Source organism: Rousettus aegyptiacus, unplaced genomic scaffold, assembly GCF_014176215.1.
Source record: "Rousettus aegyptiacus isolate mRouAeg1 unplaced genomic scaffold, mRouAeg1.p scaffold_m13_p_1, whole genome shotgun sequence".
Lineage (NCBI taxonomy): Eukaryota > Metazoa > Chordata > Mammalia > Chiroptera > Pteropodidae > Rousettus > Rousettus aegyptiacus.
In genome coordinates this window covers 159,710,332-159,854,510 of record NW_023416284.1, presented here as the reverse complement: position 1 = coordinate 159,854,510, position 144,179 = coordinate 159,710,332, and the positions used below count along the sequence as shown (strand labels likewise).

The 144,179-nt window shown below is 36.7% G+C and overlaps 1 protein-coding gene across 5 annotated transcripts; it reads right to left on the bottom strand.

Moving 5' to 3' along the window:
- Window positions 1–80,872: 80,872 nt before the first annotated feature.
- TMEM200A (transmembrane protein 200A) lies at window positions 80,873–143,511 on the bottom strand. 5 transcript variants are annotated; one of them, XM_036221664.1, is made up of 3 exons: window positions 142,469–143,511; window positions 140,923–141,040; window positions 80,873–83,898 (listed from the first exon to the last, which is right to left on the bottom strand). In XM_036221664.1, exon 3 carries the CDS (start codon window positions 83,877–83,879, stop codon window positions 82,404–82,406), a length of 1,476 nt encoding a protein of 491 aa, XP_036077557.1. In that variant the 5' UTR covers window positions 83,880–83,898; window positions 140,923–141,040; window positions 142,469–143,511; the 3' UTR covers window positions 80,873–82,403. The 5 variants fall into 5 exon arrangements, with proteins under 5 accessions (XP_036077557.1, XP_036077553.1, XP_015973935.2 ...); XM_036221660.1 differs by having other exon boundaries at window positions 140,923–141,027; XM_016118449.2 differs by lacking the exon at window positions 140,923–141,040 and adding an exon at window positions 123,780–123,878 and having other exon boundaries at window positions 80,873–83,895.
- Window positions 143,512–144,179: the final 668 nt, after the last annotated feature.

Sequence of the window (144,179 nt, the reverse complement as noted above, 5' to 3'; positions counted from 1 at the left end):
ATCCTCAGCAGAGACGAGGACTAAGTTCTGTAGTTTCCACTAAAGACTAACACAAAGTAACACTGAAAAAAGAATTGGTGCATATAGAACAGGGATCTAGGATACATTCTTTTTTTGTCTGGTAAATCCTCAGTAAATCTGGATAGAGAAATGTGAGCTGCACTAGCAATTTAGTAAGATTGAATGGTAGATTCAATAAAATATTGACATGTTGAGTCCAGGAAAGTCTTCTTGTCAGCATATTCTAATAATCTTCTTTGAGATATTCTTAATCAATTGTACCATCTTTTCGAACACAAGATTTTAATGAGACACAGAGCTGTTGTCCTAATCCTTCAAGTCAGCTGAAGTTATTACAGCAATAAGTGTCAAGGAATTCACACACTGCATATAACTGCCATGAAGCCATGATTGTTTCAATAACGAATTTAGCAAGAATGGAAGTGAAGATTAGAGCCCACATCTGCCTGACTCTAAAATCCAGACTAAAATCCACAGCAGTATACTCTCAATCAATATGAGTTGTAGTATGTCAGAGCCTAGTGTGTGTTCAGCTACTCTTTTGAAACTTTAAATCAGAATTTAAATTTCTTGTTATTACTCCTTGTAGTTTATAGATAACAAAGTTAGAAGATGATTTAGCACTAGATATTAAAGAAACAAAAATCTATTGAAAAACCTGCCACAGCAGTATACTTTCGACCGGCCTTTTTCCATATGATTTGTTTATTCGAAACAATGTGTTGTCGTATTTCTGGAATAATATGTAAATATTTCCTTCAAATATATTTTTTGTAAGTAGGCAGCATTTACTGATAACAAATGAACTACTTGAAAATTGAAATGTGACATGAGAAATCAAAGATAATGGGGTAATACTAACAATAATTATTTCTATGCACAGTGTTTAACCAATTATAAGTTATTTTCATTTACATTTTTTCACTTGAACTTCACAGTAACCCAGCTGAGGCTCAGATATATTGAATAACTTATTCAAAGTCGCAGAGGTCATATGTGGAGCTAGTGAGAACAAAACCCAATGACTCACAGATAGCTTTTAAAATCTCTACCCCGCATATTTAGATTAAGACAGAGGTCATCTTGAGATCAAATTATATTTGTTCAAATCATATTTGATGTTGCTCTTCCAATTTATACAACCATTTTTCTTTGGTAATTCAAGACATCAGTTCCAAGTGTAGGATAACTCCCTAGTGGACAAATACTTCTGATTTAAAGTTTCAAAAGAGTAGCTGAACACACACTAGGCTCTGACATACTACAACTCTAAAAATGAAAGTTGTATGTGTATATATGTGTATGTATTGAAGTAATACATACATTTAGGTATGTATTTAAACAAACACATAGTCGCATTCACTCTAATAAAAGAAAGATTTTTCAAAAACTGCAGTGACTTTCTAAATGATTTAACAAAAAGGATCAGATTTTAAAGAAATAGCAGCCTCAAACATTTGTAGAAGCCCAAGGGAGAGTGACAACCATGAAAAGTGAGAGCAATGCCAGATGTGCTTCAAGTTAAGAAGTGGTAGAAACCAGAAGCTGGAGAAGGCCAGGAGGTGATCAGGAGGATACTTGATTAGATTGTTACAGTAAAACAACTTAAGTGATGTGCCCTTAGAAATACACACACACACACACACACACACACACACACACACACACACACACACTTTATTTTAGGGCTAGGAAGCTGTGACAGGAGTCTGTTTCCAACAGAAGCAATACTTGGGACAGAGAGCCAAGCTCTTGGGGACAGGTGGAGAATAGGAACTGTTAAGCCCAGACCAAGTGCCAAGATGTCCCACCAGGGGCATTCTGTCCTTCGGCCACACTCATTTAAAGCCTTGTGGAGCCAAATCCCTTATAGTAGCATCTGCTCTTCCCTCCAGATGGGTTTCATGTACAGATGCAGGTGACAATCTGCAGAAATCACAGTAGACAGAGAAGCTCAAAGTCAATAATGAGAGACTGAAGAAAGCCACCCAAGAAAGGAGGCAAAACACAGGACTTAGTCTGCGAAAACAGAGCTACTAAAGCACTAAGAACAGGACATATAAAATGAATCTAATGCTATCACTGAAAATATTAGTGAAAGTATCACACCCAGGAAACACATTACAAGCAGTTAAAAGACAGAACCAATTAGAAATTCAAAATTCAATACACATACATGATTAAAACACACACACAGAGCTAATAGCCAACTAGGTATAGAAGAAACACTTCTTAGCCTTGTTCAAGTTATTTACTAGAAACACCTAGCAAAGGTTATATTTAATATTAGAATATTATTGAGTATTCTAATAGTGAAATATTAGAAACATTGCAAGTAAAATCAGGAATAAGATGAAGATGCTGGCTGTCTTGGGTAATATTTCAACTGTATCCAAACCAAGAAGTAAAAAGTATAGTGACTGGAAAAAATGAAGGAAAACTGATTATTTACAGATAATATAATTATTTACTTGGAAAACATCTGATAATAAACAACAAGCTATGAGAAATACATGAACTATTCTGAAAGTGAGTCTGACATATCAACAGACAAAAACTGGTGGTTTCCATATACCTGAGCAATTACCATTTAGAAAATCACACTTATCATAGCAATAAAGACAATGAAGTATCAGAAAGAAATTTAACAACAAAAAAAATAGAATACATTTATAGAGATAGCAGGGTCATCTAAGGGAAGACACATTATTATTAAGATGTTGCTCTTTCCTAAATTAATACACAAAGTAAATGCAGTCTCAATCAGTATCCCCCTCAACATCTATGAAGACATAGAAGTCAACAAACTGAATCTAAAATTTGCATAGAACACTAAATATGCAAAAATAATCAAAACAATCTTGGAAAAGATCCCAAATTAGCTGGATTTTCCCTATCAGATATCAAAGTTTATAACAAAGCTAGTGTAAGTAATGTGGTATTGAAGCAGAAATAGACAAATAGATTCATGGACTAAAACAGACTGCCCAGGAGCAGATTTACATACCTGTGGATACGTGGTGTATGAGGGTGGGAGGAAAGAAAAGATGGACTAGACTACTCAACAGACAGTTTCATGACAACTGACTTAAGATATGAAAAACAAACAATGAATTAGATCCCTGGAAGAGCAAATCTATGTATTATAGACCTAAATCCAAAGCAAAATTAAAAATTATTCAAAGAAAATATAGAATATCTTTATAATTGACAAGTAAAGTATTTCTTAAGACACAGAAAGCAAAAACAATTAGGAAACATTTGTGAATACTCCTACCTCGAATTATAAAATTATCTATACCACCAAGATCTCATTAAAATGTTAAAAGATAAGTAACAATTTACAAGAATATATTTGCAACCTATATAATAAAGCATTCATATCTAGCATAGATAGGGAAAGGTTAAGTAAAACATATTTTTTATTAACCAGTCTGGCAAAAATTTAAACTAGGTAATACCAAAAATTGGCAAGGACTTGGGGAAACAGGAACACATAAACTCTTGGTAGATATAAATTGATTTTTCACTTTAAAGGGGAATTTGCCAATAGCCAGTAAAACTTAATATATATATACCTAGGAGTTCTACTTCCGGCATAATACCCTTGACAAAATTTTACAACTGTGTCAAGTTTATTCCTTTTTAATAGTGAAACATTAGAAGCAATCTAAAAATCTATCAATCAAGGGTGGATAAATAAAATGTAGTAGTTTACAAATTGGAGTGCCCAATACAATAGTTTAAGAAAATGTACTAGATTTAAATATAACAACGTGGCCTGATCTCAACACAATGCTAAGAAAAACAGACAAAAACACTACTAGTATGTTACATATAGTATCATTGCATTTAGTTATTGATGTAAAAAATTAAAAACCCATAAAAAGTCTTATATATTTTTGCATACATTTATGTTTAAAAATAAATACTCTTTGGGGATAAAGAGGAAAACTTAATAAGGGGTGGTAGAGAATGATCAAAATAATTACTTCATCTGTACTGTTCTATTTTTATAAAGGGAAAATGTATTCTATTAATTTATGTAATTGATATCAATTTTCTGAAGTAGTTATAAAAAGATATAATGTTATAATTGAACATACATATACTCATTCACAGGACAATTATTCTCATGATTTATAGTTCATTCTTGCAATAAAGTTAATAAAAATTAAAATTAATATTCATTGGTCACCTACCACATACTAGGATCTATACTAGGAGCTTTATATACATCTCATTAATCCTACTCTTTTTCATGGGAGTTAAGTATTATTAAAATATGATAGGTAGAAAAAAACTGATCCTCAGAGAAGTCAAGCACCTGACCTGATATATGGCTGGGAGGAAGTTTGTTAAACCAGGACTCAAACTCTTTTCTGTAAGACTCTAAAGCCCATGATATTCCCACTGCATAAGGAAATTATGTCATAGACTGACTAAAGCTGACCACTCTCTTTGGATAAAATGAAGGCCAGGAATATAGCATCATTTAAACATGAAGCCTTTCTCACAGTTGTCTTTCTCTGGGCCCTTATGTTATAAGGCCAGCGTGGGAACACATGGCCCCATTTGGTCTTTGCATCTCCTATTTGAATTCAGGATAAACTCAGCTAGACTAAGGCCTTTATTAGAAAAATGATCTGCGGCACTAAGAATGGTCCCAGACCACAATGTGCCAGTGTGGAGAGAGTGAGGGTGATGAATGAGGCTTTTGTTTATGCCTAAGTAAGCTGTGCACTGTGCATTACTTAACTCAGAGATTGATGAAGTGTACCTGGCTTGGATGTGGTGGTCTCTGGAATGTATCTTGCTGAGCTGTGTGCAGAAATACACTAGACTGATATATATAAAGCTGGGCCTAGAGAGAGGCATTTATGCTTCTAGAAAGTCCCTCACATAAACATTATTGTTATCTGCAACTTTGAAAACCCTATCATAAGGTGTTGCGGGTAGGTTCAGAGGCTGTATCTGTCCAGGATAATGCAGTTCTCTCTACCCAGCAGGGTGCCAAGTCACAGAGGGTTCTGGTCACAGTACACAGTAAGTAAATGGTGCCTCTAGAATTGGGCAGTTCACAACCTGGGAAGCCATCCATAATGGTCCTGTTGCCATGCGTTTTGACTATGCTGACGGCTTTGGTGGTCTCTGTATGTAAAACCTGTTTGATTGGTCCTATCAGTGTCTCTATCTGGTCTATTCAAAAATCCGAACCATATATTGACTTGAGTCAATACAGTGGCTGTGCACACCTCATTATGGGCATTGACTTTTGTTTTTATGGATGCTCTTATTATCCATTATGATAACACATTTGTAAAAGACAACTAACTCCTCATGTTTCCAAAATAACCACTTGGATAATCTGCAATGTGCATGCAATCTTTCAGCGTATTATTATTAAAATCCTTTTGAGGGGGTAAATTGGATTTATAGCCAATAATCCATTCACTAATACAATAAATAATTATTTTACATATTCTCTACTTTTATTCACCCTGAATGCTTTTATCTCACACTTCTATCATAATCATGCAAAACAAGTGCTATACCCCACATGATTTGTTCAAATTGTAAATATACTATTCAAAGAATTATGGTGAGGAAGAGGATTTGTAAATATGTCTTCTCGATCCCTGGATAACAGCAAACGCTTTTTTGTTTGGGTATAGTTCCATTTCGTAGATGGCATTTTTTCTTGTGCAAGTTATATCTTAGATCCATTAGACAAATCATTGCTAAGAGCTATTCCAATGCTGTAAATTGAAGCATAAATGATAGGAAACAGGAGCCTATCATGCAGGCACGCAGTCATCATAACAAACCAGCCCAGGCTTGAAAGTCAGGAAATACTTGACATTTTAAAAATTGTCACAAGGACAGTGATTTCAACTCCATAGATTTTCCTTTCTAGTGTGAGTTGTAGACATTCAAAAAGTTTGTCTTTAAAAAATATTAATAACATAAAGTAAACCTGGCAGATGTTGAATGGCCCCAAGCAGAATCAAGTGGTTATTTTAGTTAAAGGATACCTTCATCAAGAATGACACATAGCTTGCTAGTCTTGGATGGAGTGATCTCACAGGGGAATGGCTATGTGCTATTCCTGGAAGTCACTGATGATACAGCAAACATGGTGGAACTGTTAATTTCACATGTCCCTTGAGTGTGACATGTAGGAAATAAAAACTTCCTGAAGCCTTTTTATGACTATATTTTCTGATAATTTGTGTCATTAGGAGAACGCAACCATAAGATACCACACCTGGAATCCTGTGAAGATTCACAGAGCTTTTAAGAATTCCACATTTAGAGAAATTATAAAAGAAAGACCTTAGACTCAGAGTGCTTCTAGATGAGAGAGAACTACTGAATGCAGGAACCACATATGAAAAGCCCTTAGAGAGCTATAGAAATGTCAAACTTGTAAAGACCTTTTCCCAGCTGTAACAGTAAGGATTTAATTGACTGCCCTTGAAACGGATGCAGAGAATCTTGTTCTCAGTGCTTTGTATCTCATTTCATTATTAAGCCTTACTGCTAGCTGAACCAATGTGAGGATGCCTGGTCTGACCAGATGCTGAAACATCGTGCAAAAGAAATATTAATAGACTTTGAATAAATCGTTGCAAGGTATGCTGAATTAAGGTATCTCTGGCTCCCTTTGTAGCTTCCAATTTCTTAGATAATACCTAGCCAAAGGTAATCATTGCTACTCTGAGTAGCTCTCACCCTGACCTCTAGTAAATATGAAAACTACAAAAATCCGGACTCACGAACATGAGCATTGAATCATAGAGTTATTTTTATAATACTAATACTTTGGGATGCACAACATATAATAATTAAAACTGCATAGTCTTTTCATATCTTTTATTTCATGTATCGTTAACATCCAATGAGATAAATTAATAAGTCCCATTTTGCAGGTGAGAAACCTGAAGTTCAAAAGAGTTGTATAACTTAACCGCAAATCGTGTGGCTTGCAAATTATAGGTTTGAGATTCACACCTGGCATTTCTGACTGCAAAATATGTGTGCTATTTTTACTGCATATTGTTGGGTCATACTGCTCAGCGTTTAAGTGATTTTTCAATTTACTTTTCAAATCATGCTTCTAGAACAAAATGAATAATGTACTTTCACAGTGAAAAGCATAAATAAGATCTTTTTTCTACTTTCTTTTAAACTTTGTTTAAAATTGGAAAACAGGGTGCACCTAAGTTTGGATTTTATAAATTGAGCTAAATCAAATGAGAGATTTTTTTTAAAACTGCCTTTCTATAATTCTACCAACTGTAGGATAGACTAAACGTTCAAAAGTCATGTTTACTTTCTATTGAGATTGCTTCTCTCTAAACATAAAAGAGTAAAGCATAAGAGGATATGAAGATCAACAGCTCTTCAGCTATCACGCATCTGCCATAGGCCACAAACCATAGATGAAGATTATATATTTTATTGCTAATCCTTACAAAAATCCTGCAAGACACATTTTGTTCATCTCATTTTATAGTTGAGAAAACTGAAGTTCCAAGAGTTAAACAGGAGAACAGGAATCCAGATTTCTGTTTTGCACTGCAATTTGTGTGAATTGAATATAAAAAGAACATGGTACTCAAACAAATACCACAAAATGGAGTCTGTAATTCTTTTGGATCATTTTGCTATGCAGAGAGATATGGAAACAGTGACTCAGTGCATTAGAAAGCAATGAGAAGTGAGCTCACTTCTCATGCTGTCTCCTTTTAAGTGAGAGAATGATGATTGATAGCTGCTTATGCTGATGACAGGAGAGGAGGAGAAAACATTATTGGAGAGCAAGTCCAATTCTGACAGAGTAATGCAGTGCACATCTTGCTTATTAGATAGAACTTAATGCAATTAACTTCCATTTAAACACATATATAAAGTTAGGAGCTAGCAGCAGCTAGCCAGGGAAAAGTACGTCTGTCCCATCCCATGATAGATATAGAAAAAAGACAAAAGATATCCAACATGCACATATTTGGTACTTTTAACGAACAAAATAAGATGATAGAATACAATAAACATTCAAAGTTATAATTCAAGAGAATTTTCCTGAAATGAAATATTTCATTCTGTATATTGAAAAGGTATGCTGTGTTCCAGGGAGAGTTGGCCCAGATCAGTCAATACAAAGACATATCTTAGTAAATCAATTTGACTTTAAAACAACAATAACAAAAAAAAGTCTTTGGTCAGTCAAGTGAAAAAAGACCATAACTTTTCTTAAGAGGAAAAAGAAAACCGACTGACCATTGGCTTCTCCACAGGTGCACTTACTGTTAGGGGATCGTGAAGCCATTCCTACAAAGTGTGCATCAGGATTCTGTGTTTGGACAAGCCGTCTTTCATGTATAAAGGCTACAGAAAAACAGTTTTTTAATGCAAGAACTCAGAGATATTGTTCCTATGAGTTCTTAAGAAATCTACTTAGAAGAAATTTCAACCAATCAGGAGATGCTTGAGAAAACAGAAAAATAACTGACTTTATGTACTGAAAATATTCAATTGTAATACTAAATCTAAAGCAAATGTCAGAATAAAATGTAAATTTTATTTACAATGTAGAAAGAAAATGGAAAGGAAGAGGGAAAAAGGAAATCAGGTGCATGAAGTTCAGCAACTGCCTTAGCTACGGCAGTTTCGAAGGGTATCTTTTTTGAAACTTTTATTTGGAAATAATTTCGAATGTATAGGAAGTTGCAAAAATGAAAACAATCCAAAGAACACGTTTACTCAGATTCATCTACTGTTGACATTTTACTCCATTATCATTAATTTCTCTCAAACATACATACACCTAAACATTTATATATGTATGTCTGTATATATGCAGACATACATATATAAATGTTTTTCTGAACCATATGAAAATTACATGTATTGTGGACCTTTATCCCTAAATAGGTCAACGTGTATTTCCTAAGAATAGAGATATTCTCATACATAATTTCGGTGTAATTAATTGTCAACTTCATAAATTTGCATTGATAGAATATTTATTACCTAATCTACCATTGACAGCTGAGCTTTGTCAGTGGACCTAGTAATATTATTTATAGCATATTTTCCACTTCTAATCTAAAATATAGTCAGGGGCAGGTATTATGTTTAAATATTACACTGTTTAGTTTCCTTTAATCTGGAATATTTCCACAGCCTTTGTCTTATATGACATTGACATTTTTTAAAGAATCTTATCCCTCCACCCTTAATTGTTTGTTTGATATTTCTTCATGTTTGGATCTAGATTATGCATCTCCGGCCAGAATGACTGCATAGATGATGTTGTGTACTTCCCAGGACATCTGGAGGCTTGTGGCCTTCACAAGTGATATTAGTTTTGATCATCTGGTCAAGGTGTCTGACTTTTTCACCATATAATCACTGTTTTGTTTTGCTTAGTCTGTAGGGGAGACAAAAACAATATATAAAATTACAATTATAAATGGAACCCCTTGAAGCAAAATAAAAGCCTTTCAATGTATCAAATTGTATTTTAAACTTAAATCTAAGTGAAGCAGCAAATAGACCATATAATGAAAAACTTTGATAAACTGTTATCAACAAACAAAAATGACAAAACTAAGGCAATGTATAGCTGTCGTATCTGTATGTAAATAAATAAAACATCATTCACCTGTTAAAATAAATGGATTTTCAGAGTGAACCACCAAACAATATCTAATTCTTTGTTCTATACAGAAATACTTAAAACAAATAGAAGATCCTGAAAACAAATTAATACAGAAAAATTGAAAATAGAAAAATTCAAAAATGGACAAATATGTATGAGGACAGTGCAAGCCAAATAAATTCCAAATTAAGTACGAGGTATTTAACAGTGCAAGATAAATAAATACTAGGCAAGATAATGTCAGTGACTAAGATAGGGAGAGAAGGAGAAAGATGAGACAAGAGAGGAAGAAGAAATATTAGGTCACAATCCTAATATCAAACAATATGGAATTCAGGCCAGAGAGCATTCTATGAGTCAGTGCTGAAATGTGCATTTCACAGTGAAGACTGAAAAAACATAGCAGTGACATTCACAAGGCAGCATTTATAGAGATACGAAACATAATGAAAATACAATAGTGCCAGGAGACTTTAATTCACTTCTCTTAGTATGACCAGTCAAGTATATAAAATAAGTATAGAAAAAACTTAATAGCAAAATCAGCAAGTATGTCTTAATAATTAATACTTAATAATTAATAAACAAAATAATAGGTAGATCTAATTTCTATTTTAAAAATCTGTACCTTTTATCAAGTGTCCACAGTAGAGACACAGACATTAAGCTATATAGATAATTTTTAAAATATTGATACATTTCAAAAAGCAGAAATAGCATTTTTCTAGCACAATACAGTAAAATCATATTAATACCAAAATTGTAAAGGAAACCCTTCCAATTAAGAAATAAAAATTACAGAGCACCTAGAAAAAAAACAAAATGCATACACTGTATCAGACCTAAGAAATATGTTTAAATAACTGATCAGAGAAAAATTTACTACCTGTATAGTGAAAGAATAGAAAGAAAGAAATCGAGCACCTGTTCAGGAGTTTGCAAGAGAAAAGCAAAATAAGTGAGAAGGAAGAAATTATTAAAGATAAAAAGAAGATTATGAGTTTGAAAACAGAAAAACAGTAGGACTAACACATCCAAACCTGCTTCTGTGGGAATGGGGAAGGAAATAATGTATATATCACAAGAAAAAAAGGAATGAGTACAAAACACACAAATAAAATTTGCAAAGAACCCTCTGGTAAAACCATGTGAGCTTGGCACATATGTGGGAGCAGCAATTTCATAACTTCTGTAGCTTTTATGAAAATTGGTTTCTTTAGATTTTTGTTTCTTATGTGGTTAGTTTTGGGAAATAATGTATTTCTGGAAAGTTATTTGTTACATCAAGGTTTCTAAATTTATTTGCATCAGTTTGACGAAAGGTCATTTAAGATATTGTTAATTGATTAGGCTATACCATATTACCTGAAGAAGGAAAAGAGTATCACAAAGGCTCATGATTTAGCTAATAATAGAGTACTGAATGGACCTGTTCTTACTATGTTCAAATTGCATTTAAAGCCTTAAAGGTGGAAACAGTAAGTTTGCTGGAGCAGCAGGACATAACCTCTTAAACAGCTGCAAAACCAAGCCTGCTGCTTTTGCCCAGCCCTTTATTTGAACAGAAAGTCTAGAGATATTTGAAGAGTCATAGATTGGAGAATTGTCGTCCCAGGGAGAGGGCTATAGTGGCTTTTCCCCAGGGAGATGAAAAGCAGCTTTCCATCATTCACTTCCAAGCCACAGTAAGTGGCCTGTAAAATTAAAACACGCAGCATTGGCATGGGGTACAGAACCTGTGTTTCACCTTGTGTGGATCCGTGGTGCTTTTTGGATCAGGAGAAAAGAGTAAGGAGTGGTGGCAGGGCTCTGGGAACTCCCCCCATTGTCTGTCATGAAAGGATCGGTCAGGTGCACACTGCAGGCATTCAGGCTTGAGCCACGTTGCTGATAGACTATGCAAGGTCGCAGGTCACCAGGTGAGGAGGCTGTCGCAGCAAGAGCCCCGAGTATAAACTGCAGGGCAGGGAGAGGCAAGAGCAGATCTCTTAGGTCAGAATTTTGTGATAGGGAGCTGTCAACAACCTAATGAAGACCAGCACTATATTGTCCCCTTCTTCTATCCCAAGCCAGAGGAGCTAAAAGTAAAAGTGAGAGAGGAGGAGCAGACCACATGCCCTCCCCACTCCAGATCCTTGGATGGAGGCCTGGCTGGTCCTGGGGTAGCTGAACATTAAGTTGTTCTCAAGTTTTGAATCAAATGTAACAGACTGGACTTTTTATATCCAAAAATGATAGGAAAGTTATGGCTCCTGCATGAGCTATTTTTAAGGGGGCCATCCTATAGCATGTTCGGGGATAATGATTTCAGAAAAAAAATTAAGCAATTTCTTGCCATACTCTCTTGAGTTCAGGTGTTCTAGGGCACACCTAACTGAAGTAAAATCTGGAGGCATGTTATTGTGAACTTGGACACCTCAAACCTTTTGCTGTTAGAAACTTTTGAATTCAGTCTGGTGGCTTACAGCTTAGCATGAACTATTTAACTTTTGCAGGAAAATTGAATATGAATGAGAACAGAGTGCTCTGGAATATGCCTCTTTAGGACAATTGTTTGCCTTGAAATGTATGGAATTCACAACCAATAAATTCTAATTTGAACTGATTGACATGTTCTACATTAGTATTTTGTAAGGTACTTAATATCTAAGATCATATTTCTTACATATGAATTTTCTTCTTTCAAATATAGTATTACTGCATATTTGCCCTCCCAAAAAGAACTTAAAGTTTTTTTTAAAAAGTCCTGGTTGCTTGTTACTATAGCTACACACATAATGTGAATTACAGAGATGTGTTCCACAGTAGGGGTCATTTCATTATGCAGATGGAAAGTTCCCAGAAACTTGTACTCATAATCAATAAGCAGAGCTCACAGCCTGTGTCTGGGTGGCTTCTGCCATTACCACAAGTGTAATCACTGCTTCCCTTTGTAACAGAAGCGTCTGGTCTCTCGGCAGAGCTCACAAGGCAGGAAGCAGTATCGCTCCCCTCCTCCCTTCCCACTCTACTTCAGAAGAGCAGAGACAAGCTGCGTTTCACTTGCTGGAGCTAAAAATAACTCATTTTTAAGTTTCGTTACCATAACTTAATCCGTTAAGGCAAAAGTAAAATAAAATTACACTTCCCGATGGTGAAATTATACAGGCGGGGGCAGGCCAGTGTCGAGAAACATCTTTCCCTGAGCTGCAGTGCAGTTCTGATTGAATATAACATTGTGATAAGAGCACAGCCTTCGGTTAAAATATCACATTTGCCACTTACTAGCTGGGTTACTGTATCAGACTTACAGCCTATTTTCCCTAAGGTATGAAGAGCAAAGAAGAAGAAGGAAATATCAGTATTAAAACCTGTTCTAATCAGGAAAACAGAAACCACTCCTTCCAATAGGAAGAATTTAAGAAGGAAATGGATGGAACAAGTGCTGGAGACTGGGGAGGCTCTCAGGGCAGAGTCGACCTCAGACAGGCACTACCATTTAGGCTGAGGAGGCAGATGGAGGAGGTAGTGTTATCACAAGGGTGACCAATTGTCAGCTTTGCCCAGAACTTTCTGTTGCAGCACTAAAAGCCCTATGTCTTAGAACAATATCCCCATACCGCAGTCCAGGGCAGGGACCTGCAGAAGCTAGGATCACAATGGCCTGTCTACTGGGAGCTGGAGCCACAGAGGGGATTCAGCAGCCACCAGAGAAGCTGTCCCAGCTAAGCAGAAGATGGGATAAGAGCTATCTGGGTTTCTTCCTCATCCCTGCCCCTCAGTCTCCCGTCAGTGCCTCCTATTGGCCAAACCCAGCTGGCATGGACCTATGACGATGGGCAAGTTACTTCACCTCTCTAAGATTTGATTTCCTGGTCCCTGCAGTGGTGACACAGGAGGTATTGGTGAAGAATAAAGGAGATTTGGAAAGTGCCCAGTATATATCCTGGCACATTATGGATATTTGATATACAATAGAGTTATGGAAAGATATTTTTGCAACATCAGCCATTGGCTTTCATACTGGTGTATCCTTTCTCTTTTTTGTTCTTCTTAGCTCAAGGGAGAGCTTGGCAGAGGTAGTAGCCTTTGTCTTTTCCCAGCTTTTCCTTTCTAAAGTTTGTCTTTGGTGTATGGAAAGAGTAGGCAAAATGTCTGAGAACAGACATCTGAGTAGGGTAGAAAATTTCTTCCTAGTTGACTCAACCCCCTGTTAACCTAAAAATAAAAAGACCTCTTTCCAAGTGATAGGCAACAAGCATTTATCTGAGATCAATAAGAACAGCTATTAAGGATGCACTGATTCAGGCAGAAACCCAAGTAGTGTTCTGATTAGAAGACAAAGGTAAAGGGTATTTATGAGGAAGGGAAGGGGAATAATTACAGTTCATTAGCAGGAAGGCATTCTGTTGGGGCAAATAACAACAAGCTGACATTAATTCTAAACAGTCTTTTAAAATTTCACTTCAGTAGTCATCAATCCAGTAGTCACAATAACTGCTTTCTTGTTATCTTTGCAAATAGTTTGTTGGAACACAAGGTTGCTTAGGCCCAATCCGAAGGTTATTTTACCTTGTTTTAACATTCCACAGTCTTCAGACATAAGACCATGCAAGGCAGTTCCTCTCACATGGCAGCTCTGGCTCCATTTTAAACTGAATCCATTTATATTATTGTTATACCCCAAACCCAGATATCTGATGAGGATTCCTCAGTAAAGGATTTGGAGAAGAGATTGGAGGAGGAACAATAACCACACCTGCTCTGGTAGATACTAAATTAAAAGACTTGTGTCCTCCCTCTAGCCAGAGCCTTAACGAGACTCCAAAACCTGAATAAGATTCTGGGATCCGAGAGGAGAAGGAAACCTATGTCTGCTCCTTGGTTGGAGCCCCAGGGAGCTGGCAGTGCTCAGGTGGAGAGGAAGTGTGTGCATGGTGAATGACAGACTCCTTCTGACTCTTCTCATCATCCAGCAGGGCCTGCAACTAATAGAGTGCAGACCTGCAGCGGCAAGCAGACAGAGATGAGATACTTCAGTAGCAACATGAGGGAAAGCCTAACCACATGTTTTTACCCCTGGATTCTAGTGAAAAGCATTACAACTAAAGATTGCATGCAGAAAGCACTGTGGGACCCTGATCTAAAACATATCAATGCACTCAAAAGAATTTATTAGGCAGCCAGGCTAGGCTTGGGTTTGATTTGCAGTGGACATCTGTTATTTTTGGTTCTCAGCCTCTGCATCCAGGCTAAGTCAGTCTGTTGTGTTACAAACCCTGCACAATTACTTTAGTAGCAGGCACACAGTCTCAGGGTAAAAACTTTTGGTGTTTAGCTGTTGGGAAGTAGATTGTTTTCTTATTGAGTGGGTATTTCCATAAAGCTCCATGTGGGGGTGAAGAATGGAATTAACACAGATGATGCTGAAGTAGAAACCAAGGGAACCAGGTCAGGATGACATGACATGGACCTCTGATCAAGCTGTACTTGAAATTGGTTCTGTCCCTGAACTTTCCAGTTGTTTGAGCCAATATATTTTATTTTTGTTTAAATTCATTACTATTAAGTTTTCTGTAACTTGCATCTAAAAGGGTCCTAAGTGATACACTGTTCAATCATTTTCTTTACTGCCCCATGCAATCTTAAGTAAATGACTCAAGCTCTTGAGCCTGTTCCTCAGAAAGATTTAATGTGGTAATATACGGAATGCCCTCGATTCCAGGTATTAAACAAACATTAATTCCTTATACAGTATTACCTAGTGTTCAAAGAGTTTGAGTTTTGAAGCTGGGCACCTGAGTTCTAATCCCAAGGCTGTCACTAGCTGTGTGTCCTTGGGCAAGTTGCTCATCCTCTCTGTGCTTTAGTTGTTTCATAAAACAACTAAAACCTTTCAGAAAAGTGTTATAGCGTTTGTATTGACCTCATAGATTTGTTCTATGGATTCGATGTGTTAATTCTTTTTATAAGCTTTAAATGGTGCCCGGTACATAGTTAGAACTCAAAAACATGTTACTACTGCTTCATGCTTCAGCAAGCATTATGTTAGATGATGGAGGTTTGGTGAATATGGCAGTGGATTTGAAGTCAGAAGAACTTGTCTCATGCCCCACTTCTGCTACTTACCGGCTTCTTGACCTTTTATAAGTCACTTAAATAATCTGGATCTCAGAGATTCAAGGCTACTGTTGTTGCTTTTGTCTGTAAAATAAAAATAGTCTTCTTTGGAAAATTCAGCTTTTTGTCTGTCCGTGTCATTGCCAAGTTCTTGATAGAGTTGTGTTGTGAAATGGGATCATTTTAGAAGCACTAATAGAGCAGCAGTGCCCACCCTAGAAGATCATTAGATCACAGGTCAAACTTTGTAATAAACAGGTTCGAGGGCATCCTTCCCTATATCCTTGTAAGGCCTGGGAGCCTGAAGTTTTAAACAATTTCTCAGCTGATACTGGTGATCACCTAGCCTTTTTTAGAAACTATTGTACAAAGGAGCTTGGTAATTCATTCATAGCTTCTTAAATGAAAAGAATTAATTCAAAGATAAGTGTTTTAGATAAAAATTTTACACATATGTAATAATAAAATATTAGCTCCAAAATGAAGATTATCAAGGTTGATCCATTTATTCACAAATCACTTTTTAAAAAATTTCTTGATGTTTCTGGATTTTGAAGATTTGTTCAAGGCCTACATTTTATAAAAACCACTAGAATTAGAAACTGAGTTCTGACTTCCCTTTTCCTTTCCCCATGCTGTCCTCATAACAGAACATTCAGGAGACAGGTTCTCGGCTTCGAAGAATAAAAGACAAGATTCCAAACCTTCTTGTTGAACATTGTTCTCAGTTCTCTAGTTACAGCAGAGATGGCAGACAGGGATATGCCTTTGTCTCCCTCCTGCATTCTTTTCTAAACTCAAGGATGAGGTACTAGACTGGGAAGGGAAGGAGGCTGTGATCTGCTGAATGCTGATTCTGTAGCCACTGAGGGCTACAAAGAACAACGAGACACTTACCCTATCAGGGAGATTCTATCAGAATAACTTTCCTGTGGCATAGAGGGACTTCTACGAATGTGTGTTCTGCCATTTCTGTTACCAGCCTTCAGAAAGGTGCATCTGCCATGTACCATTTAATTTTCACAGAGATTTCACTCTTTCCCAGAGCAGTGGATGTATAATCACTCTTTTAATGTGGTGAGCAAAACAGATCCCTCAACTCTGGTCTTATTAATTCTAATATCAATTTTGTTTTCTTAATAAACAAATTGTACTTATTTTTAAAATAGCTTTATAAGGTATTTTTGTAATGTATACACAGTATTCTATTTTAGCATTTGTACTATATTCTTAGTCATCAATCATAACATTCTTAATGAGTCTATATTTAAGAATTGTCATCAAAGAAACATTATTACTAAAAACCTACTATCTGAAAAAATGCTTCTATTTAGATATAATTTATTTCATCTACATCTTTACATTTGGTTTTAGCTGTAATTACTAAAGTTGCCATCTAATTCCATATACAGTTTTTGTTTCTGTAATGAGGAGCCTATTTAACTAGGAGAATAGTAAAAATGTTCTTTAGTAGTTAATAACCTCTGCAGAAAATATTAATCCGCATAACATATACATGAATCTGAGTAAAATCTTTTAATAGTTTCAGGGATAATTTGGTTTTATGAAAGGAATAATTATATTCAAGAATATTATATGCCCATGGGGCATTTTTGTCTCGCACAAATAACAAAGTATTAAATGTAATACTTTTAATAAAACTTTTTATGCAATCCTTTCCTTGAAACAGAAGAGTTATAAAGAGAAAATAAGAGTCAGAAGACCAAAGTTAATGTGACTTGCAAGTGGCTGAGCTTTCTAGAGTAGATTAATTTCTTTAGAACTCAGTTTCCTCATTTTTTTAAAAAAAGAAAAATAATCATGTATACTTTAATGCCACTATGAGTATTAAATGGAATAATTTATGTAAAAGTGCTCTTTAAAACTCTACAGATGTTAAAGATTACAATTACTCTATGAAGTTTCATAAGCTATTTTGGCTATAGAGGAGGTAAAAGCTTCCTTACCCTTCTGCAAAAAATCATTATTATCCCAATAATGACCTGATCTCTTGTGTTATTTTTCAATACCAACATCAGTTCATATATATCATTGGTTTCATCCTTAGTTTGCTCATCTATCCGAGAGGGTGAATTTAATTTTCCTTATTAAATAAAGGAAGGAACAAAAGAAACATTTAGTAAGGGAACAGTTTTATTATCTCAATTAAAATCCAAGCCAAGACGCAGAGACTGGAGCTTCCACTCGTAGTCCTGCGCTCTTCTCTGGACGTCACCTGTCTGAGGGAACTGGCAGCTTTGGCTAACATCCACCTCCAGGTGGTTTCCTTGGTGCAGAGTTAAGAAAAGGAGAAAGTGGGAATGTGACTATTTGCTTTCTAGGTTGTGTAGAAATGTCTTTTCTAGGACACAGGGTAGCCAGAGGCAGAAAGGTGAGTTAGTGCTCCTCAGTACTGGCTGTTCCCTAGCCTGTGAGTCTGAGACATCTTCTGGCGAGACCCAGAAGAGCCCAAAGTCTGCACAGCACAGAGTGATTGTGCATGTTCTTCTGAAATATTGATATAAAGCAAATAAAAAGGAATGTGTGGCAGCATACGACGTTACTTCTCATACTGGATAAGATCTTCCCTATGTTGCAATGTCACCAGTAAAAGCACACACTTATTAGGTACTTTGAGGGACCAAGCTGAGAGTTCACAAATGGCTTCTGCCCCTGCCCAGGCATAGGACCAAAGAAGGTTCATTGGCTTTGATCCTGGGTTTGGGGTCTTTGGTGATGATGCTGCAAGGTCTCAAAAGGCAGAATTTTAACAGCAATGTCACTGGAGTGGCTGAAGCAGTGATTTAGGTCAGTACAGAATATAGGTAGAAATGAGAGCAGAAGCCTTCGTATTTCCAAGAGTAGGGTTTTTATTAGTCAGAGTTTTCCAGAAAAACAGAACCAATAGGATATATATGAGATTTATGGAAAATGGCTCATGTGATTATGGAAGCAGAGATATATCACAGTCTGTTGTCTGCAAGCTGGAGAACCAGGAGAGCTGGTGGTGCGATTCAGTCCCAGTCCAAAGGCCCAAGAACCAGGAGGTTCATTGTTCAAGGACAGGAGGAGATAGCTATCCCAGCTCACGAAGAGAGAGAATTCGTTCTTCCTCTGCCTTCTTGTTGTATTTGGGCCCTCTGCAAATTGAATAATGCCCACCCACATTTGTGAGAGATGCTGCTCTTTTCTGAATCTATGAATTCAAATCTCTTCTTTAAATAGACTCATAGACACACCCAGAAATGATGTCTTATTCGTAATCTGGACATCTGTTCACCCAGTCAAATTGACACATACAATTAACCTCCACAAGTTTATAAGTGAAAGTGTGGGAGGAGGTCATTTAGATACGCTAGGAGAAATAGTAACAGTAATGAGATGGACATATGTTTCAGCATAATGAGCAGAAGGGGTACAGAGAAGTTTGTGGTCATCAGATCATAGAAGACTTGGTCTCTGATGAAGAAAACTATTCCCTGTGCTGTTCATTTTATCAAAGCATAAGAATCAATGAAATTTCCTTATAATTCCTTTGAAAACATTTCTGGCCATGTCTTGTTACTCAGGGGGTTAGGAAAAGGAGAGTCCTCCCAAATAAAGCTATCCTGTCCATCAGCACCCTTATGACTGTGTCCATCAATTAGGCTGGATGTCCTGAGTCTTCCAGATGATGACTCGTGGGTGAACTTAATATGTCACAAATACCTGGCCATAGCCTCTTTTTTATTTCTACTGAGAATTTTATTTTCTCTATAACTTCAAATGTACCAGCTCATTTGTCTGATTGTGGTTTGTAAGGGGATACTGATTTAACAAATTGCCTCATTAGTTGTCCTATAATGAGAGCACTTGCTAATGCTAGTTTTTTCATCCAGGTGCAAAGAAAACAAAGTTGGTCCCTGTACTGATGTCCATCAGATAGTAACAGTGGCATCTTTGTTTTTATGAGAAATAAAACTGAAACGAACCATTTCTCCTGGTATCAGTAGGTAACAGAAAATATCAGAAATTTCTCACTCCATGGATAGATTCCCTGTTCCCTCCTGTTCACATTCATAAATTTAAGTCATGCATGGTGAAAAGAGCACCGAGTGCAGATTTGGGTACAAAGGGTCTCATGTCCACTTTATCTTACAGTGAACGTGGATCTTGACGAGTCAACTTTACTGATTCCTGCCTCGGTTTTATTATCGGTAAAATGAAGAATTTTAAAATAATTTAAAGTGGAGATGCTCTTCTTTTACTCACTCAGCAAACATTTATTCAGTGACAACTATGGCACAGTGCTGATCCCTGCGGATACAAAGATGAGAAAGTGACAATCTTTGTCCTCGAAATGCCTAGGAAAATAGAAACATAACCCCATGACTGCTATGTAATATATTAACATAATGAGACAAAGCTCAGGGCACTATGGGAATGTGAAATTTAGGCACCAAAAAAAAAAAAAAATTGAGGTTACCATCTCATTGAATGAAAACACTGACTAGTAGGTATGAATTCAGACTGCTAGACTGGATTCTCTATCAGAACACTCTATAATCCAACACCCATGCCATAGAGTAAAATCGAGTATGGTAAATATGTTAAAAGGAGAAAGAGAGAGGTTCTCTGGGTTTAAATCCTAGCTCTGCCTTATTAACTCAGTACTTAGGCAAGTACAACTTCTACACCTATTTTAATGCCTGTAGAATGGAGAAGACAATTAACCTATCTTGTAGGTTTGCCAGAAGTATAAAATGAGTCATTGAAGGCTAGTTGTTTTTATTGGCGATTTATTTACTCTACTTAATTCTTTAATTTATGAAATTCCAACACCTCCATATAGGCTCTCAAAGGACACAAATAGCTTTTAGTTTTAATTTCAGTTGTCTTTAATATACTTCGCTGGTTAAGTTCTAGAATTCTTTCTCATTTCTCTACTCATCAGTAGGAACCCTGAGTTGATATGGAGCTTGCTGTTAAAATGGTGCTGTTAATAATATCTCCGTAAGTCTTGAGTCTGTACTTCTAAACTGAAAAGGCAATTAGCCCTTAACCAGAGAGCATGGCCAAGAGCTTCCATACATGATAAAATTTGTCGTGGATGCTCTAAACAGAGGAACACATTTGCTGTTAATAATCTCTTCTACCACATCATACAGATCAAAGTACTTCTCTTCCCTGAATCATATATATAGGTGACCTATTCCTTATTATCTTTTAATGGTGTTCCATTCTGTTGGATTTTTATATGACACATAGTCTGTCAGCTGCGTAAGTACAATGACTATTTTTCTAGAGAAAGGAAATCTCAAGGATCAATTGCATAAGCATAGGAGTGAATAGATATTTAATTCAACTTAACCTGGCCTTCAAACCATTAGTTTTTTGTTTGTTTTGTTTACATCTATACCTCTGTTTCATATCAAGGCTAAGTAGCTCACTCTATCACCCAGCCATGGGAGACATTCTGTTCTTTTTAAGCTTCAGATGAGACACCTAAATCCCATCCCAGTGGAAAAGTACTTCTCTGCAGATGGCTTTGTATATGATCTTCCAGGTCTGTCCTTTCCAGAGGCCCATCCAGCTGCTCCTTAGGCACCTACACACAGATGTCCCCTAGAAAGTAAACTTCCTTTTTCTGTAAACAGGTTTCTCTTTTTCGTCAGGCTTGCTGCCCTCGTGATATCAAAATAGCAACTTTTATCAACCAATGATAAAATTCATTTTCAAGATGAGAAAACTAGAGAGTTTGTGAACATCACGCCACTTCTCATTGCTTGTGGTTCAGTGTGCAGTGCACTTTCCACCACCACATACCCACTGTAGTGCTCTGTCAATCTCTCATGAGGTTTGACTCCTTTCTGAAATTTTTGTTTGTGTTAATCATTTGCTCTAAAAAGAGGAAGAAGTCAAAATTTACAGTAAAATCAGCAGTAAAGGGTGACTAGCCTACCATATATCAAGATATTAATTTATATAACTATAAAACTATACAACTATGATAGTATGTTATTAATTCAGGGATAAACAAATAAACAAATTGAATTGATAGAACTGCGTAGATATGACATTATAAAGCAGTGGGGAAAGAATTTAAGAAATAGTCCTGGGAAGATTGGGTTACACTTAAATAGAATATAACTTGGATTTCTGTTTCAAACAGTGCACAGAAATGAATTCCAAGTAGATAAAACACTAAATGTTAAAGGTAAAAGATTTAAATCTATAGGTGTTGGAATTATTTCTTTGATCTTAAGCTAGAGAAGTTCTTTAAAAATACCCAAACATAAAGACTAGTACAAAAATTAAAATTTAAAACTTTTTACCGCAAAGACACTATAGACACAGTTGAAAGACAAACCATAAACTAGCAGATGATATTTCCACACATAAACCCCACCAAAGATTACTATCAGACTACATATAGTTTTTAAAAGTCTAAAAAATCAATAGCAAAATGAGCTAAATATCTGAATGACCAATTCACAAAAGAAAGAAACACAAATGGCCAATAAACTTGAAAAGATGATGCATCTCTCTATTAACTAAGGAAATGCAAATTAAAACATGGTAACATACAACCTTATACCTTTCAGATTGCTAAACATTTTAAAGTCTGACAATTCCAAGAGTTGATAGGATCTTGGAGCAACAGGAACTCTTCTGCACTGAATTGGTGTATCAAGTTGAACTGCAGTTTGACAACATCTAGTTAAGCTGAAGATGCGCACACCCTCAACTCAACAAAATTTCATTTCTAAGATTATCTCCTGGAGAAATTCTCGTACATGTACACAAGAAAACATATATCGATGTTTACAGCAGGAACGTTTGTATGGCAAAATGTTGGAAACATCCTATTTAAGACTCTTAATAGAAGATCAAGTCTTTATATTGTGACGTCTTCACAAACTGGAATATCGTACAGCAATGAAAAGGAATACATAGGAGGTAATTAAATCAACATAAATTAATCCTTTAAAAATAATGAATGAAAAAAAAGTTTCAAGATACATATGACATGATAGCATTTATGTAGAGTTTAAAACATATAATGCTTTTGATACATATATAAAAATATCAAAAATGATAGAATCATAGAGAAACATGCTGAAATATCAATTATCCAAATTAAAGTTAATTAGGAGGAATGGGATGGGAACGTTACATAAAGGAGTTTTAACAGTGTTGGCAGCACTTGATTTTTTAAGCTGAGTTATGGAAATGTATGAATATTTTATAATATTTTAATCAGAGGGAAGACATATGAGTATAAATAACTTTTATGGGTATATAATAAGTTCTAGGTAATATGTTATCTGTTTTTACCTGTTTTATTCTTTTAATACTCACAGCACTTTCTCTCACAATCTTGTGAATCCCAGAGAAAACATTCTATTTATATTCTGAAATGTATTCCACATTGCCACTGTTAGAATAAAACGTCAATGTTCTGGGCAATCAGAATCATGAGTTCCATTTCAGTCTTGACACTGACTAGCCCTCTGGCCTTAAACAAGTTACTTAACCTCTGGACCTCTGCTTCCTCATAAATAGAGGATTGAACTAGATGTGTACTTAGATCCCTTCCATGATTGTTTTGTGAGTTCAGTTATTGATCTTAAGAATTGTATTATCTCCCAGAAAAATTTTTATTAAAACAATTAAACCAAAGAGGGAACAACTTACAGAAAACTTTTGGGTGAGAGTCATAACTGGCAGTATCAAACGACTGGCATGAGCATTAGAATGAGAGTATAATCTTATAAAATATGCCTGTTGCAAAATATGTTAAAGGAGATTCATCTTAGATATAGGGTAGAAAATATATTTCTCCATGAACTGACTCAGATTCTAATTAGACAGATTTTACTACACTCTATTATTATACAGTAAAATTGAATTAATTAGCACGATAATTTAAGAATTGGTCACTATGGTATCTTATTTTAAATAGAAATGGAATTGAAATGACATTGTTCACATGACCCCATCACTACAAAGCAAAAAAATCTCTATCTAATGTCATTGTAAAACAGCCAGCTAGCCTCTCCCTGAAAATATTTCTTGTTTCATTTTCCCATTTCCTTTTGCTTTTATAATATGCAATTTTGGACACAGTTGTGGGGTGTATGCCAGTGTAGCTCTGTAGATACATTCATGAGGAATACTTCTGTCTGTCTGTAGAATCTTACTAATTGTCTATAAACAAAACAGTAGTATCCTGGATACAAAGAGAAAAGCACTGACAAATTCTTGCTCATCAGCTCCTTTTATTTATATTTTCAATACTCCACAGAAATGGCTATTAATATATCACAACCCAAAATAGGACAGTTGCAACACAGTTTAGTAGTTTATAGTTTCTTTACAACATTACAGTCCAATTTTGTCTTCCTGAAAATATACTCTCACCCTTGATGGAGCTCCAAGAAAGAAAAAAAAAGTAATATAGGAAACTAACGTTCACTGAGCACAGATTTTCTTTGCGCAATAGGAGGCCCTTTTGCATTCTATCATATTTCATTCAATCATCTCAACAACACAGCCAGGAAAGTCTTTATCTCAGAGTAATTTAAAAATCAAAAGTTAATACCTAAAATAAAAAAGGAATATTTTAAGGTAAAGAAATAAGTATCTGTAGCAAAATCAGGCATGAAAGAACAAAAACAAAGTGGCAATATTGATATAAATTAAAGTAAAATTTACAACTGTAAGTCTTAAGTTGATCAGAGCTATACTATATCATCATGAAACATACAGTGTTCAAAGAAGGTATAATAATTATACATTTTTATACACCAAATAATAATAAGCTGTGATAATTGTAAAAACAATGAGAAATTCAAGATTTGATAAAATCAAAACAATAGTACAGAATTTAGTAATGTTTTGAAGAAATTGAAAAATCATCCAGCCAAAAATATCCTTGGTTATGGAGAATTCGAATAACTATAGTAAAATAATAGGTGTAAAATTATTTATAGAAGTTTATATCCTACAAAAATATACATTATTCTCTTATGCTCATGAAGCATTCACAAAAATCAATTATATACTAACCCAGAAAGAAAACCTTAGCGCATTCCTTAAAGTAGAGATTTTACGAGGACATTTTCTGATAAAATAACAATTAAATTAATAGAAAAATATAAACACAGATATGAAAAATACATTTATAACTGACTTTGAGGTGAAAAAATAGAAAAAATAACAATTTATCTAAGATCAATAAAAAGAATAGAATTTGTCATAAGAATTAATATCAAGGAGTGAAAACTCAAATGCTTTCAGGTTTTGTTATGGGATATGAGAGGGTGGTGGGGTCTGAGGGGAGTGGGGAATGGATGCCAGGCTTACAAAATTAAAAGCTTAAAAGAAAAATAAAATAAGAAATAGCAAAAGAAAAGAAAGAATAGAAAAGTAAACGTGAACCAAACCAAACCAAACCAAACATATTTGTGGTTAGTCAATTTACAATACTTATTTTATTAAATACAAGTGGAGAATAAAAGTAAGCCAAAAGAAAGGAAGATGATATGCTCAATAAATATTGTTGAAATAATTTGGAAGAAAATTTAAAGGAATTTTCCTGTGAATTAAAAAGTAAATATAAAAGGAATCTATACAAATATTGAAAAAAATACAGGAGAATATTAATATCCCAGATTGAGCACAGTTTCCAAAGTAAGAAAAGAAACTCACTGAAACAAAACAAAAAGGAAACAAATCGATATATTTTCTATATAAAAATTTACAATTTCTATATGGTAAAAGATTATTTTAAAAATCAAATTTATATAGTCAGAAAAAATTTTATTTTTTTAAAAAAAGAAGAAAATCTATTCTAGAAATTAATGAAAAGAGCAAAATATTAAACTGAGTAGATTATAAATAAGATAATTCTTAATTATAAATAAGAAATAATTATAAAATAAGAAAAGGAATTGCAAGTGGATAATAAATATATTAGAAGATACTTGCCAAACTAGAAATTGAAAAAAATGTAAAAATTTGAAAATACCTTATTATTTATTATCCATCAGACTGACAAAATTAAAAAGATTGGTAATTGGTGTTATTGGCAAAGGTGTTTGGAAAACTGGTATTCTTACATGCATTTAGTGAAATTGTTGATTTGTACATAGCAATTTTGGAAAGTAATACTTACATAATTTACACTTAAAATGCGCATAACTTCTAAACCACTTCTAGAAATATTTATGATAGAAATAACAGGAATATGTAATAATGCATATACAAGAATTGTTTATTGATCAATTGCTTGCCAAAGTAAAAAATGGAAACAACCTAAAAATCCACCAATAGGTGACAGATAAATAATTTATGACATGTCTATACCCTGAAATATTCTGCCACTAAATTGGTATCTAATTTGTATTAATCGACATCTAGGCAGTTAATGTCCCATCTACCAAGCCATATATGATGTAGGACTTAATATTATACCCAGACTTCAAATCCCAATGATCTTTGTCACCCAAGTGGCTGAAAATCTATCCTTCTGCGTTTTAAACTTTGACTTCTTCCTCAGGATTGAGGCATGTTCAACCCTGTTAGCATTCTTTTGTAAAGGAGCTTCGAGACAAGGCATGAAGGAAAATGCAGTCTCCAAGACTTCTTGGCTTGTATCAAAACCTGATGAAGAGAGTCTACAAAAGATGCAGAGTGGTTAGAAGAAAAGAGAAAGAAAGGGTTATTACTTAAAGCCCACCTCAAAACAGAGTAGGACTTCACACAGGGAGAGACAACAGAACTGGGTACTAGGTGAGACAGCCAAGATGCAGGTGAGCATGATGGACCTAGTATTGGGGTTACCAGCATCCCTAAAATGCCCTCATAGAAAGCATAGTACTAGTGCTGCCGGTATGGGGCCATGCCGACAGGGTGATACACTGTATTTGTGCCTTGGTACTGCTGCACGTGCCAATAGTCTAGAACTTCCACATGTGTTGACTTGGGGTAGAAGTGACTCACATCCTGCCAGCTTGAAATATGAGAACTCAGAGTCAAAAATGAAGCTGATTTATTGAAAACGGAAGAAGTGAAGGGAAGTACTCACTCTTCTCTTGACAGATAAAGCTTCAGGACTAGATGTGGAATTCAGCCAGTGAGTGTCTTTCATCTCTCTTGTTCCTGGAAAAGAATTAAGAATTCTCAATTTGCTTCTAAGAAAATCATTCTTTAATGGAAAAATTCTGAAGGGATAAAAAAAAAGCATTTAGCTCTGAGGTTAACAGTGGTTTTTGCAATGTGAAACTGCAGATAATAATATTGATTTCAGTTGTTTAAAAAAAAAAAACACTTTTTAACATGACTTCAAAAGGTGGAGGAAACCAGAGGAAAGCTAATCATAATTTCATTCCAAGGAAATTTCATCTCTTCAACCTTGCAGTCAGATGATCAAAGAGCACTTCCAAAGTAGGGAACTTCAAGCCATTTGAGGTACCCAAAGCTAATTGAGAACTCAAGGAATGCTAAGCCAGGTCTCTCTTGCCATGCCTCCCCTTTTTTTTAACCTAAATGAAGAGTCTGACATGTAATTCTACTGAATTCCATATAGTTGATTTAAATATATCCATTCAATATACTTTTATTAAGCACTATTCCAGATACTAGCAATAAAGCAATTATTTTGAGAGTCAGTTAATTTTATCTTATGAAAGTTTTAGAGCAGTCTATATTGGTCTATATCAGATACCAATGTAAAATGGGTATTATAATAATAAATATTCGATATTGTTGTTCTGAGGATTAAATGAAATTTATCTAAACCACCACAGTATCTGGAACATAACAACACTAAATAAATACTAGTTACATTTTTTGTTATTTGTATTTTACTAGCCCATTTTTTTCTAATTATGGAAGATATTCTTATAGAAAAATACAAAAATTTCTAAAGAAGAAACTAAAACCTATAGTCAAAAGATATTTGATTCTGTGTTTTGTATTTATAAATGTATTGCATGGGGGTTATAATGTCATATGTAGAGTTTTATCTTATTCTCTTAAATATATATCAAGCATATTCTCATTAATTAAAATTCATTTGAAAAAATCCTCAATATCTGCATAATATAAAGATATTCATGCATAATGATCTATTTAACTTCTCTATTGATAAATTTTTGGGTTGTTTTCACTTTCGTATTTTACCTGAATCTCTCTTTATTTCCTTAGGAAAAATTACTGTAAGTAGAATTATTGGTCCAAGGATGAGAAGTTTAAGCCAGATATATTATTTTTTGGAAAGGTTGAACCATTGTCAATTTTTGCAGCTAAATTTCATGAGAGATTTTTGCTCTCATTGGTACTTTATCTTACCCTACATTTCCCAGAATGGAGAATTGATAATATTTTTACACTTTCTTTTTTTTTTAAATGTGAAAAGTAATTTTTACTTTTAATTTGAATTCCTTTGCTTTGTAATGAGTTTGAATCACTTTCTTAGTCATTCCTACTTTTTATATAAATTACCTACTTGTGTCTTTGGCTGATTTCGTGTTGGGATTTTAATGTTTACCTTAGAATTCTTTGTAAACTAAGGGCAGCAGCCCATGTCATGTTGTACCAGACATCTCCCTCCCCCACCAACACACACTTTTCTTGCCTTTTAGTTTTGTGGTAGTTTTTGACATCAGGTTTTTAACTTTAAAGTAGATTATTGACCTTCTTTTTGTGAATGTTTTAAATGTTTTATGAATTAGAAAAGCAGATACTTAAATTATTTCATTGTGGTTTTCATTTTTAAATCTTAACTCTTTTAAATCCCCTGGAATTTATTGAGGGGTATGATATGAGTAAAGATCTAATTTGATATTTCCTTCCAAATAGCCATTTTGCTCAGTATCATTTATTAGTTAATGCAACTGTTCTGAATTGACTTACAAAGCTTCCTTTATTTCACATTAAAGTTTTTCTATATATAAGGGCCTGTTTCTGTATTATTTATTTTATTCCATTAATCTGAGATGTTTTTACATCTTGATTCTGTCACAGAGCCTCTAAGCTAGCTTTTCCAGGACTGCCTCACAACCGTATTGGCTAAACATGCCTCTGTAACCATGCAAGGAAAACATCCAACAAGGCAAAAACATGTGGGATTCATATCAGAAACCTACATTCAGTCTGACAGGAATCCATTTTTCAATACTTCTCAAAGTCTTTTAATTAGCTAAAAATTCCTTTGCTTTATATGCATCTCTGTTTATAACAGCCTTTATTAAATATCTATTATCGCACAAGTATTTATTGAGCCAAAATGAAAGCTCTCTGGAAATAATGATAACAATCTAAAAATTCTAATACAACTGTGTTTGGGATATTTTATACATAATATTATGGCTTCCCTTTTTAAAAACTTATTTTCTGATTATGAATTCATAATATTTATTAGATATATGAATTTAAAAATATATACAAAATATAGAGAAATGTGTAAAAAAATAATCATAATCTTAGTAGATAGAGAGGAGAAAATCTACTGGCGATATCTAGTATATTTTCAGGTTTTATACATATGTTATATACACTTTTAAATAATGTCCGTTTTTCTCTGATTATGACGGTAACACACATTCTTTGTAAAAAATACTATAAGGTATGAAAAAAATAATTTCAAACTTTATAACATATAAAATTTTATTCCTGCTTTTATTTACTAACTTGACATTCAAGTATTTTTCTATGTTAAGAAAAAAAACTCTTTGTAAAGGTCGCACTGGTATGCAATATGCTTAATGATTTTTTTATTGCCAAACACTTAGGGTCTTCCAATTTTTCAAACTTTTAGATAATTTGCAATGGATATCTTTGAATATAAAAGGGTTTTGTTAACTCATTTTTCAATTCATGTTATTTCCTCAGGACAGTTTCATAGAAATGAACTGATGGTGTTCCCCATCCCTGTGACCATCTATCAACTACTAATTTGTACCTCTTTGAACCTTCACTGCTTTCTCGCAGGCCCCCAAACCGCCTCCCCTCTGGCTGTCACCAGATTGTCCTCTATATTTATGAGTCTGTTTTCGATTGGTTTGTTCTTTTTGTCCCTTAGATTCCACATATAGGTGAAATCATATGGTATTTATCTTTCTCTGACTCATTTCACTCAGCGTAATAACCTCCAGGTCACTCTATGACATTGCAAATGGTAGGATTTCATTTTATTTTTTTTTTGTGGCTGAGGAATATTCCATCATATATATGAACCATAACTTCACTATCCAATCATCTATTGATGCTCATTTAGGTTGCTTCCATATCTTGGCTATTATAAATAATGCTGCCATGAACATAGAGATGCATAGATCTTTACGAATTATTGTTTTGGTTTTCTTTGGATAAATACCCAGAAGTACAATTCCTGGGTCAAAAAGGAGATCCATTTTTAATTCTTTGAGGAACCTCCGGACTGTTTTCCATAGTGGCTGCACCAATTTTCAGTCCAACCAACAGTATATGAGGGTTCTCTTTTCTCCACATCCTCATCAACACTTGTTATCTGATTTATCGATGATAGCCATTCTGACAGGTGTGAGGTAATACCTCATTGTGACTTAGATTGGTTTTTAAATGCCCTCACATTCCCTTCCTCATTGTGATAATTATATCATCAAAATGCAACTGCAGAGAACCCCCAAAATCTCTTGAGATATCTTCTCTTTTTCATGCTTTTCATTTCCTCTCACCTTCCAGTTCCCTCTGAGCTTTTAGAAATTCACTTTTACAAGGTCTAGGAAAACATGATTTTACACCCAGATTTTATCAATTGGACTATTGTGATCTCTGAAATTGTATAGTTACCTACTCCCAAGATTTCTACCACTTACAAATCCTGAAATAGGTATTTACTATTGAGATAGGTCAAAATTAAGATGAAACATCGTGAATAGATATGTGAAGGAATTTGCTTTTCAAATGTAAAGCCCTTTTATGTATTACCATTGTATCCTGTCAGAGAACGAATTGTTCCCCTTGTTCCTTCCTTAGTCTTGAAATTCTCAGCAGAGCAAATAAAAATTATCAGTTCGCATTTAACCAAATGAAACTTCAGATGCCAAATAGTTGAAATCCCTCCCTGTGCTACTTCTCACCTCCACATCTGTGGTTTGTGTTAAGAAGACTTACATCTCTACTGTGATATCACTTCTGTTTTTCCAAATATTCTTTTATTTTTATTTTATTTAGTTTACATTTCATATATCACATGAACTTGATGTATGTTTTAATAACTGTATTACATTCTATCTTATGGATGTTTCATAATTTACATAAAAATTTCCCTATTTCAGAAAAACTGGCTTACTTCAAATTAAAAAAAAATAAACATTGATGATTTATTTTATTATTTATGTAGTTTTTCTATATCTTAGATCTTGTTTCTTTAATATTGATTTATTTCTAAGTGTAGATCTTGATAAATAAGTTGCTACAATCTTTTAAAGTTTAAGATAAAAAATACCTTTGTCTCAGAAATCCTAGTTTTAGAAACATAGTCTCTAAGATAAATTTTAGTGCTGTACATTGGATCAAGTTATATGTCTACTTGAAAATGAGCAGATATTATAATTTGCTCTTAAACAATTCCCACTGTTTTCCTAAAGAAATAATAATGCCTTAAGAATGTATACAAGTTAGGGAGAAGCTGTCATCGTTATTTAATATTACAAGTTTAAAATATTCTTTCTAATTTAACAGACACAAAACAAATATGTCACCTTGGTTTAATTTCTATACATGTGATTGCCAGCTAAGTTGTATATTTTTCAAAATTTGCTTACTAATTTTTTCCTACCCTCTGATAACTTGTCTTTTTTATTAAACTTTGGGAAAATAAAAAGAATGTAGAATTAGTAACTAAAAGTAATAACTATTCATGTGTTTGTTCTTAGTCCTTTTATTTCTAAACTCATGCTTATGTGTGTCTATATCTGTAAAAAAGATGTGAATTATCTTTTTCATATACAGTGCTAAATATATAACCTTTTATACACGTCTATTTCCCTGGAGAGTCTTATAAAATTCTCTTACACCAAACTCTCCACGTTAATATTTCTGGTTCACTTTGTTATCTACACATAGTCTTAAGCATATAGACTGTGCTTATAGATTTTTTCTATATACATCATAAAATTACTTCAAAGCACTAGTTAAAAGATACAGAGCCAATCTAAGGATACAGATGTGCAAATTATATTGTCACAAAACAGGATTTTTAAAAAGAAGGCTTAAAAAAAGTACACAAGAGTAGCATTTGGATTTATGGAAAAGCCATAGCAATCAACCTTCTTTTGGAAACTAAGCCAGTCTCTATTAAAGGGTCAAGAAAAATATTCTATGTTTAAATGATTTATTTCAAATCGACAAAATGTATGTAATGATTGATTTGTAAAGAATTGTAAGGTTCTATATAAATCACTTATGCGTTCGTTTACTAGCAGCATTGAGATTTTCTATGCATCAGGAGGCCTTGAACATAAACATCTTAAGCAAACAAATCACAAAATTCATATTGCCTATTTCAAATACAACATTGATAAAGTTCTAGTCATCAAAGAAATTGAGGTGTCAATCTAAATGTTGTTTATGGCTCTCCACAGATAGCTTTTAAGCCTGAAAAGCATAGGATTTGGTTTCTTTACTGAGTGTTGAAAAATTTCCCCTCAATCTCTGGGCAAATGGCAGGTCTTAGGTTGTATGAGAATTGGTGGTGGAGTGAGGAAACAAACCAGAACAGCTGGTTAATATTCATAACATTTATTATCCACATATAGACTAGGAGAAAAGCAGTATTTTATAGTGGCTGAGTCTGCATAGACAAATTCTTCAGTCTAACGCTCTCCCAACTGAGCTATTTCGGCTACTGCGCTGAGCAGACAAATTCTAAGGTCATAGCCGTACCCAGGACACTGAAGATGTGGAAGGTAAAAAATACCAAAAACCTGAAAAAAAAAAAATCAAATTTAAACAATGGTTCTTAATAGGGCTGGGGTGGGGGGGGGGGGCGAATTTTGCACCCTCAGAGGAAATTTGTTAATACCTGAAGGCATTTTTGATTATCCTAACTTGGAGGGCAAGGTTGCTACTGGCATCTAGCTGGCTGGGGCCAGAGATGCTGCTAAACATCCTACAATGCACAGGACAGCTCCTCACAACAGACAACTGTCTTGCCCAAAATGTCAATAGTGCTGATATTGAGAGACCATGAATAAAAGAGGTATCTTTTAAGCTTGGACTATGTGCAACTTGTCTCAGTTCTCATGTTTTTATTGTTTTGGCTGTATGAATAATGCCAATAAGGAAAATATCATTCTTATGATCAAGTTCGTTTAACTTATTTATTAATGTATAAGATGTGGAACTCATATCCTAGAAAATTGTGTTCGGTGTTCGGTTTTTGACCCTTCCAGTTCCAGTTCTTACCTCGTGCTGTGGCAAACAAATCAGGTAAAAATGAATTTGCAAGGCATAATTATAAAGCATTAAGACTGCCTCCATACCACACAGCATGAAATGGAATTTGGCCACGCTGTGGTTGATGTGATTAATACGGGTAACAAGCAAGATGCTTCAGGGCCCCACTGGAACATTTGTCCTGAATTATCTGGGTTGACTGTCCACTCTTATTAAAGAAACTGAAAGAGAGCCAAATCTCTCCACGCAATGCGGACATAAACTAGATGATGCAGTATACCAGGGTGTATGCAGGAGAGATAATTAACTAGGTATGTTATTTTTAGCTAAGAATATAACTTAAAATACATGAAATAGAAATGAAAAGGAAAACATAACAGAATAGTATTCATTATTGTGTACTTATAGATGATAGTCTGCAAAACTGGCATTTAATTTTCCCCAAATTCTCTCCTGCACAATTCCTTTTAGCACACAGAAGAAGGATGACATATGTGTATGTTATAGGTACATTAACCTCTTGTTTCTGTGGTCTGACTACCTTTGATGTCTAGCATATATAGTAAAAGATGGGCTTCTTGTCACTGCTGGTTTCATTTTTTTGAGTATTTATCAATATCAGTTGGTAGTAATTTATTGGTTGTCTGTGGGTAGGTGAAATGAAATATTTTGTAAGCTTGGCAAATGGCTGTGAAAAGTTTTGATAACACATTAATTTAATGGATATTTCATACTGTACAACATTTTTTTTTAACATTTAAAAAATGTGTGTCCCTATAAAATGCCCTTAAGTGTTAGAAAATCCAATTACACAGAGATTTTTAATATCTATAATGAGTTAAGACATTTGACATGTTATCTTTAACAAGTTATCATATAACATGAATTGCCCCCTTTTTTTATTTGGTAGCTATTTTCTTTTACTCACTAATATTTGTTCACCAATTCACACTCAATAAAAATGCAGGTGAAAAGCAAATTCTTAAGGTTGTGTTTCAAGTAGTGGTAATACATTTGAGTTTATACATTAAGCTTATTCTTCAAACATATAGCAATGACAGATAAAATAGAAAACTAAAAATACATGTCCAGGTTCAAAAACAAGACGAAATCCTCATGAACCAGAAGCTACATAGAAATAAACACGTAAGTGGATGGAAGCCATAAGCATTTTTGAATCTGGTTCCAGAAGCCAGCGGTGGTGGCCAGGAGTTCTATTCCCTATAGGTAAAGGGAGCTAGAATCCTCTACGAGATGCGGGATTGGAAAGAGGCTTACTGTGGAAAGCTGTGGGCTCATGCACAGCTCTCTGACCCATGAAATGAGAATAAGTAAATGCTGTTAAACTGCCTCCTGGCTCTTTAGCTTTATGGAAAGCTGAAGACCTAGGGAAGTAATTAGAGCAAGCCACAACTTCATGACCATGAGCTAAACCAATCCATCTACTGGTTCAGTGATTGTATTTGCAATGTTCCCAATATCATAGTCTAGGAGTCCTAAAACATTATTATATGTCCTTGTTTTGGATTAGGAGACTTTGCTGGCATGAAGGGGGTAGAGTCACAATTTTTTTTTCCTATTATGTTTGGCTGAAAAAGAGCAGTTATTGTCTAAAAAGCATTCTTTCTTGCTGGACTGCCCATTTTCAGGTCCTTTGGCTAGAGAGAACAGGCTTTTCTTGGGACTTTTTTCGTCCACGCCAGATGGCATCTGGGTTGTTGACTCCTTCAGCTGCAAATCCAATATATTTGAGGCAAAAAGAAAACTCTATGCCATTCCTTTCATTTCAAGGTACCTAGCCAACCTGTCTTCTTCTCTCCACCTTGAAGAGGTGTGCTACATTTGGGTTTTGTATAATGTATGGGAATTTTAGACATGCTTAGCAGCATGAATAGGGCAAATTTTGTCAACTCCATTTTCCTGAAAACAGAAGTCTATAACTTCTATTTATTGGAATAAAGTTTGAACCAAAATAGTTGGAAATGAAACAAGTCCTGGTATACATTAAAAAGAACATATTATAAATATTGGAAATAAGTAGATGGTCATTATGACTTTTAGTACCCGTTTAGGATATAGCATGCTGAAAGAGGCAGAGCTCCTACTATTACACATTACAGTATCATCAGCACCAACAATACAACGCAGAACAAACTACAAGTTTCTGACTTTTCTTGAAACGCTTGGGGAGCTGAGATCACAGAGCAATGAAGTAGCTTCAAATTTAAAGAGAGGTAGGACCTCACATGTAGCAGAAGTAGCTAGACACTGGTTAAAAGAATATAGCTAAAATAGGATGTTAACTTTTGTCAAGTGCTTTTTCTGCATCTATTGAGATGATCCTGTGATATTACTTTTTTAATCTGTTAACGTGGTAAATTATGCTAATTTCTATATTTTGAAAGCAGCCGTGCATTCCCATGATATGAATGACTGTGAAGTACTGTCCTTTCTATATATTGCTGGATTCGATTTGCTAACATTTTGTTGAAGACTTTTATGTATATGTTCATGAAGGATATTATGCTATAATTTTCTTTACGATATTTTTGTCTGGTTTTGCTGTCATGTTAATTCTGGCTTCTTAAAATGAGTTGAGAAGCATTCTCTATTATTTTCTGGAATAAATTGTATAGAATTGATATTATTTCTTACTTAAATGTCTAATAAAATTTACCAATGATCTATTCAAAAAATAAGATCTAGCAACATGTGGTGTTCAAGGAACAAAAACCTGAAGAAACTATGTTATTGTCTCACATAACAGAATTCAAGACAACAATACTAGTAGGAACAATGAACAAGTCAGTCATATGCTGCTAAAAATGAAAAAGAATAAGAACAATAGAATAAGGAGGTAGAATTATCATGAGTACATATATACATAACAATATAACCAGACACACAGAAAAGTAATAAGTGACAGAACAGCAGGGAGAAATAGAATAATCACCAATTTTAGTTGGAAACTTTTTATGTTTTCCTCTATCAAACAGATACAAAGATCTGAACATGTGAATAACTCAATTACTAAGAAGCTGAAACCAGCTATATATTAGGAGCATGCTAAAAATTTTATATGCAAGAAACATGGTAAAATATTTTATGCAACAAATAGACAAATAGAATGAGACATACTTTTTGAGGACACACAGAAAATTTGTCAAATCTCCCTATGTACTAGGCAAAACAGAGGAAGCAGCAGTAAATTCCCATTAATTTAAATGAAATTAGAAAATAAATGGACTGTTTAGAAAAAAACTTCAATTATGGCACTTATAAAGTATACAGCTTTTGTATAAAAGGAATTAATAAAGACTATCACAAAATAAGAATGAAATGATGATGAAAAAGCAAGTTTATCAAAAACTGCAAGGTACAGATAAAACAATATAAAGAAAATTTATTACTTTAAGCATATTTATCAGGAAATAAATATATCTTTTTTAAATGCACTAAATAATTAATTAATACAATCAGGAAAAGCAACAGTACAAAATCAAAGAAACAAGAAAGAAGAAATAAAGATAAGGACAGAAACATGTAAAATAAAAATTGACGAGAATAACAAAAAATGTTCTTTGAAAAGATTAATTAAATATGTAGACTTCTGGCAAGACTTTTCAAAGAAAAAATAGTTAAAATAAATAATACATAGAATAAATAAGTTGAAACAGCTACAGATAAAAGTTTAAAAACAATTTTTAAAGTAAATAACTATGTTAATAAAATTAAAAACCATCATAAAACATATACACTTCTGAAGAAAATAAAATACCAGAAATCAGCACAAAAAGAAATAGAGAATATGAGTAAATAAATACTAAAGAAATAGAAAATGCTGTTTTAAAGAAATTTTCACCCCCAAAAGCTAGAAGCCAAGACAGTATTATTTTAGCAATTCTATCAATTTCAAGGAATTGATAGTTAAATAGTAACTTATACAAACTTTCCTAGAAAAAAAAGGCAATTCTTAGCTCATTTTCTGAGCATGGTATAAACTGATTTCAAAATCAGGGAAGAACAACACAAGAAACCATGAGCTCATTTTGCTAGTAAACACAAATGCAAAAATTCTAAATAAGGTACCAGCGCATTGAACCAAATAGTGTATATATTTAAAAAAGGAGCATAAGCAATGGGTTTATCACAGAAATACTCAGATGGTTAAATATCAGAAAATATATCAATGTAATTCTCCACATTAATGATTTAGAGGCTAGATAACGTGGTTTTCTTGCTAGAAGTATAAAAAAAAACAAACAAACTTAGATAAAGTCCAACATCTAATTATGATAACAGATAACGAACTTGTAATAAGAAGTGGATTTCTCCAATTTAGTAAGAGATACGAATCAAATGTCTATGGCAAACAGTTTATTAAATATCACAGAATCCAAGTCAGTTATCACTTACATGACTCAGCATTATTTTATATTCCATTAACAAAAAAAAATTATATATTATCAAAGCCAGCTTTCTCACCACACAGCAGTGGTTGAGTAATTGCCACAGGGATCTCATATGGCCTGCAAAGCCTAAAATATTTATCTGGCCCTTTATAGAAAAAGTTTGATGACACCTGACCTAGACTATAAAGTAACTTCTACAAATCAACAAAATTAGGTAAAGAGCCTAACTAAAAACATGGGCACCTGACAAATGATACACTTGGCAAATTACAAAGAGGCTAATCAAATGGCCACAAAGCATTTATAGAGATGCTTAAACTTATAAGAAGAGAAAATAATTTCAAACTAAGAAATTACATTTATCAGCTTGATAAAATTTAATTTAAAGCCATTATTATAAACAATTTGAGATTAAATTAGTTATTAATCTGACTCAGATGCTAACTAATTTGGCTTATTTTTATTTTATAATATACTTTTCCTAAAGTTTCTATAAAGATATTAATATAGGAAAAGAAAAGGAGAAGATAACTTTTGTTGCAATTATTAAGAATTAAGAAAAGCCCACAGAATCCAAGTTCTAAAAGCACATTTCTTAATCAGGTTAACATAATCCTCAGTGATTTGTAAACCTGTCAGAATTGATTTTACAAAGCCAAATAGCTAAATGAAACTTGAGATGATAAAATTCTTATTTGAATTCATGTCAACAAGATATCAGATAAATGCTTTGGAAAAAATTAGCTTGCATATATTTTCAGAGATGATAGTCTGCTAAAACTTGTTATAACAATGTCCTTACCCACCTCCATCAAGCCCCACTCACCATCACCCACTCGCACCATATCCTTTACTCTGTCATAGGAAGAAAAGTTTTGATCCAATTTGAATATAATTAATATGTTATTGTCTTTATCTATGTTCTTATATATACAGTATTATCTTTATAAGTGGTAAGTAAAATTACAGTGCAAGGACAAAACACCGTACTCTTAGATTATTCATTCATTCATTCATTCATTTATACCACATGCATTTATTTTATGCCAACAAAGTATCAGTTACTAGAAATACAAAAATAGTCCCAGGTTTTAAAAATTGTAATCATTAACTAATAATTACAATACAGTCTGTATGTAGACAGAAAGAAGTATGAACTGGATGTTACAGAAGCATCAGCGTCAGTCTTGGCAAAAGATAAATAAATAAATTCAATTAATGAACATTTAACTAAATGTGTGTATTACTTATGTAAGATTTCTACACAAATCAGGTACTGGTTAGCATATATAGTTATTATATAATATATATATAATTGTATAAAAACATATACCATATATTTGGGAAGAGAAATGTCTGCTATCTATTCTCCCATACCAGTAGACGGTACCCAATCATCTTACACATAGAAGCCTCTTTAAGGAGACTGTTTCTGAACTTTCTTATGTGGCCCATTGGGAGTCTTAAACCTTGTTACTCAGGATGTCTTTTCTTATACCAAATTATATCAATACAGAACATGGGAAGGACTTAAACAACAACGGCAATACCTTGTATCTTTCTGAATTGTTTAACCTATGTGGAAACACTCTAGAAGATTATGAACGATTCGGGTAAAAGTTATGTGTGTATATGTGTGTGCACATGTGCGAGTGTGTGCACATGCATGTATATATGTATATACACATGTATATATTAAGTACAATCTTGATCATATGAAGATTAATTTTAAATGAAATCCTAATCACATTTATCCCACTTGCTGGTTTCTTCTTTGAGATGACTCTAATAAATGCAAATATGCAGTCATATTGGTAATTATAAAGTGTGGAAACACTGATGTTTTCATATTTCAATTGCTGATGTTGATTTTGCTTTGGACTAATCTGAGAACTCAGAATATTTCTATTATTTCCCCATTTCCATAAACAGCACCTATTTCCACCTAGATGTTCAATCTAAACACACGGATGTGATTCCTGGTTTTTCCCTTTCCTCCCATCATTCTCCCATGCCCTCAATTCCTACAAACAGCAACATGATCTATGTATACATACAGTTAACACACGAGCATGTCCATGTGTTTCTACAACCAAAATATATCTCAGTCTCACTTCTTTCTCTGAACCATCACCTCTCCATCACCTCTATACAATTTATAGTAATTGCCTCCCTGCTTTACGCTTTGACTTCCCTCCCCTCCCAACACGGTCTCCACACTATTAAGTTGTATCTTTTAAAAATGTAAATTATCTCACTTCACTCCTTGGCTTAACTTTTTCTGGGGCTTTCTATTGCATTGATAATGAAATCTAGTCATCTTACTTTGATCAAAAGGCCCTAAATAATATGGTACCTGCTTACCTTTCCAATTGCTTTCTCACTTGCTCACTGTAGTCAGTTGACATGACTGCTTTCAGTTACTTGAAATGCCAAGTCTTTCTGGCATTTATACAAGCAGTTCCCTTTGACTGGAAAGTTCTTCCATCTCTGCATTACTGGTTTCTTCTAATTCTTTCTTTCTCAGCTCCCATGTCACCTCTGGAGTCCTTACTGACAATTCTACCAAAGAATCTGCTTTCTAGCCCCTGTGAATATTACAAGGACTTTTGTTTCCTTCATAACCTATTATAGTTTGCATTTATTTATTTTTTGTTGATATGTTAACTGTTCAGCTCTGACTTGTTACTATAAAATCTATGGGGGCAGAGAATGTATTGGTTTAATTTACTATTTCACATTATAGTTAGGAACTCAGTACAAACTGACTGAGTGAATAAATGAATGAAATAATTGATGTATAAATCTGAGTCCTTTACTTGGCCTGTACTGATAATGAAAAATGTGGAATAAAGTGTCTATTAAACTAATCCATTATGCACACCTGTGTGTGTGAGAGTCTAACAGCAAGAAATGTTTTGAATAAAGGAAAATTACTCAACGATTTTAGTTCTGTTCCTCAGAAAGCTTGGGTTTATTTTTAGCATTGAAATTTTAAATAGAAAAATAAAAGCATGAAGAATAGAGTGGAAGAGAAATAAAATATCATGCTCTTCTTTATATGAACCAAATACTTTAATTTGGACCAAATCGAAATGAAATTGGCAGTCATTTTCCAGATAGCCTAGATAGCAAATGAATTGTCTAGAGAATTTTAAATTCTCCCTGGATGGTGACAATTCATACATCCTTTCATTTTAGTTGTCGTATTCATCGCCTTCAGTCTTGAAAAATAAGATGCCTGTCATTTAGTAGATAGAGAAGAGATGTTACACAAGGAAAATGAAAGAAGATATGTTTTTAGAGCCTATGAAATGAAAACACTATGTAGCCAAATAAAAACAGTGAACTAAGCTATAAGTTTTCAGAAGTTATGTTGTCACAAATAACAGCAAAATATTTGCTCAGAACAATTGCCCCTTCTTGGATAATTGACCACCTTAAAAAATAAAAGTGAGGACCTCAGAAAAAAGAGCCACAGTGTTAGAAATTAGAATCCAATGTAAGATTCTGAAAAATATACAGACAAAAGACAAAAAAGATGCACTTGACACCAAACAGCTTTCTGTTCATCACGCTTGAACTAAAACTAGTCTTGTTGTGAAGAATTTATGTCTAGCTACTTAAAATAATTGATCTCAGCTTGAGCCTTTAAAAAATGTTACTGTCTTTGCTGAATTTCTGTTAAAACTGTAACATGTTTTCTAAAATGAGGTTTCTGCTAACAATCTAGAATGCAGGAAAGATATGAAAATTAACATTTTAAAAATTCCACTTCTAGCCAAGACGAAGTAACAAAAGACTTAACCTCCTGCCATGAATACTTAAATTGACAGATACACATGCATGAACTGTTCTCAAACATTAACTATATAGGGACCACAGAACTGTGATCCCTGAGAGAAAGAAATGAAAAAGGTGAGCCTGTGATTGGGTCGTTTTCTGCCAAAAATCAATATCAAGACTACAGAAGCAAAGAAGAGGAATGCAAACATAGCCCAGCAGCCTCAGTGAGTCGAGGAGGGAGAAATTAGGGTTTAGGGAAGCTGAGGGGTCTGATGATGGTGAAACAGCTCTGGAAAAGAGGAAGCGGTTCTGATAAAGAGCTAAGAACTCTAATGGAGGTCCACTTTGTTGATCGACAGGTTATAGATGCATAGGAGTGAAACTCTACAAGGGTAGGCAAAGTATGGTCAGGAAGTCGTATGGTTGAACAACTACTGGAGCTCTCACAGGGTGGGGAAATGCTCAAGCTCTGACTAGCCAGAGTGAAGACTGATCATAAGTTAGTGATAGGATTAACTTTTGTTTTGACGAGAATTATGATCAATGATATATACCTTCTTCCTGGGATAGGTAAATGGTACCATTAGATTTTACCAATATCCAGGCTTAATTTAAAGACTCTAATTTTCTAACTTGTTTATAATTTTGTCATTTGATACATATTCAGCAATACTGCTTACAGTTTTTAAAGCTAATCTCCATATTTGTATCCCTCAGTATATACAAACCATTTGTTTTCTCTCCTATTCAAATAAACCTGAAGAAGCGAAGTTGCTATATCATGAAAATGAGACCTTTTGACCCACTAGATATATAAAAAAAATAGGGTGAAATGTGCGTTTTTTATGTACAGTGATATAACTCTGGAGCACCAGCTTTCTGGTGGTTGGGGCCTGAAGGTAGAGAAAAGATAATAGTGAGAAATGGTTGAGGTTGGAGTCAAGGTAGGTGCCACCCAAGGGCCAGCCTTCAGTGTAATGATAACTTGGATGCTGTTGCTTGATAAGTATTGTGACAGTTAATTTATGTGTTAATTTTACTGGACCCAGGAATAGCAGAATTTCTGGTTAAATGTTATTTTCAGCAGGGTCTGTAAAGGCATTTCCAAAGAAATTAACATGGAGTAAAGCCAATGGCCTTCCTCAGTGTGGGTGGGCATCATCCAATTCTTTAAGGGCCCAAATAAAACAAAAAGGCTAAGAAAGATTGAATTCACTTCCTACCTGATTAGTGGAGCTGAGACATCAATCTCCTCCTGTCCTCCATGTTCCTGGTTCTCATATCTTCAGATTCAGACTGAAGTCTACACCATTGGCTCTCCAGTTTTCAGGCCTGTGAACTATACCACTGGCCTTCCTGGGTCTCCAACTCACAGATTGATGGGACTTCCCAACCTCACGATCAGGTAAACCAATTCCTTATAATAAATCCTATGCTATATATCCACATATCTCTATTGGTTCTGGTTCTCTGGTTCTGGTGCTCTAATAAAGACATGCAGGACCCTAAGGTCCACAAGAGGCTTAGGGCAAAGAGACTATTTCCAGATTAACCAGTTGGTAGGACTAGGACTGGTAGAAAGGAGATAGACAGAGAGACTGTAGGTTAAGGGGGCTCTTCCACACCTGAATGAGATCAAACAGGGCTGACACCTGAAGTCATGAAAATTCTGCTGTGACATTGAGGGCATCTCAATTTGGAAAACATAGAGTAGCAAAGTCATCTGGAATACTTGCAGGCTTTTTGGCAGCATGCTGACAGGCAGCATCACTTTTTGGATCAGCAAATATCAGACTGTTAGTCTTTCTTTGAGGAAAGAAAGAAAAGGAAGGAACATTTATTAAATTTGCTACAAGCCACTTATAGGCACTTTGCTTATATCTCATTTAATCCCCACACTTATTGTCCACATTTTCACAACAGAAAATCATGAAACTGAAGTTCAGAAAAATTGTTACCATAAAGCTCACATATTAAGTCATTAGAGTTAAGAATTAAACTCAGATCTGTCTTCCTCCAAAACTAGTGTTCTTTCTACAACTTTGCAGAGCTAGGAGGTGATATTTTGTCTGTGCATTAAAAATTGATAAGATCTTTACAGATAGATTCATACTAGTCAAATTCACAGGAGACTAATTCATTTAAAAAATTCTAATTGAGAAATAAAACTGACAAGAAAAGCTAGAGTACCTGAATCAAAAATTGAGTGCATTCTCTCACTAAATTAAAGAGTTACCTGGGAAGCAAAATTATATTAAAAATATTGCTTGGTCAGGATAACTCAGAAACAAAGGGCTGAAATGACCTTTGTGTAAGATGCTTCCATTAAGAGAGATGGAAGCTGTCTTCCTCTCTTGGTTAGAAATTGGGTTGCTATTGGTGGTGTCCCTTCGCCATTGCTCACTCTCTAATGGGCAGTGCTGGACAGAGATGACCATCACCATGTTATACATACACATCATATGAAAACGCTTCTCTGTTTCAGAATCATTTACATTCATTCATTCATTCATTCATTCATTCATTCAATCTATATTGTGGATCTCTAATGGCCAAACCTTTTGGGCACTAGGAATACAATATTAAATAAAAATAGTTAAAATCTTTGCTTTTATTAGAGGGAGTGTTAAAAAATAATTGTCAGAACCAAGGAAATTAAACAGTGATTTAGCTCCAGTTTTAGGTGTGCAAATGGAGTTGTTTCTATACATTGTTTTTCTCTAATGCTATTCTCCACAAGTCACTATACTTCAAAAAGCTTGCTATCATCCTTGTGTGTCATCTACATAAGACTAATGAATGGTTGAAAAACTAAGAATGCTTCCTGTAAAAGCCAGTAGTTCTTGTGAGCATTTTTTTTTTTATCTTATAGTATTATTGAGTGTTCCTGCACCTTCTCTGAACTCACAGGCCATTAAATTCCTCAAAGACTGACTAAATTTCTGAAAAAGCCCTTAAATAAGAAATCACAGCATTTATCATACTTATACAACAAATGTCATTCATTTTGAGTGCTCTCTGTTCCTGGTAGACTGCTGGCTTGGTTCTTAAGTACCTTTTATGCTTAGACCTTTCTGAGACACTGACTTTTCAGTAGTTAATGTCAATGAAAACACTTCTGTAAATTCGTACCAGGTAATCTGGAGATTTTGTGTAGCACCGTTATCCTTCTCATCACTAAGAGGTCTCCATGACCTTGATTCTCTTATTTACTTTTTATTCTAGAATTGTGTTGCATAAAATACCAGGAGGAATAAGTGGGCTAATGGGTGAAAATTGAAACTCATATGATTATATGAAGTTTGATCAAAATGCCATTTGTAAAGAATTTATCATAAGTATGAAATCAGCCTTTACTCTCTGCTCCCTAACTCCTGCCAAAATAAATTTTTTTTTTAAAAAAAACAATCTTTAATAGAATAGAAAGTACTTGCTTCTAATAGTGATTAGGTAAATTTTATGCAGTAGATTTAAAGCAGTTTTCATTTGCAGTTGAGTGGCAAACAATTTAAACACGTACAAATCTATGCCTCAGTCTTGTCTTGGGAAGATGGGCCAAATTCTGCCCCTATAATTAAGTACCTGTGTGAAAGCTGTATCACTAGAGAGGCAGTAGAGCACAGGGGTTGACCGTACAGCATCTGCAGTCAGGTTGCAGGCTTTAAACCCCAGTGCGACTTTTACTAGCTGGATAATCATGGGCAAGTTACTTAAACTTCTTATGCCTCAGTTGCCTTATTTGTATAAAAGGAGCTATCTTAGTCTTTTCAGGCTGCTATAACAGAATATTATAGATTGGGTGGCTTAAACAACAAACATTGATTTCTCATAGTTCTGGAAGTTAGGAAGTACAAGATCTAGATGCTGGCAGATTTAGTTTCTGGTGAGAGCTGCTGCCTTAGAGCAGCCTCTCCTCACTGTAACCTCACATAGTAGAAGGGGCAAGGGAGCTCTCTTGGGCTTTTTTAAAGGAATTAATTCCGTTCATGGTCTAATTACCTCCCAAAGACCCCACCTTCAAATACCATGACAATGGGGATTAGGTTTCAACTTATGAATTTTGGGGGATGAGGGACGCAAATATTCAGTCTATGGCATGAAGATAATAACAGTACATATCCCAAGGAGTTGCTGAAGGGCTAAGCAGTTATCACATATAACATCCTTAGAACAGTGCCTGATGATGAAAATAATGCTCAATAAATGTCAGCTTGCTACAAAGTGGAGCCTGACTCAATAACACACTCTTGGCTTTCACTCCTTTCTATCTAACTTCCTTTCTCCCTCACTCTCGCTTCTCCTGGAGGGATCGCACTCCCTAATGAAACCTTAAAAGATGCACATTGCCTGATGTTTGCTTTCTGGGGGTTGGGCAGGATGACCTCTAAGATTGTTCAACTCTCTACAAATCACATGCTGTTGTGCACAAAGAGTGATTGTAGTCAGAGGACCTAGTTTTACGTCCTGGTTTTAGCAGTGATGTCTGTGTGACCTTGGGCCAGCTGTTTAATGTCTTCAAACATTGGTTTTCTTTTTAGTAAATGAAGGTAAGATGTACTTGATTCTATGAAGAGCAACTTTCTTCACAAAATGATTGTAAGAATTGACTCATTTCCATAAAAACAGGTCAGGACTGTAGAGCTCTACAAATTTATCTATCTGTTGGGTGTAGTCCTTGACCCTTCCACCTCACACTTACATAATAGGGACTTCTGTGACCCTATCCACAAAGCATGAGTATTGGAGAGACTGCTTTTTGATCTTTATTCCTCTTCCCCAAAGGAAAGAGAATGGTCCAGGTTTTTTTTGGCTCGGGCACATGGCTCGTGCATGGCAGACCATTTTGTTTTCAGGCATCTCTATGGAATCAAATGAGGTTCATGCTCACTCATTGTAGCCCTCCTTTTAAGCTCCGACTACTCCGTGGCCATAAGCACACCTATTCCCACACATGTGTAGGCCTATTATCCGTCACTGCCAGCGACTAGGTACATGAAGCCGCCCTGCTAATCTTGCAGCAGGTTAGAAGAGACAAATGCTCTTAGTGTCTCCCACACTGGTTCAGCTGCCCTCACAGCAAGTTCCCAAGACTCAATGAGAAGGTTCTGTTAGGCAAGGTAACATGATCACCATAGTTTACAGAAGCCTTGAAATCCAGGAGCAAGCAGCAACAGTTTATGAGTATATTCGCTATTTGGTTGGAATCTGGAAAAGAAGAGGAATGTTTTCTCACAGTTTCACTATACTTCTCAACCTCTAGCAATATCTATAACACAAGATCAACATTTCCCTCTAACATTCATCGCTTTTATTCATTTACTGATGCTAATTCTTCAAAAGGGAAAGGCGAATTTTGGAAAGGTAAGTTCACAATCACTTTTCCTTTGAAAATAAAATCAGAGAAAGAAATCTGTTTAGGGAATTAGATATAAAAACCTTTAACAGGAAACAGATCCTATCTACTTTTGAACTATATTCCAATGGAAAGCCAATGGCCACAGTCCAATTGTACCTCCATGTTCTTTACAGAACTAAGCATACTCTCTCTGTTCAACAAAATATACTATGAGCAGTAGACAATGGTTAATATACAATTCGAGTGTTAGCAACAACAGTTCTAAAATTAATGAGGATAACCGATATACTTTAGTGAATATCTGTAGGACAGAATAAGTGTTTGAAACACTTATGGTATAAAATATTAAAACTGGCATACCACTGCTATCTCAAACTAATCAGAAAGACTGCTGTCCTGTTTAGTGGGGTCAGTTTCAGTTCACGATGTTAGCTATAAAAGTTACATATTCTGATGGATATTTATTATTCCAACTTAGCTAAGATGGAACTATATTTTCCAGAAGCCCCTTCTCTCCATGTTAGCGTGGGCCGCAAGAGATATTTAGATTGAGACTTGGAAGGTGAAAGTGAAGCAGCAGCCATATTCCTTTATGCGGGGAGATGTGGGTGACTCAAGCTCTTGCATATTCTCACTTAATCTGCTGGTTCACCTTGTTGGTATGGGGCAGCACTGGACATGTAGCTCCTCCAGCTCCTGCTAGATCCTCCTTCAGCGTCTCTGACTTCTAGGCCAGTGAAGTTTAGAGTCAGTGAGAGACACATACAATTTCTAGTCCATCTTATGGAGTCTAGGCCTTCTTCTCTCTTCCCATTTTCACATTCATTTTCTCTTCCCAGTTGGCCCCAAACTATGGCACCAGATGTAAAGACAACAACCCTTAAGACTGTTTAACAAGTTCCCACAAATACGTAAGGTCAAATTCTTTTAATAAATCTTAAAAGTTCTGCTTCTCTGATTGAAACTTGATTGATATAAATTTTGGTACCGGAAGTATTTCGAAAGAACAGAATCTTAAAGGCAGGTTCTCTGAATTGGCTTTTACATTATCTGGAAGTGATTCTCTGATGTGATTAGAATTAGTCATTAATGACCCTTTTCCCAGTGATAACAGCTAATGAAGTGCATCAATGAGCTCGAGTTCATGGAATTCACTGGTGTGATTATATTCTTTATCACCTTAAAGCAGCTAGCCTGATGGAATGCTAGAATGGCTTTTTGAAGACTCAGTTATCAATGGCAACACCCAGGTTGGAGTGATGTCCTCCAGGATATAGTATGCTCTAAATCAAAAACCAGTAAGCAGTACCATTTCTTCCACAGCAAGGATTCACAGGTCTAAGAAATAAAGAGCTAGGAATAAGGTAGCTCTTCTCCCTAGAGGTAAACCAGTGAAATTTTTGTTTCCTGTACTCATGACTTATGACTCTGATAATCTCAGACATTTTAGTTTCAAGTAAAAAATGTTTCCACCAGACAACATAGCAGTGGTTCCACAAAACTGGAAGTTGAGACTTCCATTTACATTTTTAGGCAATTGTACAACTATGTTGTTGTATTGGCTGGGATACTTGATCCTGATTATTAAGGAGAAATTGGGCTGCTTCTATACAATGAGACTAGGGAGGAGTATATCTGGGATGCAAGAGATCTCACAGGGTTCCTTTTAGTACTCCCATGTTCTATGACTAATTCAATGAAAAACTACATCAACTCAATTCAGGCAGGACTGCTTAAGGCCCTGACCCTTCAAGAATGAAGGTTTGGGTTACCCTACCAGGTGTGCAACCACAACCATCTGAAGTGCTTGCTGAAGGCGAAGAAAATTGGACAAAGGAAGACGGCAATTTTAATCACCAACTATGACATGACCAGTTACAGAAACAATGAATGTAATAATTTGAATATTTCTTCCTTATTTTGATATTAAAAAAATGTATTTGTCTCTCACATTCCAATCACCTAGGACATTAGGAGCTTACTTTATATCTTAGTATTTAAGTCACAGGATATCATGGGGGAGTGTGACTCAGCTAGGAGAGGAACGAATACTACCTAAAGAAAGGTGCATAGGTTCGGTATCTTATTTGGAGGACAAGGTTACCTTTTTTATTTTAGTTATAAGAGGGATTATTGCATTGTTAAACAGAACCATGATCTTGTCTTTATTTGCAAGTTAAGTATGGTCAACGGAGTGTTATATCTGTGCTAAAATTTGGAGTCAGTAAGGCAGGCAGTTAGGAAAAATACAGTTTTATTTAAACTATTTAGCTAGCTCTGTTAATTCTATAAGTTCAAATGCATGTATTTATATTGATCTCTAGGCATATATGTGTGTGAATATATTTACACATGTATATAAATAAATATAAATATGGCACATGCAATAATTAAAATCATCAGCATTTAGCATAACACTTGGCAAGTTATAGGCACTCAAAACACATATGTTGAACTCAGACAATAAATCGAATGGAATTAAAAAGTCAGTCTGTTATGAACATACTTAACATTTTAAAACAATACAAGTTTATCATCTTACAATTCTGTAGGTTAGAAGTCTGGTGGGCTTGGCTGATTTCTCTGCTCAAGATTAACAAGGGCCGGAACTATGAGAGTGATGGTGGAAATTAACAAAAGGTTAATTTACGCATAACTGAAGTATCTAGAAAGTAAAATTGCTAAAAGTTGCATGCTAGAGTAGGGGAAAAAGAAAGGGAGTTCTCTTAGTTAATTCCTAAGTTTCTGCCTGGAGGAAGGTAACTAAAAGCATGACGATGGCACTAAAATACGAAATACAGAGAAGCACAAGCAGGTCTTAAAGGGAATAGAAAGGGAATAAGAGCTTTTATTTTGGACAAAGATCCAACTGTACTGGAGATTTATGAAAGAAATACATATCAATGTGTGTATGTGTAAGATTTTTTTTACATGGTTGTGGGGTGACAATTTGGAAAGAGCAAGGGAGCAGATTTATTGTAGCACTTAAACTTTAGCTACTTGGAAATAAACAGACAAACAAACAAAAACCAATAACCCCTAAAATTAGTTTGTAAAAATCTCATACAGATTATTGGCTGACACTTCATGGTTGATAATACTTAATCTGTTAGTGGATTTTAGAGATTTTCAGATGCAAATTTCATCTGAATATAATACCAAACCCTGTTCAGATGTGTGCAGCTTTCTGACATCCTTGGAAAATGTTTACCTGCTCACAACTTAAGTATATAAGTAATGGAGGTTAAAGGGGGGAAAAAGAAGTGACTTAGTAGATAAAGAAACAGGACCATTTTTCTTGCTATATGCCACATCCACCTCAGCTTCAAGATCCTCATTTTTTCTTTTTTAGCATCCAGGATTTTACATGTTAAAAAGAAAAAGAAAAAAAAAAACCCAGAAACTTGGCAATGAGATTTAGAGACAACCTACACAGCATGAGCCATTGGTAGGAGAATCAGAAAATTAAAAAGCGGCTGTAAAACCCTCTGTTATTACCCATCTGAGATTTCCTCTGAAGTAGAAAATTAATGGCAGCGGTCAAATTCAACCTTTTCTAGACCAGAGGCTACCAATGTTAATAACTGAGTCTATAAAGCGTGACGTGTTTAATACATTTTTAGGAATTAGAATAGAAAGTGAGCGTAACTTAATTAAAAATATAATTGCAATATGAATCGTGTTGCAGGTGCTGAACTTTCCTGCTGTTTGTTATAGGCATGGTCAGAAACTTCAATTTTCTTGCTTTGTGCATTTTGATAATTCAAAATCAATTGTGCTGTTTCAACAAAGGGACAATTCTATAAGAATTGTTGCCTCTTAAGTATTTTTTTTAAAGTTAAATATAACACGACTGTTATATGTGGCACACACACTGTCATAAACACACCATATAAAAGATTTTTGTGCCCACAGTATACACTTAACCTTGACTTCACACATGGCCCATCCTCTTAAACCTCAGAAAAGGAAACTAAAATTTTCTTTGTATTTTTTCCAATTTGGATTTTTGTTTTTCTATTACTTGGAAAAATTTCAATTATTTCAAAATAAGTAATACGAAAGAGCTTTACCCTGGACTAAAACATGGCAAAAGATCTGCTGAACTAAACATAAATCACGAGGCATTTTCACAGCTTCGAGAACAGTCTAGTTCGCTTACCCATTAATTGAAGGGCTGATGATGTGCAGAGATCATGGACTCCAGCCATATGCAGGCTCATTCTTTCCAAACTCCTCATTATCACTGCCACCACTCTGGCTCAGGCCCTCGTTACATCTCACCTGGACTATTGTAATAGCCTTCTAACTGGTTTCCTCCAAAGCAGTCCCGTCCTGCACCTGTGCCTTCTGAGTATCCCTGCAAGCTTCATTTTCCTTGTAAAGCCCTTCGCCGCACCATTCTACCATCCTCTTCTAGAATCTTCTCTCACTTCTCCTTTATGTTGGCATCAACCACACTCTATCTTCTTCCTGTTCATCGAACGTCCCCTCCTCCAGTCCCTCTCTTGTCTCCATAACTGTACTGTTTCTTCAGAGTCAATTGCCCTCCCTTCTTGACTTATGACAATTTTTGTTTGTCAAAAAAGTGTGACCAGCCATGCAAAGCTTCTTTTCATTAGAATTTCTTTCATCAAAATTGTTTTTTTTTTTAAATCAACTTCCTTGCCCTTTTTGAGCCAAATAAGACCTTTCGTTTCTGCCTCTTTTGTGGCATTTATCTTATTCTGTTTTATATATGGTACTTGTTCCTTCAAGATAATGTCTCAATTCTTGAATGCATGCTCCCTTTTGGAAAAAAATCCAATATCCTCATTTTAATGTTTTTGGAATTTCAAAAGAAATAAATTATTATGACTAACAACAAATCAAAGCAATTATAGTATTGCTTATGCTTTTTAAAACTGTAATGCCCCCAACAGTATCCATCAGTTGATTATTATAATTAAATTGATTATTAAAATGTATGTAAAAGTTAAGCATAATACCTGTCACATCGTAAGTGAACAATAAATGTTAGCTATTTTTGTGATTACAATTAGCCCCTTGAGAACAGGACTGTCAACTCTTGGTTGTTGTGATATTCACAACTGACTGATCTGTTAAGTGATGCGATTTTTATTTCATGGCAAATGTAAGATCATATCTTCTCCCTAATAATAATCAATAGTAACAATCCACTCCACGTTTTTTTATGGCTTACGGGCTTGAAGAATAAATGGAACAGGAGCCAGAAGAGGGACAATGTTACTGCTGTGCAGGTAGCAAAGTACTGCTAAGTTGATTCTGGGCATCACTGTGGGTTTAGATTGCATTGTTTCCACAATAAAAGAGATAGACAAAATCCTCTGTTAAATAGTTCAGCAAATCAGGCAAATAGACATTTCAGAACTTTAGATTGTACAGTCATTCACCAATGTGTTATCTCAGGGCTTGACTAGAAAATATGGCATAAGATTCAAATAACCCACACAAGAAAAAATATCTCAATGTTTCCAACTCTGTGACCTTAAATGAGGGCTGTATAATGGAAGGACACATTACATGTCAAACACCCACTTTAACTCAGTAGAAAACCATCTATAGTAAAACACGTGTCTAGAATTACCCAAAACAGAAATTTTCTTATGTTTTCTGTTATAATTATCAGAAAAGAAGGCTCAGAAATTAAGTCAACATGAAAAGTTAAAGTTGGAGACTCAACTCAATCAACCCCTGTTTGAAAAAGCCATGAGCATTTTCTTGTCAGGTGGCTTGGAAAAGTATGGTCACACAGAATACATCATTAAATGCTAATGAAAATACCATCAAACATTCTAGAAAACATTACATTATCCCGTAAAATTAATTTTTATCTTTTGCTATTAAAAACAAACAAACCACATTCTGCAAGAAACAAGTACTCTTTAAATCAAAGCAGACATCGGCAGGGTTATGGAGCTAAATAAGGAACTAGGAGTTCAAAGCATCACATTAACTAGGTTTTGAATCATATCAAAAAATGGAATTCTCTACATAATTTTTTACTCCCTTATCTTTAAATTGCAAAATTATATAACAAATAATTTTTATTAACCAGATTAAAACTTTTAAGCAAATACCCAAGCAGGCTTCTAGGAATTTTACGATGTGTTATTTGTTTTATGCTCTGACCATACAGCTTCCCGTGGGGGGTGGTGCCTCTGTGACAACAGGCCAAGTTTGTAAAAAGAGCCTCCCTTCTCTGCTCTGCTGATAGAAGAGATAGTCATGAGGTCTCTGGGTACCTTCAATTAGGAAGAACTAGCCTGGAGTCTGTGAGATCTAGGAAGCCTTCCAAGAGGAGGTGATCTGTGAGCTGTGATCTCAGCGATGAGTAGGTGCTAGGGGAGAGGAGGCAGTGAACAATGTTCCCTCTGAAGAAGAGAACAGAGAGCAGGAGGGCCTGGTTAGGAGGCTGGGGAGTGACAAAGAATCTCTCTTCGACAAACTTTAGTCAGGCTCCTCTGCACTGTGTTCTTGAGTAGTTCTCTACCTTACCCTCTAGTCCTGTCTTTGGCCTGTGTGACCTATTTTTAGAGAGAATCTTGCAAAGTTAGTTTAGAAAGAATCTCCCACTTTTGAAAGCTGATCACCGAGACCTGTTTTTAGCAAGAATCTTAAATCAGTTTAGCATGAACCAGCCCCACGACCCATTTTGATATATCCTCTTAGTATTTTCTAACACTGACCTCCTTACTCTGTTTATTGACAATAAATTCTCACTGTCCTTGTGGTTCTAAGAGTGGAGGTAGTCTATTGCAATATTCTTGTTAGTCCCCTACTATCATAGTCCTGACACCTAATAAAGTGAATTCGTATATTGGACTAACAAGAAAGAAATGGAGCCCTTCCCTCCTCCTCCAGCCCCAGTGGCCAGGCCCACCTCACAAATGTAAACCTATGTCAGCCTGCACTGACAGGAAACACCTGTCAAGGAGAACTAACATATACCAATAACAATCCTCTACCTCAGCTTTACCGTAGAAAATAAGAATTACTAGCCTTAAAAAGAAATTCCCAACCTGCTAGCCAATCATGACCTATTTCCATGTTGCCTCTTCCAACATTCTATAAAACTTGCTCTTGCCCCAGATCCCTAGGAAAGAGCGCTCCACTGCTCGTGAGACACTGTACTTCCGGAGTCCACGGATTGTCTTCCCTTGAATAAAGAATATCAAACTGTTACTAAATTGCTTTAGCTTTGTCATTTGACACACCTATTTGCAATAGTGCAGAATAAAGTTCTTACTATTATAACAAGTCTCAGGTCTTTTTTTTTTTTTTTCCCCAGCAGGAATGGAGAGCAAGGGAGAAGAGAGTGAGGAAGAGAAGCAGAGGGCAAAGCAGTTGGGGGAGGCAGCCTGGGACACATCAGGCAGGGCTCCTAGGCTAGGTTAAAGTTTAAGGTCTCTATTAAAAGAGAACAGAAAGGCACAGAAGAGTTTTAAGCCACATAGTGACGTGATCGGATTTGCAATTCTGAAAGCTCATTTTGGCTTTTAACAAAGAGCAACAATACCAGTTTAAAAATTCTTTACAATATGTTAAGGAACATAAAAGAAATATGAGCTCGTTCATACATATGCAAATTTGTATCACAAGCAGCAGGGATTTGGAATCTTTGCCCACAGTTATTAGTGCTCCTCTAGTCCACATTCCCCTGCCTCGGTTCACCTGCAGCTAAAAGATGTTAGCAGAGATTGGCCAAGACTGTTCTAGCTATAAAATTTTCCCACATGCTGGGGGTATGTGCTGTGGGGGTTTTGCAGTCACTTCAGCAGCCCAATGCAAGAGATTGGCATGGGAGCTCTGAGGGACGGTGCTTGCTCACAGAACAATTTATACACCCCAGGTTCTATTTTAAGATATGGCGACATTAAGATATAATTTTGAGAAAGCACCTTTTTTAACTGCAAATCAAATACCTAGGATATAACGACACAGTGAAGACCATTAAGGACCATTAACACTTTAGGCAAAACAGGCTCCTTGTGGTTAGCAGAATAAGAACATTTGCTGAGAAAAATAGAACAGAAGAATCAAGTTTGGGGTGAATAAAAGTCAAGTTTTGGGTTATAGATGTTCTATATTGTTAAACCATGGACAGGTAGGAGACGGGAGTAGACTGCACAGATGTCCAAAGGGAGAGCCCGATAGTCCTGACGAGGGACTCCAAGTGAGAAAGGAAAGCAGAGACCCAAAGGAACCATGTGAGAAGTATAACCTGCCAACTGGCAGTTGCGTCTACAGAATGGCATGATCCCATGTGACTGATTTATCAGTGGCTAGAATGTCTTAGAGAAACCTCTGAACGATCTCACTCAATTCTATGATGTTACTTAATCCTTGTTTTCAGGGACAAATAAACTCACACGGCAATCCCATCTGCTTTTCAGAAGACTTTCAAGTAAATTTTCTTCCGATGTTTGGAATTTGCTACAGAAACACAGTGTGCCATCTCATTACTAAACCTAACTCACAAACAACTTGGTCTCTGAATGTATGTGTATGTGTGTGTATCTCCCTACATTATGCTGTATAAGATTTTCCCATCCTCTGCTGAGTTGTGAGATGTTGCCTTTCTATTCACTGTCACCTAATTAGCAGAGCAGGTAAAATTTCTAGCATGAAAAATACTTAAGCATCCAGAGGGAAGCATTTTGCTTCATGATTCAGCTGTCAGCTCCTTTGAGATCTTAGTATTTTTTGATTTGGTTATGGTATGAAATCTTGCTCTATAAGTGTTTGAAAATAGGATTGAAATTTGACAGGTAGGAACAAGAATTGTGTCTGACAATGCTTTTCCAGTGAGCAATGAAGGCTTTTTAAGAAACTGAGCTGGATGCACTTATGTACCCTCTCTGTATAACTAACTGTGAAAATGACAACAAACAAAAGGACTTGCTGTCCTGTAGCTACAATCCAATATTATATTATAACAGCTAAAAAAAATACAGTAGCTTCTAATCCATTATATAAAAATGGGCTGCAATCAAGGCCTCCTGGTGTAGTCATTACACAGACACAAGTATTTTAAAAAGCTGAAAAACTAGGCAAGACGACCAATATCACATGAATTTTTCCTCCCACCACTTTTTCTGTGGGTGGCAATCAGCAGTAGATATTATGGGGCAATTGACCTTTATATGAATGAATAAGCACCAGACTACAGCATTGATTGGTAAGAATTTTGCTTTCATTAAGCAGTAGAAATTGTGCCTTTCTATTTGGATCAGAAAAGCTTGACGTAACTTAGGTTTTAATTAGAAATATGCTAGCCTTAATTACCTGTTTGTCACTATTCTTTGATGTCAGTGGAAATGGTTCTACTTTTGATTCACAGTTTCCAACTTACCCCCTATGGTCAGTTAAATTGATTGGACTAAACTTTAGAACATTTAGCACTGGAAAATCGCCTTAATAGTGGAAAGAGACTGTCATAGGCTAACAACACAGGTAATTATGCTATGGACTTCAGAAAACCATCTCCTTTGGTGGAGAGTGACTACTCAGAAACATCTGAGGTGTCTTTTTGTGGTTTCACAGTAGGTAGGAAATAAAGTTGACTTGCACGAAACAGAGCCAGTCCCGTTACTGCCATCTAGTTCCCAAGCGCAACAGGTTACTTCCCCCGTAGCCTCACTGCAGCTCAAGTTATCAGCCTCCCCCCAGCCAACTCCACCATTCTTGCAGGTGCTCAGGTTCACCTACGATACTAAATGATCTATGGAGATAGGTAGAGTGACCCTGGTGGGAAAAGCCCTGACAGCCTGTGACACAGTGAATTCCAAGAGAAAAGAAACCTCCTTATTCACCTGTGCCTCATCACCACATGTGAACACACACACACACACACACACACACACACACACTCACACCCTGCCCCACAGCTTACTGCCTCATTAAGCACATTAAAGATGCCTAATCACAGTTATAGATTGACCAATTATGATTTGCAAGAGAAGGTCTTCCTGACCCAAACTCATCTGTCATATGAAATTCTGTAATGAAAACAAGTGTTTTGTTATATTTTGAAAAAACCCATTTAAACTTGAAATGACTTAAATGAAATAACACCAAGTCATCGGCATTCATTATTAATGTTTAATGAGTGTTACTATGTGCCCATGCTAAACATTTTACAAATATTTAAATATCAAAACCCTATCCCTAGAGGATATTTGCTATTATCCCTATTTCTTATATGAGAAAGCTTATTACTTTGCCCCAGGGAATTTGTATAAGACCACATGAATAGTAAGTAGCTAAACCTTAGCAGCTCAACTTCAAAGCTGGATTCCTAAACCTTACTTTGTATTGATGAGTCCGTGTATGAACTAGAGTGCACAAGGAGTAGCCCATGTTCCTGAGAAGATTGGACAGAAAACATGTGTCAAGAGGAGAGAAGTAGAGGCCTGGGACATGGACAGTTAGTGACTAGCAGGAAGAAAAGAAAGAGTTGATTACAGGTAAAGGAAGTCCTCTGACAAAAGCCCACCTGGTTCTTACTTTAAATTGTCTAATTATTCACAATACCCAGGATATGGAAACACCAAAGTGGCCATAAATAGAAGAATCGATAAAGAAGATGTGGCATATAATATAATATAATATAAATATAATATATAATATATACAATGGAATATTATTCAGCCATAAAAAAGAAGGAAATTCTGCCTTTTGTGACAACATGGGTGGACCATGAGGGCATTATGCTAAGTGAAAGAAGTTAGAGAAATACAAATATTGCTTGTCCTTACCTACATGTTGAATCTTTGAAAAGCCAAATTCATAGAAATATAGAATAGAGTGTTTGTTGCCAGGTGCCAAGGTGGGGGAAATGGGGAGATGTTGATCAAAGGATACAAACTCCCAGCTATGATAAACAAATTCTGAGAATCTGGCGTATAGCATGATGACTATAACCAATAATACTGTATTATATATTTGAAAGTTGTTAAGAGAGATCTTAAATATCACCCCCCACACACACACACATTATAATTATGTGAGGGGATAGAGGTTTAACTAACTTTATCGTGGTCATTATTTTGCAGTATATGACATGTATCTAATCATCACAATGAACATCTTAAGCCTATATATGTTATATGTCAATAATATCTTAATAAAGTTGGAAAATAAAATTCAAAAAATAAATAAAACTGTCTGAAGGTGACCCTGGAGACAGCTTAGTGTTACCAGCTTGGATTAGTTCAAGTAGATTCTTATGAGGTAAAAAAAAAAAAAAAAAAAAGTCTTTGTGTATTAGTTTTCTACTATTACTGTAAGAAATTCCTACAATTTAGTGGTTTAAAACGACACAAATTTATTAGCTTATACTTCTGGAGGTCAGAAGTTCTAAAATAAAGGTGTTGGCAGGGCTCCGTTTCTTCTGGAGGTTCTAGAATCCATTTGCTTGCCTTTTCTAGTTTCTTAAGGATGCCTGCAGTTCTTGGCTCGTGGCCCTATTCTTAAATCCAGCAGCATAGCATCTTCCAATCTTCCTCTCTGCTTCTCTCATCACATGACCTTTGTCTGACTTTGACCCTCTTTTTTCCCTATTATAAAGATCCTTGTAATTACAAATAATCTATCCAGAAAGAAATCCATTTCAAGATTCTTCATCCAAGATTCTTATCTTAATCACATATGCAAAGATTCTTCTACTAAGTAAGGGAACATATACATAGGTTCTGAGGATTAGATACAGGCATTTTGGCGTGCCATTATTCAGTTTATCATAGTCCGTAAAAATCCAAGATTCTATCAATTCAATCTCCTGATTAGCAAAAATCACAAAGATTGGAAATCATCTGTGTTATTGAGAATGTGAGAAGTGAGAATCGTCCCACATTATCAATTAATAGTGATGGTTATAGAGGAATCGTTATGATCAAAGTTTTAAAGAGCATTTGCTTTTAACCAACAGTTTAAAAACACACATTCCTCTGATTGTTCTGCCGTTTTAGGTTCAGTCTGCATGGAAGAGAAGGAAGAGGAGGGAATTACTTTCCTGTATCTCTCCGAAGGAACCTCATCATTGTTTCACCCCACTTCATTCACTCCATGGTTTTGTGGCTTTGTTCCTTGTCTTTGTTACAAAGCAGCAGCATTTTTATCTGCAGTTCCGTTGGTAACTCTTCTTGCTCTATGTATATATAAAATCTGTGGTTTTGAATAATGGCATTGAGGCATTATTCAAAACCACTTTTTTATCACCTCTCCGCACTTAAAGCCGTTCAAATTAGAGCCCTGTTTTAACACTGCTCACAGAGTCTATGTATACCAGTTAGATTGTGTTTGCCTGTGAGCAATAGAACACCCAAAACTTAACCAAATCAGACCTTTGTCCTCCCGAACAAGGAGCCTAGGGAATGTTAGGCTGGACAACAGCTCAGAGATGCCATCAGCGCCCGAATTCCTCCTGGCTGCTCTCACTTCCTTTGAGTGTGGCCTTGGCCTCATGGTGACAACAGCACTACTGCACCTCTCAGCTTTGAGTCTATGTTTCAGGTGGAAGGAGGGGAGCCAAAGGACGGAAGAGACTGCCAGTCTGCTATCTCTTACGTAATGTTCCCAAAACTCTTCTCAATGACTTCTGCCTGAATTTCACCGACCAGAACTGGATCGTATTGTCAGCCCAGATACAAGAAAACCTGGGGAAGTGAGTGTTGTAGTTTTCTGGATTCTCTTGGTAGAGGAAATGAAAGGAAATGGGGTAAATGGCTGTGGATAGCCAAGCCATAGCATCAGCACCAGCATGCTTTAGACATGCTTTAGAGGCAACTTTGAGTCTTGAGGTGAAAAAATCTTTATCGGGGTGAAGCTGCTCTGATAATAAATTCTTTCTGCATCATGGGTATCCTGAAAAAATTGATTTTTGATAATGATTGCCATAGTATCTAAAAATTTGTCAGAATTACAATTCCATAAATTAGAGAAAAATAGAGTATATTTATATCAGTACAATATCCTTAATAAAACTTCATTTATACCATTATTACATTTGTTGGTAATATAAAAAATGGGATTTAAGAACAGGAAGAGGTATCAAAGATTATCCAGATTTACTCTCTTATTTCACAGATGAGAGAACAAACCAGGGTAGTGGCGACAGGATTTTCCCAGGGTTAGGCAGTTAGCAAGTCACATAGAGGGGCTGGTTCTAAGGACACCTCCTCCTACTATGAGCCGCCTGATGAACAGCCCACGAACCAGCAGGTAAAACTGCTGGGTTCCACATCTCACCCGGGGGCCCAGCCCAGGGATCCACCTAAACAATGATTTACACAATCTGTCTTTCTTTTCTTTCATACCTAGAAAATAATTTCATGCAACTATTGCTGTTCCAATCAACACACATTCTATTTATATTTTTATAAATGTAAATTTGATTTTAAGAGGGAAAATTTCTAAGCTAGAAGTGAGGAAATTCCAGTGTTTGTGTATCTGTCTTAATGACAGCTAAAATATACTCCATAGACTACATATCTGCTTGTTAAAAATATAAATAGGAACATCTTGAGATGAGTGTTTATTTTTAAATATGGAAGATGCTAATATCTTCACTGAGCCACAAAATTAATACAGACAATTTTGCTAAGTAACGTTGCCATAGTAACTTTACATTCAGGTTCTTATATGCTCAGAATTTTTTCATTCCAATAACCTTTCTTATTGATTTTTTTTTAAAGAAAATGAAATTCAGCACCTGTATGATATACCATCTAGCTCCCTGTCAGATATTAAACAAGTAATCCTAACAGTTCTCTATTTTCTATAATAATGCTCCAATCAGTGTCAAAGGACTAATTACTGCTTTGACACATTTTTTTTTAAGTAGACTGATTTGAAAGTCAGTCATTTAAAATATGGCTTATAGTTATTGTTAAAAAAAAAATGAGACTATACAAGTAAGACAATGCCTAGTCCTCTGTCTACTGGTGTAGCCATGTGACCTCAATGATGATGTGACCTTAACATCTCTGGGTTTCTGTTTCTTCATCTATAAATGAGATTGGTGGACTAGACTACCTCAGTTGTGTGATGCTCACAGTCGGTGCTTGAAAGTGAATATCCAAAGTGCATTGTCTTTTTGGTCCTGAATACTGTTCTCACTGTATCTATCTGGGAAGCCAGATCTCTAAGAATTATGAGACAATTGATTTATCACAGGAATTAGACTTTTCACAATTGTCGAGAAGGAGAGGCAGTGGGGAATCGATGGTCTCACAAGGGAGTTGGAGGACCAGTGGGGTGACTGACCAGTCAATTTGATAAGACAAACACATGCCACAGAAGCCAGCAAAGTGGGAGCTGGTAGAGAAGTCCACAGGAGAAGCTTGTGGGTCCACAACCAAGTGTCCAGAGATAGGCTTGGGGCCACTTTTGGTCAGCAGGGTCAGAAGTCGGGAAAATGGCTCAAAGAGAAGCAGAGGAGAGTAAGTTTAAACTGGGACCTGTTGGTATCTCTGATTATAGGATCTTCAGAAAGGGAGGCTGCTGCTTATTTCTGCCTCTTGAAGCTTGTACAAGGTTTTCTTTTGGTCAATTCTAACCTAGAACCACTCAACAATGGGGATTATAGATGCTGCTTAATTAAATTTAAAACAGAAAAATGTAATGCAATCGCAACCCAATAATGTGGTAGAATCTTTGCTCTGATTTTCCTCAATTATGCATAGACTAGAGAAGGATTGAATAATCCTTCTCTAGTCTATGTATCTTTGTAAAGACTCTCAAACCTTTGATGCAGAAAGTTAGGTGACAGGTATGAAAACATCTGAGGCTTTAGGGATCATGTGAACAGTCTTATAGTGAAGCTTTGGTCTAGAATTAATCCGTCTGCCTGCTCACATGAGCCCCTCCCTCCTCACAGATGCCTGGGCTGTGGGAAGAAGAGTAGGAGGTTTTGTAGAAATAAGACACAGAGCCAGAAGGGCAGGGGAGGCAGTGGGAGGGAGTGGCAGGTGCAAATACAGGATCAAGAAAAACAAGAGGAAAGAGTTTGGCAGGAGGGGATAGGAGGTAACAGAGGAATAGGGGTTTGGAAGAAGCAAGAACAATGAAAGTTGGAGCAACAATCCTAAACGTTTATCTGGCTGACGATAAGAATTATCTTGGGAACTTTTGTTTTTCATTACAATGATATATTTTATATATCCCAAGGAATATATGTTAACACTTATTTAAAGGTTGGTGTATTATAATATTTCAAATACCCACCACCTTACTTAAGGAAAAGAATATTGCTGAAGCTTCCTGAATGCCAGTCTCAGCCTGCCTCTTTTGCCCAGAGAAGGTGGCCTCTTTCCTGAACATAGAGCTCAGAAATGTGAAGCTTTGTTTCAAAAGAAATGTAAAGGAGAATGTGGGTAAAAAGAAGGTGGACAGGGTTTCGTTGAGTAATTTTCTTTCTCAAGAGAAACATCATGACTCAGCTTCTCAGTGCTGCAGAGGCCACCTGGGTGGTCTCTGGGCATATTGACAAGTGTGAGTGGGCGGGCAGGGGTTATTATTCCTACTCTGACTCTGACTCCAGTATGCCTTTTGCATTTTTTTCCCAGGAAAATTCTAGTCCTAGGGTTATTACACTTAAATTGGAAGAGTAACCTTATCTGCAGATAGGTACTTTCTACAAATAAGAGCCATTAATTAAAAGCTGATATTTTATAAATGACAAATCAGCAGAACCTTGCGCTAAAAAGAGATATTGTTCAGTTGCCTTTGCTGGGATTTCTAGATTGACCTCTTGGGATCCTTTTAGCTTTGTAGGTTTCAAGCAGCCAAAAAACAGAAGTCAGAAGGAAGGGTGTTTGAAGCAGGTGAGGGGGAAGTACACAGCAGAGAGAAGAAAAGAAGACGGAGCTGAGGCTGAGATCCCTTGAGGCAGGGACTATCCTATCCAATTTTGAATCCTTCCCTGTGGTTTACACTTTAACTGGCACAGAACCATTTGTTGAATTGTTGAATCGAAATGATGCAGTCATAATTGGTCAGCAGAGCCTCCACAGCTTTCTAGTTTAACCACCTTTTCTATCATCTACTTTGATTCCAACTCCACTGTCTCAGAACTGCAAGAGGAAGTGAAATCTACAGAGAAATCTCTCCAGCATCAGTGTGTCTGCCAAAGGCAGTAGTGACTCAAGAGTGGCCACATAGCAGCCAATCATTGTCCTTTAAGCCTGTGAGTATAACTGCCACCATAGAGTCAGAGATGAGTCAGCATTTTCCATCCTATATCTCTGTACCCAGGTTGTCAAAATGCTCTATACTAATCAGAGACTGAGCCTGCATGAGTTTATTAAGTGGTGACTAGGCACCTTGAACAGGCTTACCTCATGGGGAAACCACGAATTCAAGGCAGAATGTTCTGAGTTTCAGACCCAGGTCTGACTAGGTCCCTGTGGCTATAGGACAAGTTTTCTCAACCTCAGCACCATTGTCTTTTTAAATCAGATGATTCTTTTCTGTAGGGGGCAGCCCTGTGCATGGTAACATATCTAGCAGCATCTTTGACCCCACCCACTAGATGCCAGTAGCAAGCCCACCCACCCACCCACCCCCACACACACACAAGTTATGACAGTGAAAAATACCTCCAGACATTGTCAAACTTTCCCTGGGGGTAAATTCACCCCCAACTGACAACTATTGTTATAGAGGAAGTGTCTATAGCCGTTTTTCTCAAAACATTATTCTAAACCACTTGTGTCAGAAACACTTGGTGTCCTCATTAAAATACAGAGTCCTAGAAGCCACTCCAGAATCACTGGGATAATAGCATTTGTATGTTTAATGAGCACCTTAAGAAACTCTTATATATATGAAGTTTGCAACCCATGGCTTTCACTGGGTGCTATGTACCTGGTTAATTTTGAAGAAAAGGTCTTATCTTTTCAGAGTCCTGGGTGTGGTAGTTATAGGGAATAAGGCACACGAACATTCCTCTGGGCACTAGAAGATTGAAGTTGTCCAGTAAAATGTGGAAGAACTGAAAGAACAAAGACTCTTAAAATTAATAGATCCTACCTTAAAATTTTCCACATGGCTCACTCTGGCTGTAACAACAGATAACATTTGTAATGTACTTTCCACACATTTAATGGGACTTGCCTCATGTAGCCCTAGAAGGGAGGCACTCTTACTAGTCTCCATTGCAGATAGGAAAACTCGAGCTAGAGGCAAAACTATGACCTGAAAGCATGTCTCTCTTCTCTAACTCATGCTCTTATCATTATGTGACGGGCTGCCTAGATTCCAAAGAATTCAATTTGAAAACATCTTCTAGGAGGCAAAGGTTCACAGGCTTCTGTAGATCTAGCAATTAATCTATTATATGAGAATGGCTTTTGAGTTGGTTCACAGTGGGGGTTTCTATTGTCAGCATAACATCTGCCTGCCATTTTGGTGGGCTGTTGAGTAAAGAAGCAGAACTGTCCCAAGGATAGGGATCTGAAGGAACGTGCTTGAGCATCTGTACCATCCCCCAGGGCCCTAGCAAGAGAGCAAGAGCCTGTCGGCCCCCAGGAACTGGGGGAGAGGAGGCAGTTCTCCCAGTTGGAACAAATGCAGACCACAGCCCTTTAAACAGTTCAGAGTCATCTTATTTCTTTTCCTATATTCTGCCTTTCTGCTGTATACTCCCTTTTGTTTCTTCACTTTCCCTCTAAGACATTCTCTTTCATCAGAATTCATTCACTTAAAAATAAAAGGGAGGTGAGGAGAATAAGTCCAAGTGATTTTTCCAGCTTTGCATCCCTGCCGAGGCTCCAGAGCTTTGCAGAGAACCCAAAGGGGTCTATCAGTCACCCTGCGGGAGAGAAAAGGTCAGTGCTGGGAGGAAGGTGGATCTGAATAGAAAATGCAGCAAGTTTGCTTTATTTAAAGCAGTGGGCGGGAGGGGGGGGCAAGGGGGGAAGGAAAGAGAGAGAGAGAGACATGGTATTCAAAGAGAACCATACAATCTGAAAGTCCAATCATGTGTATTAGCGTTAGAATTCATTTGAATTGGTCTACTTCCTGTCCTTCCATGACTCTGTTATCTTTGGCATCTTTAACGTCCTTTGTTTTTTTCCTCCCTTCTCTCTTTGTGTGGAAAACGCGATGCCTCTAGAGGCAGGCTCTAAGGCCATGACAAATGTGACTCTTGTGTTTTCCAGCACATTGTATACGCTTGTGGTCCTCCCAAATTCAGGTTCCCAAAGTCACATAAAAAATGCCAATCAGAACATAAAATTGAGCTATAGTTTGTCTTCAAAACATAATCATGACCCTACAGTGGGACACACTCCACAATCCCAAGAGAGCCAGCACTTAACCTCAGGGCTGGCTGCAGACAGAGCTACCAGGGAATGAAGCCATCGACCTCTCCTCCTTTTCCTTTCTGCTCAAGGTCATCCTGTAAGCCACTTGCAAATCCAAAATGCTGTCACTGAGGGCTTTTCTTATCTTTGCTTCAGGTTGGTACACTTATATTTATCCTTGAGGGAGAATTGGCTGTAAGTGAACCACTTAACATTGTTTTTCCTGTGCAGAGGGCAAGTCAGTGGGAAGGGTCAGGCTTTCACTCAAAGGCCACCATGCTCTGTACTTAGTAAGAACTCCACTCCAACAACAGGTAAGTGTCTTTGTGCCCCTGTGTTTGGGACAGAGAAATACCCATTACATAATAAGGAAAATGCCTAAAGAAGAAAAATAACGGAAGGAGAACTTCCGTTTGACTTCCATTTGTTTCCACCCAAAGGGATACATTTTTCATACACACAAAGACAAAACTGAACTAGTGATGTCAGAAAACCCAAATTTCCATTTACCCAGTAGAGAGCAGCCACCACCAGGAACCCAGACTCTGTAACTCGCTTTCATAAAATCATTTGGTTTTAAAGAATCACATCAATCACTTCTATTTTAAAGGCTTCCCCAGAGGAATGTCTACTCTCTGAACAGCCACCTCAAAGATAAAGTGCTCCCTTTAAGAGAACTGAGCTAATTACATTCATGTCTAATTCAAATGATTCTTTTTATCATGATGACAGTGGACTTTGAAATCCGTCTGAGATTCTTTGGGGATTTTTCTCAGTACGAGCATAAAAACATGACAGAAATGCAAACCAAAAAGCAGATGTACCGTGTCCCAATGCCGGCAGCATTTTTTTTTCAGCCCACCCCACCCCTTTTATATCGAAAGCATTAAAAAGAAGTAGAACAATTTAACTGATGAGTTTCAAATTTAGAAGGAGTAACAGGGACTCAAATGGGATTCATTCTGTTTGGTCACATTTTCATATCTAGAGATACCTACTCTCTGATTTAAGGAATATAGTAGAAAAAGTTCAAAAGTTTGGATATGTACAACCTAAGAGAGTGCTCTTTATTTGGAACTATGCCCTTTGTCTAGAAATAAGGATTTTCCTTCCATCTCCTTGCAGTGCACGCTCTGAGTGCATGGCGTGGAAAGACGCTCTTCTGGGTGGTCAGCTTCCCTACACTGTGTCTCCTCTGCAACCAGCAGGCACCAGGCACGAACACTTCTGAACTTAATGGGGTCAGTTCTCATTATAGGACAGGATAAGAGTCCCAGTGCTCAGAGCTGTGTGACCCTACTAAGTGGCCAGTCTGGCACTGATGACTTCACTCTGCCCTCACACTTCTTCCTCTGTCCCCACCACACCTTTCCCTGCCTCCTGTCCAAGAGATAAGAATAGATTTCTAAGAGGGCAATGTGCCACTCTGAGGCACCAGTGCAATCCTTGGCAAGGGAATATGATCAGGCCAATTTTGTGTGTAGGCAGGATGGAAGATGCCTACATGACATGATGTTTTAAAACCGTAGGGGAGCTAGCATTTTATTTTACTAGTCTAGTTAACTGGATATTTTAAAAGACAGACAGGATGAAAAGAACTTGAAGAAATATAACACGATACAAACACTGCTAATTCAGGGGACCAAGAGCCTATAACTTTGTCCCAGTCCATCTTTCAAGAAAGGCTTTCTTCCACCTTTGAATCTACCTACGGGTAAGATTGCTTGGGTGCTTCCATTGTTCTGGGGACTCTTTCTAGGAAAACCTTGAGATCCGATAGAATATTTATTACTTCTGATGAAGAGAGGAAAGGTTGTAGACTTTTTATCATTTACAGTTCACTCTGGAATTTTATTAATTTTAATGAAATTCAGAAACTTTAATTCAGTGTCTGTTGAACTTGATTGAAATCTCTGTTTTGCAGAATATGTAAGGTTATACTGAATATTTATTTTCTTTTTCCTTGAGGAGGTTGTACCTTAGACCTCCTCTGTCTATTTCCGTATAAATAAATAGCGATGTATTATGTATTTTTAACATTATTATGAAAATTTGATGCAACCAGGAGCTTCTTTAGTCAGTAAAAACCCTTTTGACCTTAAAGCCTGGTAACCTGGAAGCAAAGGACAAGTTGGCTTAGAACACTTTTGTAGTTCAATTGTCTGAATACAGATTAATACTTGGAGGTGGTGAGCTGGTTTTCTAACATCAGCAATGAGAAATTTATGACTGAAGCTTAACATCTCAGGATTACTCTGCCATCCCAATCTTCAGAGGCCAGCCAGTGCTATAGCACAAAAATAAATATTACAGTTGCCACGGAAACTGAGATCACCTTGGAGATGATTAATACTAGCAAGGCTAACAGCGGAGGTTGCAATCACATCATCTGGCCAAATTAATTGCGATCAAACAAAGAGCCGCAAACACTTTCATGATGACACAAGAACCAAACTCCTCTTTTCCAGACCATTTAAAAATTATCAAGATTTTTTTCTCAGCGAGTAAAGAAGTCTCTTAGTAAAGTGTTACATTTTCATTTACTGAAGTTTTTACTAGGTCAGTTGTAGGGAATGTTGAATGACTCGTTCAAGGTACAGGAAGGAAGGTTTGAGATTGAAACTCCATCTCATAAAGAAAAACTTACAAACATGTTTTTTTCCTATAATTTTTTTCCTTTTGCTATGAATATTTTGAGAATCCGATGACTCTAGAATATCATAATCTTTGGTTATAGATTATTATAGATCTTAGATTATTATAATGTTTGTGATTTTTACAGAGATCTCCTTGCTTGTGAGAGCTTTGCCAAACTATCAAACACATGATGATGTTATCAAGAGAGTCTGTTATTGGGCAGGAAAACATTTCTATTGTTTAAATGAAAACATTCTTAATGGAATGTCGAGACAATAAAAAATCTGTTACCTGGCATGGTTTGTTGGAGATTAGGCTGTCCTGGCTTTAAAAGACAAAATCATTATCAACAAAAGAGACTGTTCCAGTCCTATATTTCTCTCAAAAATTTCAGGCTCAGAGGGAGACATAATAATAGAAGTAGTTATGTTTTTCAGGTAAAGAGAATTACATTATGAAAATATTATTAAAAATTGATAATGTCAAAGATGATTTTTTTGGACGCTTGTAGTTTACTTTATAATACTTCCTCCTAGACAAAGTAATTAAACTATAGATGTATTAATAATGATGAGTACCATGGCTTCTGTAGCAGAAAATTCCAGAAATCTCAGAGGTTTAACTCTATAAAGATTTCTGAATTCCAGCACAATCTAATTGTAATGACCCACTGAACAATCTTTTTTTTCCCTTTGGGGACATGGGGCTAGGGTGAGGCAGATGTGGGTAAAGCAGACAAAGAAAGGTAGACAAATTTGCGATCCAGCTTGAGATACTGGTGTTTTCATTCAGGTGCTCCTGATGGGATAATTGGCTCTCTGTGGGATGACACACTAAGACCATTTCTCAGGTGGAGACAGGAGCCAACAGCATGTCCCAGGAGACCTTTTACAAATAAAAGCTAATTTTACTGTTGCTATTGACGATGGCATTTTTCAGCTATGCTAATTACCATTCTGATAGAAACACTGCAGAAATATACCCCATGCTATCGAGAGTGGAGATGAGGAAAGGGTTTCTTAAATAATTTAAGACGAGGTTTAATCTGTGGATTACAAAGCTACCATGCTTCCTTAATCATGGCATTCTTAGTGGAAGATGTTCTGGCTTAACTAGAATTTCTGTGTTTGCTTTACTTTTAGTTTTCACACTATGGGATCTATTTCCTATTCAATGTCTATTGCAAATGAAATTCCTTTGGAAGGAAAACGATAGCTAGAGATTGAATGTTGCATCTCAGTTTTCTGAAAGGTATTTTGTAAATTTTGAAATTACGTTTTGCTTTCTCTTTTAATTAATTCCTTAATTAATCAGTTTCTTAATTAATATCTGTTAGTTCATCGATCCTTCCATTTATCCACTTACTAAAATTATACCCCTGAATATAGCAGTTATTTGGTAAATAGCTGTTGAATGAAATGCACAAGTATATACAGAGCCAAGGCCTGTTGGGCTTTGTGAGGCCTGGAGATTTAGATCTAATTCTCACTCTGTTGGCTGTGTGTCCTTGGGAATTAGTTGCCGACAACTAAAAATTGGGAATTTTCATATAAAAACCTGGATTTCTAAATTTTCTTAAACACTGGGCATATCTGATAGCCCTGAACCCAGTGACCTGGAGCTAAACAGTTGTTTTTTTGCTTTAGGTGGGATGCTGTCTCTCAAGGTTCCTCTCATCCACCCCTGGCTAACAAATGTGCATTCTTAATTGGAAGTTGAAATGAAGGTGAACATTTTCAAATTCTAGGTATTAGAGAAATACGAACATCTCTTGGCTCCAGAGTTTTGAGTGAAAATCCTAACTCTACCTGTGGCAGAGTGTGGTGGTGTTATCTTAATAATTCTCTTGGCATCAGAGAATTTATGGAAATGAGAAATGACCTCCTTTTGGATATATGGGGAAAGAAAAATGAGTAAGATGTATCAGAAATCAGTTAATTCTTAAAAGTCAAAAACAATTTATATGATTATGGTGAAAAGTCTGGTGTAAAAGGGATCATGTTTCCCAAATGAATGGAACAAAAGAGAAGAGAGAATTATTAAAAATTGCCTGTAGAGTAAGGTGCTAGCCTCTTATGCCAAGGAGGCAGATGCTAAAGTCCTTTTAGGGAATTGGCTTTGCAAGAGAGGAGCTGCCTTTGTCTGATTTTTCGATGACTTGGATTTCTACAGCTGCTCATGATTCTTGAACTTCCTAGAAAAAGTACAAGCAAACACAGAAATTCTGCTTGTGATATAATCAGGATCCCAGACCAATATTTCCAAAGGACTCTGTTAATTCCAATAGTACTTAGCTAAATTCCAGCAGCTGGCTTGGATTTTACATCCAATGAACAATCTTAACATCACAAAAAGAGAACTCAGATTTCATGTGTCTTCTTAGGGAATCCAATGAGAAGTACACAATACCATCAATAAAATCCTCTTGCCAAAAAACCTCACTGAGCAGACAACCCATAGATAAGACATATGGGACAGAGAAACTTGTCAAATAACACCAGAATAATGCAGTCAGCTTAATCCAGACTGTGAAAATGATAGAGGGCAAATGGTTTGGTTTCTTCAACAAAGAAGTTTCAAGAAAAAAAAAGGGAAGAAGAATCTAAATATTAAAAGAGACTTAAGAGAGATATTAACCAACTATAACGTGTGAATCTTAGTTGTGTTCTGATATGAGGAAACCAACAGAAAAAAATATGAAACAATTGGGGAAATTTTAATACCAAAATTTGATAATATTAAGAAATTAATATGATTTTTTTGTTATGATAGTAGTGATATGATTAAATTAAGATGTAAAAAGGCTCCTTTAGAGCTAAATGCTGAACCATTTACATATGAAATAGTATGCCTGGGATCTTTTCCAAAAGAATTTAGTGGGTAGTGGTAGTGGGGTTGAGACTCCTACCGTTTTGTTTTTTTAATTTTTAAGGAACAGCAGCAACTTTGCTAGTTAGTATAATGATATTAGAAATGAACTTCCCTTATTAAAATTAGTTTCTTTCTAAAATCAAAATGATGTTGAGAGATGAGCTTCCACTTGTGAAATCTGTGGCATTTTAGACAAGAGAATTTCCCTAAAATGTTTTGGAGTTATCCCTATACTTGTATAAATAGGTTTAAAACTCTTGGAGCCCCTTTTATTTCATTCTCATCTCTCATCCTTAAGGATGGTACCTGAGGTTTTATTCCTGAATTGTCCTACATCCAAATATCGGTTCAGAGGATTCTAGTTACATCTGCTTATTTTTTGAATAAAATGACTCTAGATAAGTGACTTTGAAAGTATGTTTCTGGGACCTCCAAGGGGCCCTCAAGACTTGAAAGAGCTCCATGAGGTCAAAATTATTTCCCTAAGAATAAGGCTATGTTTGCTTTTCCCACTCTCATTCTTTCAAGAATATACAGTGGAGTTTTTCAGAGGCTACATGCTATTTAAAAACATCATTGCTCTGACAGCAAGCGGGATGTGTGTTTATTTTTTAAAAGTTTATTTTCTAATACAATAAATACCCATGGATATAAAACACAACAAAATCTCTTTGGAGTCTTCAATAAAATTTAAGAGCATAAAGCGTTCCTGAGCCCCACATGTTTGAGTACCACTACTTTAGATTGTTATCATGTCTACTTCGAATGAAAATGTCATGTAACATCCCCCAATATGGCAGCTTGGCATACTGAATATCTTAAACTGAAGGAATTAGCAGGAAGGTCACTTTGCCTCCCCGACCCCCCCCGCCCCCCCGCACACACACTTGCTCTCCCTCCCTCAAAGCAGGAGATAAATTTCCCATTTGAAGGTACCCTCCCTGTACCAGGAGGAAGGGAGACATCCTTATGAACAGAGAAGGAAATTTAAGGCTGAGAAGTCTGTATAAACAAACCTTGTTACTGTTTCATCATAGCCCAAACCTCTTTATCTTGTTAATACTTTACAAATTTATTGTTTGTCTAAAAAAGATAAATATTGCCTGTTCTGGTCACTTCTTTGGGTCTTTAGTTTCTTGTGAAGGCTCTCACAGAGGTATAAAAATTTAATAAAATTTGTACACTTTTCTTCTGTTAATCTGTCTTTATCAGTTTTATTATTAGACCCAGCTAGGGACTCTAAGATGCTTGAGGAAAACATTTTCCTTCCCTACAATGTAATAGAAACATACACATTTTGGGAGAATTAGGACTTTATCAAGCTTGTGGAACAAACTATTTTTCTCCTACTTGTTAGTAAATGTCTTAATTGTCACAGAATTTGTTAGGAGACTTGCTTTTATTAAAATCTGGAAGCAAGAGAAAGCTGCACTGATCTATATTTATTGGTGAGTATTATAATCAACCAAAAAGAACTTACTGGTTATTTGTGCCTACATTGGCTTAGGTCAGTTTCTATCAGTAATGAAAGCCATAAAACATATATGCTCAAGAGACTTGGAAAAGAAGGTTAGGAAGTTGGATAAAGAATAAGGCTAAGGGTTGAGAACATAGAATGGAATCTAAAATCAGGTAGAGAAGAGAGAAGGAGAAGGTAGAGTAAGGGCTGGTGAGGAAGGAATGTAAAAGATCTAGGTACAAAGAGGTTCTAGGTCCTAGTAAAAACAGATGATATGGGTCTTACTTAGGCTCCTTCACTCCCAGCAGTTCCTGAAATAGTTCTCTGACAGCTAAGCCTGACCTGGTTTCTCCTTCTTGAGAAAGAAATTTCCAGAAGAATAGAGTGTGCAGAAGTATATATTCCCCAAGCACTACCTGCTTGCAAAGAGAATAAAGATATTTACTCCACAGTTAGAGATAAAAGGCTTAAAATCAAAGTGTAATCAATTGACTAACAAGCATGAATGATCATTTTTGATGTTTTCCTCTTAGGAGCTCAGTGGGTAGAGAAATTTGCTTCCGATGGACCATGTGGAGAGATAGGAAGAATAGAGTAGCAAAGGCTGAACTGTAAGGAGACATATTAAAAATTTCCTTGGGATCTTCTCTGGGCTGGTAAGTACACTCCTTTTCCTGGGTGCTTTTTCAAATGTAGCTAAGAATATGTTTCTCAAGTTTTGAGAAGACTTTGTCTTTTTATTTTTAAATAATGATTTTAGTTCTGAAAAAAATCTGTCACTGAAAAAGCAAGAAACTTAGAATATACTCAAATCCATTCAATTACAAGTGACAGGACTTAATGGTTTTTGAGTTTCTGGATCATCTCAGAAACAGTCTTTTCAAAACTGTTTGTCTTTAGTCTTCCTGGCCTCATCCAGCTTCTTCATTCTAAATCCAATGTTTCCACCTTCTCATCCCTCATGTCAGCAGGGGGTTCTGTGCAGCTGCAGGCTACAGAAGGCCAGAGAGACAAGGGGGTGACCAACCAGAATAAATGGTTCATGCCCATGCAAGTATGTGCTAAAGTCATAGCACAGTGGCTATGTTCATGCAGGAAAGGGTGATTTGGTTATTTGAACTTTGTAAACAGCATAAAAGATGGGGAATATCTTACTTGTCTTCATTTCTGCAGCACCTAACTCAATGCCTAGTACACAAAGGGCTCTCAAAAAGTGATTGTTATAGAGGCCATCTAAGGGTAGGATTGTAGGGGACATTTCACTTTCTAAGTTATACATGTCCATTTTGGGGGGATGTGGAGTTTTTTGTTTTTTGTTTTTAATTTACAATTCTATAAAAGGCAAATCTATAGTGAAGAAAAGAAGATCAGTGGTTACCTGAGGCTGGAGGTGGCAAGTAACTGGCAAGTGGAATATGAAATTTTTTTATGGTGATGGAATTGTCCTGAAACTTTTTTTCATTTTTTAATTCTTTAATGTCACCAAATATTTGACCCCTTTTACACCACCTACCTCCTTCCTCCCATCTCTTCCCTAACCTCTAGTAACCACTAGTCTATTGTCCATGTCCATGAGCCTTTGTTTGTTTGTCCTGTTTGTTTGTTGCTTTTAGGTTTATATCCCACATATAAGTGATATCATGTGATTTTCAACTTTTTCTGTCTGGCTTATTTCACTTAGTATGGTTATCTCAAGGTCCATCCATGTTGTCGCAAATGACAAGGGATGTGTTTATTTTCATACTGACCATACATTATTTCTGTAACCAGTAATGTCATGCAAATAATTTTAAATGGATGAATAATAGTCGAAGAGGGGAAGTAGTAGCTTGGGATGTCCAATTGAAAGAAAAATCCTATCCATTTTCCCATTCTTCTTGTACCTGCTATTAGCTCATATATATAAAAGTTCATTAACAGCAAATTCCTATTTCAGGTTCATATCTAGAAAATGAAGGTAATTTGCCTGCTCAGGAAATGGTGGGATAACTTGGAGACTAGAGAATAAGAAGACATGTTATACCAATCACAAGACCTCAGTTAATGGACTGTAACCTGTGGTTCCCAAGAAGCACTAACTGAAGATAATTATTTTGACTTGTAAATTCATGAAATTAAAATGTTATGTACACCTAGATAATTGTTTCATTGACAAAAAGGAAGATCTGCTTTATTTCACATAGAGCTTGGGCCTTCATGTTAAAAGGCAAACATATGAGACAAAAAGATAATACAAAGTTAATGTTTCGAAAATGCCATTGACCGACTCTATACATACCAAATTCCTTTGCATCTCAGAAATAGCTTTTCTATTTTTCATGTTTTTAAAAAGATATACACATTTTGAAATTACTTTCCTTGTTCATTCCAGGATTAAATATTCAAGACAATCGATGAATTAATTCCTCCTTTACCTTTCTGTAATTGGTTTAGAGGCCAGTCCATGCCTTATATTCTAGTAGAACTACAAATTTTTATAACTAGCCATGTATGTTCTCTCTTTATCATACGATATTTTGCAAACTGACCTATACATGTAGGACAATAAAATATACACTCTATTTTTCGCCATGAACTCAAGAGTAAATTAATTCTACCAATATGCACTGGGAGCCAATATGTACTAGCATTGTGCAAGACTCTGAAGCACCTTGATAAATAAAGACTGACTTCTAGAAGAACAGAAATATTGAGAAGAGAATCTTCGAAGAATATGTTCAAATCAATTCCAGAACAGCCTGGACTTTCTAGTATACTAATAATTCACTGACATACCTGAATTGATGGTAACCTCCATTCTGATTAAGAGGCAACTCTTGGTTGACTTCGATGACAGGAATAAGAGAACAACAACAACAAAAAACATATATGAAGTATATACCTAGAAATACTTCACATCACAAATTCTCAAATATTCTCCCTTCACTTGTGTGCCCATGGCAGTAATACCATTTATTGCAGAATAGTCACTACTCAATTTTACCTCTGTTTAAACTCATCAGCCAGAGAACATAGCCAACTGTGTTAACATGAAACTGTGTTAACAATAGTAAACAAGGAAATACATATTTTTAAAAAGTTGAAAGAAAAGAGCCTGAATGATCCACAGATTAAATACTAAATATTAAATATTTAGAGGACACTATACTTTTAGGACTAGACTCTTTTGGTGTAATTTTATAAACATATAATAATTTTGTATCAGGATTTCTTAGTGTCTGTCATTGCCAAAACTCTAGCATAAGAAAAGAATGGCTTATATTAAATTTATTTTGTAAGTTGCTAAACATTTTGGTAATCAGTATAAAATACAGTGTTGTGTTCACATAACAAAGAGAATATATTTTATTTTTAGATTACTTCATAAGAGATTTTTTTTGTCCGTTAAATAATAATGAGTATGCTACACTGTAAGGGATAATTCATTAAAACTCATATCGAATATGATCCAGGTTCTAAATGTTCTTCATACTTTTTGCTCATGTATATTTTATTTGACCCTTTTAAGGCCCTGAAACAGTAATAGGACATAATAGCGAACTCATAAAATGCAAAAGCCTTTGAAGGATATTTCCTTAACTCTTCAACTAATTGGCTGAAAAGTTAATTTGATTTTTTGGGTTATTAACATTATAAGTGATAATATAAGGCAACACATTTGGAATTTGGAAATGCTTTAGGGAAAAAAATATATGTCTAATGAACACAGAAAATGTCTGAGTGCAGAAAAAAGTGACTTCATATTTTTAAATAACAAACTCTGAGCAGCTTTGAGCCGTTGATGACTCATTAGTTGACAACTTGAAATTAATGATTAATTCAATAACCCTTAGGGTGACTGACTCAAATAAGCTGGATAATAAACACCGTTAATGTCTACTAAAATGTATTTTAAAATCAACTAAGAATATTTTCTCACTGCTTCAGGGATTAAAAATTCAAAGCTTGGTTTCATATCAAAATAAAGTATAAATGGAATGCTTTTTGCTGTGCGTAGGTTTTCAATAAGCAAGAAAAACATATGCATCCTCTCTTCTTCCTATCCCCAAATTCTACATTTCTTGTTTCCCTCCTCTCTTCCTTCTAGTACATGTGGTTTATTGCATATGGATGGAAATGATTCATTTCAGTACCATAGATCTTGTTCAAAGATAATACAATGGCTGAGAAGGGCATAATGTCATAATTTTCATGGCAGTTACATAGTTAATATATCAAAACAAGAAGTCAATATATAAAATAAATACTGAAAATTCTTATTTAAAACTCCGTGCCTGTTCTAATGCAGGTCCCTAGTATATTATCCCCCTCCCACCCAACATGTACACACATCTTAGATGTGATAAAATTTTCAACACTATATTTTCTTCCTGAAATTTTAGTTTTCTTTTTACCAGTCCTAATGAACCCACAATCAATTCATCAGATTTTGAACATATATTTTTTTGAAGACTCTTTTTTTTTAAAATCCTGGTTTGATTTTTATTGGTCTAGATACTGAGAATCAACAGTACTGGATTCAAGTCCTGAGTCTGTCACTAGTGTGTTCCCTGGGTGACAACTCTAATGTTCTTATTGCTTCTAAATTCCAAATTTTTATGTTTCTATTTCCAAGTATCCAATCTTTTGCACCATACTGTGGCCTTGTCTAGATTGCAAACAATTACACTACAAACAGAATCTCTAAATGTAATATGTAGAGCACACATGTTCCTAGTGACACAATCTATATTATTTGGTGATAAGAAAGAACTGGGGAATTATTAGAAATCTCAGTGTGTTAAATCATGAATTAATATGGGAGGAGACAAAAATAAGCAATTTTCTCAATCATTTCTGTAATAAACTACTGAACCAACTAGTATTCAAGGAAAGTGATAGGAAGGGGCCATACAAAGTTTGAGATTATAGAGGTAACCAACTTGATGGTGTGAGAATGTGTAGAGATTTCCTATATCCTCTTTATTATGTTTTTCCCTCTTCTTACACTGTCAGCAAAAGAAGAAATATAAACATTCATAAGTTTACCAAAGATGTGTTTCAAGAATAGGTATTGAGCTGCGGACACATAAAGGTTGAGTGACCCAATTCCATCACTTTAATGAACCCTGCTCTTGGGCAGGCCTGATTTTTAAATAACTATCTCAAGATAGCATCAATGAATAAAAGGCACTTCAATGAAACTGGCCTTTCCCCACCTCGTGTCACCATCCTGAGAGAACACAGCGTATAGAAAGAAACTAACTGAATTACTTCAGTTTGAATTCCAACCACAAAAGACTTAAATCATTAAATGGTGATCCTATCCAATACCAAGGTTATATACCCTATAATTGAATAAGGTCTAAAGTAGGATTACATATAGGGTAGGGAAACAGCAACAGGGCAAGTGATTGAACGTAAGAAACGGGATAATCCATGCATGGGTACTCTTACGGTTCCTATGTACAAAACAAGTGATTAAGATCTTTGAACAATGTGAATACCATAACAGCTGGATATATGTCAATAGGCAGGCCAAGACTTCAGTATTTAGAACACTATAAGTAAAGTTTTGGTAAACCGATAAATCCTTTAATTTTTTTTTTTACTTCTTTTATTCATTCATGGTGTATTTCTATAAGGATTAAAAGGGTTACATTTGAATTGCTGAAACGAGTAACTAAAAATTTATCTTTATCTAGTAAATTGTTAAATGCTAATATAGTATCCATTTTGATACAAAGTTGTGCTAAAAAATATTTTTCTTTTTACTAATATTACCACTGTTTCTTCTAAAACACTGATTTGAGCCTGAAAGCTTTTATAACTGATAACTGTTTTTAGGCCAACTGTGGGGTTTTATATTATTTTGTTATCTATCAAAATCAATATTTTGTGCTTCAAAGAAGCTCTACCTCTTTTGTTTGAATTATTATACTTCCGTTAAGATTATCAGTGCTAAAGTAAACCTAAAGTGGATTATGCATCCTGCTTTGGGCCACCTGCCACCTGCATAGAGGCCTTTCACCTTGCTTACAAGCCTGCTGACAACTGGCTCACTGAGCTGCAAAAGCTCCTTTAATTTAGTGATCTATGGCCGCTATAAGAAATTACACAAATTTAGTGGATTAAAATAACACATATTTGTTATCTTATAGAAGTCTAAAATCAGTTTCAAGGTATCATGTCAGCAGGGCTGGTCCCCGTAGCAGCTCTGAGGAGATAAGCCACTTCCTTGCTTTTTCTAACAACTAGAGCTTCATTCCTTACATTGCTTGGCTCACGGCTCCTCCCTCCAACTTCAGAGCCACGATCTTATTAGCATCATCCATTCTTTCTCTGCTTTGGTAACATCATCTTCTATTCTGCAGCTAAAACTTCTGCCTCCTTCTCACAAGGACCCTTGCAGTTACACTGGGGCCACCCGAATGATCCAGAATAATTGACCCCATCTCAAAATCTTTAACTTCTTTAGAGTTGCAAGTCTGTTTTGCCATAACATTCACAGGTTCTGGAGATTGTGATATTTTAAGGGGCTCATATTCACCCTACCACAGAGGATATACTTGGGGAGGGGATGAGAAGGGGGTGAAGGTTGGAAAGGTCTTAGGTGACATTTTTTAGATAGCGTTAGCACATATATATATTGAAAGCTTACTATGTGCCCACCTGGGCACGATTCTGGACCCGCTATGAGCATCAACTCATTCGATTTACAGCATCTGAGGAGTGGGGCTGGCATTTGGTTGCGACACACCAGTGGTGACGTCTCTGTAGTTGTCAGTACCTCTGATGGGTCAGTGCTTCTGCCAAAGGCTGCATGATCAGAAAGTGGAAAAGCCAGGTGCAAATCTTGATCTTCTGGCTCTCACATACATGAGTCTAACCACTCTGCTCTCCTACAGTTCCAGCCCCTTGAGAAGCAAACTGCTGCAAAGAAATCTTCATCTCTGGGAACCGAGAACCCTGCACCTTTAGAGTTAGCACTTTTTCCTTATTTCACAGAAGAGCAATCTAAAGGCTTTAAATAAAGAAATTAATTAAAATTCAATTAAGTAAAATTCAGATATTGATTTACTCAAGGCTATACAGAGAGGGTGGTAAAGATATTTGTGCTCTTTGTGGGGCATATTGTGCTCTTCTCACCTACTCTAGGCTAAAAACACTCACTCAGCCCTCCCACTCAATAGCACACCTCGTGTTATAGGCTGAACTGCATCCTCACCCCCTTCCCCCACCACCAAATTCATATGGTGGAGTCCTAACTCCTTATACGTCAGAATGTAACTATATTTGGAGATAGGTAAAGGCCTTTAAAAAGGCGATTAAGGTAAAAAGAGGCTTATAGGTTGAGGCCGTAATCCAATATGACTGGTGTCCTTTTAAAAAGAGAGAGAAACCAGAGATGGGCATATACAGAGGAAAGGCCACGGAGGACAGAGTGAGAAGATGGCCTTCTACAAGCCAAGGAGACAGCCCTCAGGAGAAACCAAATGCTGTGATTTTGGACGTCTAGTCTTCAGATCTGTGAAAAAATTATTTTTTCTTGCTTAAGCCATCCAGCCTGTAGTGTTTTGTTATGGCAGGCCAGAAAATTAACACCTCGAGGAGGCCACACACCTTAGAAATTCTTTGGACTAGAGGCAGTTAGCCCATGTTCGAGGTTCCTGAGGTTTCCCTGAGGGAGGAATGGAGTTTCTAAATTAATTTTCAATATTTATAAAAGCCTAAGGGAAATGTACAAAGTACAATCTAAAATTCCAAATTTCACTGCTTTAGGGTGGAATTATATCAAGTGAATATGGTAACATCAGTTATTTCATATTCATCTAAAAGTTTAATTACAACACGTGTCCTTGATCAATTTAGAATGAGGAAATTATTTATCATTTAATAAAGTTTGGTAAATTAAAAACTCGGGCTTATTAATGGAGAAAGATTAAATAAGAATCACTGCTTTAAGTCCCAATTCTTTTATTTCTACAAGACTCATGCTGTTTAATCCTCTTCAGATTCCTAGAGCTCTTTCTGGGGTGAACTGAGGAAATTATATGGCTCTAGTCATTTGTCACATCAGGGATGTTAAGAGACATTGTTTTTAAATCCGTATCACTGACAATTGCTAGATGCTATAAATCAGGTTACTTTTTTCTGAGAGTCAATCAAATTTTAAGTGAAAACGATCCCAAGTGTATTAGTCAGGGTTCTCCAGAGAAACTGAACCAATAGGATATATAGAGGATCGAGATTATTATAAGGGATTGGCTCACATGATTATGGAGGCCAAGAAATCTCATAATCTGTCATCTGCAAACTAGAGAGGCCCCGGAAAGCAGGTGGTGGAGTTCGAGTCCAAACCTGAAGGCCTGAGAACCAGTTAGCCAATGATGTAAACCCTAGACCAAGTCCGAAGGCCCAAGGACTAGGAGCACTGATGTCTAAGGGCAAGAGAAGACAAATGTCCTAGCTCAAACACGGAGAGCAAATTTGCCTTCCTCTGCTTTTTGGTTCTATTCAGGCCATCAACAGATTAGATGGTGTTCACCAGAATTGATGTGGGCAATCTTCTTCACTGTCATAGATTCAAAGGCTAATCTTTTCTGGAAACATCCTCACAAACACTTCTAGAAATGTGGGCATCCCTTAGCCCAGTCAAGTTGACACATAAAATTAACCATCACACCAATGGTACGAAATATGAAAATAGCCTAATTAAATAGGTGAATAGACGTAGCTCTCTAATCTAACAGAAGCAAAATAAAAAAAGCCAAAAGCCACGGCACCTAATTAATGTATCAAGCACCTCCAATAGAATGTAATCAAAAATTTGAAAAACAATAAACAGAACTTTACATTTTATTTAAAAAATAATAACATGTATGAAGAACACAAATTTCTATTAAGAACAGAGGCTTATTAAATGCTTTATAGTAAAATATTGAGCCCACTCTATTATACACAGGCTTGATGTTCTAACAAATAACACTGGGCCTCAATTCAGGGAAATTCATGACATCAATACAAAGCGGAATTGTGGGGACCAACAAATGGAAATTTACTTCTCTTCAACAGCTGTAATACTGATACTTAGAAATGTTTAGGCGTTGGGAAAAATCTGTAAAGTTTCCTGAGTAGTCCATTAAACAATTCTTAAAATGATGTTAGCCTAATGGAAAACATGAAAGTGCTCTGATGGAAACATCATTTTAATATTTATTATCTTCAATAACTGAGAACTACAATCCTGAAACTGTTTTATGCCATACGAAAGTCTTTGGAGTTATCCTAAGGCTTTCCAGCACAAGGTATATTTCAAGGCAATTTATCAAGGATCTAATTTTCTCGAACCACCAAGCTAGTGATATGTAGAGATAAAAGGAAAAGTCAAGGTTAGATGATTATTTGCCAAATAACAAGATCTAAAATATATTGGGGGAAAATAAGGACATAAGAATGAGTGGATCCTGGATGATAATAGAGATGGCTAGCAAAAGGTACTGAGACTAATTAGCGTTAACTAGCATATAATGTATTTTTATTCATTAGTCAACATTTTCTTTATGAATAAAATTATTTCAAGGTAGCATTTCTAAAAACTAAATTGGTCCATTCATTTTTCAAGTCAGTCGCAAAGAAACTTTGATTCTGAATATCTAAAGTTATAGGCAATCACATTTTGATAATTTACTCCTAATAATATCTTGCATCTCCAGCCATGGCTCTTGAATACATGGTTTCTTAATAAAATATCACTAAAATAGAACAGATGTTGGAAAAAATACTACTTACCTACCAACCAAACCAATTCATATCAATTAGCTCACACAGAATTAAACCAATTTATATTATTTAGCTTGCACAGAAGCTGGGTCTTATTCCTTTTAAATAATCTAACCAATCATATATAAAAGTAATAATTCAGAAAATCACACTTAAGATTTGCACTCACACTCATTTATAAATATATATTGAGGCTTCAGCATGAATTTGGTAATTGTAATCCACACTTCGGTACCCTACCTTTTCCAAACTGGACACTTCATTCTATGAATATGATCATCAATGACAGAACTTAAAGAAAAGGAGCTTTAATTAGGATGAAAGAATTTTGTATTCATATTAATAAAAGATATCATGCTTTCAAAAGAATGGAAAAAATAAAATCATATAGATAATATAGAGTACTACAATCTTAGTAACCCAAAATACAACTATCTCCATCACAGAATTAAGCAGCCAGGCCTAATATACTACGAACCATTTGATTAAAAAGGCTTATAACCAATGTTTTGACAAGGAAACACTGGTGAAAATAGTTTTAAAATATATAGCCTTGTAAAATGATATATTTTTAACATTAAAACCTTGTTTCAGAAGTTCCCCGCTTTAGGTTATTACTCAAAAACTCATCATGTTCAAAACTCAAATTATTGTGAGATCTTGAAATCATAAGAAGCTTCTCCTTATTGGTAAAGTCTTTTTTGATTACAGCTTGGGGCACAAGTAACCTTTCCATCGGGTCCTCTTTGTTCTCTAGTTTCATATATCCTTTGCTGTTGCTTCGATCCAACCGAGGCCAACTTGGATGCTTCCGCTGTTCTGCCTGAACTGTCAGGGTGGAGGGACCTCGGTCTAAGTCTAGGGATTTTGAATGTGATGAGAGCAAATTCAGAGATGTGTTGGACCCAAACTGTCTTCTAGCAGCCCCAGGAGACAAGAGCTGTCCAGCTGCAGGCCCAAGAGTCACAGAGGACTTGTACTGACTTGACAGTGACTCCCCAATGGAATTATTCCGTGGGAGTGCCATGCTGACTGGCTGGAAGGACTCACTGGTTTTGGGCAAAGGGACCACCAGGGAATCCATGGACAAATTCCTTGACCTACTTTTGAGGTTCCCGGCATCCTCGGTGATGTTATCTATACTGGGCTCATCAATAACACAGTTATTAAGTTTGATCACAGGCAATGTAAAAGCACTGATGGATGATGACACAATTGACTTGGTTTCACATTTCTTAGGGCCGTTGGTCTTATCATCGGTTGTCTGGGAAGAAGGTGGATAGAGACCAAAGACAGAGACGGAGCTGTTAGAGAGCAAAGGTGGCATAAGATGCCCAAAACTCTTACTTTCATTTAGCACAAGCTCATCCTCCTCAACAGAGCTGTCCACTCGAAAACTGCTCCTAAAACCTGAAAAAGAGGCGATGGTATTTGCTGCCAATCTCGAAGCACAGGAGCTCCCATTCTGTTTTACTTCTGTTTCTCCCATCAAACCGGTATAGATGCCATTTATATGCTTTTGCTCCTTGATTCTTAGCGTGTGGATGTCAATGACTGTAGAATAGATGTCCCTCATGTGTATAATTTTGGTTTCTTTGTCACGATTCTCATGAAGAATGGCATTAGCACAAATGAAAATGAAAATGCCAATTCCCATTGTGAAAGGGCCAAGCATTTTCATTTTATCAGAATGTAAGTGCTGCTCAAAGAAGTGAACCACCACACCACCTTGGTTCCGAATGACCTGAGTTTCATTTGTTGACAATGTTGTCTCTGCATCGATAAAATGTTCTTTTTGGGGCCAATATCCAAGGACTGCCATTGCAATTCCTACAATGGAGATTAGCACTCCTAAAATGAGGAAAAATCCAGATGGGGAATAAAGCCGAATTTTTCCTCGAACGACCACAACATCGGCCCGAGGGCGACGCCTGACTGGTTTCTTCTCTTGAGCAGCAGGTGATGGGCTGAGGTTGACATGATGCTGTGATCTGGCAGAGTCTTGCCTTTTCAAGGCGGCCAGGCCAGTTATCACTCCACCAGTGGCTATCATAGCTTGTTCTTTTACTCTGAAAAGAAAGGAAAGATGATAATATAAATGTGTTCTGGGGGATGCTCATCATTCAACAATTATTCATATATTTTTGTTTTAATAATGAAATGGAGCAGAAAATAATTTTTTTAATTAACCTAGTCTGGGTAGAAGTTTTATTTATTGGCTAATTTAAATTCTGGAAATTTCATTTTTTTGGTTGAATTAGTTTTTCGACTGTTGATAAAATGTCAGCTCAAGATATATTTTACTTAAATAATTTTATCACTCATTATATAAAATAGTCCCCTGGTCTTAAGGTATGCTCACGCACATTCTCTCGCTATTCTCTCTCTCTCTCTCTCTCTCTCTCTCTCTCCCCCACCCCCTCTCACACACACACACATTATCTGCATTATTTTAAATAAATGGAAATATCCATATACTTAATAGGCCCAAAACAAACAAACCATAGACTTAAAAAAGAGAATACATTCTGGCATCTCACAGTTGTGAGCTAAGACCATTCTTGTAAAAGTCACCAATAAATTCTTAACTACCACATTTAATTTCTTCCTCTCAATTCTCATCTTCCTTATTTCTCTATTTCCATGAATATTACTGATCCCTCTTTTCTTGAAACTCTTGTCCAGTCTTTTATAATGTTAAGCTTTCCTGCCCCTTCCCTCACCATTTCAATTTTGGCTCATCTTCTTTCACCTAAAAGTAGACTACCTTCCCCTTAGGGTGCTGTCCTTGGCCATCTTCCCTTTATACAATCCCTTGACACTCATATCCACTCCTACATCTTCCACCATTTCCTTTATGCTAATGAGTCCCAAGTCTATATTTCAAATCATAGCCTGAGTTTCAATTTCACATTTCCAACTCACCATGGGGGAACATATGCGCATTCATGCACCACTAGCAAAGCTGAACTCACATTCTACCGGCAATACTTGACTTTTTTAATGACATCAGTCTCGGGCTTAACTCTTCATAGTCATCTTTAATTTTTCCCTTTCTTCTTCCTCTTATCCTCCAATCAGGTTCTAAGCCCTAGCAATTTTCACAACACAATGGCTCTCGATTCTACCCCTTTGTTCCAACCTACTCTTCCCAGCCTCGGGCAGCTCTTATTAACTCTTACTAGACCATTATAATAACCTCCTGGTCTTCCAAACTCCGACTTCTCTTCCTCCACAATCAAGCTTACATGCTGAGGGCAGATTAATTACCCTAAAATGCAGCTCTGAAGTTGTTTTAAGAGCGGAATAATGGATAATATATTTCCCACTACCTACCAAAGTTTAATCTGGGATTTCACACCCAGAGAATTTAGCTTTGTCTCTAACTGCTCCCTTCCACTTACATAAAACTAAGACCCAATAATATTCTCTGTACTCCTTATTATAGTGTTTCTGAGATTTTATTAATAATGTTTCATCCATCTAGATCTTCCTTCACCCCCTCCCCCAGTCTCACATATTAACATCTGACTAGTCATCAAAGCTCATATTCTACCTCCTTTACAAAGCCTTCTCTGACACTCAGCAAAACCCACATGAGCTTTCATCTCTCGGAGCATTTTAGCAAGTTTTCTGTGGCACTTGCCAAATTATAATGTCTTAGTTCTCCGATGTCTTGTGGTCAGACATCAAGTTTAATTCACATTTTTATTACCAGAGGCATTCAATATAGTAGCTCGAACATAGCCATTTTCAGGAAATATTTGCTAAAATGCTCAGTAAGGGAGTAATTCTTCTCCTGAGAGTTGCTGAATAACCATCATATTACTATACTAAATTTCTTAGTTAAAAGCATAAACAAAATTAATACCAAAACAAAAAGCAGCAATATATGAGTTGGTAAAATATTTGTCATTATTTGTAATGAATAGTTCTCAAGCTGCCAAATCAGGTAGGAAACAGAGGATATTTTAAAACCCAAAGGTCTCTGGGAAATTTCTGAGACGGTTTCTTCACAGCATCAAATTTTGTCTTGCAAAGCCAAGCTTTCTTTTTGAATTCTTATTTATGATTTTTGAATTGTGTTTAAATAACAGGGCTGTAGATGGCATCTACAGTTTTAGCTTGCTGAACAAGCTGGTGAGTAAATCCTGCCTTCACTGGAGTTATAACTAGGATTAAAATAATTTAATGTTGGAATAACAAAGTATACTAAAACCCATAGCTCTAGTCTATGAATTTTATCAAAATATACATACTAAAGTTTAGAACTTCTCCCAAACCTTGGCTAAAACAAAACTTAGTGTCAGCCTATGTCTTCTTAAGCCAAACTGTTCTAAATGTTTGAATAAAATGTTTAGATTAGAGAGAAGCCATCTAACTTAGTTATTCCCATATGGCAGGATTATGATTTAGTCTAAAATTCTTCTCAATAGAATGAAAACAAGGGCAAAAGGATTTCATCTCATTTAAAACCCACTGTGAATTACAATTCCATACAGATTCTTAGTCCTCCCCCATTTGTTAAAACATTTTCTGCAGGCAGTGCCATTTTCTATTCCTGAGGCTGATAGAGGAAAGGGGACTGAAAGAGAAAAAAAAAAAAAAAAACTATATTTTGAGAAAGACAGATGGGAATAGAAGGTAGAAAAGAGTGAGTAGGACTGGGCTCCTTTGTGAGCAAGCAAAGCAGCTTAGACTAGACACAAAGAAAATGCAATATCAGTTTAAGATTGTGAAAGTTTATTTTAAAAAATGAGAGGAAAAAATACTCCTGGAGAAGTTTAGAAACAAAGAATAGGATAGAGGAAATGAAAGGATCACACAGCTTCTTTACCCAGTCTACGCTGGCCAGACCCAGGCAAGGGCACTGAGACTCCCAAGGATTAGCAAACTCAGGTTTGAAGCCACCGTCCGCCTTTAATTCCATTGGAGGCAATTCAATTCTAAGTGAGCCTCTACTGTGACTCAGGGACCTAGCCCTGAGTGGGAAGGCAAAGGTGCACATGCTCTGTCACTGCTTCAAAGAACTCGGAACTTAATGAAGAAGGCAGTATACCTATCTAAAACAGAATGAGATGACCCCTAGAATGAACATTTCAGTTAGAGGGACCTTGACAACAGGTTTCATGCAGGCAATAGCATTCTAACATTTATCACAGGAAAAAATCAAGTGAATAGCATTTTAGGTAAGGTCAAGGGAAAGAAAGGCTGGAGAACAGAGCTCTGGACTGCCTTTTAGCACACAGCTAAGCACTGAGGGAGGAAACCAGGCCAGGCTGGAAAAGAAAGCAGGGCCAGGTCTTGGAAATTAGAAAGTGTCATTCCTAAATGATTGAATTTTTACACTTATACACAATAGAGCTGGTGTAAGACACAAGTACTGTAATCGTTATCGTAGGAAAATTAATCTTGATTTGTAGACTGAAGCGGTAAAGCAGGACTGATGTTGGGAAACAGTATGAGGATGCTAAAGGCAGTTTGACCATAAGAAGCCTAGTGGAACTGTACAACTAGGAGGGAGTGAATGCACAGGTCTCTGCATCTTCAAACTGCAATGTCGACTTGGTCTACAGTGTTCACTACAAGCAATAACAGCCTAAATCTATTTTTTTATTTATGCTGCAAAGCCACATCCTACACATTTATCACTTGGGGGAGGGGGGCACGGATAAGGACCCTGTTAACTACAGTCTCCTTATTATAACAAACTATAGCATTCTTCTAAGTTTCAATAATAACAATAACAGTATGAAAGCTAACACGCACACTGCTTATGGTCAGGCACTATTCTAAGTGCTTTGGGTATGAGAATATATTTAGTCTCACAACAGTTCTGGAAGTGGATATAGTCATTATGTCCTCTGTTTCACAGATGAGAAGACAGAGGCTCAGAGAGTTTAAGTAACTTGCCTAAGGTCACACAGCTTGGGGGTGACTCCAGAGCCTGTGCTCTTATAGAATCTGAGATAAGGACAGTCCTCCAAATTTGCTTTCACTGAGGTTTTCTTTTCCTGTCAGTTTTTATTTTGATTCGTTTTTCCATCAGAATACCAGACCCTCAAGAGGGCTCTTTGCCTTTAAAACTGTAACTATAGATGAACCAACTGCCATTTCTCAAATCGCACTGACCACATGGGAAAAACCATGGGGACCTGTTTCTGGGAGAGCAGCAGGACTCACACTGTCTGGACTCCCTCTGGCAGGTGAAGGTGCAGACTGAGGAAGGGCCAGCCCCACCTCCACACTCCTCTTTGTTCTCGACCATCCCTGATAGGGCTGGACCGGGACTTTTTTCCTCCAAGATCCGAACAAAGAATTTTACTACACCGACTTTCATTTTGTTAACTTGAACACAGAGTTTTTGCTTATCGGTCTCTAGATCCAAAGCTTCATCCAAACTTTTCGAACTTGAGACTGCCTCCTAAGTGGGCATTGTTAATTTGTGTAGATATTCATTCATTCATGTAATTAGCAAAAACTGATGTCTGGTAGTAAGTATAGTAAATACAGGGCTCGAAATATGTTTTCTGGCCTGAAGAATATAATGATCAGCAACTATCTTTTTGAGGGGGTATTCAACTAGTTATAAATAAACCTACCAAGAGGGTCAGCCACACTCAATTTCCATAGTCTCCAAAAAAAATCATGATTTTTTTCAAAAGCCAAACTAAAAGACAGATATGCATATGTTCTATTGACAAATAAAAAAAATTTTTTTTAATAGATTGAGTTAACTTTTGGGTGCATACGAATCATCCTATTTTTTATTCCCAGTGTTCAGAAAACAGTCACAATTTTGCTAGCAGCAATTAACAAGATTACCAGTTGAATATTTGCACAACACACCTTCTTCATTGTACACACCAAGGTCCTGCTGGGCTGTCTCTAGTCTTGTGTCACCTTACCCACCTTACCTTTATCACTGCAGATATAAACTCTTGAACTCATTTAGGCACTCTATTACCACCTACTCACCCACATTGGCTCATCTTCGCACTGGACCATGTTAATTCTACCCCTTTCAGCCAAAAACTTCCTCCTTGACTGAGATTTCTGCCTTATGTGTCATATGTTAACACTGCAGCCTCCCTTCTAATAGGCATATCCTCTCCTATTTTTACTCCAATAACAATTTTAAAAGCCTTATTGCTGTTGTCCTCTACCCTTCTTACAAGCTTAAGCACATTCTGAAATTTGATTTTCATAATACTAATTCATACTGTTTTTTAGTATTCACACCCTCATGGATGTTTATTCCTTTACACTTAGGTGCCCTCCAGACCAAATCGTGAGACTACTACATATCAGACATGGTTCCAGATGCATTCACACACTTATATCTGAGATGATGTAGAGTGGAGAGACGTTAGAAGTTTTTGAATCGGACATTCTTTTTAGTCAACTAACAGCCAGAAATGCAGTAAAAAAAATCCAACAATGAATTAGCAGAAAGAAAAGGTTTGGAATTCAAGTTTTCGGACTCCCCATTCAATGTTCCTTTTGGGCGAAATATTCCTTTCTATTGTTTTTCGTACCAGACCAGTGATTCAAATCTTGCCTGGAATATAATAAGTACTCAGCAAATTTATCTCTTGACTGGGAACTGGCTTAAATTTTATCATAGAAATATGCTAGACACTAGGACACAAAGTTAATAAAACCTGGTCCTTGATTTTAAGGAGTCTGGTATCCAGTGGGAAAACGAAGAACGCATTTAAAAAGAAATAAACTGATTACTATGATTATGCTAACACTGGTGAATGCTATTCCATTCTATATAGAAGAATCAGGGAGGCTTCCTGGAAGTGGCAACAGTTTATGGATGCTTGGCGCCATTAGTAGGAGTTTGCCATGCAGACAGACTCTAATTCATCTTTGTCTCTGATTGTTTCACGAGGATCTTTGCCCTATGGTTTCTCTTTATCTTCTCACTTGCAGTGTGCCAATTATTTTTAATATATTTGATACTATCTTATTACATGTTTAAATTTTTATTCTTATCTCGAGGTTTAAAAATTTGCCAGAATGTGAAGCTATCTGCCAAAAGGAAGTAAAAATTAATCTATGCCTCAGGACCAAACAAAAACATTATATAAAAACCCATGCAGTATCCACAAATGTGACAGATGGAAGTATTTTCTGTTTAAGCTAGAATAGTTTTAAGACTTTCTTCCCAGTAGAGATATTTTAAATTTTTAGAAAAAGATTTCTAATCTATATTTTTATCAGAATTAAAATAGGAATGCCTGTGGGTGACTAATTGTTCAATTACATTAAAGTTTAAAAAATAAGAATAGAATAGAAATATTTTTTAATATGTAGCATAATGGTTTTGCACATTGACACTAGAATCAAAGAGACAGGGGTCACATGTTTGCTTCATCACTTGATAGCCACACAGCCCTGGCCCAGGTTGTTTTAAACTCTTCGTATCTTAGTCTCTCCACCTGTAATATGGCAAAACCTCCTTTAATACACATTATATAGTATTGCAGAAGACCTAGGGCATTTTGAATCCTTATACACTACTTATTAGCCACTGTTAAAGCACAAAATTCAATAGAGTAAATTCGAAGCTCTAATTGGCTTATTAAGTGATTCGTAAATTGGGCAGCATCCCATCTACAACTAGAAGGGAACTCTGAGGGGTTGTACAGTATGAAAGGTTTTTATAGGAAGAAGAGTGAGGCAAGAGAACTATTAGCAAAAGAAAGGATTATTTTTAGGTCAAGACCACTTTTGAAGGGGAAGGGAAAGGCAAGGGTTTTATCATGCAGATTGCCTCTTCTTTTGGAGGGGATGAGTAGGACCCACATGACAGATTATCTCATTGGTGTTTACCTGATATTCTAAACTGACTGATGAAGATTACACTTCTGGTGAAATGAGATTATGGGCTTTTAGCACATGCGACTCCATTTTGGGTCTATGGTTTTCTCCTTAACAATACACTTGAACAATTGACTCAACCTCTTGGAACTTCAGTTTCCTCTTCTGTAAACAAGGGCAGTAACAATGCCTATGGGGTTGTTGTAAAGCAAAGGAAATAATGAATGCAGACCACAGCTCAGTGTCTGGGAACAAACATCTACATTAGTGATGTCAGATGTGTCTGATTGTAAGGTCTTTTTAAGGATAAAATGAAGTAATATATATATACAATATCCACTACAGTGTTGATTATATTAAGTTTTCAATAAACAATGGCTATTATTATTAACTCTTTATTGCTTGGTATTATTAACTCCTTCATTGCTCAGCTAAGCAAACCAAAAATATATTTTAATATATTAAGTTAAATAATTAATGATGGCTCACTGAATATGGAAAGAAAATTATGACTACAAGTTTGTACTGAGATTTAGAGTCAAAAACTATTGAGTGGAGTCTGTGTATTTTAGTGGTAAAACATTAATAATTTTGTAGTTGCAAAGAAGACTTGAATTTATATAAGAGAGAGACAGGTGGGAAATATATTATAGAAGAATAAATCATGGCTTTTTCTGTTTAATTCATTCCATTTCTTCAGATTTGGAGGTTTGTGAGAAAAATAATAGCAATAATAAAAACAAGGTAGGAAAACTCAAACCAGTTCGTCTGATGTTTTTACTTGTCTTAATGATGCCATTAAATCAATTGCCTGAGTAATCTAATTGATACTGCAAACACCATTATGTTTCCATCGGGGCACTCGGCCATAAAACACTGAAAACAAAAAGGAATATGAGGCTCGGGGATATAAGGACTAGAGAAGAAGCCATAGGGTGGTATAAAGTGAAAATGTGCAAAATATTAATTTTATGATGAGAAATTTAAGCTATGATTTTATGTACATTCTGAAGGTCTTTGCTGGTCTGCCTTGCAAAAAATAGTTTCTTAATATTCAGTATTGTTTTACATTCACATGAATGCTAGAACTAAAGAGACGTACAGAACTTTTTGATAATTAGCAGAATGATAGTCAAATCATTAGACACAAAATATGCTTTATGGTCAAGTATACCTTAAGCACGTGGAAAATGCTAGGAGCAGAGAATGCACTTGGAAATCTATACCATATGTGTCCTTCGTTACTAACCTTCCAAACCTGCCAGCTTGACAAACTGTAAATTATGGGCCTAAACCAATTACGAGCTGTGTAACAATGACATGGAACAACTGCTCTCCAATGACTGAAAACCATGAAGTCCACAAAACACAAAAGTCTTCAGGAGGCCAAATAACAGACCCATAATGAGCTGTTAGAAAAAGATCCTGCCGAGACCCAGCGGGAGACATTTTTGGCAGGAACAGAAGAAATTAGAAGCCCATTTCCCGCTAAAGTAGAAATATGTTTCCCACTCTGTACTCTAATTCTTCAAATCTGAACAACCTCTTACAATGACTGTCAAACTCCCTATTCACTGCATTTCCTGATAGGATGTTGACTTGAAATTGGTGTAAAGAAGCTACCCTTAAAGAAGTCAAGTATTTACTAAAATGCAGGTGATTAATTGATATATTCCTAGATAAAAAGCTAAAACATTTAAAGTCTCAAATTGGACTTTTTATAGCGATTTCTCCTCTGCAGGAGAACATATATGGGAACTTCACTTAGAGGTATGGTGACCATGTTCATGGAGATAACACTGGAAAGTAAGACTCTAACAGGTTTTAATGTTCTTTCCAATGATTTTAAACATCCAGAAAATATAAACACATTGTTGGCATTCCTATTTGACAAGGGGAAAACACAGAGGACAGCAGTAAGTTTCAATTCCGGTTGCTCCACTTTCTATCAAATATCTTATGTAAGCCAATCAGTTTTGCATGTTATACAGCCTTGCCAATACTGTTAAGGATGCAAAAGGCCTTACTCTCTTCTCTTCTGCAAATAAGGAACCATCGCTCACCAGAGAAAAACATCATATAAATTAGCAATGAGCTGTGTCATATTTTAATCCACAGTCACATACTATAAATCAAATTTCTTATAAAGTTTTCCAACTGAATATAATGGGAGCACCTACTGATTCGCCACTGAAGAAATATTAATTAATGCCTGCTTTATTTAGAGTTTTTAATCAGGAATCCAAAGACAAAATTAATTGACTCAGAGCTGAGCTGGTAAGGAACACAAAGGAAGTGAAAGAAAAAAGCAGGTAAAGGTCAGAAAAGAAGGAAAAAGGAAAGGTGGGGGAAGAAGTAGAGGGAGAGAAGAAGAAATGTACTGTACTGAGGAGAAAATTATAGATATTATTGCAAACGTTAACCATATATATATATATATATATATATATATATATATATATATATATATATATATATATATATATAGACAGGAATTGTTTCTTGGGATTGAGAGGATTACTGAATCATCTACCAAATCCTGAGTTGTAATAGCTAAAAGGAAAAAATTGAGAAGAATGCATAAAATACCAGGAATATAGAAAAGACTGGAAAGAATGCTTAGCAGTAAAAATGATTTCAAGGGAGACCTAACCTAAAAGCAACAGAAGATAAAACCATGTCTCCAAAACATCATAAATGCATGTTGCCTCTTTCTACTAGGGAAGGGTATTTTTGGATCATGCTTGAGATATTTTTAGCTTTAAATATCGGTTATACTTTATAATGGTTTGCTTCACTGGTAATTTCCTGCACAAGATGGCGATCCGAGAGAAAAAATGGACCAAAGACATTAATAGTCAATTCATAGAAGAAAAAATACAAATGTTTATTTAACAAATGAAAATAGTAAGCAAAGAAATTCAAACTAAAGCAATTTCAAAACTAAAGATACAACTTCACTAACAGACAAAAATGAAAAAAAAAAAAGAGTGATTGGTTATGCCCATTACTGGTGAGGTATAAGGAAATAAACTGTAATAAGTCATCAGTGAGAGGACAAATTGGTACTTATTTGAGATTTATTTGGGAAAGACTTTCAAAAGTTTAAATGCCCATCTTCTCCACGCTCCCCCCTCCTATTTCATTTCTATGAATACAGCCTTTAGAAAGATGTATAGACCTATCTATAAAAGTATGCATTCAGTGCTAATAGTAATGGGAACAGTTTGGATGCTCATCAAGAGAAAGTTGGCTAATTCAATTATGCTGCAACCATATAATGGAATATTATATAGATATTTAAAAGGATTAATACATGCCAATAACAAAAAATGGCCACATCACATTTTGGAGATTTTAGAAGAGAAGTAAACAGTAGGATCCTGTTTATGTCGAACATACAGAACGTGTGTTTAGATATGTATTGACAGGGTGTGGCAGACACCGGCACCCTTAACGGGGCTTCTGCTCAGAGAGAGAGCCTGTGGGTGAGAGGCAGCCAAACACTCACTTTACACGTAACCATACTATCCATCTTTTTGCCAGAAGTATGCACTGCTCTTATTTCATTTCCACTTTGGAAATGAATTAAGTACAGAGCAAAAAGAAAGAATGCTGAAGTTTGGAAAACAGAATAAAAAGCAAGCCAATCTGATACACATTTGGGTAATTAGGTGGACTTGCTCATGGTAAAAACATGTGTCATGTTTCAGGCAAAAATGCAGAACTAGAGAAAAAAGAAAAGTACTAAAATCACTAACTAGATTAAATTGCGAATTCAGAAAAGAAGCCCTTACTTATGAGGCATCATAATCTTGAGCACAGAAAATAATTCTACCCACCTGGGCAACACATGCATTTATTGGGTACAAGGTAAGTTACAGGATGAATTAAGAATTTGTATCTGCCTTTAAGAAATTTATATCTAGAGTATGCTGAAGAATAATGCTGTGCATTTCATTGTAAAGAAAATCCTTTGTCAGAATCACTAAATTTCATCTGTGCTGGATCATCCTGACTTACACAGCTCCCTTCTGGCCTTCAAAGAGCGTGTGGCTTTCTTTCCCCAAAGCTCAGTTCTCACCAATGACCTTCAGTTACTCTCACCTTACAACTTTGATTCACTTAGTGAAACAGGCTTCTTTTTGAGAGTATCTAGCAACTTCAGAATTATCATTTTTATAAAGCATGCAGCCGCAGAGGCTAGACAGAGATCTTCAGCTTCATTATGAGAGGGAAACTGGACTGGGGCTCCAGAAAGAGTTCTTACACTTAATCTGATGCACATTTATCTCCTCATAAGGATGAAGAAGCAAGACTGAATTTTATTTGATTTTCGAGCTCCCAAATTAAATCTCTGTTCTGCTTCCTGCATTTACCCTGTGTCATCCTTTGTGTGCAGCACAACCCTGTGTCTATAGAGACCCAAGAGTCATCCCAGTGGGCGAGGGTCTGTTGGGTAGGGCCTTTGGTGGGAGTGGGTGGGATGGTGGGAAGGAGACAGTCCTTGCTCCCTTGCACTTAAGAAAACCCCACGTCTTTCTTTCCCTGCTTAATCTAAACCTAAAGAAAGGCTATTTATGTCGATCTTTTCTTCAAGGCATTAACATCCCTGGGGTTTATTTAAGACACATTTATGCCAAAGTTGAACTGCACTATAACTTCACATGACTTCAATCTGAATTTTAAAAATGCCTTCGAGCTTGATTTTTTGAAAATCAAAATCAGGTACCAGTAGGGTAATAACAATGAGTTTTGATATGTGTATGTTTTTAAAACAAATACTTAGCATTTGTTTACCTTTTTGATCTCCAGTGATATCAGACCCGCAGACAAACATAACTTACTATAATACTCTAAGCAATTTTTAGATTTGCTATAGTTACATACTAAATCACAGATCTTACTTGTACTCTTTGGACATTTATCAAATATTTATTGGCTAATTCTCATATTGACTCATTAAATCCTCACAATTCTGAAAAGCAGTTATCAACATCCTCCTTAAACCGACAAGCTAAGAGTTCGAGAAGATACTTAATTTTATAGGCCTTCTGACTCAAGTTCTATAGCCATTACATTACTTCAAAACTGGCTGTATCTTCAAAATGAAAATAACACAGAAAACTGAAATAATTGCTCAGCTTGTCCAGGCTTCAATATTCTTTGCTTTAAACCACACATTTATAGGGCATCTGAATGATTTTTGTATTACTTTCTGAATGATAAAAAGGACTTTTCTCCCTAAGTCTGAATAAGATAATGAAATCAAGTAATTAAGTAAATTAAATAACATTCCTAATTCTTCCAGAAGGACGTTGATAATTGATTCAAATTTCTAGCTCACATTGAAAAGCAGACACTCTCTCATCTCTATTTAGCTCTGCTTGTGCTGCTTTTAATCCGGATCATCACTTATAATAATTTCAGCCTTCTACGCTCCTTTATCTGAAAAATCCATTCCTGTGATGTTTAAAATTTATTTCTGTATTCAACAGATACTGGTTGAACACACACTATGTGCCAGGGCTCTGAAGTGAATCCAACATCCTCTGTGTTCTTATTATCAGGCTGAGAGCCTAGAAGCAGGGAGACGAGCCAATACCAAGAAGCATTCTAGGTGCAAAGACAGAAGTATTCATGGGAAGAGAAGGTCGAAAGGAGACAGCAACCTTTGGCGGCAAGGGTAGTGGTAAGAAGAAGCAGAGAGGTTTCTTAAAGAAGGTGATCCTCGAGCTGTCCTCAAAGAAGGGAGGAGGAAAAGCAGAGAGGCAGAGAGGAATCCCTACCACAGAAAACAGAAGGAAGATGAGCCACGAGAACAGCACAAATAGATAGATATGGATTTAGGCTGTTTGGGGATTTAGACCTAAGAAGCAGAATTTCTAACAGCAATCCCCAAGGAGAAGGCTGAATTCAGTAGTAAAATCTCTCTAAGTCTTACATGATGGAGACACCGGTCACTATTATACCTCCCCCAGTCAACCCTCCCTGTGTGACTTGTGACCTCAGTAATTTCTTCTCATAAAATAACTGAGCACTATGTACTGCTTAAATGTCACTTTGGGATTTGTTCTGATTTAAATGGAATAAAGTTGACTAAACTGAGGTCTACAGCTTTACTGAGATCAAAGTAAATATTAGTTAAATGGTGACTTTTTAATAATGATGAATTCCAGAAAGAAAGAAAAACGTTTTATCCTGAATCTTTTCCAAGAGAACTGCCAAGAAGTTCAAATTATTCTTCTGGAGACTTTGGGGGAAAGTAGGAAAACTGAGAAGGAAGAATGAAAAACTAGAAATGAAAAAGGATCTAGTGTTTATTGCATTCTGATATTTTTTAGAAACAATATATATTACTGTGTTTAACCGTCACTAAAATTCTGTAAGGGAGAAAAAACCTGTACCATTTCATTGAGGCTCAGTACTTTGCTCAATGTCACACAACTAGGAAAGGCAAGGTTTCAAAGCCAGAGCTGTTTATCTTAAAGAATATATGATTTCTCCTTCAATCATACTGCACATTAACAGAAATAGGATTAAGGACTGAAGGCATAACTAGAAATGTTGAGAGAAAATAAGGAGCTGAAGGGGAGAAAGAATTTATGATCATGAATTTATAATGCAGTGAGGAAAAACGTATTTAAAGAAAGAATAAAGAATGTCATTTAAAGAAATTGCATAGCACAATGCCATGGCCTCAATAACTTGTAATTGTTGGAGATGACAAAATCAGTTCAACTTCTAATCTCTATAAGAACTCACTTCTAGACAAATTATCGAATCTGTATGTGAGAAATAACCAAGTTCCTCAAACAAACAAACAAACAAACAAAAAACCCAAATCATATCACCCAATGCAGACAAAGATCAAATGTTCCCTAAAGCAGAGAACAATGGCAACACTAAATCTTTTTAGTTTCTTATGTATTTTATTACTCTCAGGCATAATTTGTGGTATTTTATCTCTTTATTGCTACAGAGTTGACCTTCAGTCTCTAAAACTAAGGAAAGTATATTAAAAAATGACTCCTGTCACTCTAAACTTTTTGATAATATTTTAAAATTCAGTTTAAAGATTTCATTTCCCCCCTAAAGTGTCACATGAAAAGCATAAACTGAAGAAATATCAACGAAAGGTTTTTCTTGTTAGCAACGTTTTTATAAAAGTTTTCTCTCTCTTTCCAGGGGGTAATTTGGCAACAAGTATGTTTTTTCTTTCAATTATGTTAACATAATAATTAGATCAACTAATTATGGTATATGTAAAAATGTAGAAAATCATTTACTGACAGAATGTAATGTTCAATAAATGTTAGTTGAATATAAAAAAACATAATATAAAATATAAAAAATATATGATATTAAATATAAAATACAAAAAAAAAGTTTTAAAAATGTCATCTATTTGAAAAATATTTCACACACACACACACACTCACACACACACACACACACACACACACACACACTGCTAAAGAATACCAAAATATACACAGCTGTCCATAGTCTACTGCTGACATCTACACATATGGCCCTGTTGTAACTAGAGGCTCCCTGAGCAAAGATATAGATAGAGGGGGAAAAAATCCAGATAATCCATTTGGAAAAGAGCTTACTCTGTGGTTTAACTAAATATAATTTTTCTTTGATCATCTATTAATAAACATCTCAAATAGATCACTTAAATCTGGCCTTTCATTTCTTTAAGCTCATGTGTGTCTTTATTTTCAAGTCGAATTACTTTGTTGTTACATCAAGATCGGTTTAAGAGCTACAATTATGAATTTATAGTTTGAATAAGTCAACTAAATGATAAATTCCTTAGGAAAAACTGCAGACACATTAATTTTATCTCCCACCAATATAGCTGAAATTATTTTTTAATGATTTCAAAAAGGCCAGCCAGCTAACTAGATACTAGAAGTATAATAAAAACACTCATAAATTTCTTAAGTAGTTGTTTAAAAGGTCCAAATGTCTTTGCTACAAGAAAACCATCTCTTTACCCTTTTAAGGTACCAGGCATTGCGCTTAGAGTTTTACATTTACTAAGACCAAATACAGTTTTCATAAGTGCTGGGCAGGCAACTCCCTCCGCTTTCTCTCTCTGTAAGGTCTTCTGGGATGAGATAGTTCCAGTGAGTGGGAATTCATAATCCATAACAATCAAAATATTTGGGCAGACACATAAAAGTGAACACTAGTATTATGCTATCATAAAGAGAGATGAATACAATCATTCCAACCATTCAAAAGCAACATAAAAAATTGAGCAAAACCAGTACCTGAAAAGAAATAGCACCGGAAGTCTTCGTGCATGGGGAGGAATGAGCACTGGAAAAGTTCTGATAATAGTAGCACCTCTCAAAATATGGCCACACTGGTAAAACCTATGGGCTCATTAGAAATGTAAATTTATGGGCCCACTGCCAGCCACTGAATCAGAAAACCTAGGGATGAGCCCAGCAATCTAAGAAACCCTCCAGGTTGGTTCTGATGCCTGCTGCAGCTTGAGGGCCACCGAGCTGGAGAGACTTCCTCACCAGACCCAGCCTCTGCTCAGATGCTGCAGAGGAGAGGGAACTTCTGACTGTATTTCTTCTAAAATAGGATTCTTTTTCAGGAATGAAAAGAGGGGGGGAGGGAATGCTATCATTAGCGACATATGGCTCTGAGGCAGCAGCGTCCAGCAGCACTATAAGATCATGAAGACTCCTCCTTGCTTCCCCAGTGGTCATGGACTTGCCGTGAAGGACGAAAGTGATGAGTAAGAAGGAAAACACAATTAGCATAGGCTTGCAGGGGCTCCTGCTCTGAGAAAATGTCTCCCTGTGCTCTCCCTATGCCTGGAAATCCTTTAGAAGGGAATGATATTTTTGTTGCACATTCATTCTGTTCTTTATTCGCATTCACTGAAGACCCACTAAGTACCAGGTGCTGCTGGGCACTGGAAACCCAAGACTAAAAGATGGCAGGATCTTCTTTCCAGAGGAGCTCACCAGAATGACACACTGAAGATGAAAGTGCCAACTGACCTAACACACTGGAAGTCCTGTATAGTAGAATGTAATGAATCGACCATCAATCACAGTGACAGATATTTCCTATTAAGAAGAAAAGATTGATGAAATAAAGCATGAGAAAGGTCCCCTACCAAGGAAACAAAAGGAGAAGAAAAAGGACCTATTTTGCTTAAATTGCCTTGACCATGATCCGACTTACGATCAACCTGGAAGAATCCATGAACCGTAAGCAAGGCTGTGTGTTTTGCAACTTAACATGGTGCGAAGGAATGTGCAAAATCATGGTTGGACACTCAAAAATAATGAATGTGGTTCCATAAAATGAAATGTAGAATTCCAACCCTCTTTGTTCTTTAACAGTTTATGAATCACAAATTTTCCATCTGGATAAAAAAGAATCACTGACCACTATTACATACAAGTTATCAAAGTCATTATGCTATGTCTGTGTAGTACACCGAGGCATTTCTGTCATGCAAGGTTATGGAGTTATGCAGCCCTACTTTTTTTTAGACACAAGCTTTATCTCAGAAATTCATTTTATAAAGGAATACTACAAGCCACAAGTTGAAATAAGCTTCAAGCCATCATTATTAATAAATTTTATAACTAAAGTAACCCATAACTATCTCTAATATCTGTTTAGTTCTTGTAAAGTACAAGGCATTGTGCTCGGTGTTTTGTGTTCGCTCAATTAAGCCTTCCGATGATCCTAATAGGGCCAGATGGTGATCATTAGGGCTGTTGATCAACATTCCAGTTCTCCTTTCAGACCCACAGTCCATTGTTGGATTGCATTTCCCGAACCCTGTGAAGTTAGGCAAGTCAGTGAAATGTGGGTAAAGTGGTGTGTGTCTCTTCCTGGCAAAAACCTTTAAGAGCCAGTGTGTGATTTGCTACAATCTCTTCCACCTGCCATGATGACCAACAACGTTCCAGATGGTAAAAAGTCAATCGTCCCAGGTTCTCATGTAAGGATGAGGTACCAGAGCTACTGGTCAACCAACAATGGACATGAGTGAATGAGAAATACATCTTTGTTATTTTAAATCACTGAGATTTATTTTAAATCACTGAGATTTGGTGGTTGTTTGTTACTGTACATGTCCTATTCTGACTGATTCAGTTGGTACTATTATTTTTCCAATGTCATATATAAAGAAACTGAGAGTTGAAGAGGCTAAAAAATAACTTGCTAAAACACATCGAGTAAATGTATTTTTGTTTAATGCTTGATGCTTTGGCTTTAGGAGCCAAAAGAAATTCATTAGCTGACTCCTCAAAGATTCTCTCTCATGAGTCCAGCTCATACTTTGCCAAACCAACATGTGATATCACATGACCAATAATTGCTCAGAGACTGCCTCCATCTAAAGAGAATAAGCATGTTTATTGCCCACTGTGACTCACCTGGTATGTGACCAAAGGAAGGATCCAAACCTAGATCTTTCTGACACTAAAGCTTGTGATTTTATCACAATGTTACATTGTTTTATGGCTAAGTGTATACAAAAAGACTAAAAGTTCTGGTCCTTGATAGCTGTAATGTTGAGATCATAATTTATGGTTTCAAGTTTTTATGTATAAAGTGAGAATACTCACCCTTCCTTCCTCATAGGTTGCTACCAGCTAGGTTGAATTTAAATGGTTTGCAAACTATACATCAATAGAATTAGAACTAGTATATAGTAAAACTTCAACTCTGGGACACTCCCTTGTTTATGAGTGGCTCTAAAAAATGGAAGTAATAACTGTATTCACCTCTCTTAGAAGAAAACCTTTTACGTTCATTTTTAGTGATGAAAATATTTCTAAAATATAATAATACTTCATTCTAGGCTCCCAAAGGCTATTAAACATAATTTAATTTAGTCTTGATGACTCAGAGTTGTTTTGCTTTATTTTGATTATGAATATATCAACTATGGCATGGTTTTGTGCAATGCTCTGACAACCTTATGAAAAGCCAAGGTTTTCCTTAAGAAGCTTATGATCAATAATAAAAAATGACTTTTTAAAAACATAATCATGTCACCAGACATTCACAGTTAGTGCTGTCACACAAGTTTCAGAGAAGTCTGGAGAAGGGCGAGATGACGCTGCTGTCCGTTAACACTGCCATCGAGAACAGTGTGTTACTAACAACTGCCCTTTCCTGTCCAGTTCTTGTTTGGGACTTTGGCCTTAGAAATGAGAGAGCCAAGTCAATGGAAGTATTGATATTATGTGCAAATTAAGAGCAAGCAAAGTTGGAGTGAAGAGTTTGGGTATACATATGATTTGAGCTTTACAACATCTATTTAACTTGTTTTTAAGACTTTTGGGGTATGTGCCTACTTCCTGGTTTTGTTGCACTCTTAATAGATCTAGAAATTTCCAGTTAGTGTAAATTATCATGTTAGATCAGCCTTTATACGTTAGAGAGCTGTTTAGATATGTTGTAGCATGAGTACAAGCAAACAAATCTCTTCTAGATTTTATTTTTCACATATATTCTCATAAAGAATTCCTTCCACTTATTCAGGGCTTACCAATATATTGAAATTATATACCCATGCACTTCCACATCAATCTAAACCTGAGTAGACAAGACTTTTGATACTTTGAAACAAAATTTTAAAAAGCACCACCCGTTTGTGCTTAAATTTTCATTATTTGTTTTTTTCTAATTTGAATTGTCAAAATAATTCAATCCCAAACATATCTGAGCGATATTTATATCAGTCTTTCATTCTATTCATTTATTCATTTTCATTCATCAAACGAATATTTACTGAGCCTTCACTCTGCTGGAGGCCAGGGTTAAAATAATGAACAACTCAGACTAGATCCTTATGTCACTAGATCTAACTGTTGAGTGGAGAAGAGAGACACTGAACGAATTACAAATACTATATGTCTTAAGAAGGGAAAACGTAGGACAGTGTTAAAGTGAATTCAAGGTGACTGACCTATCTTAGTCTGAGGGGTTTGAGAAACTTAAACTGAGATAGTATAGAGAAGATTGGGGAGAAGAGCATGTGCCACAACTCAAATGGTAGAGCATTTGGTCTCAAAGAGATAAACACAAGCAATGCGGCAAGACCACATGAGATTTCATAGATCATATTGAGGGCTTTGAACTTGATCTTAGGATACACAATGAATGGGCTGTAAGCAGATAGGAAAGGATCGGATTTCCATTATTAGGATTCCTGCTGTATTGTGGAAAGGAGACAAAAATGAACCTAGGAAGACTAGGTAAGAAGCCTTGTTAGCAATCCAGTTCAGGGATGATGATAGCTTGAACCAAGGTGGTAGTCAAGGGGTGAACAGAGTGGACAGAAACAAGAAGGCAGTTTAGAAGTCTGAATAAAGAGATCGTGAAGTTAGAGTAGATGCAGAACGTAAGGGAGAAGTTGTCAAGATAACGACCAGTTCCTGGCTTGAGCAACTGAATGGATGACAGTACCTTTTAGAGAAATAAGGAACAAATGAAATGATTTGACCAAGAAGTTTAGTTTTGACTATGTTATTAGTTCTCATATTCCTATAGACTTACTGTTAATTGACTATATATGTACACACACACCACCAATCCTATAATCAAAAGCTGAAAATTTAATCCACTGATAACAGGCATGAGGCTTAATTACTATGAATCATAATGTTGCCTTCTCTTAGTGAAATAGACTCTTTGAATCTTCACACTAAAGTGAAATACTAAATGATGAATGTGATTTCAGAACTAATTTCTGTTTCCTAACAGTATTATTTATTTTATAACTTAAAGGCAAATCTTAGTAGCAATTAGTATGAAATAATTGTTAAATTTAATTATTATTAAGTAAACAGACAAAAAAAGTCTGCTTCCAAAATAAAATTCTTAATAAAAATCAATGTAATTATGACACTTAAATGTAAAAAAGGGGGAAAAAGCAACAATGTCTATAAAATAGTCAGTTTATTAAACACTTTGAAACCTTGGAAGAAAAAGGAAATTGAAGTACTGTTATTACCAAATTATTTATTTTTCAAATGACTTGCTTCAATAAAAATGATGAATTTTCACTAATGATTCTTTTAAATACTACGATACTTCCTTACACATATGTAACATAGTGATTCCTTTACACATCAGATTGCAGTTTCGTTTTGATCATTGTTTCTTTGTTTTTGTTTTGTTTTGTTTTACATGAGGACACGACTTCAGACACAAAAATTGTCTTGTGGGTGTCAGGGAAGGACAGATCTAATGACACCTAAGTACAGGAAGGGAGATCTCATGAACAGGGAGGGGTGGGTACATTTATGGTAATTAAGTAAATTATGAACATGGAGTTCAAAGGAGTCCCAATGTCCTTTCAAAATCTAAAGATCTATCATGTTAGGGAGACTTCAGTTCTCTTTCTTTCTAACTACTGACATGCAGTTCTCTTTAAATTATTAAGAACTGATTCCTTCACCAAGGAACGATGCAATTTATTAATAATGAAGCTTGCCGGTGACAAGTCAAGGCCACAGAATTGAAGAGAGCATGCTAAACAATTCATCTCTTGAGGTTCCAATTTTTTATTTTAGTATCTACAGGATGCATAGAGAATTGTGGGTGGGAGAGGTTCCCTTACTGTCTTCTGCTCATTCTCCAGACTGGGCACCTTATCTACTCAGTAGGAGAAGAAAAAGCCTTCTCCTTTGTGCCAAATCTGTTCTTTCCATTCCCCTAGGGTCCCTAACTCCCTGGCTCGCTTCCTCTTCCTTTGGCTTCCTCACAGGCTAAATTTGCAAGTCTTCCCATTCCACTGAATTCTGTTCTGGATGGGGTAGTGGGAATGGGCTTTTTGTTCTTGTGGATAGATTATCTACAAAACAATAAAACCTTTTACACTGCTTTGAATGATTTATCTCCTATGAGTTAATATGCCAAAAGAGTCTGATTCTTCCTTCCCCTTGTATTTCATTTCCAAAAGTTGGTTTGGAAGTTCAGTATGTTCCTGACTCCAGAAAAACAGTGTGTATGAGCAAGGAAAAATACCCCTCCAACCACATGTATGTATTTGCTGGCTTACTTGTTTTTTGTGTCTCCTCCATTACATTATGAGCTCTAAGAGAACATTTTTGTTCACAAATTACTAGCATAATGCTTGATGCATAGTATACTCTCAAACAATATATTAAATGAGGAAGAATCTTGGCCGAGAGATGATATAAAGTCACTTCTCTGTGCTATGAGCTTGAAAATTCAAGAGAGATAATACATGCACATATTTCTGTACACTGAACTGTGTTATTTACATAAAAAGAATTATTGTAGTATTTACAAATACCATTAATAAAAATTCATCATCTTTACTGAGTCACATGAAAATTAAACTGGTAATAATTTGATAACAATAATACTTTGAATTCTATTTTCTTCCAGGGTTTCAAATTGTTTCACATGCTGAATATTTTATAGACGCTGTGGCTTTTTTTCCTTTTTACATTTTAAATGTCATAATTACACTGATTTTTATTAATACTTTTATTTTGGAAGTTGTATGAAGCAGACTCTTGTTTTCTTAACGGTAAATTAAATTTAGCAACTATTTCATACTAATTATCATTAAGATTCTCCTTCAAGTACAAAATAAATAATATTGTAAGAGAACAGAAATTGGTGCCTAATCACTCTTATCAGTAAGTATTAGGCTCTAGTGTAAAGATTAAAGGTTCTATTTGGAATAAGTAAGTTAATGATATTCTAGATTGATAATGTTCAAAAGGTCTAAGGTAGCAAAAAATATATGTATATATGTTTCAATAACAGAAAGAAGGCCAAGTGCGCAGGGCATGGTGAGGGGGTGAAGAGAATAAGATGAGACCAGACGGTTGGCGGTGAGGGGAGGTGTTATGCAGCTATACATAAGAACTGTGGGATTGGTGAAGTGTGTTTAAGCAGGTTAGTGACACGATCGGACATGCAGACATCATTTTGGCAGCTGTGAGAATAATAAAGCACAAGGTGACAAGAATGGAGTAAGAAGGAAACTAGGCGAGGTGTTGGTGGGCTGGACTGAGGCTGAGACAGGAAGTGATGAAAAGAACAGAAGAGACCACAAAATGCACTGATCTATTCTACATAAGAGATAAAGAAGAAGGACCAAGGACATTTCCAAATCTCTAGCTAAGGGGATGTTTGTGCCATTCATTGGGATAGGAAAGACTGGGAAGAAGATTTGTTTGTTCTGGCTGGGGTGGTGGCAGATATCAAGAGTTCAGGTGTCAGTTTGAGATGCCTGTGAGACATCAAAATGGAGATGTCGCACAGGCACTGACGATACGAGCATGAAGCCCAGGGGATGCCTACTTGACATCTCCATTTTGATACCTCACAAGCATCTCAATGACAAAAGTTTAGCCGCAGTTGAGACAAAAGGGAAGTCCAAAGTAGAAGGCTTTAAAGGCAGTTCCGGAGCCAAGATCTGGCCTGGAAATACAAATCTGGGGTTACCAGTATACATTCCATGTGCAGAATGCAAAGTACTTTAGACATTTTGTCTGATTTAAAAGACCACAGATCTGATGGGATGTAAACAAGGAACTGATTGTACTTGATTCTCAAGTTTTCATCACAGATTACTTTAGACACAAAATCTTCTGCAGACAACTTACTCCTAATAATTAGTACACATGCATATTTTAAAGAAGACATGCTATAAATGTGTTAATTTCTCATTGAATGCAGAATCAAACATTAAAGCTTTGCCTTATTAAAAATATGTATCTTGACATTGAATTTCATTTCCCTTCATGACTAATTCATTCTTAAAGCCATTTGGTGGGGCTGAGCAAGGTAAAAATCCACACAAGAGCAGGGAAACCATGGCGACCAAGAATGAGATGTTGGAACCTGGCTAGCATATGGAAGATGTTTACTCAGAGGGGGTATCAGCCCCAATGGGGGTGTCAAAATCTGAGGGGAGTAAGGAAGGAATTCCACAGGGAAAGGACGGGGGGTGCTTAGGCAGAGTCTCAGAGCCCAAGAGAAGCACGAGATATTTTGGGTTATGGCCTGACACAGGTTGTCAAAATGAGGCGAGACAGGACTCCCATGGGAGGGGCAAGGCAGCTTGACACAGGTGTTGACACCAGAGCAGCATGAGGAAGCAAAGCTACTGAACTAAGTAGCCCGGCGAAAGGAATCAGGGCACTAATGGTGAGGAGGCTGTCCCCATGATGAGATGGGGGCAGTAGTGATGAGAGACTGTTTATCTACTGGGAGGGTCTATGAACAGCAGCAACACCCTGATAGCGATGAGCGCGTCTATCTTCCAGAGCTTGGTTTCTAGATACCATTCTCTAATGAAAGGAATCAATGCTTCTAGGAGAAACAACTAATTTCAGAGCTAAGGCAGGCAAAGTATAACGTATCTCCGAACAATGTGTACCAAAAACAAACAAACAAAAAAGGCAAGGATGTGTTCAAAGAATAATGAGGGTGTGTCAAAAGGACATAAAAGTCAGCTTAAATGAGCGGCCACTGGCCAAATGTGAGGATCAAATAAATTGAGCATCAAATAAATAATGGTAATACCATATTATGACCCATTAAACAATGAGACCCTAGTATAAATTAACAAATGTATAAAATTTAAGAAACTAGATATTTCCATAAATTCAAAATGCCCCCTCACAAATTAATTATTTTCCAAATAATTAAAAATGGAAAAAATTGTGAAACTTTATGGTGGCAGACATACTTTAATCAAGTGACCAAATAACATCATTATCATGAGATGAATTGAAATCGTGCATGGACACAATGAGACTATAGCACCATGAAGGGATCCAGAATAAGGCACCGTGGCATGAAAATTATTTTAAGCTAAAGGCATTTAAATTCCTGAAATCCCTTATTTGTCTAAAAGCAGAGCCTCTCAAAATATCTTTTAAAAATTCAATTGTCATAAATCCTATCCCTGGGAACAACTCCAATCCTCTCTTTCAGAGAGAAAAGTTGGCACCACACTCAAACAGATATTGTCACAAAACTATCATGTCTCCCATCTATTCTCATAAGAGTCTATTTATCTTTCCAAAAATATCATGTGTTTTTCAGTAAGTGCCCTTTCTCCCACTTCACTTCCAAGAAGTCATTTGTTCGCCCAGTAGTGCTCCTCTAACCCTCTCCATTCCCTATTAAGATGGTATATAAACCCCAAATCTTCACTGCCTCTTTGAATCACATTTCTTTGTGAAGTCCTGCACATAAAATTAAACCTGTTTTTCTTTCCTCTTGCTAATCTGTCTTTCGTCAGTTTAATTTGCTGGCCGCCAAACACTAAGTTGAAAAGGGTAGAGGAAAAGTTATTTTCCTCCCCAACAATCTCTTCTGTAAACTCCTGCCAAACCTCTGGAATCTCAGGACAAGGAAGCATCAGACAAACCCACAGTGAAAGATATCCTACAATAACTGGCCTTTCAAAATCATGAAAGTCAAGGGAAAAGTAAAGGAACATTCCAGGTTGAAGAAAACTGAAGAGACATGACCACTGAATTCAACACGTGATTTTGAACTGTCTCTTTTTGTTATAAAAGTCATTATTGGGACAACTGGCAAAACTTGAGTGGAGTTTGAGGATTAGATGATAGTAGGTATCAATGTTAATGTTTTGAATTTGATGGCTATATTGTAGTTATGTAGAGAACGCCTTTGTGTTTAAGAAATGCATACTAAAGTACTTAGAGGTTAGGGAATCATGCCAACAAGTTATTTTCAGTGGTTTGGGAAAAAAAGTTCTTTGTACTATACTTACAAAATTTCTGTAAGCATGAGATTCAAAAAACAAAAAATAAACACTTTAAAAAATGGCATTAATTTGCCTTAGCACACCATCCGTTCTTTCCAGTAAGGTCAATTATTGGTTTGAAACAAATCTCCAGTGTCAACACGAGGTGCCGTATTGATTTTCAAAGACTTCCACTTGATGTACACAGCCTTCCTACTGTAGCCAAGTTTACATCCACTGTGGTTTCTTTAGAGCTGTGACAATACTGATAACTTATTCTTAATTCAATAAGAAGGTCATCCCCCAAATTCAATCTTATCAGAATGAAGACGTAAGTTCATTAACATTTCACATGGGCTTTTGAAGTAATCACTTTTGTCACATTCGCTGATGATCAGTTGGCTTTGTTTTAACAAGATGATCTACCACACTGCACCGGCGCAATGTCTCATTTGTGCATGGGTTTTAAACACTGGGAAATTATGACATCATACGAAATCCTTTCACCAAATGGACTTCCTAGCACTATTAACAATTTCACAGAAATAAGAGATTTTTCTTTACAAGGTTCTTTTCACATGTAAACAATGACTGCGTATTCTCTGTAAATGAAAACTTAATAGATAATTCCCACCATTACAATTAGGATCTTAAAAGATAATTTTTTAAAAAATGAAAAAGTTAATGCTAAAGGCCTTTAACATTTTATCACTCCACGGATTTCAAATGCATTTGAATTTGCGTCAGCCTTTTAGTTGTCTCTTACTGAAGAGCGTCTACGTGTAAGCTGAGAGCAGAGCAGCGCAGCGAGAATCCTGAGGGTGGTCCTCAGTCTCTCCCTAACACCTGGACCGCACAAGGAATTCCGTTCACAGAGAACTCACAACTCAACTCAGACATTTATTTTAGTTTCAGAAAACATGATATTCAATCTGACATTTTATTTTATATTAATATAGTATACAATTTTGCTATTAGCCATATTACATAAACTGCAATAAGTACGCCAAACCTAAAAACTAAAAATTAACTTCTATTCTTTTCTGATGTTTTAAGATTACAACCTACTTCAAGAACATGATTCACTGTTTTTACTTAAACAGTGAATTTTTATTAAAGAGAGAGGAAGCGCCTTTCATACATAAGGCACAATATTCCATAGAGAAAAACTGCCTTAAAAATCACAAAGTGGCTGGCTATAATTAATCTTGTCTTCCAAAACGCTAGGCCACGGGCTTTTAAGACACCGAATTATCTTCCTCTTTTATCTAACCACCTGCTAGTCATGAGATATCAAAATACTTTATAAGAGGTATAAATGTCTGAAATATTTCCTGTCCATCAACTCTTTGAACCTGAGCCAATCCTGCCACAACAGGATGTGGAAAACCATTATTGAGTAGAACTAAGTAGTTCAATACTAGTCCTCCAGAAGCCTGTTGGATCCCAGGTAGTCATAATGATAAACTTGTGTGGAGAAGCTTGGCATGACCAGGGGTCTGATCTGTCCTAATATAATTTATTTAAGATTGCCTCTGACTTCATAAAATAGTTTATTTTATATAAGGCAAAGCATGCTAGTTTGTAGGATAAAATATATAAATAACCACTTAAAGATATATACTAAAATTTAAAAATAGACTTTGAAGCACCAAGTGTCAGTTCATGTCCTACGGGAAGCAGATGTCAAGACAGAATTAGAAATGTAAGAGATTACTGGGGGAAACACCTGTGACAGATAAAGGCGGTAGGGTACAGAAATAGGCAGAGAAAGCCTCAAACCACCACAAACTCTTGGCACCCAAGAAAAGAAAGAGAGAAAGAAGGATTGAGTAGGAGGAGTCTCAGACACGTATGATTCTGAGAAAGTCTCTGCCAGCCCAAACTCGAGCAAAGGCTGCCCACTGTGGAAGTCCCGCACTGAGCAGAACTGACCTCGCTCTGGTTCCCTGCCACGCTCAGTCGTCACCTGGCAGCAGCTCAGGGAGAATGCGGCCGTGTGGGAACGCTGTGGCTGATCAGAAGAAACATCAACTGCAGGTTGTCGGCCAACTATTCCTGCAGCAGGTTCTCTCCTGAAGAAATGGGAGAGGCGCACCTCATCACTGGCTTCCACACAGAAACAATAAAACTAGCTAAACGGTATGCATTTACTGCACAAGCCTTTTCATGTCATTCTGCTACTTAAAAGCCTTGCAAGTTCCCCTCCCCCATCACCCATATAATAACGTCCAAGCCCCTCAGCAAAGCATATATGTTCTTTTGTATCTGGACCATGCTTTTCAGTCAACCCCATTTCCTATTTCTTATCCGTGAGCACCCTACCGATGCTCAAGCCATGCACGTTTACTCATGTCCCCCACATGCCTTACGGCTTGTCTGTCTCCCAGACTTTTCACTTGCTCCTCTTTGCTTGTGTCTGATTCCCCAACCCAGTTTAACCTGCAACATCTGCCAAATCCACTCTGGGCTTGAGACCATTCAGAGCCTAGCGACAAAGGCAACAGAAAGTAGAGAAGCAATAAAATGTGGAAGGAAAGTGAAGACAGAAGGAATTCCAGAACTCATCACAGGGTCTGGGAAGGTTTATCATAGGCTTATCTGGCCCCAAGTGTGGTTAGAGAAATACCCTAGAAAGGTGCCCATGAGGGCAGAAAAGCTCTCCTGTGTTTCCCTGGTCAATTTATAATCTTCCTTCAAGAGCCCCACTGGGTCCTGAAGCCTGTTGCAATCTACTTTACCTGTTAATCGGTCTGAGTTCATACCTCCCTCCTTTGGGCCACTACTGTTTCGTGTGTGGTGGGGCACTTTTTGTATTGTACTGGGAAAATAATTCCACATCTACCTCCTTACTGCTCAACTTCTCAGCTACGTCCTACCAACCTTTGTGTGCCTACACTTTGTAGTAGAGCACAGTACATCCCAATGCAGGTCTGAAGAATAAACTGCACTTATCACAAATGTCAGGCTATATGTGGTATGTAAATAATACATCGATAGTCATTATACAAAAAAAAAAAAAAGGATAGAACAGTTAGAGATCAGATTTGAGAGCAGTCTCAAACCTGCTTCCAAAGAAAATAAATTTCAAAGTTCATGACTCAAGTTTCCTTTTCACACCTTTTCTGTCTCTTACATGTTATCTGTAGTCTGATTTCCAATATATATTATTTGTCTATAAATTGTTTTTCCCCTCTAGATTGAAGACAACTTGAGGGCTGTAGCTCGTATTCATCTCTGAGTTTCTTGTAGTACCGATCAGTGTTTCAAGCCTCGCAGGCATTTGTAAAACAACCAAATCAAGTTATCTTCATGTACACATAGGTGTAAAGGTACATAAGTAATTAATGTTAACTTATTTGAATAATTATTTGAATAGAAATAATTGAGGCAACTAAGATTTTGGTTTTGAATTATCTCGATCATTATGTCGATTCTCTTTGCTAAACTTTGAAAATGCAGACAAATATATCTGCTTAACATCACTGATCTCACTATAGTAAAATCCTTGCCCAAATGAGAAGAAAGTATTAATCCTGCTGCCAAGCAAGTGTGACATTTCACAAACCTGATGCCTGAACCACATCCAAAGTGAACTGAATTCTTGAATAAAAGGAAACATTATACTTAATTTTTCCAATTAATTTTTCTTCTATCACTGTTATTCAGAAGGTATACATTTAGGCATTTTCAGATACAAGGTGAAGTTTTTTCACCTTCTCTCAACCCCTCATCCAGACAGGCTTAACATAGCACCATGAGACTGTCAGACCACAGTTATCATTCCAGGAGCCTTTTACATCGTGTAAGGAAGTTTTCATTCTACCCATATGAAAATAAAAAGAATGCTACATTAAAATCAGATACGATGTGCTCAAAACCAGATTATAAACCATTTGAGGCTCACATTTAAAATTTCGCAGAGAGGGAAAAAAAGAGCCTGTCAAGAGCTTTCAAGAACACAAAAGAATAGTTTAAAAAATGAAGAGGATGACCACCAAGAGGGCAAATAAAGCTTGGATGGGAGGCTAAGACAGAGAGTCAGTATGAACTACTCTAAGATTTTAGTCTCGAAGGAAAACAGAAAGAGCAGTGGTTAGAGATGGATATGCAATACAGGAGAGGGGACTGGTTTTCTATTGAAGACAGAAGAGTTTTACTTCTGACATCAAAGCTGACAAAGTGAAACAAAATAAGCTCTTTGCAAGGAATAAAAACTGACAGTTATTTTGTTTGAAATTCAGGACGTTATGCATCACATCAGGTGTAGAGGCTACCACACTGCACCTGGAAAATGGAAACCAGGTGAGAGGAAACTACTGTAACCCATGTTAACACAGATTAATCTTACAAAATGGTGAGTGAAAAAGCCACTTTCAGAAGATTATCTACATTATGACTCCATTAACATTAAAAATGTGAGCCAAAACAAAAGACTTTTAAGGGGCGCATACACATGTGATTAAACTATAAAGAAAAGCAAAGATGAAAATAATATAATATTCAGGATATTGTTTGAGGGAGGAAGAGAGGAAGGATCAGAACAGAGGAGGGGCTTCAGATATATTGCAGAGTCTAGTTTTAATCTGGGTAGTGTTTGTTACACTACTATTCTTTAAACTGCATACATTTATATTTCTCTTTTATTCATGTGACAAATTATCAAAGATTACATATTTTTCACTCATAATTGCATATAATTTGCTTCTCCCAATAATGCCCTTACTATATAAATGATCGCCAATGTAAATGAACAGGAATACAATTTCTTGAAGTTAAAAAAGAAACTTCTTGAAGTTAAAAAAGAGAGAAGTATTTCTGGCCATTGCTTATCAAAATAATAACAGTAATAAAGAAGAATTCATCATTACAGTATCTAGAATTTACTTGGTATGAAAGTGGTATCTTCTTTGGTCAGACATCCTGGCTGAAGAACTGGAGAAAAAATCTGTGATCTGTCATCAAAAATTAATTATAAGACATTCTCAAGGATATTTTGTTACAGTTGTAAACAGAGTTCAAATGAGTAATAGTGGCCACTAATGTAGTCACATGTCAGATACCTCGCAGGATGGAGGGGAACAGTTAATGTGAGGAAACCAAGACAGAATTTTCCATCCACGTGCTTTTTGCAAATGTTTTTACCTGGTGTGGCCGCACCTAAAGATGGAAGTAGAAGGAGAGAAGCAGGTCTGTCAGTGACGGAAATAAAATGAAATGAAGCCACTGCAGATTCAGAGGCTGGAGGGAGGTAAATAGAACCAAGATGAGAAAATCACAGTAAAAGTGACATGGGAAGATAGAAAAGAGAGGAAAGGTTCTTTTATACTTAAATAGGCAATATTTTTACAGTAACTTAAGATGATATTACATAAATAAAATTTCTAATAGAAGACAGGTATTTTGCTTCATCTAACATGTACTTTTAATAAACTTTCTATCAACTTTCTGTTAAGTTATATAAATTGTAAACCTAGGATTTATAGAAATTCCTTGTGTTTATTATGAATTGTCTAAATTGCACACACTGTATATTTCTCTTTTGTTTCTGCAGCACATTTCACAACAAAATATATACCATTTGAAAAACCTTGGCTATATTGTATGTTGAGGGACAGGAGCGAAAGGGAGAGGGGAAATACTGAGGATACAGAAAGGCAGGGATACTCGATAAAGTCAAATTCTGGAGGACAAAGGGAATTGTGGGATTTCGAGGTGGGTAAGTGAACCCTGCGTCTTCCCAGCAGCTGGGGGTTGGGTAGAAAGGAGGCAGGAGGAGAGGAGGCGGAAACTAAGTGGAAACTAGGTAGAGCATTGGCAGTTTCACGTGGATCAATCTACTAAGCCAAAATATCACCCACAAATTATTTTCTGGAACACAACATGTTTACTGAATAATAAGCACAAAAATTAAGTTTCCTTAAAACTGAACAAATGCCTAAATAACTCTCATAAGTTTAATAAAAAGTTCCATTCTAGATCATACCCAGTTACTAATAAATTCCTAATAATACATTAATAGATAAGTTGATTGTGGATTTTATACTTATTTCATTTATATCTACTGAGTCTCTTGAACTTTTTACCATTTTTTAATCGACCTATCCCCATTTTCCATGAACAGTATTATAGTGCATAGTATCTTAATTTTCATTCTTTGAAAATTGTTTGTTGTATTTCACTGTAAAGTTTCATTATTATAATTATTTTAAGTGTATAAATATAAGCTTTTTCTCTATTTATTCTGGAAAACATTTTAATATAACGCTCTATTTGCTTATTATATGAATTATTCTGATGGCAAGTTAGAATTTTTTTCAATAAAAGTACCTCATAAATTCCTTTTTTGAGTATTTTAGTCATAATAATAAAGCCAAAAGCCATTAAGTTGAACCAAAAAAAGAGGGAAGCTATAAAGACTATAAAATTTAAAACTCTTGTAAGGCAAAGTCACTGTCAAATTTAGATGAGAAACAGTGAAAAGAAAAACACAGCAACATATATGACAGGCAAAGGAATACTGTCCCTGCTACATAAAGAGTTCTTGGAAATCGATGGTTTAAAAAATAAATAACACCCCAATAGATAAATAGGACATAAGTAGGCAATTTACAAAAAAAAAAAAAAAAAAAAAAAGATTATTAACACAAAAGATGTTCAACCTTATTAATAAAGAAATGCCAAATAAAGCAATGACGTATTTTTTACCTATCAAATTTGCATTAAAACAAATGAAAAGACCTAGTAATGGTAAAGTATGTAGTAAGCATGGAGTTGGAATTGATATAACCTTTCAGGATACCAGTTGTGCAGTACCTATCCAATTTTCTAAATTGTATATATCCTTAGATCCAATGATTCCCTTTCTAGGCATTTATTCTACAAAGTTGGGTATGGGGGACTGGAAGACATTTATGTAAATTTTTAAATACAGAAGACAATGCTCCAAATAACCATAGATACAAGCATATAGAGCAAAAGCACAAGAGGCGTAGGTGTAGGAGCCAGCAGTTACCTCCTGGAGCGGGGTGGAGCATGGGTACCTGAAGCATTTTATTTCTTAAATAAAAAGTATTTTTAAATGGCAAAATGTTAAAGTAAATTAAGTCTGAATGATGGGTACATAGGTGCCTCCTAGTCTTCGCATATTTCAAGTACTTCTCTATTAAACATAAAATGTTAGCACATTAAAAAATAAGCATATGACGATTCTATTTTTGTTAAATACATTAAGTAAATAAACATATATGTGTATATCTAAAATGTATATATTTTATGTTTTTATAAAATCAGGAAGGCTATGTCCGAAATATGGATAGTCGGTCTCGCTGGAGAGACAACATATTACTGACTTTTATTTACTACTTTATAGTTTTCTAATTATCTGACTTGTTTTTTTTTTAAAGTAAACATTCTTTTCATAAAACCACCACCAACAATCACGAAAACCAACTCCTTCATTTCTTCTTGAGAAATCTGATCCGTTACAACTTTTACCTCACAATTTGGAATATTCTTAGTTAAAAAAAAAAAAAAAACTAATCAAAATCTAAAATAAGTCTGAGAAATTTCTCAAAATTCCTAAATAAATAAGCAAACAAAATACATAAATGGAAGACTGTTGTGAAAGATTTAAAAATATTTTAATCTCATATTACCACCCACTAATATCTAAAGAACACCCACGTTGTTTAAAAAACTGCTGGCCCTATATCCATAAATGTCAGAAACACTAAGCAGTAAGTAAAAAGTTTGAGAGGAGAAATTTTAGAAAAACTTTTGTTGATATTCTTAAGCCAAATAATAATAATGGTAATAATAACAATAAACCACACTGATTTTTCACACAAGTTCATAAGTATGTCTGATGATTTTCTTTGAAAATGATTCTGACACCAAATGTCCCTTCTCATTATTTTCATATTCACTTCAAAGAGGAAGATGAGGATGATAAAGTGTTAAGTTTTAGCCACTAAGAATACCATCACAAGCTTGAGATCCCAGCTTGTTTTAGAATTGCTGTAAAAAAAAAAAAATTACTGCCTTAGATGACTATACTCTTATGGTCTCCATATTTTAATTGCTATTATGTGTGGCATTTGCTTTAAATTCAATCGGACTTTGACCCAGCTTGAATTACCTTCTTGGATACATAACACAATCCGGTCAAGGAAGTGTGTGGTGAGCCTGTTCTATCATCATTACCAGCAAAACCTTCTCCATCTGACCGAAATTTAAAAGCAATTGTTATGAACAAAAACTTAGTTTATTTACCTTTTACTCTTTAAAAAAAAAAAATCACTTCTTATCATCAGGTTCTAAGAGCATTTATAAAATTACTTGAGCACTTCAGGTTTTCAACCAGCACCTGAAATATTTTCTGAGCTACTTTTACTCAAGTTGGTTGTTTATATAATCATATCCTCTGAAGAAAAGACATGTGAGAGCTGTTCTTCCTGAGAATGCCTTTGCAAATCTGCTATTAATGTTTCAAAAAGTATAATAGAACAGACCGTCCAGGGCAGACGATTGGAACTGCTTTTCCACAGCCTCCAAAACTACAGATTAATTTTGACATGTTTTAGCTGATTGGCATTTTAACTAAGGGTTCCAACCACTTGAGAGAGGGGGAAACTACTTAAGTGACCCCTTTTCCAGGCAAGTCAATGTAGCTGCAAGAATTAGAGCCAATCCATCCGGTATGGCTATGTAGCTGTGAGACTTTTTTTTGAAAGGGAAAGAGAGTTCTTTTTCTTCTTCTATCCTACATGCAGAAAGAACTATGAAGACAGATATTTGATATACTTACAGTTTACTGAATGCCTATTACTTAAAAAACATTGTGATATAGTGAAGAGCATACAGGACAAAGAGAGAAGACCAGAATTCTGATGTAGGCTCTAGTCCTGGCCAGCTGTGGCCTTGGGCAAGTCACTTAAGTGTTCCTGGCCTCAATTTCCTCAGCTGAGAAATGAAAGCAATAGGTCACACTAACTTTCAAATCTTTATCCACTTAAAAGTTTAGGATTCTGTGATTTACTGTTCACTAAAGAGTCTTGAGACTTTTGCAAGCAAGACGGCAAGTAAATCACACTCACTATCCTCTATTTACCCAGTACTGTAACTTCTATTCCAAAGAAAGAACTTCTAACATATCAGTCCTACTAGAAGCTCCAGAATGCAAATTCAGCCTTCACTCCAATGCTTTGTACATATGGCTGACATCTTAACAAATGCATAAAGGATGCCAAAAAATAAATTAGCAAGGGTGCTGTCAGCCAGACATAAAGAGAAGAGGATAAACTGTGCCAAAAAAAATGTCCTCCCACGTGTAAAGAAACTGGTAATTAGAAGTTAGAGGAATCCCCCACCTCCCAGAGCAGACCGTGCAGAGGCGGGGCGCCCCTGCCAATCCAAACCTTTGCCAGAAGCAGAAGCAGAGCGGGGAGAGAAGAAAGCTCTTCCACCCCTGCTACTCCGTGTATTTACAGGGATTCATTCCAATTCCTGGCAGGAACCTGCTGGCAGAAGTAAGTATTCCCTTCTGTAGGAATGGAAGGGAATTTCAATATGACAGTTGTCAAACAGTAGAATCATACTCGGCCTTGATAAAAAATTCTTTCTTGCACCTCAGTGCAGCGTTTTCCATTATGCAGTCTCAGGCTTGCAGTCTCTAGCCTAAGTTTAGCAGAAAGGTGTGGGCTCCTTCAATACAGAACAGTCAAGAGCCAAATCTTCCAGGGCTGATAGAAGGTTTTTTTGAGAAATGGACAAATATTGACTTCAAACCCTAACAACTAACTCACAAATACAGTTTACCAAATCACTAAATACAACCAGGGAAGTGATTCATAGCTATTTCACCTCAAAAAAAAAAAAAAAAAAAAAAAAAAAAAAGCCATGTGCAAACAGAAACTCATTTGTTTTCTAATTGCAGAGCAATATACAATAATCTATAAGATCAAGAAAGAAAGAAAGTCCTTTCCCAGAAGAAGAGACGAGATTCCAAAAAATAAAACACAGTTAGAAATGTTTCCAGTGGAATTTACAAAAACACATGTTTGGGCAATGTAGGAACGTGATGTTCCCTGGACCAAGGGGACCGGCACGGTTCTTCTGAAGAAATTATGGATTAAAACGGTTAGTGATGTCACTAAGTGATGTTTGCATCATCTCCGTGGGGTTGAGAAAGTGGACATCATGTTTCCTTGCTTTACAAGACAGGCGTGAAAATAATATTCCTGAAAAAAAAGGGCTCTTGAAACAACTGCTTTTAGTAGCCAAACAGTCCAATAATGGTTAGGTAGAAAATGACAAAACACGGGCACCTTTTGTGGCTGAGACCACGTGATCCCGAGAGAGTCTACCCATTGAATGTGATCTTTGATCAAGCTCTCTACCTGAAGCTGTTATCAACACTGGAGGCTCAAAGCTGATGTAAAACCTCTGTTCACTGAAAACCTGCTTCTGTTTAAGCTGGTCATTTGCCTGCCCCAGGCAATGACATGAGTCCACCCCTTGAAAAATTACTTCAGTCTCTTTGCCATGACACTAGGTACATACCTTTTAAATAGCCCTTTATTGTAATAATTGATTTGTTTTTCTTTGTTTTTTCTTCCAATGGTCCCCCTCGTGAGGTCAAGTCCCTTGAAGGCAGAGACAACAAAAGAAGGCAGGGAGCCATAATACCCTTGGTATTATTCTTCCACATATTCTGTGAACTTATTCTGCTTCAATTCTGTTCCTATAATTTTGTAAATCTATACTACCATTATCAGCATTTATCACCCACTATATACAATGCATTCCCCTATGCTTTAGGGAAGAAATATTCATGAGAAAGCCAGGATTTGCACCTTTAAGTGTATAAAGAATACTAACTCTTGTCAAGCTTTCTCACATACATCATCATCATTTAAACCTCAGAGCAATCCTATAAAGTAGGTAGTACTAGTCACACTTTGTAAGTTCTGAAATGGCTGGTTGAGATTAACTGACAGACCACACAGAAAGGGGTAGAACTGCTCTGAATGAAAATCACTGTCACGTCCCTCCTGCCTTCTGCATAACAGCACCCTAACATAACATGTGCCACATTCACAGGATATGATAAGAGGCTTTGGTCATTTCACCAAAATGAGATACACTGTAATTTTTTCTATAGCTGCTACAGTTAAAACTTTAGAACACTTCATGGTTAAAACTAGATGACTGAGAAGTATAATAAGATCTCATTTCTCCGGGGTTCATTCAAACAAGTGAAATAAACAAAACTGTATGATTTATAATTATGTCTATCAGGCCAGGAGATTTTGTAATCAAAGAAAGATTAAATTATAGTCAGAAAATAGTTTGGGGGCTGTTGCACATATCATTTTTAATACTTTTTTTTTTTAATTAATAAAGTATTTACAGCAATTCTTAGTTAATCAGTACATCCAAGAAATCAAAACAGTTACTTCTGGCCATTCTTGACAAGTGCTTAATGTACCTGGAAGCAGAAAAACTTTCATTGGTAATTCTCAAGTGTCAGTATGAGCAATTTTCACCTGGTCAAATCTTACGTAAAGCATCCTAACAAAGAAGTGAGTGGACACCATAGCTTTATTATAACAGTGGGTGCCTATGTAATGAAATAAGACCATGAAACCTTAAATGTACATCCCTTTCTTAGTATAATGGACCTGGAAATTTTACTGAGGAATTTCGAAATTTCTGAGAAAATCTGAAATTCATTGAATCACCAGAATCACCTGATGATGTTAAATTCTGGCTTATGATCTAATACCTAAAGTTAATGGCTTCTTAAAAATTCTACAGGGCTCTATCGTTTTCCTCCTAACAGATTAAAAGTTTTTTGGTGGCTGGCCCTGGGAATCCATATAACTTTAAACTTTCTAACACCTTTTGACCTCAATTTTCTTTTCCTCATAATAGGATGATAGAGTTGTGGGTTGAGGGAGGCAACATAGTGTCAGAAGAGCAAGAGCTCTGATGACAAACCCCTTACTTGCGTAAGTTTCTTCACTTTTCCAGAATATTAGATGGAGAATACCACATAGGGTGCAGTGAGAATCCAATGAGAAGGCATGAACAAAGGACCTAACAAAGTACACAGGGTACACGCTAACAAATGCTAGGCATTTTCCTTCACAGAAAGGTGAAATTCAAGTTCTAAAGTAATATTTACTTCACATAGCCTAGTCTTTACATTTGAGAAGATACCTTTCACCGTGGTTACACATGGACAGGTTCTGGTCCTAGCTCTCGCTCCTTAACTTTTCTGCAGGCTCATGTCTCAATCTCCCCCTAATGGCACAAACACAAAAATATCTATTTTCCTTATTCCCAGCATGTGTCTTCACTGCCCTTCTTAAAATCTACGACTGGCATTCTGAACAGTGTACCGCAGTGGAAGGTGCCCTGGGCTGAGACTCAGGGGACACACTCTCACCCCAATCTGGTTCCTGCTTCCACTAATATCTTGCTCTAGGATCGATTTCGAATTCTAAATCTTTGTTTCCTCATATGTAAAACCTTTTACAGTCTATCCAAATCCAACAATCTATAGTTCTGATTTAAAATTATATTCTAAGGTTCTCATTTGTTGAGAGGTAATGAAAATAGCACTAATCTATCTATCTAGAGATATTGGAGCTATAATATAATAACATTTTCATATTTATTTATATTTATGTAAAAGATATATTATCTCATATTTATATTCTATACATTTTTATCAGATGAATGATTAAGAATTATTGTTTTTTAAATAAATAAGTCTGCTTGTCTTCTCCTTAAACATAATCAGTGTTAAAATTATTGCTCTTTTAGCGCTAATCCAAATGACATAAGTTACGTGGCCTTATAAACACCTATACCCACAGTTGTTGATATAATGCACATAAATGTAATGATTATGCTTTAAGTAAGGATACTCGAATGTTTTCTTTTTTACAGTTTTGGTAATTTTAGTGTTTATAATTGAGTGATACATGTAATTTTTTAAGTACCATAATCATTTTTAAAATCAAATACATACTTATAAATATAAAAATTAATTTCATTGTTTCTGGTGTCAAGATTGAGAAAGCATGATTACCTAATTATTCCACTCACTAAAAGAATCAATCACCTTATCAGGAACAAAAAATTGGGGCATATAAATTTAGATTATGAAATACTATTCATGTGTGAAAACACATAAGCAAAGAATGCACATATAACATCAACAGAAACAGAACTTACCCAAGCAATGAGTGATCACACCCCAGGGACAGGTCCCATTTTCTCAAAGGACAGATATAATACTTCTCTTGAGAATTCACTCTGGGAGTTATCAACTTAGTTAGGAAGCATCTATACACAGAGAATTTCCTAATGTTGTAGTTTAAGGGCATTTCCTTCCAAACCTGTTTTTCTCTAAAGAGGGATATGTCTGCTTCTTACATTTGAAAACCACAAATGTAAGCCTTCTCTTCTCCAGAATAATCCCAGTTCCTTTCACATTTTCCAACTTCTTACTCTAGCTTTATTGTTCACCTAAACTTTCAGCCCCTTCGCTTCCCTCTTCATATACTCATTACTGAAATGGACATGACAATCTCCAAAAGAGCTCCACTAGTGTAGAATAAAGTTAATGAATTTTGAAATTTTACTCTCCTCTTTCCTCAGCCATTCTCCCTTCCCCTCCTATACCACTCATTACAAAAATTTCACCTGTGAAAGGTAAATTATTTTGAGAAGCAGAAACTAATGCTAAGTTTTCAATTCTCTAAGACACTGGAACATCTACCCTCACATTTTTGTGTTCTTTCCCTCTTCACAAAAGGCAAACAGGACTTTAAAAGTTCCCAAAGAGAAAAACCTCCAGAAATTGGACAGGGCTCTACACCATTCTGGTCAGAAAGTTTAAAGCTAAACATTCCCAAGTCCAATTGCCAAAAAGCCTCATGTATTACTGTTCTAGAAAAGCATAATTACAGATACGGAACCTGTATCATGATTTTGGTCTAGAATTCCCTCTACATACAGATTTGAGTCTCCTTGGCTCAGCCAATTGCAAACACACTTAACAAGTCATATGATCCAGTCCACATGCTTGCTCTCAAACTTAAAAGATACAGGGTTGCCGACCCTTTTAAAAACCCTATATGACAGCTGAAGGAAACTGGACTTTGGGTGCTAAACACACAATAGAATATACAGATCTCAAATTATATTGTATACCTGAAAGTTATATAATTGTATTAACCAATGTTACCCCAATAAACTTAATTAAAACAAACAAACAAAACAAAACCTATGCAAACAAAAAAATTTGTACTGCTAAAAAGGAATTATGGGAGTTTTTGCCAAGGCCTTTTATTTTGTTACATTATTTTTATTAAAAACACAAGAGAGCTGGGAGACAGTTACAGACAGGTGATCCATCATTCTTTCTTTGCAAGCATCTCAGTGTCGTGCACGACCACCTTCATATAAGACAGACATACTGTCACAAAATGATAGAGCTAGAAAGAGTCTTAAAAGTCAAATCCTCTTAGAATTGATAATTAAAGAAAGGGCCCTCTTCTACCCACTCACTTTAATAGCATTAAAGGATTATTGATGAATGAGCTGTGCGACTGCCTCCACCACAACGGAAAGGTTTAGAAATAGGTTCTCTGTGAGGAAGTGCCTGGGAGTCCTGTAGGGTCATGTATGAAAGGACCTCGCTTTCAAATGCTGCTAATGAAGAAAAAGGAATACTGCCTTTGGACAGTTTTAGAATAACAGTATTGTTATATTAAAAAATGTTGCAAGGTCATATCTGTTGAGATGATGTTTTTACCAGTTTGTGTGTGTGTGTGTGTGTGTGTGTGAAAAAAATATTTCAGTGTTAATCACCTAGAGTAGCTTTTAAAGAAGTTTTCCTTCATGTATGAAAGGGATATAGATCGGGCAATGCTGTGCTGTAAAAACTTCCGCCTGTGAAAGGACAATTATTTTGAGAAGCAGAAACTATAAATTTTCAGTTCTTTAAGAATTGGGGGCAGGGGGAATGACATCTAAGATGAGGAGCTTAGAAGGTGTCTCTAAACCACTTTCCCGGTTTCTCTCGACTATTCCAAAAAGATCATTGATTCCCATGTGCCAGTCTCTATATCTGACAATAAAATGGTTTCCTTTAGTAACTCTAAAAGTGAACAGTAAAAGGTGCACTACTAGGGCAACGCTAGCTTGCTCTGACAGGAAGAATCTCTCAGAGCCGCTCCCTGCTCTGCCCCAAGCAAATGCTGCCTCTACTCTGACAGCACAGAAGACTTCCAAACACTCAGGTGCAGCCACAGGAATGTTGCTTACCCTCCGTCTGAGCTTCAGTGCACATGACTGGTTCCTGTTTGAGCTCCTGTGTCACTTTGTTAGACTTCATTTACCTTCCAGGGATGGGGCTGGGATTACCTCAGAGAATGGAAATCAAAAAACTCTTTCAATACTTTAGATATTTTTAGCAACGACTACATGTCAGTTGTGTAAACCCAGATACACACACACAAGTGAAGTAAAGAATATAGGAAAATTCTAGATAATTCCAAGTTAAGAGCCCTCCCCTCACAAATATGTAAATATATCCCCGAGAATATCAATATGATTTCAGAAAAAAAGAGTTTTTTCCTCAGCTTAAGGATCATTTTCTCAACTGACCATTTGCATTTCAATGTATGGCTAAAGGACAAAGGGTCACCTGGAAAAACTCATCTGAAAATTCTTTCTGTGGTTTATTTATAACGATGTGAGATTACATAGCATTATGAGTTGGTCAATGCTCAGAAAAGGTTTTCAGAATGGAAAATGGCATGAAAGATGACTGACTGATTACGAGGTTATAAACCTCCTTTTATTTCAAGCAGAACATGATGTAAACTACGGACGTTTGAAGAAATTAATTTTTTCTTTAGACAATGAGCTTCTAATAAGGGCATTTTCTTTGGGAGATTTGGGTGTAGATGAAAGAAGCGGAGGAATGGAGAATGACCATGTTAAATAGCTTCCTCTACAAAACGATCTATAAACTTATTTTTACCACGAGTGTTTTACCAAAGTAGCAACCTATCTTTATTGTGCATTAAAAGTTATTTATAGAAAGAACTTTGATTTGGCAAAATAAGATAACTGCTTTCTGTAATAAGGGTAACAAAATAAAAAAATGGCCTGACAAATCACCAACAGTAAACTCTATTTAAAATTTAAAGGACGTCTTAGATCGTTGGAAGAACAGATTATAAAAATGATCATAAAAAGCCGTTTCCCATGTGACAGTCCCCCAGAACCCTGACATTATCCCTCTTTGTTGTCACTCACTCACCTCCAGGCATAGCATCCCAGCAGGGAACCCTGGCCCCCCTCAGTCCTTGCACTGGCTCCATGCCATAAGAAATTTAAAGTTTTATTATGTAATCTTTATTATTAATAATGCCCCCAAAGGGCATGCACAGAGCATAATGTTAACAAAGCAAATCTCCTTCCTAGATAAACACTGTTTTTTTTTTCTGACTACTTTCTTCCTCATTTATATCCAAAAGATTGAAATAAAAATGACTGGATGGTCTTGGGTTTCTCTCTATCACTGTGATATGGACAAACCCTTTTGCAAAGAGATAATAAATAAATATGCTACAAATGTAAACTTCTGTTAATATTAGGAGAAAAGCAAAAATAATCCCAAACGGTCTGACATTGAGAAACTTCTAAAAAGAAGAAAAGAAAAAAGTTCCATCAGAAAATTTTATAGCAGAGTTATCTGCTCATTGACAAGTTAACTTCACTGTGATTTGATCACCATTTCAAATATTAAGCTTGAAAGAAAATACCAAAATATCCAGCGATACATCTAGGAAACATGCTTTTCTTTTCTGAATCAAAGAAATTGCAAAGGAAAGTTCTAAATGTCACAAGAATTAATATTTCTTTTTTTATTAATTAAAACTGTAATTTAAAAACAAGCAACAGAACATCGTGTATCCTTTAGAAAGGCATGTTTACAAGAACTTCAGTAACATGACAAATGTATGTAATAAACTAAAAAAATTCTTTAAGGGTAAATTTAAAATACTGATAAAAATGACTTACAGTGTTTAGAAAGTACTTAAATAAGTGATTTCTTTTTTTCACATTATTTAAATAAATTATTCCTATAGACTTTTGTGGGTCCATTGGCCCTCGAAGTTTTAATAATTGTCAGAATTATTCAGAAAATTTTAAGTAGGGAAAAATAATCCTTTGTACTCATATTGAGGACAATATTTACTACTTTTTGATATTTGTTTTCATCTCTCTACCAACCAAATATGATTTCTTAAAATAGTAAAAATTAAAAGAAAACTGAAGACACTTACTGGGTTTTGAGCAAAGCAGCTCATAATTCATGGATCGGTATTTTCAGAGTCCAGAGTACTAACCACTACACCATGAAACCCATTTTTTAATCAGTCTTTTCAGAGAGAACTGGAAAGCCATATCTAGAGACAAAGCTGGGTTATGAGTTATGGGAACCAGGGTATTTGCCACTTCCAGGCATTGACGTGTTCGACTTTCAACTTTATTAGAATGGCTTCATGGATGTTTCAAAACATCAAAATGAATAAGGCCAAGAAAAGAACTGGATTATCTATTGTCAGTTAATACTCCCCATCTGGCCATGTTTTGGAATGCCAGCATGCCCAGACTTTGCTGCCTCAGTCTGTTCAGGATGACGCTGCTGACTACTTAGCGATCACGAAGGAGAAAATTTCTCATTCTGAGGTGGCTCTTCCTCTGAACTATTTAATATCCTTGCTTGATAAGACCCATATTTCAATCAAGTTGACACTATCATAGCGAGGCTTATAAGCACCTAATGAAACCCTTAGAGCAGCTGACTTAATTCAATTTAATTCAGCAATTCAATAACCACTGAGAAGAGTCATAAGCACAATAGAACATCACACCTAACCTTAAGGAGCTCAATACAATTCATCGGGTGACAAGGTTTGTATCTGGTCTGGAGTCATCAGGAGGCCAGAGCAGGTGCCCTGAGGGGCCTGGCCATGGGAAAATGACTCAACAGAAGAAGCTTAATAGCAGAAACTTGGCAGACTTAGTAGCAGAAACATTCCTGCTTAGTGCAGCTGTCTTGCCCCTTCCCCAAGAAAATAGAGGGAGAAATTTCCTACAAGAGGGGGTACTTCTTTAGGACTGCAGATTTCCTTCACTGGTCTCCAAAAGGCAACTGCTCAAGTCTGCATTCACAGAGCTGAAATGGACTTTATTTTTGGTAACATTGCCAGCCGTGACACCACTAACAGAAAATTTAAAAAAAAAAAAATTCTTCTAATCTCCATTCAACTCTTTTTGTTGTCCTGAGGGAGATATTAGTCCATTTTTATTACTTATACCCCTGGCTATCAGATAGAGACAGAAGCTAGACAAGTCACTCTCAGTGCATTAGGCTTAACTGCTGGCAAGAGCATAGCACCTCGAAAGTGCTGGAAGGTGTAGCTAGCCCTCCCAGGAGAGGTGGGAGAACACTCCTCAGAAGAGATGCAATAATGGTGGACCTAGACAAATAAAAAGCGCTTCCCCCCCCAAGGATTTCCACTTAGATAACAAGCAGAGATAAGAGCTATTTCACATGGGCTCATGTGTAAAGGGCATCCCGGCGGGAGTGAACGGAAAGAAGAGAGTGGGAGAGACGCAAGCACACAGGGTAGTGTCCATTTTGTGCCACACACGATGTGCCAAATCCTTTACTTACACAACCTTTTATAACCCTCAACAACTCTTCTAAAAGAGGTCACATTGACCCATGCTAACAATGAGCGAACGAGGGCTTAGCAAGGGTAAGTAATTCAACCAAGGTCACAAAGCTCTTAGGTGGTAAAGCTCAAATCCTCCAGTGATTTTCAAATTATCCTTGGTAATGGGACTCTTTTCAAAGAAAAAGACATCTTCGAAGGAAAGCCACTTCCGCTAACCATCCAGATGGCAGTGGGTTCTGGTTAGCACGGTGCTGACTCCCAAAGGACTCAAAGTCCAGGAGAGGTTTTATTGTATACTTTTCAATCATAACTTAAAGAGAGTACTATGGAAACAATAAGCACTAGTATGTACTTTGATAAGTTCATTTTATAAATAAGGCTATTCTTGAATCTTAATCTTTTAAGATAATAAAAAATATATTAAAAAAATAAAAAGACTGTATTAGAAGACTAAAAATAATGTAAAGTAAATGTAGCTAACCACCTCTAATTTGACCATGCTTCACACAAGGATGATTTTCATTTTCGCACATTAGTTTCATGTACTACTGGCATCCCTCTACTGTTTTTTTCTGTACGAAAACAAGAACAAGGATGTGATTCTCCCTCAGGGTCCCCATCACATATGACCTTCAGTAACAGGTGTTTTGTCTCTTCAATTTTAATGAACTAAAATGCATTTATAATAAGAGCTGGGATAATCCTCTGAGTCTTCTGCTAGCTGTTCAAGCATTTCTCTTTTAAATTATACATTTCCTTTGTAGTGTCATGGAAAAGAAAATAGCTTAAACCTCTATTTGTGGTTTTTAAAACATCTGTCACAGAGTGATATATGACCTAATGCTTTGAAATAAAATTATGAGACAAAGAAGTCCTGGGGATATAATGTACAGCAGGAGACTATATTTAATAATATTGTATTATATATTTAAAAGTTAATAAGAGAGTAGATCCTAAAAGTTCTCATTACAAGAAAAAAAATTTTAACTATGTATGGCGATGGATATTAATTAGATTTATTGTAGTGATCATTTTGTAATATATACATTATGTTCTACACCTGAAACTAATACAATGTTATATGTCAATTATGTCTTAATATTTTTAAGGATATTCAAATGCTTTAAAAAGTTTAAAGGTCTACTAAATTGGAAGGCAGCAATGAAGCTAATAGGAGGAACAGATTAGTAATCAGCAGTATAATGAAACTGACCTTCAGATGTGCTATTATTATTTTATTGTGAAAGTACGACTCATACATCTATTCTGTTCTAATTCAGTATCAACAACTGACATGAGATTCAAAAAAAGACCTTCAGTAATTTCTAATCTCATTTCACCTGAAAGCTTGAAGGCTACATACACTACATCAGGATTGTACTGGCAGATTAAATTGGAGAAGGAAATTGAACCCTAATCTGCAGAAAGGGCTCTTTAAGGAGCATGCGCAAACAAAGCTTCATTGCTACTATCATGTACCTTTCAATGACATTACACCCTAGCTGGCTCTTCTCCCACTTCCAGAGCTGCTACATCTCCATGTGCTTCTCTAACCACCCATAAATGTGGAACTCCCCAAAGCATGTTCCTAAGTCACCTTCTTTGCTCAGTCTCTGTTCTCTCCCTGGCTTTATTGCCAACTACATGCAAATGATTCTCAAATTTACATCTCCACTCCAAATTTCTCGTCTGAGCTCCACACCCATCTGTCCAAATGTCTGCCTGCTTTTTCTCCTGGGATGTCTCATAGGCATCTCAAATTAATGTGTCCAAAACTGAACTCATGAACCAAACTTGGGTAGTCTTTCTCATCTATGCAAACGCTACCACCACCCATTTATTTGCTCCTGCATCAGCTACCAATGTCCACTGCTGTTGCTTTCAAACCTTTTAACTCTGTCTCTTCTCTCCATCATCTCTGCTGCCACCCAAACTAAGGCCCCGTTTTTTCTTCCTTCATGTATCCTTACATCCTCCACGCTTGACCATGAAATTGCCAGAGTGGTGACTGACTGTAAATCAGTTCATGTCATTCTTCTCTTCTTCAAAGCCTGCTCTTCGGATCAAGTATCCAACTCTTATCACTTCCCTCATGGCACTACATGATGGGCCCAGCTTATAACTTTTTCTCCCACCCTTTGTCCCCTGCTCACTATGATCCAATAACAGGACCTTCTTTCTCTTTCTCAAAAACACCAAACTCCTTCCTTCCTCAGCCTTCCTGCATGGCTCTTCCTCTCCGGCATGTGTCTTCTGCAGGACACCAGATGAGCAGCTCTGGTCCCTTTCCCATCTCACAAGACATTTTCCAGGGGAAGCGTTCACTAACCCTCTGACTCACAACCCCCTCTCCTAGCAACCTGTATGTCTCTGTGGCACTAATTACAATTGTTTTTGCCCCACTACCAGAGTACAAGCTCCTTCTCCACCCTATTCACAGCTTTTCCCCAGTATCCCCTACAGTTAGCACCTACAAATGAATGCTGATATTAAGGAGGTTTTTTAGGCATGCTCCCAGTCATTCAGCCTGACAACTCTGCTTCTGATTAGGTGTCTAATTTCAGTCTAAATTTCACAGTTTTTCTTTTCCTTAACACATGTGTGTCACCTCTACTATTCAAGAGCCAAGATTAGGAGAAGAAAAGCCTGGATTTTAATATGTATCTGTACCTAATACTTAGTAAGTGGACTTTAGAAAAAAGCAAATTTCCATTCTAGATCTCAAATTTCTCACCGTTGAATGAAAAAAATCTCCTCATGGCTCTCATACTCTGAATTCGTAAATGTACATTATTTTCGACCCACAACAAAATTTTGTTCACACCCAAAGTAAAACATCTCCCTTTGGAGGTGGAATTATCTGGGCTATTCTTGCTTCAACATCTTTATCAATGGTACTTTCATTTGATCACATGACTTCTGAGAACCTTGAATCAATGTTCAGGCCCATGAGGCAGGGCCTGCTGGTGATGAATGCAGACATGTGGGCTTAGGGTCACTGCATATTTCCTTCTGAGACTAGTAATGAATTTGAGGATGGGGCCCAGCAAAGTCCCCACTGTAATTTAGGATCTCGGCAAATGCTTCCCATGTTACTCAAAGTCCAAAGTTCCCTGTGACCCCTAAGTCTCTCTATAAGCCTCCACTTTGTTTTAACCACATGGCCCTTTACTATTCAGGCATTCCAAGCCAACTCCTTTACCTGCTGCCTCCTCTTGGTCTTTGTACTTCCTGTTCCTAACTTCCTGGTATTCTCCTCCCCTATTCATTCTAAGGGTTCCTTTCCTCCCTTCATTCAGGTCTGTGCTCAATGTCAAACCTTATCAGAGGAGCTTCTGTGACTATGCTACACTAGTCCCCATCTTAGTTCCTCTCTGTCTCAGAGCCCTGCTTCATTTTTCTTATTATTCATCACAGCAAATTATATATGTATTGTTAGGTCTCCTCCAACTGGAATATAGAGAGGAACTTTGTTTTGTTTCCTGTTGTATATATCTGGTGCTTAAAATAGAACATAGTAGGTACTCAGAAAATATTTATCGAATAAATGAATAAAGGAATCAAGAGTAATGCTCTACGAGAAATCGAGAAGGAAGCAGAATTGAGAATCTTCCAATCTAAAGCTGCAGGAGTACATGAATGTGAGGGAGAATGTCAAAAGAAGAGCTTAGGTACCTGGACCACAAGGCCTGAGAGCCAAGAGGTAGCCTCCCCACCCCCACCCCTTCCAGGAAGCTGAAAAGAGAGGGTTGGGTCCATGGGAGGCAGGTGGGGTTGAATCTCCCAGTGCCTGCCTCTCAGCGCGTCTCCTGTCAAATGAGCATTGAGCTTCTGGCAGCTGGGGCAGGTGAACAGGGAGTCCCCAGGGTAATACCTGTAGATATGAGAATCAGGATACAGGTAGCCTTGTAACCTGGAGATGGATAGTGCTGCCTTTTTCTTCTTTGTCTTCTTTTTGTAATCCATCTCTTAAAAATCACTTAACCAAATTCCAAATTTAAGGCTTCTGTGAATTAATCCACAATTTCACTCACTACCATCCTCTTTCCCCAAACTCAGACTCGGTAAGACCTATATATCATCTTATTTCAAAACTGTCACCCTTGCTCAAGCTCTAACTACTTACTCTCTTACTTGACTGCCCTCCAGACCATGAGTTCCATGAGTGTTGTGCTGCCAGCACTGACCACAGTGGTTGCTACTTAGCATGCTCTGATGATTCAGTGAGTATATTTTAAACTAGATCTCCCAGAAGACACTGAGTTAAATATTCATTAACAAACACCACTAATTAGATGCTATTATCATCTTATATTCAACTATGCAGGTGTTGGCAGAGGAGTTTTGAATAGAGGTTAGTTTGAGGATTGGGAAACTCAGAAAATAAGTAAAAAAATTCCACATGTGTCAAGTAAGATGTGATAAGACTGTCAGTAAGAAACTTTTATCTAACATGTAGACTTTCCAGAGATTTCTACCTATACTGAGGAAGTAGGGAGTGGGTGAATATGAAAAATAATTATAGGTGTGTATCACATTTTAATTCTCAGCATTTAAAATTTTAACACTTTAATATAATTTTAAAATATTAATAATATTCAGAGTACAATTAACATTTTATCTAAATTTTTTCAAAGAAATTTTTGGCCTTTTCATAAAAATACTGTGTCTTAAACGTGATTTTTATACCCCAGGATTTTTTTCCTGACACTATAGAAGATTTAATGTTATTAATTCAGCAAACATTTACTGAATGCATACAACATACGAGTCACTAGGCACAATTAAAAAATATGTAAGGTTCACATTACAAAAACTTTGCAGTAGACTAAGCTGTTTACATTGTATTGAGAGGACAATATTAATATTTAGTACTTTCTTTATATTAAAAACTTCTCAAAGGTAGATAGACTGTATATGAAATATCTTCAGCTACATAATGACGTATGGCACATCTTGAGCATAACTTCACAGGGGATTTCTAACATGAATGTTGCTTTCATTCCCAATCCTAATACCATCAACACAGTAAATACTACTTTGCATTCTAGCTTCAACTCCTGTTTTTAATAAATGACCTCAAACATCACGTTCCAAAAGAAAAACCTTCTAACGGCTTCTCAATACACTGAGAATAAAACCTACCTCCCACTGTCACCCAGATATGCAAGGCTGGCTCCTCACTGTCCTGCAGGTCTCAAGGCCTCAAACACAGAGAGGACTTTCCCATCCGATCTACACAGGCCCAGGCACTCTCTTACATCAGATTCCTTTACTTTCCACCAGCTGAAACTGCCTTGTTCATTCATGCATTTATTGTTTATCTTCCTCATCTAGAATGTCAGCTACACCACAACTTTTGTTTTGACCCCTACTCTATCCCCAGCTGCCAGCATATAATATTTATTGAATCAATTATTGATAAACTTCCTACAGAGCTTGAGTTTCCTATTTTCTGCATGTTATGAGGAGATTTACATGTCTTTTCAGAAAACAAGTAATGGATGTATACGTCATACTTTCCTACATGGTTTTCTACATTAACATTGTATAATTTGTGCCTCACATTTAAAATGGATCATTAGTATAATTTAATAGCAACTACAGAAAGACTCTCACTAAATAATGATTTGGTGAACAAACAAATGAAAACAATTTCGTTCAATATTACTAAGAGCCATCAAAGAAAATGGAGTTATAATGCTATAATAATATTCTCCTTCAACTTTGAAAAGAAAACTAAAATTATTTTTATTTTAGTTGTGAATTATTTTTGTAGAAAAATAGTACTTGTGGAAAAGCTGAAATTAGAGCTCAAAATCCAGTTTAAATTGACTGCTACAGTAGGTTTAATAGTTCTCTTGTAGTCTCAAGCAACGTTTTTGGACAACAAAGAAACCCTTCCATGGTTAAATAAGATCCAAGTTCCTTCTCCTTGTGGAATGAGTCAAAGTTCATCACTATGAAAACTAGATACTATGATGTGGTTAGCATTTCTCTGAAAAAGAAAGTAAAATTTGACCAGAAGTTGGAAAATTCAGATTTTTGTTTGGCTTCTTTTGAGGGAATCGGTGACTAACAGAGGAAAGAGGTCCTTTAGGCGTGAAAATCTCAAGTGTATTTACATCCTACCTTAGAGCACATCCTACCTCACACCCTACCTACCAGCACAACCCCATTCTGGGGGATCTGCTGGGAATAAAACCAGGAATAAAACAGACACAGGCCAGACTTATTTGGGTTATGGCCCCTTCGAATAGCGTAGAGGCCATGAGCACAACAGTTACAAACAACATCCCATGACTGCAGGAACCTGACCACCAAGGTACAGAGGTGGGGTAGGCAAAGGGTTCACTCCGCCAGGTGGGGCTTTTGTCCTGCGTTGTCTTCACTGGCAGGTTCTGAAGCCTGCGCCCTCCCGGTGGTTTGAAGCATGCGTTCTCACAGGATGACCATACTGTTGGCTTTAACACTCATTCTAATTCTTGCCCTGTCGCAGGCCCATATCCACATATTCAGGAACGCTTGTAAATAAAGTTTTAAAAATTGAGTAGTTCATCACAATATTTTACCTGTCTACATTCTAAAAATTTTCTGGTAATGAAGGAACAAAATCAGCAGTGAACATAAACTGTTACTCATTTTGAAATGGTAGCTCTTCTCATTTGAAATATAAATAAATAAACCTCGAGTGCACGCATGGTGAGGGGATATTAACCACGCAGTTCAGTCACGGTTCCATCCATTTGGAAAACCAGTCTGGAATTAAGTATTAAGAGTCTTAACACATTCATTACCTTTGACAGAGAAATTACCCTTCCATAAATCTTGCTTAAAGAAGTAATCTGAAATCTGAAAAAAGATTTCATCAAAATACCATTTAAAATACCAGATATCAGGAAACGGCCTACAGGTCCAATTTGAATGGAATAGCTAATAAATTATGGTGTGTACATACAAGCAAATATTATACAAACATATGTAGAGCACGCCTAACAGTTAGAAAATCTTTAGGACACAGGGATAAGCAAGCAGAGCAAGTTTTAGGTACGTTATTCAGTCTGGGAAAAATTCATTAAAAATAAGGCAGAAGAAAATGCCAAAATGTTATGGGTGCCTTTGACTCATGGGATTATAGGCAAATATTCTCCTTGATTGTTTTTTTAAGTTTATTGGGGTAATATTGGTTAATAAAATTATATAATTTCCAAGTATACATTATAATTTGACATCTATATATTCTATTGTATGATTACCACCCAGAGTTCAGTTTATTCATGATTTTTTATACTTAAAATATTTTCCAAAGTTTTCATTGGGAGCATGTATTGCTTTTGTGACTAGAAATAATAGCATCTCTTCAGAAATGCTAAGTAACTACTGTATTATACATACTTGTATATGTATGTTCACAGAGCTGATCTGAGATGTGGTTCGCCAAGTGAGTGAAAATTTGTGACTCTCCTATGCCAAAATCAGAAGTGAGATTCTTTGGATTCACCCTGTATTTCATCTCAAAGATGCTGATTCTCAAAAAAGAAAGTTGTTTTTAGTAGCTGCCAACCTATCAGCACCTCTGTGATTAGCTCACTCTTTGCAAAACAGTCTGCTCCTTCTCAGCATTACTTTTACCCCAAGAGACTCCGACATTATTCACCTACTCTACTCTTCATCCAGCTTGATTTCAATGTATTGTAATCACTGGCTTACCTCTGGCTCTCCCATTAGATTACAAGATTCTTGAGATCCTTGTGATCCTGACATCCCTGAATCTAACATAGTACCTAGTAAAGAGTGGGCAGTTAGTAAATGTTGTTAAATAAATTATTATAGTGGGGGTGGGGTGCGTGGGGGGATCACCACACTAACCTCCAAGGGCGACGTTCTCTAACAGGATTCCATTGCAATGGAAATCCTAGTTGGTGAAGAGAATAAGATACACTTTGGGATATAATAATTTCCAGTTTATGAAAGAGTAGGGCAGCCCCTAACACCCAGGAGTGACTCCTTAGTGTTCCCTTGTTGAATAGAAATGGTGTCACAGAACATCAACGCCAGACAAGGCCACTTTGTGACTATGATGGATCAGGACAGAACCAAGACCACTATGTACTCATATCTGAATACAAACAAAAACATGAACATTGTCCAACCCCGAAATGACCATAATCCCCCTAATTTGGCTAATGAGCGCCTACTGCTTCTTTGCTAATTATGGTGTTAGCCTCTCTAGTCTCGCTTCCTTCTAAATAAGATTTATTAAGATACAAAATCACAGGATTATCCCTGCTCCAATCCAGAGGAAAGCCCTATTTTTTAAAACACTCTCCCAAAGCACTTAACACAAGCCTAAATCCCATAATAACTAATTTCTAACACCCTTTTACTGAGATGCCCCACTTTTCCTTGTGGTATACATTCTCCCTTGCTGTAATAAGTAGCAAACCCAACCTTTTCAATCACAGGTAAGTTCCTGGTGATCTCTAGCTGGAGAGCATTTATAAATTCTTAGTTCTACCTGGATTGCCCTCCTCCCACCTCTCTGCCCATACTTATTCAACAGAACTCACCTCACCCGGGATGCCGCCCCTGTTGGTCTTTCAGGTTTCAGATTGCCCAATTTCTTTTAGTCTCCATAACATTGATATTCAGCTGCTACTGTTAAGTTTGTATTTAATAATACTAGATAGCACTGTAGTCTTGATTATTCTCTGAAAGATCCTTCCAACTCTAAAATCATTATTTCATTGTGCTGCTTTAAGTTTTATGCATGGTTGTTTACCTCCTCAAATAGACTATGAGTTCTCACAAAAACATCTCCAACATATTTTTATTTATCTTCTCATTCTCCTTCCTCTTATCATATATAAATACAACCCACTGCACATAGTGAAGAGCTATATCCAGTCATACATCTAAGCAGATACAAATTTGACCTTGCATCTGTTGGAGAATGATATGTTAATCATATTCCATGAGTAGTTTCATTTAGAGCAGCTTCAACTATAGACCTTTATAGCTGGAGTGCGTTCCTTGTACCTACTACGTTCAGTATGTGCTAGTGTTTCCACTCACTATCTCACTCTCGTGCTCTCTGTCTCTCTCTCTGTATATATCTACTTCTTATTTATCATATTTCAAGGTAAAGTACCTGTATGTATAAAAGTAAATTCAGGCCATGGCAGCTGGCAGAGGTCCCTGCTCTTCAACTGAAATCAGTGACTAAAATTAAGCCTTCCAAACATCTGACTTGCTGACGTATGTATCCAGCATAATGATAGAGATCCTGCACTGAAGGGAAAAAACCTACTAGATTATTAGGTTTTCTGCCAAAGCCAGATATAATCCTGCTGGACAACCATCTTCTCATCTCACATTCAGATGTCTAGAAGTTAACTCACAGTCTCTCCTCACAACCATATGCCTTTGAAGACTTTCCCATTTCTACAGCCCAGATTGAAATTGACCTTGCCCTGCCTGGATCATAATGACCCCCTGAAAGGCCAGGACCAGGTCTAGATTCAGATAAATCTGGGTTTCCGTAACTGCTCTTTCATCTTACGGTTTAGGTCCAGTAGCTCAGGCAAGTAATTTAACCTCCGAGCCTCCATTTCCAGGCTATTAAAAAAAAAAAAAAAAAAAAAAAAAAACTATTATATTTACCTTCCCAGCACACAAATAAAGATTTGGTGAGATTATGTATCTAAAGCACACAGCAAACACTATACGAATGTTAGCTCTTTTTCCTGTAATAGTGCCTGACAACTAATAGAATCCCGTCTCTCTCTAAGGAGCTACTGGTTCCGTATTCTTATTAACTTATACCAGGAAGGATATTTAAAGCCAGGGCAGATGGTAAAGTTCCTGTTCTCAGGTCAACAATCAATCCCTAGTTGTTCTGTTGAACTGCCCACCTGTTCAACTTCCTGACACCACTCCCATCCACTTTCCTTGCTATACTCACACCCCAAAACAGCAATCTATTCTTTGTTAGGCTCTTACCTCAGCACTCCTGTCAAGTTTGCCTCTGAGTATGGATGCTCTGCACCTTCACAACGATAACCTGTACTCCATCCTTTCTGTCTGAACTGGACTTCTGATACTCTGGGTACCTATTAGAAGGCTCAGCATTGCACCTATCCTTCAATCTGGCATGTTATTTTAGATTCTGACCTTGAGCTTGAGAGGAGCTTGTTTTAAAGCACAGGCTTTTGTTTCGAACTGCCAGGGTTTGAATCCCAGCTCTATCATTTAATGCCGCGTAACCTTAAGTAAGTTGTTTACTTCCCTAATTTTCAGTTTTCTCACCTTAGAAGGCTATTACGAGATTTAACCTAATGGATTTAAAGTAGCATGTAACATGGGACCTGGCATACTAGGTAGGTCTTCAATAAATGTCAATGCTACACATATACAGGTTTTGCCCTAGGACTCACAGTTGCCACACACCTCCTTTCTATACAGTCCAGGTGCCGTGAACATACCCAGAGCACACAGCCATTTTACCTACTGGTCCAGCTTATTTGCTTGATCTGCTCCCTCCTGATCCATTTCCATGAGCATCTGTCAACACAGATGCTGCTTCACCCTGACATATGACCTCACTAGACTTTCATGTTGTTCACACACATACGCCAACGTTCTAATTTGGGATTTCTGCCCATCTTCCACAAACCCAATGAATTTCTATAAACAATAGTTCTGTGTTCATTACTTCACTTCTCTGTTCAAACTTTCAGTGGGTCCAATCTCATGATCTCTACATGACCAGGGCTTCCAGAAATGAAATCCCTAAGCTGGAAATAAGGTGCAGGGGTATTTGCTAAAAGTACATGGGTATAGATAAACGGTGGGCTCCTCATACAATAATATTCTGTGAACCAGAGTTCTCTTAGCAAAGCCTAGACATGAGGGACATTATTTCATCACCAAGTTTTGCCTTGGCTGGGAGGAAGGTCCCACTTTTGGAATTTGCATGGCCCCAGGCAGCTGAGTTGTATCCCTGTTTGCATCATAGTGTAGAAGGATATCCTGAATAAGGAGAGGGCAATTCTCCTTAATGGCAGACACATTGTTGTTTTCGATTGGCAGCATCATTAGCTTGGGAGAACGACATCTCTGTGCGACCTGACAGAACTGTTCATTACAGCATCTCTACCAGCCTCCCCCTCCCCACCGCATCACACAGTGCTAGCCACATGATCCAGTCTAAGACTATCATAGTAGCACACTGCTGGACATAGAGACTAATTCAATGAACACCTAAGCAGGGACACTCAAGTCCCTTCCAGAAAACTTCTATAAAGGGGACATAGAAGAGGAAAGACTTCTCTTTCTAATGGTTCAAAAGCCCAGGAATGCAGGCTTAGAAATACTGACATCTTTCTCAGCACGTGGAAAAGGGCCTCAAAATAAAGCTGACTCTGAGAGAAGAGATGCTGAGAAGTGGAGGGAGAGAGAAAGAACCCTGAAGCAGTCGTGTGTCTCCGGGATCCGGTGATGAGTGAAACAGAGTCCACCTTTGGACTTTGCAGTCACATGAGCCAAAAAATCTTGCTTTTTTGCTTAACCTAGTTAAATATAGGGTCCTCACTTGTAGAACCAGATGAATCCCAGCAAACTCCCTCCTAAAGGAACTCAGGGTGGGGTGGTGAGAGATGGGCTTGTCCCCCTTGGTATACTTACAGCTTGAAGTAGATGATGAGGATGCTATAGGAAGGAATGTACAAATTCACATCTCCTCACCTTGCTCACATTCCCATGACTTCTGTATAATTTCACCACCAGTGACAAAGTTTCCAAAGAACAATGGCTACTAGAACATATCCCATTAATTCATTAATTCACAGAACAATAGCCCAAGAATCCCCACCTTTATGTGAGAACTTTCTTTTACCAGTTGCACTGAACGCTCTTACCAATGACTGTAATAGTCAAAAACACAGAATCCCTGCTGGGGAGTGGGGAGGGAAGTGAGGTGAAAGAAAACACCGAACAGGAGGCATCAGACTAAACATCAACGATCAGAGTTCAAGACATTTCAGGAGGTCTCGATCTCATCATTGGAATCTCTTATCTTCCAGCACATTACCTAAATTTTTACTCAGAAATTTGAACCTCCACTAAAATCTGAAGCCAGGCTTACTTCTCCCCCATTTATTCAGGGTTTACAAAGCATGTGCTATCCTGCCTCTCCTAGCTCTATAAATCCTGCAAAAAGGCAATGGAACATACTGGTGCAAGTGTGCTTTGCAGTATCAGTCTTGGTTTCATCACCTTTCTGCTCTAATTACTTCTTGCAGTTGTTATGAAAATCAATTGCCATTAATTGCGAAAATTCACCGAAAACCGTCAAGTACTAAGTGCATGTTGATATTAGCTGTATTATATATTGTGAATTCAGACAATCAGTGATGGGCCAGAGGCCCAGGTCAGATCTACTTACCTCCTAGTGTCACCATATTACTCTCTCCCTATGTCTATCACTTACTCCAACCTGTCATCCCTCAACCCAGACTCTGCTAACATCTACCCATGACATTCTGATTTCTCCTTTAATTCCTCTAGGACTCAACATGTAGCATTTTTTTTTTCTTTTACATCAGAAAAGAAAATCTTTATTAGAAGGGAAAGTACACTTCCAGAGGTAGAAGCAGGCCTGAGCAAGAGAAGAGTGACTCAAAGGCCAACATGCAGCATTTTAAAAAGAGAGAGGAAAGATCACGGTCCAAAGGCCTTGGCCTGTCAGTGAGGGCAGAGAGGCCCGGAAAGGCCAAGGAACGTAATCAGTGGTTTGATCAGGATGACAACTTGGGTTTCCCATTCTCCATCCAGTGCCCTTGGCAACCCACTCTTCTGCTCCCCAGTATGCACCAATTCTCTGATGTTCAAAGACCACCATGAGCGTTCAGTAATCTGTGGCACATTTTCTAGGCCCCTTTCCACTAGCCTGTAAGGTCCTCTAGGAGAAGCCACCTGGACCTCCATCAGCTAGCATAGCACCACAACAAGTGCTTATCCATGCTCTCTGACGGCTTGGGTACATATCACATCTTAGCAGACAAAACTATCTTAAGTCTTGAAATGAATATACTTGATAAAACTGCAAATTGTATATGCCTTAATAGAATGAAGGGTGCATCTCACTACAGATTTGTTTTTGCCATTTCTATAAAAGTTCTTATTCCAAAAACATTTTGCTTGATGAAGGCTCCCCATGCTGTCTCCTAGTTAGGGAGAGTAAGTAAACGAAATGTATTTTAAAACCGCCTCCTCTTTTTGACTCCACATTCTATGTGATAAGTAATAGGCATTACCATGAGGACATACTATTTTATCTCCTACTAATTTTGTTTAAGAAATGTAAAAAGTAATATCTGCTTTTATCTTTGTTCTTATCTATTTCCAAAGCTAAATATGAAGTTTTCCTTTACGCTGAGAGTTATTGCGAGAGTAAGAGAATTTAAATAGTTCAGACTTTCTCCCCCTATATGTCAGTAGTTATCTTTTTCTGTCCAATAAGCTGTTGTCAAAACTCTGCACCTACACAAGTCCAACTATCACAATCTCACTCTCAGAGCATTCAAAAGCTTCACTGAAAATTTCTATGAGTTAAAATAACTAATGCAGCCATCTTTCTTTATAACAACCTTTCCCGCAGAACCCCTTCTGATTACAGATGCCTTTGGGATACTACATGCATTTATCTTCACCCAACTCGGAAGCAACAGGTAAAACCTTCTTGTGCCAACCGCCTGGAAATTGCACAGAGACTTCCCACGCAGCAACTCTCTTTCACTGAAGGCTTCCCCAGCCTAGGATACAAAGCTAAATATAACCAGGGTTATGAATTATAGCTAAATCATCTCACAGTTATGGGCTCTCTAGTAGGACTTCTGTAGAGAAAATTATTCCTAATACCTCACCACACATACTAAAGAGTGAAAAAACTCCTAATGTTAAATTGCTAAAGCATTTATCTATAGTTTCCAATTAATAGAAATATTATTTTCTGTTTTGAATGGTTTCTAGTCCTCACTAAAGTTGTTTGAAAAGCATGAAACTATAAGCAAATGCTTCTGTAAAGAGTAGTAGAAAAATAAAGATTTAAGAAGTTTCAAAATTTAGCCTACATCACACAAAATAGTAATATATTTTAGTATCAGTAGCCAAAAAAAAAAAAAAAAAAAAAAAACCTGAAGGTGATCGTATAAGTATTTCCATAAAGCAAGACATGACAAACCACCAAAGTAAAAAGCTTGTACGGGAGCCAGTAAGATCTACACATAAAGTACTATAGAAGTGTACCTCAGAACTTGGTTTGACCATAAATCCTAAAGAGTTTGATATTCTTACTGACAAATAAGAATAGTCGTTGACTCAAGATGTTTTCTGTATATACAGTTGCTCACAACTACTTCTGAAGATCTTCAGAATAAAAACAAGGTAAAAGACACTTTCCTTCAACATTTACTTCTGAAATACAACAGACTAAGGTGTACTGGGGTTGACTACAATTAATAAATTACATACATGTGAAACATATGACTTTATGGCAGTACCAATGCCTGGTACTGAACAATGAATTGTTTTTATTACAAATATCTCACACACACACACACACACACACACACACACACACCTCAATTCCAATCTAAGGTCAGGAAATATACAGAGTTCGCAACCACTCAATGCAAAATGCTGACTTGGACATTAATTATAACAAAAAAAATGATTAATAAAGTAAATCTTGCAAACCCTCAGCCTTTTCTCTTTAGGACAGGCTATATAGGGAGAATAGTGCTGAATTTGGCAAATAAAATAATTGCTTTGCCTCTCCATTTTGCCAACGGAGATAACTACAACATGCAGATGTGACTTTAGGAAACCTTGACCACACTTTGTTCCTGCCAAGAACTACTATAAATCAACGCTGTGGACGTCTTTACAGAGAATGCTGACTCTTTGGAACGGAAACAAAGGAGGGTGTTGCTCGGAGAAACCCAGCCAGGCGCTCCAAAGCTCCGGGTTCTCCGAGGCTGCCCCGCACCGCTCCTCTTGCGCTCCAGGGACTGGGGAGTCCGGAACTGATGGCGGACTCGGTTTATTTCCCAAACTTCAGGACACAGTGTCTATCTTAACTCTGGAGGCTGACTCAGGAGAATGGGGTGGGGGCGGTGAAGAAGCACACCGTTTCGGGTGCATCCGTTGCCCACCTACTTCCTCACCCCGAAAGCACCCTTTCTTCCCCCTCACCTGTCCTGAGCGCGGGGCCTCGGAGGTCCGGTCGCCTCTCCGGGCTCTCACTGCGGGAGCCGTTGGGGCGTCTGGCGCCTCGGGAGACGAGCGCAGGAGGCGGTGGCGGGGTCGGGGGCGTCAGCAGGAATCTCGGCAGCCGCCGGCAGCCGCTGTCTCCCTCCCCATCCCAGCAGCGCTCGGGCAGCGGACAGGGCGCGGCCGCCGCGGGCGGATGAGTCAGGCGAGGGGGCGGGCAGCGAGGGGTGCGGGACCGAGCAGGGGTGCGGGACCGTGCAGGGGTGCGGAGGCGTCCCTACTCCCCTACTCCCGCACCGGGAGAGAGGCGGCCTGTGGGAACAGGGCGCGCCTCTGCCCGTGCGCGCCGCGGGTCGAGGGGCCGCGGGTCGAGGGGCCGCCGGCCGCCGCCATAAGGCGCACGGAGTCCGCGCGCTCCTGCCCTCGGACCGGGGACAGGGACTCGCAGCTCGGTCGTCGCCAACGCCGCCAAGTAAAACAAAAGGGATCGGGGTATTGGAAAGGGAAAAGTTTTCTGCTCCGCTCCAGATGGAGCCCAACGAAACCTCACGCCCTAAGCGCCGAAGAGGCTGGCTGGGGTGCGGGGTGCGGAGGCGAGGCGGGCTTCCAGGAGCGTCACCGCACGACCGCCACCCCGGCGTGAGCTAATCTCGCTGCCGCCCACGACCCACGGGAACTCCCCGACCCGGCCGCCCCCGCGCTCGCGCCCCGCCTCCTCCTCCTCGAGGATGCAGACAAGATCTGCTCCCCCACCTGCAGGAACCCCGATCCCCGCGACCCCCGCGCCGGCCGCAAAGTTGAACTTCTAAAGCCGGGATCACCGCCGACAAAACCTATCTTTAAGAACAAAATACCCGCTTTCAGGAGCTCTTCTACCCGCAGGAAGGCCAGGGGGTGGAAACAAAATCACCCACCGCAGGGCGCGCCCTTTCTGCGGTGGAACCCCGCATTCCAGACCCGGGGATAGCGGCCCCGCCAGTCCCCCGGAGCAGTAGGGAAGGCCCCGCCGATTCCGGTTTTCCTGGAGCAGGAGCCTGGGCTCCACGCCCCTCGGACTCTTTCTTATCAGGGTGGGTCGGGGTCCCCCTGGCGGGCTGCGCGGGCGCTGCGTTAGCGGAGCCAAGCTGTCCCCGAGCCAACACTGCGAACGCCTGCCCTGGCTACACCGCTCTGCAGCGCCAGACGGATAAACCACAGGTCTGGCCCGGAAAGGGGCTCCGGGAGAGCGGCATGGGGGCGAGTCATGGGCGAGAGCGATGAGGATGAACTGAATCGTTGAAGGCTTCGATGAGCAGTGCTGAGGTTCCACTCCAAACGTCAAAGCTAACAAGGGATACAAGGTTACTCCCCTTTGCTCCCAAACAGTGAATGGGTACTGTGCCTTATCCATAGAGTAAACCAATATGATTGTCACCTGTAAGTGGACAGAGACAGAAGTAATGATTATGTATATACTGGTCAATTCAGCAAATAAAGTTTCATGTAAAACTGGAATGCTGGCCATTCCAACCACAACACTGGCATGAGTAGAGAATGTTAGCTCCTAGCGCACGGGATGGGATGTACCTGTCTGTATGTGTCCTGAATGTATTTTAGGTGATCAGCTAGAAGGCAAGTAGGGCATTCTGGTGCAGTGTATTTGTGTATTTCAATGAGTGATCTACTGATCTCATTTTCAAAAGTTGGTTTCTAG

Excerpts from the sequence above, each read along its gene's own strand:
- TMEM200A (XM_036221664.1), bottom strand. The coding sequence starts at position 83,879 with ATGATAGCCACTGGTGGAGTGATAACTGGCCTGGCCGCCTTGAAAAGG.